Source organism: Callithrix jacchus, chromosome 5 (assembly GCF_049354715.1).
Source record: "Callithrix jacchus isolate 240 chromosome 5, calJac240_pri, whole genome shotgun sequence".
In the NCBI taxonomy this organism is placed as follows: domain Eukaryota; kingdom Metazoa; phylum Chordata; class Mammalia; order Primates; family Cebidae; genus Callithrix; species Callithrix jacchus.
Genome location: NC_133506.1, coordinates 39,666,853 through 39,796,530, shown reverse-complemented (window position 1 = coordinate 39,796,530; position 129,678 = coordinate 39,666,853). Strand labels below are relative to the sequence as shown.

The 129,678-nt window shown below is 48.5% G+C and overlaps 2 protein-coding genes, 1 long non-coding RNA gene, 1 other non-coding gene and 2 pseudogenes across 10 annotated transcripts; 1 reads left to right on the top strand and 5 right to left on the bottom strand.

Annotated features, from left to right (window-relative positions):
- Positions 1 to 13,835: 13,835 nt before the first annotated feature.
- Positions 13,836 to 93,298, bottom strand: HNF4A (hepatocyte nuclear factor 4 alpha). 6 transcript variants are annotated; one of them, XM_054255390.2, is made up of 10 exons: positions 93,144 to 93,298; positions 41,113 to 41,287; positions 39,882 to 39,976; positions 32,738 to 32,844; positions 31,878 to 32,033; positions 26,921 to 27,008; positions 25,561 to 25,716; positions 22,389 to 22,625; positions 18,130 to 18,312; positions 13,836 to 17,162 (listed from the first exon to the last, which is right to left on the bottom strand). In XM_054255390.2, exons 1-10 carry the CDS (start codon positions 93,190 to 93,192, stop codon positions 17,020 to 17,022), a joined length of 1,389 nt encoding a protein of 462 aa, XP_054111365.1. In that variant the 5' UTR covers positions 93,193 to 93,298; the 3' UTR covers positions 13,836 to 17,019. The 6 variants fall into 6 exon arrangements, with proteins under 6 accessions (XP_054111365.1, XP_054111366.1, XP_054111367.1 ...); XM_054255391.2 differs by having other exon boundaries at positions 18,160 to 18,312; XM_054255392.2 differs by having other exon boundaries at positions 18,190 to 18,312.
- On the top strand, positions 52,502 to 75,723 carry LOC118153607 (uncharacterized). The gene is made up of 2 exons (XR_008481318.2): positions 52,502 to 52,708; positions 74,179 to 75,723. It is a non-coding gene; the product is annotated as an uncharacterized LOC118153607 (long non-coding RNA).
- LOC118154194 (U6 spliceosomal RNA) lies at positions 62,642 to 62,748 on the bottom strand. The gene has a single exon (XR_004744087.1). It is a non-coding gene; the product is annotated as a U6 spliceosomal RNA (small nuclear RNA).
- Positions 93,299 to 93,434: 136 nt separating the features above from the next.
- Positions 93,435 to 115,929, bottom strand: R3HDML (R3H domain containing like). The gene is given in 9 exon segments (XM_078375397.1): positions 93,435 to 98,398; positions 99,042 to 99,157; positions 101,082 to 101,119; positions 101,122 to 101,213; positions 104,012 to 104,130; positions 112,480 to 112,530; positions 114,181 to 114,234; positions 115,463 to 115,722; positions 115,767 to 115,929. Coding segments are annotated over 9 exon segments (1,065 nt in total). The 3' UTR covers positions 93,435 to 98,226.
- A 4,430-nt stretch (positions 115,930 to 120,359) lies between these two features.
- LOC100397865 (leucine-rich repeat-containing protein 37A pseudogene) lies at positions 120,360 to 122,329 on the bottom strand (annotated as a pseudogene).
- Positions 120,360 to 127,210, bottom strand: LOC144582477 (leucine-rich repeat-containing protein 37B pseudogene; annotated as a pseudogene). Its single transcript, XR_013535208.1, has one exon. The product of XR_013535208.1 is annotated as a leucine-rich repeat-containing protein 37B pseudogene (transcript).
- Between the last annotated feature and the right edge of the window lie 2,468 nt (positions 127,211 to 129,678).

The following is a 129,678-nucleotide window of genomic DNA, read 5'->3' as shown; positions in this document are numbered from 1 at the left end:
TTTATTTTTTTTTGAGATGGGGTCTTGCTCTGTTGCCCAGGCTGGAGTGAAGTAGTGCAATCTCAGCTTACTGCAACCTCTGCCTCCCGGGTTCAAGTAATTCTCTTGCCTCAGCCTCCCAAGTAGCTGGGACTACAGGCACCCACCACCACGCCTGCTAAGTTTTGTATTTTTAGTAGAGACAGGATTTCACCATGTTGGCCAGACTGGTCTTAAACTCCTAACCTTAACTGATCTACCCGCCTCAGACTCCCAAAGTGCTGGGATTACAGGTGTGAGCCATTGTGCCCAGCTTCAAGTGATGTTCTGTGGATTGAACTGAATTAAAACTGAAACATTGGTTAGAAGCAGATTATAATGCAGGAGCACACATAAACCTTGGGTGTGGTTCAGGAGACCACGTGTTTTGGGGAGAGTGAGGGTTCTGTCTCCAAAGACTTGCTCTTGCTGGAGCCAATGGACAGTTAGTTGTCTAAGGGAGTACTTATAGCACGACCTAGAGGGGGCACTCAAGTGTGAGCAGGTTGGGTCCAATCACCTTTGTGGTACTTGACCTGGCTTAGATCAGTCCAGGGAAGACCAGATCTTGCCTGGCTACCCCTGACTGGTGTCTACAGCCCCTGGGGGAGTGTAAGGCCAGGAGAAGGAGGTGGCAGAGCTGGCCAGCTGCATAAATGGGGAACCCTACAACCAACATGTGAACTTGCTGGTGCCTAGAAGCTAACAACCAAATCTGGGTACCAGATGCCCAGGCAGATGTCGGGAAGCCAGAGCAGTCCAGGTCTCCAGGAGCAGGCAAGGACCAGGCTCTTGTTCACCTGCCCTGCTCTTCCCTTTTGATCTCTCTTGTTCTCTCAACACCCAGCTCTTTCCTGTGTGTTGAGCACTTCAGGGCAAACACGCCCGCCATGACAGAGCCCCTTTCTGTGCAGATGCCGAGTACACACCAGCCCTCACTCCCATGGCTGCTTTGCAAGGACAGTGTTAATGATCCTCACTTTGTGAATAAGAAAAACTGAAGCTCAGAAAGGAGAGATGGAGGGCGGTAAGGTCGGGCATTGTACACATATGGTGATATCATTGGACATTTTGTGTTGAATGATGGTGTGTTGAACACAGAATTTATTTTATTTTACTTTATTTTTGAGATGGAGTCTCCATCTGTCACCAAGGCCAGAATGCGGTGGTGGGATCTCAGCTCACTGCAATCTCTATCTTGTGGGTTCGAGGGATCCTCCTGCCTCAGCCTCCTGACTAGCTGGGATTACAGGTGTGCACTACCAGGCCCAGCTAATTGTTTTGTGTTTTTAGTGGAGACGGGGTTTCACCATGTTGCCTAGGCTGATCTTGAACTCCTGACCTCAAATGATCTGCCCACCTTGGCCTCCCAAAGTACTGGGATTACAGGCATAAGCCAGTATGCCAAGCCAAGAATTTTAGAATCATAAAATCCAGGAGTCCTGGGCTCCCAGATTACCAGTATAACCCACACTGCCACCACCCCCCATCTGTTCCCCACACTGTAAATGAAATGTTCCTTTCAGGCCGACCTCCCACCCACCCTGGCATCTTCTTCTCTCACCTGAGGTCTTGTTCGAAACTTGTCTCTCATCTTTCCTTCTTCTAAACCTGTGCATAGCAGCCAGGGGCATCTTTCCAAACTACCAACTGGATCGCACCACTCTGCTGCCCCTTGAAACCCTTCCCTGGCTCCCCTTTGCCCTTGGATAAAGTTCAAACTCCTTGACATGGTTTACTACGTTCTCAGTCATCTGGCCACAGTCTCTGGCCACTCCGCCCCTCTTCCACCGCCTCCCACCCCCAACTCTACACCAACTCATACTGAACTCATTTTGCTTCACCAGATGTGCTGGATGCTGGCTCTCTCCCCCCACCCCTGGACCTTTGTAATGGCTGTTCCAGTTACTTGGAACACGGTCTACAACAACGCTTTCTTCCCTGGTTGAAGTACCCTCTTTTCCTGTTTACTTTTTGGGACAGTTTCTGCTCACATCTCTCCTGAATAGTCTGGATTGGTGTCCCTTCCTTTGCCACACTCCCTGCCCCAGCTGCTGTACTTGCCCACGTGACAGAGATCACTGCATCATGTGTGCCCATGTGTTTGCCTGTGTTCCCACCCACTCATAAGCCACAGGAGAGCAGATACTGGGGTCATCTTTTCTCTACTGAATCCCTAGCACCCAGCACTGTGCCTGGCAGAGAAGAGTTGGTCAGCCAAAATATATGTTTTTGTTTGTTTTGTTTTGTTTTTTGAGATGGAGTTTCCTCTGTCACTCAGGCTGGAGTGCAGTGGTGTGATATCGGTTCACTGCAACCTCTGCCTCCCGGGTTCAAGCAATTCTCTGCCTCAGCCTCCTGAGTAGCTGGGATTACAAGCACACACCACCATGCCCGGCTAATTTTTGTATTTTCAGTAGAGACGGGGTTTCACCATCTTGGCCAGGCTGGTCTTGAAATCCTGACCTCATGATCCATCTGCCTCAGCCTCCCAAAGTGCTAGGATTACAGATGTGAGCCACCATGCCCAATCTTTTTTCTTTTTTTTTTTGAGATGGAGTCTTGCTCTGTCTCCCAGGCTGGAATGCAGTGGCATGATCTCGGCTCACCACAACCTCTGCCTACCAGGTTCAAGTGATTCTCCTGCCTCAGCCTCCAGAGTAGCTGGGAATACAGGCACTTGCCACCACATCCAGCTAATTTTTGTATTTTTAGTAGAGATGGGGTTTTACCATGTTGGCCAGGCTGGTCTCGAACTCTTGACCTCAGGTGATCCGCCTGCCTCAGCCTCCCAGAATGCTAGGTTTACAGGCATGAGCCACCATGCTGGCCTGAGTTTTGAACAATAGGGAGGCTCACTGCCTCCCAGAGGTCCTTGGGATGGTGGAGTTGGAGTTGTCTGGCTAGGGGCAAGACCTGTGAGGAGGGAAGAGCTGGGCGGGGGGGGGCGTAATCCGCATCCAAGTCAGCCTCAGGTGTTAGAAAGAGCACAGGATCTGCTGTCAGCGAAAGCCCTGGCATCATCACGGATTTGCCCTGTGGCCTTTGCATCCTCAGTTTTCTCATCTGTGAAATGGGGGAATCTGACTAGTGATGGTTCCGCCGTAAGCAGCACTAACATTTTATGTACCACCTAGAAAGAAAATGCACTGCCAATTAATTGTGACAATGCTTCCTTATCACTTAGAAGTATTTTCTATTTATTAAAAGGCTCTTTGAGACTTAGACATAGTTTTTAAAATTATATATTGGCTGGGCACGGCAGCTTTCACCTATAATCGCGGCACTTTTGGAGGCTAAGGTGGGAGGTCAGGAGTTTGAGCCCAGCCTGGCCAACATGGTGAAACCCTGTCTCTACCAAAAATACAAAAAATTAGCCTTAGCCGGATATGGTGGTGGGCATCTTTTATATAGGCTACTTGGGAGGCTGAGGCAGGAGAATTGCTGGAACCTGGGAGGTGGAGTCTGCAGTGAGCTGAGATCTGGCCATTGCACTCCAGCCTGGGTAACAGAGAGGGATATCATCTAAAAAAAAAAATCTCTGGCATAGTGGCTCATGTCTGTAATTCCAGCTCTTTGGGAGGCTGAGGTGGGCAGATCACTTGAGGTCAGGAGTTTGAGACCAGCTTGGTTAACATGGTGAAACCTCATCTTCATTAAAAATACAAAAATTAGCCAGGTGTGGTGGTGCACACCTGTAGTCCCAGTTACTCGGGAGGCTGAGGCAGGAGAATTGCTTGAACCCTGGAGGTGGAGGTTGCAGTGAGCCAAGATCATGCTATTACACTCCAGCCTGGGTGACAGAGCGAGACTCTGTCTGAAGAAAAGAGAAAATTATATATCACCCTTGTGTACACATAAAAAAGAAAATCTGGGTAAGATAGATTAGACAAGGAATTTCAAAATTTCACAGTCAGCATCCAGCCCACTGAGGTCACTGTTCTGCTCAGAATCTTCATTGTCCATATGTTTCCATGCAATATCGTCTTCCATTCCATTAAACGCTTTGCTCAAGCAGCATTTCTTGAAAGAACGCTCCCTATTGCTCCCAACCTGCTTACTCCTGTTCTGCAGGTTTTGCCCAGATGCTTTCTTGATCTTATCAGAAGGTGTCAATGGAAGGTTTTGGGAAACAAGCAGGACTCCCTGTCCCTTCCTTAAATGGTCCTTAAGTCATTTTTGATGAAATACAAAGGGGGTGCCATTGTCCAGTTAGGCCACTGGAAATAATGACCAGAACCAATTAGGTCAGGGCCACCACCTGGTCTAACCCGTAGCAATTGTGGGATGCCACTGATTGAAACACACATCCTGATTTCAGAGGTACTATAATGTGCAAAAGGGCGTGTCATAGAATTTTTTAAAACATTGCAATAAGGCTAGATGCAGTGGCTCACACCTGCAACCCCAGCACTTTGCAAGCTGAGGTGGGGGATCAGTTGAACTCAGGAGTTTGAGACCAGCCTGGGCAACACAGCAAGACTCTAAGTCTACAAAAAAATTGAAAAATTGTCCAAGAATGGTGGCATGTGCCTGTAGTCTCAGCTACTTAGGAGGCTGAGGCTGGAGAATTGCTTGAGCCCAGGAGGTCGAGGTTGCCATGGGCCATGATTGAGCCACTGCATCCCAACCTGGGTGACAAAGTGAGACTCTGTCTCAAAAAGAAAAAAACCTCACAGGGTTTTATGTGGAAGATGAAATGAAGTAAATGAAGGATGGTCCCTTACCAGAGGCCCCAAAGTGCTCGGCTCAGCATGGGTGTTCCCTTGGCATTGCTGAACTCTACCTGACTCCTCTTGGCCCAGGGTATTGCCCTCCCTTGCAGGGCCAGCTCAGGTTTATAGCGACAATCGCTGCCCCTTGCAGACGTGATCTCAAAGCCATAAAGGCTTTTACAGTTCCACTCTCCCCCCATGAGATAAGCTTGGGGAGCCCTTCCCAAGGCCGGGGAGCAATCTCAGAGCCAGAGCGGGAGGGGCTGGGCGTTGCACAAATTGTGAAATGGAACAAGTTTTATGGCCCCAACTTCGCTAAAAATATCACGTTCTCAGATCCTTGGTTGGAATCTGCTAGAGAAACCTCAGCACCTGCAGTGATGCTCATTCCTTCATTCTCCCGCTCATTCCTTCATTCTGCCACTCATTCCATGCAAAGGGAATAGCGTGCAGGACTCACCAGTGTGGATATTCTCACTTCACCACTGTTATGCTGTGGGTGAACCCAGCGCAAGCCACTTTCCTCTTAGCTGTATAGCAGGGCTTCGTCCATTTCATCTCCCCCACAATCTCAGCAAGGTGAGCAGGTAAGGCCAGTACACTAGCACACACAGCACCTAGTAGATCCACAACAAATTTGCTAGAATCCCTTTCATTCACCAACTATATTGATCTTCTTTTGTTTTTATTTTTTAAAACAGGATCTCACTCTGTCTCCCAGGCTGGAGTGCAACAATGCAATTGTGATTACCGAAGCCTCGAACTCCTGGGCTCAAGCAATCCTCCTGCCCCAGCTTCCAGAGTAGCTGGGGCTACAGGCTCACACCACCACACCCGGTTAATTTGTTTTATATTTGCAGAGATGGGGCTCTCACTATGTTGTCCTGGTGGGTCTTGAACTCCTAGGCACCCTAGGATTGCTCCAAGCAATCCTCCAACCTCAGCCTCCCAAAGTGCTGGGATTACAGGCATGAGCCACCATACCTAGCCCCATGCTGTTTGTTTCAGTAGTTTGCTTCGTTTTGTTGCTGACCAATCTTCTCTTGACTTTTTTTTTTCTCTGATAGACACAAGGTCTTGCTCTGTCATCCCAGCTGAAGTGCAGTGGCTTGATCATGGCTCACTGTAGCCTTGAACTTTTGGGGTCAAACAGTTCTCCTGGCTCAGCCTCCAGAGTGGCTGGGACCACAGGTGTGTGCCATCACACCTGGCTATATTTTTTCTTTTTGAATTTTTTGTAGAGACAGGGGTCTTGCTATGTTGCCCACACTGGTTTTGAACTCCTGGCCTCAAGCGATTCTCCCTTTTTCACCGCCCAAAGCTCTGGGATTACAGAAGTAAGCACCGTGCCCAGCCCCGTTGACTTTTAAAGTTCTCATCTATGCTTACGATTTAGACTTTTTAGCTCCAGCCCCAACTTTTCCCCAAGCTCTAGACTCATATATCCAAAGAGCCCCTGAATGTTTAATTGGCATCTCAAACAGCACATCCAAAACCAAGCTCTTTGTTTTCTCACGCAAATTTGTAGCTTCTCCAGTCTTCCATTGTCAATGGACAGCACCACCTGCCACAGAGTTACTTCTTCTCTTCACACACCTTAGCAAGTTCTTTGCTCTTCTACTTTCAAGACACTCCACTCTGACCGCCTCTCACCACTACCACCTGCATTCATTTTCTATTGCTGCCTAACAAATTGCCACAAATGTAGATGTTTAAAACACTGCCCATTTGTTGGCTGGGTGTGGTGGCTCACGCCTGTAATCTGAGCACTTTGGGAGGCCAAGGTGGGCAGATCACCTGAAGTCAGGAGTTTGCGACCAGCCTGGCCAACATGGTGAAACCCTGTCTACTAAAAATACTAAATTAGGTGGGCATGTAATCCCAGCTACTTGGGAGGCTGAGGCAGGAAAATCACTTGAACTGGGGAGGTGGAAGATTGCAGTGAGCCCAGATCATGCCATTGCACTCAGGCCTGGGCAAAAAGAGTGAAACTCCATTTGAAAAAAAAAGAACAGAAAGAAAGAAAACTGCCCATTTGTGATCTCACAGGTCTATAGAACAGCAGTCCGGATGTGGCGTGACTGGGTTCCCTGCTCGAGTTCTTAAACAACTGGGTTGGGTGCCTACCTGAGGCCTTAGGGAAGGATTCAAGCTCATTCATGCTGTTGCCTTTATTCAGTTCCTCATGGTTGTAGGACTGTCACCTTGGCATCATTTCCTTGCTGGTTGTCAGCCAGGGGTCTCTTAGCTTCTAGAGGCCACTTGCTTTCCTTTCCATGTGGCCCCCTTTGTCTTCAAAGCCAGCAACAGAGACTCTCCCTTATGTGGAATCCTTCTCACATTTCTAATTTTATAGAAAGAGCCCAGTTCCCTTTAAGGCCTCACCTGATTAGGCCAGGCCCACCAAGGAATATCTCCCTATCAAAGAGTCAGCTGGTTTGGGACCTTAATTACATCTGCAAAATCTCTTCACAGGAGCACCTAGGTTCATGCCTGATTGCATAACTGAAAGAAGTTATGTATGCACCAAGGACAGGCATCTTGGGGGGGCATCTTAAAAATTCTGCCCACTAGCCAGGCACAGTGGCTCACGCCTGTAATCCCAGCACTTTGGGAGGCCAAGGTGGGTGGATCATGAAGTCAGGAGATCCAGACCAGCCTGGCCACAGTGAAACCCTGTCTCTACTAAAAATACAAAACTTAGCTGGGGGTGGTGGCAGGCACCTATAGTCCCAGCTACTCAGGAAGCTGAAGCAGAAGAATCATTTGAATCAGGAGGCGGAGGTTTCAGTGAGCCAAGATGGCACCACTGCACTCCAACCTGGGCAACAGAGTGAGACTTTGTTTCAGAAAAAAAAAAAAAAATTCTGCCCACTACAGAACCCTAGTCCATGCTGCCATTATCTTTCACCTGGACCACGGCACAGGCCACCTGTGGGCGTCTCTGCTTCCACTGTTGTTCCATGCAGTCCATTCTCTATATAGCAGAGAGTGGCCTTTTCAGAACATCAGGCAGATCATATCACTTTTTTTTTTCAGATGGAGTCTCGCTCTCTCACCAGGCTGGAGTGCAGTGGCGTGCTATCCCAACACACTGCAACCTCCGCCTCCCGGATTCAAGCAATTCTCCTGCCTCAGCCTCCCGAGTAGCTGGGATTACAGGCATGCACCACTACACCCAGCTAATTTTTGTATTTTTAATAGAGACTGGGTTTCACCATGTTGGCCAGGATGGTCTCGGTTTCCTGAACTCGTGATCCGCCCGCCTCAGCTTCCCAAAGTGCTCGGATTACAGGTGTGAGCCACTGCACCTGGTCTCACATCACTTCTCTATTCAAAAACGAAGAGCTTCCCACTATAGCAATAAAATCCAAGATCTTTCTCATAGCCTGGAAGCGTCCCTCTGGTCTCACCCCTGCCCACTTCTCAGACTCAGAAAAATGTTCAACACATCATAGGCACTCACTAAATATTTGTTGAATAAATGAATGTGTGAATGCAAATCTCGGGGATTGGTTTTTTTCTCTACTCCACTCCACCATCTTGGTGTGGATGTTACTACCTGGTCCAGTACCTGTGTGTCTTCACTGGTCTCCTGGCTGACAGTTACACCCCTTCCATTGTCTAACACAAAGTAGCCAGGGTGATGTTTTGAAGACACAGATCTGGCCAGGTGCAGTGGCTCATGCCTGTAATCCCACGCCCTTTGGGAGGCCAAGCCGGGTGGATTGCGTGAGCTCAGGAGTTTGAGACAAGCCTGGACAGCATGGCAAGACCCTGTCTCTACTAAATATGCAAAAAAAAAAATAGTTGTGTGTGCCTGTGGTCTCAGTTATTCAGTAGGCTGAGGTAGAGGGTCACTTGAGTCCAGAGGGTGGAGGTTGCAGTGAGCTGTGACTGTACCACTGCACTCCAGCCTGGGTGACAGAGGGAGACCCTCTCTAAAACAAATACACACACACACACACACACACACATATATCTAGATATATGTGTATATATATACAGATCTGTCCACAACTTTCACTGCTTTCAAACCTCCAGTGGGCCTGGCGCGGTGGCTCACACCTGTAATCCTAGCACTTTGGGAGGCTGAGGTGGGCAGATTACTTGAGGTCAGGAGTTTGAAACCAGCCTGGCCAACATGATGAAACCACTTCTCTAATAAAAATGCAAAAATTAGCTGCGCGTGGTGGCGGGTGCCTGTAATTCCAGCTACTTGGGAGGCCAAGTCAGGAGAACTGCTTGAACCCAGGAGGTGGAGGTTGCGGTGAGCCAAGATCGCGTCACTGCACCGCAGCCTGGAGACAGAGCAAGACTCCCTCTCAACAAACAAACAGGAACCTCTAGTGGCTTCCTTCTCCCCGGAGGAAATTCCAGACTCCTCTGTCTAGTATCTGAGGTCCCCACTACCTGTACGCAGACCAGCTGTCCAAGTGAGCAAGCTTCCAGAAGTGGGATGAGGGCCTCCGGTGAAACTGGGGAAGTTTTAGAAACATACTGGAAAGTATTAAGTGATGTTGTCCCCAAAGTCTGTCCTTTACAGGTCTTCCCACTGCAAACTGAAAGGAGAAAGTCTCCATTGGGTGTGCAGATGCCTTTAACATCTCTGTACTGTTTGCCAGTTTTCCCTTTTAATACAAAAGAGCGGAGCTTTCCCTGAGGCAATTCCACCTGACGGCAGCTGGAGAACATTGTTTTTTCACTAATTTTGCAATCACCTCTTATTTACAGCAAATGATGCTGGTGTCCTATTGATGTCAGTGACCTGAAGTTTAAAGGGAATCACTGGGAACTGATTTAATAAAAAGTAAGTCATGGAAGTTACAGCGGTCCTCGGACACGGAGAGGTCAAGGTGGCCTGTGCACCGAGGTTGGAAAATGCCAGCCCCCTCCTTCCCCATCCGCAGAGTTCCTGCTGCCTCCTCCCAATGCTGCTCACTCCTCAGCCTCGAGTGCAGGTCTGTCGTGCCTCGTTATTGCCTCTGAATCCTCCTTCAAAGCACACACCACTCCCTTTCCCACAGTGCAGTCACCTCACCCTCCCTGCCACCTCACCAGCTGTCACCCTCACCCATTTGGCTCTTGTTGGCTGCTTCTTATTTCCCCCGTCTTTGTGGAAACTGAAGCTCTAGGAGGGAGATGCCTCAGGCTATTGCTTCTCCATGATCCCAGGGACTCGGCACAGGGCTTTGCCTGTCAATATTTGTGTGATATAAACTTTCCACGGCTCACACTACTTCTGGGCCCACCACGCAGTGACGGAGTCACCAGTGTCTTCCTCAAGGCCTTATGTTGGCCCCTGGAGTCAGACAGTGAGCGTTGGATCAGTGGCCACACCAGCTATGGAGTGTAACCAGCTGCGGACCTTGGGCAAGGCCCTTCCTGTCTCCTCCTCAGCCTGTATCCTCATTTTTTTTTCTTTCTTTCTTTTTTTTTTGTGTGTGGCATGATCTTAGCTCACTGCAACCTCTGTCTCCTGGGTTCAAGCAATTCTATTGCCTCAGCCTCCCAAGTAGGTGGAACTACAGGCATGTACCACCACACCCAGCTATTTTTTTTTTTTGAGATGGAGTTTCGCTCTTGTTACCCAGGCTGGAGTGCAATGGCGCGATCTCGGCTCACTGCAACCTCCGCCTCCTGGGTTCAAGCAATTCTCCTGCCTCAGCCTCCCGAGTAGCTGGGACTACAGGCGCACACCACCATGCCCAGCTAATTTTTGTATTTTTAGTAGAGACAGGGTTTCACCATGTTGACCAGGATGGTCTCGATCTCTTGACCTTGTGATCCACCCGCCTCGGCCTTCCAAAGTGCTGGGATTATAGGCGTGAGCCACCATGCCACACCCAGCTATTTTTTTGTACTTTTAGTATAGACAGAATTTTACCATGTTGGCCAGGCTAGTCTCAATCTCCTGACCTCAGGTGATCCACCTGCCTCAGCCTCCCACAGTGCCGGGATTATAGGCATGAGCCACGGTGCCTGGCCTTGTTTCCTCATTTGTGAAACACAGCCACAAGAATGATGACCGCAGAGGGTGTTGTGGGGATTAAATTATGTCCAGCCGTGTTTGGCAAAGAGGAAGAGCCTAGTGAATGTCCTTGGCATCATGATTTGGTGTCTAGCTCCACCGTCGTTGAACAGCTGCCTGGGATCCTGTGATTCAGGTCCCTAAGATCACATCCTGGAATTTACATATGATACATGGATTTGAGAAATGCAGGTCAAAGGTTATCTGGGTTCCACAAATGAGGAAGTAGGACGATCTCACCAATGTGGGATGACAGGCCATTCACACGGCAGGGAACATTCTTTGGCTCTTCAAGCAGCCTATCAGCCATGGTCCCTTCTACTTCTGGTCCCCACTCTGATCAATGATGGGATGGTGGAATAAGCAGCTTCTAGTAACTGCATGGCTTGGGGAAACAAGCTTTCAGGAGAGCTAAAAAGAGGTCAGCCCGGGCAACAGAGCAAAACCTCATCTCTACTAAAAAAAAAAAAAAAAAATTAGCCAGGTGTGCTGGCACACTGTACCCCAGCTACTCAAAAGGCTGGTGTGGGAGGATTGCTTGAGCTCTGGAAGCAAAGGTTGCAAAGAGCTGTGATGGCACCACTGCACTCCAGCCTGGGTGACAGAGTGAGATCCTGACTCAAAAAAAAAAAAAAAAAAAGAGGCATCTTCTTAGAAATTCCACGTATTTTTTCCAATGTTTTGTAGCAGAGAAAGAGGTTTAATTGTAGGGCCACCAAACAAGGACATGAGAGGGCACCTCAAATCTGTCTTCTCAAGAAGCTTGAGAATTGAGAATTCTCTCTTTTTTTTAAGATGGAGTCTCGCCCTGTTGCCCAAGCTGGAGTTCAGTGGCGCCATCTCGGCTCACTACCACCTCTGCCTCTCCCTCCTGAGTAGCTGGGATTATAGGTGCGTGCCACCAGGCCCAGCTAATTTTTGTATTTTTAGTTGAAACAGGGTCTCACCATGTTGGCCAGGGCAGTCTTGAACTCCTGATCTCAGGTGATCTGCCCGCCTTGGCCTCCTAAAATGCTGGGATTACAGGCATGAATCACCATGCTCAGCCAAGAACTCCCATTTCTTGATCAGGCTACCTGGGTGGTAGAAGCATGGGCTCAGGTCTCGGCTGGGGTCTCTAGCTGTGTGACCTTGGACAAGTTTCTTCACCTTTCTGAACCTCAGTTTCATCATCTCTAAAATGGGAATTTTACTGTTTGCCACCTGAGCTGATGCTGTTTAGCAATTGAAATAGAAACCAAGCCTGAAGCTCTGTCTGCTTGTGCTGAGATTTGAGATTAACCGGGGCAAAGGGCTGATGAGGTGGAGGAGCCAAGGGTAGAGGAATTTATGGCAGCCCAGAGTTTATGGTTTTGATATGGATTTATTAAGCACAATTTAGGACTGAAATAGTCTCCCCTGGCCCCCACTCCCCCATGTCCCTGATGGCGGCATGGACAAGGCCTCCATTGCAACGTTATCGAAAACATTTCCTGGTGCTGACGAGTAGAGGGAAGGCACAGGGGAAGGCGGGAGGGGCCCTAGGGATCAGTCAGACAGCAAACGGGTGCTCTGGAGGCTGGAGAGCTTAATGGTTAACCTTGCGCTTGAAAGGGGCACACGAAGAGTTCACTTGTATTGCCCATGTAACGGGAGCTCTCACAGTTACTGTTATTTCATTCCATTGAATTTTGACATCTTTCCTGTAGGGAGCAATCATTCCCACTTTGCAGATGAGGCTCGGAGCGGTAGAGTGAACTGCCCAAGTTTACAGTGATCTGCAAGACGTGTGCCTTCCAGACCAGAACTTTTGTCCCCTCCTTTAAGGAAGAGCTAAAAGGATCACCCTGCTCTACCCTCATCCCCGATGAGATGTCCCTGTATGCAGGCATCCCACAGTCCAGCTACTGCCAAATGCTGTGGCGTGCTGGTGAATGTTAACAACCGGCTCTCCAGGAACAAAAGCCCTGCTCTGTAGAGCTTGCTAGTCCTTGCGGTGTAAACACTCCAGCAATAGCCAATTTCAAGCTATCAACATGACATTGGCAAACATTGAGTTGGAAAGAGAAGCTAGCAGCCAGCTCTCACAAGCCAACTCCAGTATGATCCCGAGCGATGTGACGCCGTGGTCTGTGGTGGCAGAGACACAAGGCCACCTTCTATAATAGTTTAGCAATGGAGAGGACCTAAGTGGCTACAGGTCTGGCTGGAGATTCTCAAGTGCATCCCTTGCTTTTATTCTTTTTACTTATTATTTCTGTTTTGAGACAGGGTCTTGCTCTTTCACCCAGGCTGTAGCACAGTTGTGCGTTCATAGCTCACTGCAGCCTCGAACTCCTGGGCAGATGCAATCCTCCCTCCTCAGCCTTCAGAGTAGCTGGTACTATAGGTGCACACCACCACACATGGCTTATTTTAAAATTTTCTGTAGAGATGGGGTCTCCCTATGTTGCTCTGACTGGTCTCAAACTCCTGAGCTCAAGTGATCCTCCTGGCTCAGCCTCCCAAAGTGCTGGGATTACAGATGTGAGCCGCTATGCACAGCCTTGTCCTTCGAAAAACAAAACAACAATAACAACAACAAAATCAATTGCTTTTATGAAATGCCGCCAAGGCTACTCATCTCCCAATCCTGGCAGATTGAGGTGACCCAGAAAAGGGCTCTGTCTTGGACCTTGGTGGAGGATGACAGACCCTTGGCCCCTCTTGCCATTCTTCCAGATCTTTCTATTGTACTTTCCCTCATCACTCCCCTCTTCAGGAGGGGGAATCAACTTTCACTCCTTCATACACTATGTACTTGGAGTCAGGAGACCAGGGCTAGATGTTTACCTCTGCCTCTCAAGATAAATCACTTCCACAAGCCTCAGTCTCCTCATCTGGGAAGAGGGAATAATCATGTCTAACTGCTTACCTCTTGATGTGAAGACTGAAAAAATTATAAAGGATACAAAAACATTCTGCACATCACAAAGAACTATAAAGCCATTCTCATTCTTCCTTTAAAACATTTTTTTAACCTCCAAGTAGAACCAGAAGACTCAGTCTTATTTCTGACACCTGAAAGAAAGAAAAGATACTCATCCAAGGACTTAGAAAACATATGTGCCATTTATTTTGTTTTATAAACTTTTGTTAAAACACACAAGAGTAAGAAATGATTTTTGTTTCTGTGCACCATCAGGTGGCAGTGATGGGGGCTCAGGGGTCAGCACAGGACCTGATGACATTCACACCCACAGAAAGATGTGGGTTGGTCTGATGAGACCCAGCCTGCTTTGATAATTGCTTGATGTAAATGTCACAACTCATCTTAATCAGGGCAGATCGCAGAAAAATTTGGCAAAAAAGTAATTGTCTTGGTCATGACAAGAAACAGAAGAGCGTTCCTTTCTGACCCTCTCCTCTCCTCTGGCCACTCTCGGGAGAGCCATGCGGATTTTAGAAGCTCCTGAGACCTGCCTGAAGATTGGGGTGTGTTGGTGCAGGAAGTGTTGTGCCCATGCCTATCCCCCCAGCAACCCTCTGTTAGTCCATCAGATTTTATGTTTTAGGACCACAATTCAGGTAGAAAAAAAAGAGAGAGAGATTTTTCTAATGTCATGTCAGTTTAGAGTCAAAAAAGTAAACTTTGTGTTTCTCACATTACAATAAAGTTATAAAAGTGGAATGGGTTTCTCATCCAGAAAGGGGTAGATTCCCAGCAGAGAACTGACCCCCCGCTCCAAAAGATTGCTCCCATGAAGGGCCACAGTGCCCACTGCACTCCAAGGGACATTCTTATCTCAACTTTGCTCCTGTGACAGAGGCCTGAGCAACACTGGAGGGAGGGAAGGAGGAACAGAGCGGAATGACCAAATGCCCAGAAATGGTTCCAGCTTCTCCGCCTTGCCGCAGACCAGGCTGAGCTGTCTGGCGGGGATTTCGGGGGCACTTGGCGAGGTGGTGGAAAAAGTCTTGGGAGCTCTGAGAGGCATGCAGTCTCTTCTTGGATCGGGGGCTTGGCTGGGACTGCCCTAGGGGTGTGGTGACTCCTCTCTGACCCATCGCCCCAATACTTCTTCATGCCTCTTTCACATAAAGAACAACCACTAATGGTAGGATTTCTGGGGATGGGCACTGGCTCTATCCACTCAGAGGGGTCAGTGTTGACTGGGGGGCAGGAGTCAGCCTAACAGTTCCCCTCCTACCTAATCTCATCTCCATCCCCAGGACACATTCCTTTTGCTCACACTGGTCAGTGGCATTTTCCAGAATGTCCCCAAAGCCACCAAGATTCCACATGAATGACATGCTACTCGTGCCATCGGGGGGAATCTAATGTTTCCAGAATGCTCCTGGAGTGACGGAGCGACGGTCCCCAGAGAAGGCCTCAAACCCAGGCCTGCTTAGTCCTCCCCTGCCCCCCGTACTGGGCACACTGTCCCACCCCCACACCAACAGGCCAGAGGAGCCTGGCTCCCAGGAAACAGACCCTTGCTGCCCCTCCCCTAGACTTGGGGAGTGAAGAGAGAAAAGCTGTCAAGAGTCATGAATTCTCCTTAATATTTATCAGCAAACAGGATGCTCCACCCTAAGTGAATTTTGGTGCAGCCTCAGGCCAATCTTAGTCCTGGGAGTGGGCAGGGCTCCCAGAAGAACTAGTGGTGGTTTCTGAGGCTGGCGAAGGGAGCTGGAAGCCACTCAACTTGATTATGGTGAGAACAAAGGGAGCCTTTGGAGAAGCTATTCGCCACTGTAGTTAAGAGCTCTTGTTCTAATCCAGGGAGACCTGGGTTCAAGTCCTGACTCAGCCACTTCCTAGTTGTGTGAGTTTCAGAAAAAATTGCTTCACCTCTTTTGGCTAAGATCATGTGTAGAACATGATTTCATCTTCTGTAACAATCTCTAGGAGAGGGTAGGGTGGGTGAGGGCTGGGGGAGGGGGAGAATAAAAATATAAACAAAGACAATCTCTAGGTTAATGGGGAGGAAGGGAGCATTAAATGAGATGATGCACGTCATATGCCTTACGATAGTGCCTGGGAGTAAGGCAGAATTTGAGACAGGCCTTGGGAGATCATTGCTCCTGGATGTCACTCTGATGTGAAGATTTACCCATTCTGTCCTTGCCAGCCCCAAGCCTCATTACCCTCACCCGCATTATATCAGCCACACTACCTGACCGCCCAGCTCCCAGTCTCCCATCCTCTGCAGAACTGCCGTGTTCATTTCCCAGAAGCCCAGCTCCCTGCATACCCCTTGCAGCTGGTCAGGACCCTGGCCTGGTATTCCAGACCCTACGCTCTCCAGCAGGCCCTCTCTCTCTTCACTGTCTCTCTCCCACATCATTCTTCTTCAATCCTTGCTAGATTCTTCCCACCTTGAGGCCTTGGCTCAGGCTGTTCTTTGGAATGTCCCATCTCTCCTGCTCTACCGGCCAGAATTCTCCCCTTTCTCAAAGGCCTAGTGCCTGGTTTCCTTCTTTCTGATGCTTTTCCTCTCCACTTCAGCCTCCCTCCAAGTTCCTGTTGCAGTTGCCAACCTGGGCTTGTTTTCTCAGGTGAAAAGCCTGCAGAGATCCTCACCCCGAATACCCACCCAAGACCCTGAAGAAGGAGGGTGTGTTGTGGTTGGAGGAGGCATCTTCCCTCGCCACAGCCTTCTATACCCTGCCTGGCCCCAGTCAGTGCTTACATGTTACCAGAATGACTGGGGGAATTGTTTCCAAGTCTTCCTCAGCCTCTGGAGAGGTGGTATTGGAGAAGATGGGATGACGGAGCAAGTGACAGCAGAGCGAGGGGGGCGTTTGAGGTGGCGGCAGCAGAAGGAGGAGGAGCGAGATGCCCCAAGGGCCGCGATTGGACCTATCCTCACGGGGCTCTGTCTGGACACCATGGCTAGAGCTAGGAGAGGAGCACCAGTCTAGGGGAGAAGGGAGCTGGGTTTAAGTAAGGCCTCAAGTCGTCTCCAGACAGCTGTCCTTTGGGGTGAAGTCAGGGGTTCGACATGGATGAAGGTGAAGGCAGTGGCTTCAACATGAGAAAAGTTGTCCGAGGCAGTAGAGGACTTTCCAGTGGGGTCTCCCCAAGTCAAAGTCTCGTTATCCAGAGCAGGGAGTCAAGGGTGGCAGTGGAATGTGGCCCTTAGGCTGTGCTCTCGGGCCCTTCATCCTTCCCCTTCCTGCTCTGGGATTGGCTCTGGCATCACGTCTTCCTTTGCCATGACCACGTGATCACCAGGTGCTCTCGGAGGAGGCTGGGGGGAGCCAGCAGAGCCCCCAAGCCCCAGCGGCTTGCTAGATAACTTCCTGCTTGGTGATGGTTGGCTGGGGGATAGCGGAGAGGGGCTTGACAATCGTGGCGACGGCTCCCGGCAGGAGCTTATAAGGCTCAGACCCTGAGCCACCTGGTGGTGAAGGCTGTGGGGTCTCAGGGGTGGCTGGAAGGACAAACAGACAGATAGGGCCTACTCAAAATTCGGGCCTTTGGCGGGGGTAAACAAAGAGCCCTGGGAAAGTTCTGCCCCCTCCTCCCCCTCCTCCCACCCCTCCTCCCACCCCTCCCCCGACTTAATTTCTTCCACTATAAAATGAGAGAATTAATTAAATCAGATAATCCCTAAGGCCTTTTATGGCTCAGACCTTCTATGAGTCCCAGATGATAAGGCCTAAATTGCATGAGGTCTGGAAAGTCCTACCACCCATCTCCTCCATCACTTAGTTGCTATGGAGACTTGGACTGCTTCTCCCAAACCAAGGCCCAGGATTGGCTGTCCCCAAGGGCAGTGGGATGGGTGACAGGGATACTCCTTCCTGGGAGAAGGAGCAGCAGTTGATGAGACCCAGGGCCAACTGGCTCAAAAAATACCATTTCTTGGAGATTTAGGAGAGGAGGAAGAGAAACTCATTGGCCTCACTCTCATGGTAGGTTTGAGAATAACTTTGACCCGATTGACCAACTTTGTTCAATGGGCAACTTTCCCCAAGAACATCAGAAAAATGCCATCTCCTCTCAGTGGACCACCTCATCCCATTGATAATCTTATTCTTTGAAGAGTTTTGCCCAGTGACAAGTTTGCACTTTGGAGGTTTCAGAGGATGGTCTAGCCCAGCAGACATCCTGACCCAATGGGTGAGCAGCGTTATTGCAGTGAACACTTTTACCTAATGGACCATGTCAGCTAATGGAATTCTCACTCCAGAACACCTTCGCCCAATGGACTACCTCATCCAGTGGATTACCTCATCCCAATAAAGGCTGTCAATCACCTTACTGAATAAACAGCCCCAACAAACGGACAGACTTGCCCTTCATTCCCTACCCTGGAGCCTAGAAAACGGTTGCATCCTGGTTCTACCTTCTAGACTCCGCCTTCTTCTGCCTCCTCTCTTAAGCCCCATCCTCACCTTTTGCAGGGTAGAGCCCCAGTTGCCCACCTGCCTGCCCCCTGGGCCGGGGCCACTCACACATCTGTCCGTTGCTGAGGTGAGTGGGCATCGTGTTGGCAACAATGACGTTGGTTCCCATGTGTTCCTGCATCAGGTGAGGGTGCAGGGGGTGGTGGGCATGGGGTGCATCACTGGAGGACCCTGTAGGTAGAGAAGATCAATCAGGATGGAGCGTCTGGGATGCAGACCCCAGGCCTTGGGACGTCATCTTCCTCAGGTATGGCCAATCAACCTGCCCATCCAATATTGGCAGTGCCTGTTGGGTACCTATTCCTGGGTTAGTAAACAGGCTGTACCATTCCCATCCGAGCCTTAATGAGGGTGTTAAGAGAACTCAACAAACCAAAAGAACAAAAGCGAGTTGAAAGAAACAAGGTGCATATAAGGAAGCTCTGAGATCACTTAAATGTTCGAATGAGTAGGGTATTGGTCACATAGCAGCTTAATAGATGTAAACAATGGCTCTCACAGCTCCTTGGCATGCAAATCCTTCAACCGTTTGGTCCTGCCTCACCTTTCAGCCTCATCCCCCCACATCTCTGCTGCAGCCAAGCTGACCTACTTACAGCATCTATGTGTACCCTGTGTTTTCCTGTCTCTATGCTTCTGCTCACATTGGTGCTTCCGTCAGAGATGTTTTTTCCACCCCACCCCCACTCCATGTCCATAAGCCCAAATCTCAGTTCATATATGTCCTCCCTTTAGAAGCCTCTTCTGATTCTCCTCATTCTCCTTCCTTGGATTTCTCATTCTCCTTCCTTGCATTTCTCATAGTAATTTATCTGTAACACAACTTTTAGCAACAATCACTTCTTCTGTCTATCAGCATTACAATTTCAGATGTATTTTTCTTCTTACTTTGAGGGCCTGGCAGATTGGAACACAGTAACTACTTCAAACACATGTCAGGGAGTAAAAATAACAGATGGGGTATGGTTTAATAATAGCCTATGGTGAGTAATACGACAATGATGGAATTTCAATGCTTGCAAGAGATCTCTACAGTACATCTATTTCAGTGATAACTAACAATTATTGATAATTAACAATTATTATGTGCCAGGCACTGTTGTATAGCACTTTTCATGTTGTACATAATTTAATCCTCACAGCAGTCCTGCAGGATGGTTACTGTTATTAGCCCATTCTACAGATGAGACAACTGAGTCCAGAGAGATCTTACTCAAGTTTATCTGGCAACAGACCACAGGCTCCTGATCCTGATCCCAATGACACCTGATTCATACTAACCCCATGTTCACAGGGTCAAAGTGAGAATGAAATGAGCTATCACATGACAATGGTTCCCGACTGGGGATGATTCTGGCCCATCAGGAGACATTTGACAACATCTGAAGACATTTTTGGTTGTCACCAATGGAGAAGTGCTGCTGGCACCTTATGGGTACAGGACAGAGATGCAGCTGAACAGTGCACAGGACAGCCCCATGCAACAAAGGATTATCCAGTTCCAAGTATCAATCGGACCCACGTTGAGAAACCTTGCCCTCGCCTTGTCATCTGCAGTCAGTGAAACGCCTCCAAAACCTCCAATTCAAGATCCCCACTTTGACTTCACCTTCTGTCCTTACAGCTCCCTTAGCACCATCACTGCAAAAATTCTTCAGCCCTACTGAGGCTGTCAATCCACTGGCACCCACTTTTCACTATCGCCCCATCCTTTTTGTTGTTGTTGAGACGAAGTCTCCCTCTGTCGCCCAGGCTGGAGTGCAGTGGCGCGATCTCGGCTCACTGCAACTTCCTCCTCCCAGGTTCAAGTGATTCTCCTGCCTCCGCCTCCTGAGTAGCTGGGGTTCCAGGCATATGCCACCATGCCTGGTTAATTTTTTTTTTAATTTTTAGTAGAGATGGGATTTCGCTATGCTGGCTAGGCTGGTCTTGAACTCTTAGCCTCAAGTGACCCACCCGCCTAAGCCTCCCAAAATGCTAGGATTACAGATGTGAGCCACCTCGCCCGGCCTCTATCTATTTTTCTTTGAGTGCAGCTAAGACTCCATGATCTATCATTCTAATCACTCCCTTGCAGTCATCCTAACTCCTTCATACTCCCCTTGGTAGTCAAACCATTTCTAAGGGTTGTCTACTCTATCTCCACTTTCCCACTCACTTGCTTTGAAGCACGCTCCAATCTGGTTTCCACTCTCCTAGCCCTCTGACACTGCTTTCAACACAATTGCCAAGAGCCTCCAGCTGCCAATCCAATGGACTCTTTCTCTTTCCCTCCTCCCTTCACCTCTCCTTTCCTCCCTCCTTCTGTCTCTCTGTAGAGTTTAACACCATTAAACACTGTCCTCCTTCAAACATGCTCTTCTTTTGGATTCTGGAATTGCGCTGGTTTTCTCCTACCCCTCTGGCCAGTCTTCTTCCCTTCCCTCCATGGCTCCATCTTCCCCCTGACTCCACAGAGCTGCCTTTAATCTTGTGCTTGAGCAACAGACTCGTACATTCAACAGCCTCCTCAATAACTTGGAGCTGTAACAGTCATCTCATGCTTGATGAAAGTCCACAATGAGGCTGGGCATGAGGGCTCACATGCTGGTAATCCCAGCACTTTGAGAGGCCAAGTCAGAAGGGTTGCTTAAGGCCAGGTGTTCAAGACCAGCCTGGGCAACAGAGTGAGACCCCACCTCTACAAAAAATAAAAATGAAAAATTAGCTGCGTATGGTGGCACACACCTGTAGTCCCAGCCATTTGAAAGGCTGGGGTGGAAGGCTGTCTTGAGCCTGGAAGGTTGAAGCTGCAGCGAGCTATGATTGAGCCACAGCACTCCAGCCTGGGTGACAGAGCAAGGTCTCGTCTCAAAAAGAAAAGAAAGTCCACAATGGATCTCTGGGGTCACCCCTCACTACCACCCCCAGACCCAGCCTCAATGTGTTTATTCTGTCCTCCTCATCTCAATAAATTACTCCATCATCATTCCTGCTACTCAAAGCAAAAATGTAGACTTTGACCTTGACTCTTTCTCTTCCTCTTACGCCTTACATCTGATCAATCAGCAAATCCTGTGGGTGGGCTCTTCCTCCAAATAGACAATCAGGTTTATCATCACTGCTCCATTCCCATGGTTTAAGCCTCCATCATCCATCACATGATTGGAGAGAGTGACATTCTCAGGAATCTCTGCAATTCACTCTCTACCCAACAGTCAGAGTGGTTTGCTTAAAATGTAAGTCTGGACCAGGCGTGGTGGCTCACACCTCTAATTCCAGCACGACGATCACTTGAGGTCAGGAGTTAGAGACCATCTTGGCCAATATGGGGAAACCCTGTCTCTGCTGAAAATATAAAAAAATTAGCCAGGTGTGGTGGCGGCCACCTGTAATCCCAGCTACTTGGGAGGCTGAGGCAGGAGAATTGCTTGAACCTGGGAGGTGGAGGTTGCAGTGAGCTGAGGTGGCGCCACCGCCCGTCAGCCTGGATGATAGAGGAAAACTCTGTCTCAAAAAATAAATAAACAAATAAAATAACTAGTCTGGTTTTCACTCTCCTTACAATAGTTGCAATGAGAATAAAATCCAAATGTAGCTGTATGTTTTTGATTTGGTTTCTGCACAATCTCCATCTTCACCTCATACATCTTTTCCATCTCACAGCCCTGCCCTTCTTTCTCAAACACACAGCTCTCTCAACTCTAGGGGTCTTGACATAGTTCCTTCTTCTTGGAATATTCCTCTCTTGGGTTTTAAGCCTCCCATTTCCTTTCAGCCATTAGGTCTCAGCACAAGAGTCACCACTTCAGAGAGGTCTTCTTTGGCTTCCCCTATCTAAAGAGGATCCCTTTTCAGTTAAACTCCTTCATATTACCTGTTTATTTCAAAATCATAAAATGTGAGCCTTTATACACATATGCATGGCCATACACGCATATACACAGAAACGCCATACATACACACACACACACACACACACACACACACACAAAACCTCCCAGAGGGCAAAGATGTTCTTTGCTGAATTGCCAGCACTTGGAACAGTGATTGGCATGTGCAAGGCTCTCGGCACCTGAACGAACAGACCATTGTCCTTGTTGCCATTTTTTCTGACAAGAAAACTGAGGCACAGACAGGTTAAGCAACTCTCCAAAAGCCACACAGTGGGGAAGCCAAGGAGCTGAGGGGTGAGCTCAGGTCTGTGTGAGGCCCGTATCCTGGAGAGTCCCCGCTGCAACCCCGCCCCTCCTGGGCCTGGCACGGACCTCCCAATAGCATCTCCTGCAGCAGGTTGTCAATCTTGGCCATGCCGAAGAGCTTGATGAACTGGATCTGCTCGATCATCTGCCAGGTGATGCTCTGCAGGGTGGGCAGCAGCAGCAGCAGCTCGCCAAAGCGGCCGCGCGAGTCATACTGGCGGTCGTTGATGTAGTCCTCCAAGCTCACCTGCACCTGGGAACGAAGCCTCTTGATCTTCCCTGGATCACTCAGCCCCTTGGCATCTACAATGGAAGGGGGTGGGCAAGGGAGGGCAGCAGGGAGTCAAGACCCAGATGTCCCCTGACTTGTGTCACACAATGAGTCTTCAGCAGGGTGGGCACAAGGATTCAGGGACCTCAACAATCAGGGTACGCCAGCATGAACTGTGATTTCCTAGACACAGACAGAAAAAGATTCCTGCCACATTTCCTAAGGGACTAAGCCAGAAGGGTGGGGAGTAGGAGATGGAGGGTGAGACTTGAGGAATGTGTCCAGCAAGTACCTAGCAAGCTCCTCATCTTACACATGGGGAACTGAGTCACGGTGCAAGGAAAGGACTTGTCCTGTGTCACACAGCCAGTGGCTGTTTGCAGAGCCATGACGGGAACTTGGGGTTATTGGCCACAGTTGAGGTTCCCTTATTCCGACCTCAAGCATTTGCTGCTTCTACTGTGTTAGAACAGGCTCCCCTTCCCTGATCCCTGTTTCCTATCATCTTAGGGACTCAAGTTAGTTTTCACCTCCTCCAGGAAGTCTCCATTCTACCCTCCTATGTCTGTATCCTGTGTTCCTCCTGTTTCCAAATCTCTGTGGCTCCTCCATCACTGCTGACCACACAGGATGTAATTGTTGTGCCGTCCAACTGTGGGCAGGCATATGGCTTATTTGCCATTTTATGTTTTGTTTTATTTTATTTTAGACTGAGTGTCCCTTGTCCCTCTGTCACCCAGGCTTGAGTACAGTGGTGCGATCTCAGCTCACTGCAACCCCCGCTTGGGCTCAAGTGGTTCTCTTGCCTTAGCCTCCTGAGCAGATGGGATTATAGGCACATGCCACCACGCCCAGATAATTTTTGTATTTTAGTAGAGATGGGGTTTCACCACGTTGGCCATGCTGGCCTCAGACTCCTGACCTCAAGTAATCTGCCTGCCTTAGCCTCCCAAAGTGCTGGGATTACAGGTGTGAGCCACCACGCCTTTGCCATTTTAAACCCACCACCTAGTACCATGCATAATCAATATTTATCGAATAGGGCCAGACTCAGTGGCTCATGCCTGCAATCCCAGCACTTTGGGAGGCCAAGGCAGGAAGATTACTTGAGGCCAGGAATTTGAGACCAGCCTGGCCAACATGGTGAAACCCCATCTCTACTAATAATACACAAATTAGCCTGGTGTGGTGACACATGCCTGTAATCCCAGCTACTCTGGAGGCTGAGGTGGGAGAATTGCTTGAAACTGGGAGGTGGAGGTTGCAGTGAGCTGAGATGGTGCCACTGCACTCCAGCTTGGGTGACAGACAATATGTGTATGCGTGTGTGTATATATATATATATATATTTATATAAATGTAATATATATTTATGCATATAAATATATATATTTAGATGGGTGGAAGAATGAATAAAAAAAAAATCAGTGACTAAATTCTAGATCCTTAGCCTAGAAGGGAACTTAAGAGGTCATCCAATATTTAATCTCAAGCTTCATTGAGGCAATGCATTTATTTCCTCTTTCATGGACAAAGGAAGTGGCAGAAGGAACATTCACCCACATTTTTAGTGGGCTCTCTCCACTGAATCATGTTTGTTCATTATTTCATTCAGTCCACAAACATTTATTGAGCATCTCCTGCATGCCAGGCCTTGAACTAGGTTCCCACCTCTTCAAATTGCTGGAGGCAGCTGCCTCTGACTCAGCATCAGTGATCATGCCCATTTTGCAGAGCAATTCTGCCAGTCCAGCCTCCTGCTGAGCACTATAGAGGATACAGGCTGGGCCAGGCTCTGGAAGGAACCAGAACTAGAAATCTCACCTTCTGGGAAGTGTGGGATAGCATGTGGTGGGTAAGAACGTGGGCTTGAGAGAGAGAGAAACTGGGATCGATAGGTGGTCTGAAGTTCAAGCTCTGCCATTTTCTGGTTATGTGACCTTGGGCAAGTTAACCATGCCTCAGTTTCCTTATCTATAAAGTGGAGATAAAAATTTCTACTTCACAGGTATCATGTTGATAATCCACAGAAAGTGTTTAAAAACAGCTCTTTAGTGAGCATTCAATACATGCTGCTCATCTTCCTCTTTATCACTATATATATATATATATTTTTTTTTTTTTCTTTTTTTCTTTTTGAGACAGAGTTTCACTCTTGTGGCCCAGGCTGGAGTGCAGTGGTGTGATCTTGGCTCACTGCGACCTTCGCCTCCCAGGTTCAAGCGATCCTCCTGCCTCAGCCTCTGGAGTAGCTGGGATTATAGGCAACCACTACCACACCTGGCTAATTTTTGTATTTTTAGTAGAGACAGGGTTTCACCACATTTACCAGACTGGTCTTGAACTCCTGACCTCAGGTGACCTGCCCATTTCAGTCTCCCAAAGTGCTGGGATTACAGGTGTGAGCCACCACACCTGGCCTTTTCATCACTATTATTACTAGAGGTAATCTATCTGCGGTGTGAAGGGCAGTGCCTGGCACACAGTAGGTCCCCTCTAACATGTAAGCAGGGAAGGCAAGCAAACCTCCGGGGTTCAGGCACCTTTGACAGTAGGAAACAAAAGCAGGTTTTGCACAAAGACTGATGACAAAGGCATTCTGTATAAATGCAGATGCAAAAGTCAGTCAACAGTATGGGGAGAGGAGAGCTGAGAGCCACAGGAGAGGGTAGGAATGCTTTATCTTCATCCTGTGATGAGGGCCAGGCTGGTCTTGAGCCCCTGACCTCAGGTGATCCACCCACCTCAGCTTCCCAAAGTGCTGGATTATAGGCATGAGCCACCATGCCTGGTCATATCCTCCCTTTGAATCTTGCCTTGCCTGATGCGTTAAATGAAAACAGCCCCTCCTGGCTGTCATTAACAGGAAATGAGGTTGTGAACTCAGTGTACATAACCCAATAGGAGAAGTGTGACAGAGGGTTCTGGAGAGAGAGTCAGGGATGGCTTAGGAGGTGTGCAGTGTACCTGGGTCAAAGAAGATGATGGCTTTGAGGTAGGCATACTCATTGTCATCAATCTGCAGCTCCTGGAAGGGCAACACCAACTCGTCAAGAATGCGCATGGACACCCGGCTCATCTCCGCCAGCTCCGGGCAGTGCCGAGGGACGATATAGTCATTGCCTGGAAGGTTGGGAGGGAGAGAGGATGGGAAGTCACCTTGGGTTGAGCCCTCTCCTCTAGTTTTGGCTTTTAAGTTCGGAAGATAGCTGGTGCCTATGGGAGGAGGCCCTGTGGGGATGATCACTCCCATTTCACAGGTAAGGAAGCTGAGGCCCAGATTCAGAAGGTAAGCTGCCTCGAGTCATCCAGCTGAGCTTGGAGCTTGGCTTTCTAGGACACCTTTCACATGACCCAAGCTCCATTTACTAACATGATTCACAAGATCGATGACATTCAAAGGCGACCTGGTGGGCACCAAAGCATCAAGGTGAAGGGACCAGATTCTGGAAGTGTACTGCCCTGATTAAACGGCTCTGTCCCTGATAGCTGGGTATATTTGGATAAGTTACTCAGCCTCTCTGTGCCTCAGTTTTCTTATCTCTAAGATGAGGATGAATAATGGAGCTTCCCACATAGCACTGTTGTATTAAAATAGGTAGTGTTTGCAAAGCAGTGAGCGCAGTCTCTGGCACACAGTGTGTGCCGTACAAGCATTTCAAATAATAAATATGCCATGAAGGCACAGGTGACATGGGCTGGGGCTTTGTGCCGTTCCTGACCACCTCTTGCTCCTACTCCAGAAAGAACATCAGAATGCACATGTAGGCTGGGTGCGGTGGCTCATGCCTGTAATCTCACCACTTTGGGAGACTGAGGTAGGTGGATCATTTGAGGCCAGGAGTTTAAGACCAGCCTGGATAACATGGTGAAACCCTGTCTCTACTAAAAATACAAAAATTTGCTGGGTGTGGTGGTATGTGCCTGTAGTCCCAGCTACTCCAGAGGGTGAGGCAGGAGAATTGCTTGAACCCGGCAGGCGGAGGCTGAAGTGAGCTGAGATCACACCATTGCACTCCAGCCTGAGTGATAGAGCAGGACTGTCTTAAAAAAAAAGATGCACAGGTAATTCCAGGGACAACCCTGCTTGTGCTCCAACTTTAATGCTGGGAATTTGATGCCTTGGGTCCATGTTTCCTTGCATCTGAGTGGCGTATCCAGTTGAGAACTGAGTCCTGGAAGCCTCCATTTGCAAGCCTGAGGACAGGGCCACTCCTGACCAGTCTCCCTTGCCCCTGCATGCCACCATGTGAATCTCCTTGCTGGGTGAGTGCCATACTAGGCACGTCCTCCACAAAGCCCTGGCCAGGGCATGCACCCTCCTCACCTAGGAGCAGCACATCCTTGAACACCATGGATCGCTTGGTGGCTCCGAGCAGCAGGTGTTCACCAGCATGGGCTCTGAGCAGGGCCACCTGAAAGAGAAAAGGAACCATGTCTGGCATCTGCACCCTTGGGAAGGCTGCCTGTAGCTAACTCAATGACTTTGGGCAAGTCAGCTTAATGCTCCCTTCTGCCTCTACCTGCCTGAACTGTGAAATGGGCATCATAAAATGATTGCCCATAAAACTAGAAACCTGGAAGGGATTCTGCAGAAACCTGGGAGGGGAAAGAATGTGTGCTCAGAGCAGAGAGACCTCACGCTGACTCTGCCTTGAACTACCGTGTCCTTGGGCAAGAGGCTGCTTCACGCTGGCCGCCTTCTGTGTGCCTGATGAAAGGGTAAGCAACATTCTGTGTGCTTTTTTCTCTTTTTTTGAGATTCTCAAAAGGATCTATGATCCCAAAAAGTTCCAAAACTGTGGCTCCCAAATTCCCACCCATGGGCCAGCTATGGGGAATTATGAAGAGTGCTTTGTAAAAATACAGTTTCTTTCTTTTTTTTTTTTTTTTGAGACAGAGTCTCACTCCGTTGACCAGGCTAGAGTTCAGTGGTGTGATCTCGGCTTACTGCAAACTTCGCCTCCCAGGTTCAAGTGATTCTTGTGCCTAAGCCTCCTGAGTAGCTGAGACTACAGGTGTGCGCCACCATGCCTGGCCATTTTAATTTTATTTTTATTTTCAGTAGAGACAGGGTTTCACTATATTGGCCAGGCTGATCTCAAACTCCTGACCTCAGGTGATCCACCCAACTTGGCCTCCTAACGTGCTGGGATTACAGGTGTGAGCCACTGTGCCCGGCCTGAAAATACAGATTCTTAGGCCCTGAGATTCTGATCCTGATTCTATATGTTTAGGTTGGGTCCAGGGATCTGTGTTTAGTAAACTCCTCGTTGACTCAGAAGCATAATTCTGTTGGGGAAATCACTGGTCTGGCAGACTGGACGCTGCAGGACTCCAGGATGCAGAGAGGGCATTACAAGAACATGGATGTGGATGTTGGGTCTCAGGGCTGGTCCTTCTCAAGGCAAAGGTATGAGCACTGGTCCCTGGCAGAGAATCAGCTCAATGTACAAGGCAAGACTTCAAAGACTGGAGTCATAGGTAGGGGCCCAGCAAGCTCACGGAAGGACAGAGCCAGCCCACTGAGAGCTATCTGCTTTAGTGCTTGCCTAAGGACCAAAGGATGGCCTGGCACAAAACCGCGCCAGGCCGGTAGCCTCAAGGATCTTATCTTCAGGGTTGGGTTAGGGAGTCTGAAAGTTCTATAGCAAACCAAACCATAAGGTTAAAATGCCTTTGTTGGCCGGGCGCGGTGGCTCAAGCCTGTAATCCCAGCACTTTGGGAGGCCAAGGCAGGTAGATCACGAGGTCAACAGATCGAGACCATCCTGGTCAACATGGTGAAACCCCGTCTCTACTAAAAATACAAAAAATTAGCTGGGCACGGTGGTGCGTGCCTGTAATCCCAGCTACTCGGGAGGCTGAGGCAGGAGAATTGCCTGAACCCAGGAGGCGGAGGTTGCGGTGAGCCGAGATCACACCATTGCACTCCAGCCTGGGTAACAAGAGTGAAACTCCGTCTCAAAAAAAAAAAAAAGCCTTTGCTTGTTCATTCATTTGATTGTTCATTCTTTCAGTTATCAAATCCTAAATGCCTACTAAATCCCGGAGAGTTTTTAAGACAATGGAGGCACAATGTTTAAAAATGAGAGACAAGGTCTCTAGTCTCATGGAACTCACATTTTATAGGGAAGAAGGTGGAACAGATAGTTTAAAACAAGTAAGTGCACAGGACAGAGGATGATCACAACACAAAGGAAAGAAGGAAGGAGAGGGAGGAAGTAAAGAAGGAGGAAAGGTGGGAGCAAGGGAAGAAGGGAGGGAGGGGAGTAGAAAGGATGATGGCAGCAATGGCTACATCAGATGGGTAGGTCAGAGAAGGCCTCTAAGGAGGTGAAATTGTTAGAGGGAAAAAGAGATTTGCCTGAAGGTACTTGACACAAAATAAGCCTCCAATAAATATTTGAATGAAGGAAGGAAGGAAAGGGAAAATGAATGAATGAATGAATGAATGAGCAAACAAGCTGACTTCCTCTCTTGCTCTAGCTGCTCCTGGGCAGCCACTTGTCCTCTCGCCTTCTATTTTCCATGGATAGAACCTTGTGAGGAAAACAGAGAAAGAGGAAAGTGCCTGGGAGGTGAAACCCACTTTCCATGACTGGCATGGAGGGAGGCCAAGGATGCTGACTGTGCAAGGCTGCCATCAGTCACCCCAGCGGCCTTCACACCGTGAGGCAGAAGACCTGGATTTGAGTCCCAGCTCTGGGGCTAACTTGCTCTGTGACATCAGGCAAATTGCTTTATCTCTCTAAGCCCCAGTCTCATTCTCCAATTGTATCCGGCCCCAAGAAGCACAAAAACTGGGAATCTAGTTCCTGGGGCAATGTCGACAGAATTGGGGGGCCCTTTGGAGGATAATGCCCCTGACTTTCCCCGGGGTGCCCCACCTGCATTGGGCAAGCTGGGCTCCTCATACACCAGGAATGGGGAGCTGAGAATCCTTCTGGTCCCAGGTTCAACCCCTTGATATGGCAGCTGTTCTGGGGGTGGGCCGGGAGGTCAGGGTGGTGTGTTAATGATTGTCCTGTGCTATTGGCCACCCATCATTGCTCTCTGAGAATGCTCTGAGCCCCAGCCAGGGATGTTTGGGTGGGAAATCGAGGTTAACAATTGTTCAAGTTGGGGGTATCTTGTTGCCCTGCTAAGCCCCTGGGAAGGAACAGGAGGGATTAAACATTAATGTGGAGACTCCAGCAGAGGGGATTGGGGCCAGAGCACAAGGAGCAGGGGAGAGGGTAGGGGCGGATTGTCCAAGATCCTTGCCCCGTCGATTCTGCTAACGGAGGGAGGAGTCATCGAAGAGGTCCTCGTGTCCAGCCTCTGCATGAGGCTGGGGACCAGCCAAACCAGTGTTTTCACAATGTCCCAATATGCAGGTTTAATAGATGTTCCAGGAGAATCGTGGGGCCTTGGGAGTTTGGGAAGCCCTTGTATCTGTGAAGGCAAACAACTGCCTGGATGAGGTTTCTCAGAAGCTTTCACAGGCCGATATGCGTTGTCAGTGTCTTATGCAAAGGTGAAAAATGGGTAAGCGAAAGCACCAGAGGCTTTCTTTGAAGCTGGGGAGGTGGCCCAGCCCAGTTCCTCTTTCCAGCAGGAAACAAGGCATGCTCTGAGCAGGAGCTTCGGAGGTGGCGTCTCTGACATTCACCTGTTCCCAGACACACGCCACCTTCCTTCAACCCTTTCTTCCCCCAGGGATGGCTTAGTATTCCAAAAAAAAAAAACGTACGGTGGGAACTATGACGTGGAGTTCAACTGCTTCGTTGGGAAACAAGGAAGAAACCATGTTTAGGGAGAGCAGCTGTGGTCCAGCCACGGTGCAGAAACCATGTTAGGGAGAGCAGCTGTGGTCCAGCCACGGTGCAGAAACCATGTTAGGGAGAGCGGCTGTGGTCCAGCCACGGTGCAGAAACCATGTTAGGGAGAGCGGCTGTGGTCCAGCCACGGTGCAGAAACCATGTTTAGGGAGAGCGGCTGTGGTCCAGCCACGGTGCAGAAACCATGTTAGGGAGAGCGGCTGTGGTCCAGCCACGGTGCAGAAACCATGTTTAGGGAGAGCGGCTGTGGTCCAGCCACAGTGCAGAAACCATGTTTAGGGAGAGCGGCTGTGGTCCAGCCACGGTGCAGAAACCATGTTTAGGGAGAGCGGCTGTGGTCCAGCCACGGTGCAGAAACCATGTTTAGGGAGAGCGGCTGTGGTCCAGCCACGGTGCAGAAACCATGTTAGGGAGAGCGGCTGTGGTCCAGCCACGGTGCAGAAACCATGTTTAGGGAGAGCGGCTGTGGTCCAGCCACGGTGCAGAAACCATGTTTAGGGAGAGCGGCTGTGGTCCAGCCACGGTGCAGAAACCATGTTTAGGGAGAGCGGCTGTGGTCCAGCCACGGTGCAGAAACCATGTTAGGGAGAGCGGCTGTGGTCCAGCCACGGTGCAGAAACCATGTTTAGGGAGAGCGGCTGTGGTCCAGCCACGGTGCAGAAACCATGTTTAGGGAGAGCAGCTGTGGTCCAGCCACGGTGCAGAAACCATGTTTAGGGAGAGCGGCTGTGGTCCAGCCACGGTGCAGAAACCATGTTTAGGGAGAGCAGCTGTGGTCCAGCCACGGTGCAGAAACCATGTTTAGGGAGAGCGGCTGTGGTCCAGCCACGGTGCAGAAACCATGTTAGGGAGAGCGGCTGTGGTCCAGCCACGGTGCAGCTCGCTCCATTGCCTGAATTTTGCACTTTTCAGGCAGTAATGTCCTCAGTCCTCCCAACCACACTCTGAAGTGGCTATTATCATTTCCACTTGACAGATAAGAGAACAGCGAGGCTGAGAGAGAAGTAATCTGCCCAGGATTACCCTGACAACCAGTCTTAGAGCCAGAGCTTAAACTAAAATCTCCTGATCCCTGTCCCAGGGTCCCTGTCAACATCCCCCTGGGAGCGCCACGTGGTGCAATGGTTTAGGAGCTTGGACTTTGGAGCTTCCCTGCTGGGGTTCTAATCCCAGCTGTGCTGGACAGTAGCTAGTGACCTTGAGCAGGTTACTTAACCTCTCTGTGCCCCAGTTTCCTCACCTATGAGATGGCTGTAATAATAGTCCTTTCGTATCTCCCTCACAGAGTTGTTGGAGGAGCTAACTGAGTTAATATTGCAAGGTGATTTCAAGTTTCAGACACATGTGCACTACGCATTTTGTTAAATAAAATCAAGCCAGTCCGCAGCCATATCCCAGGTGAGCTAGTGCATCCTGGCTGCCTGGTGCCTGCTACTGCCCACCATTCATGCCCACCCTCACCTGGTCGTCTAGGGGGAGCTCGCAGAAAGCTGGGATGTACTTGGCCCACTCGACGAGAACCAGCAGCTGCTCCTTCATGGACTCACACACGTCTGCGATGCTGGCAATCTTCTTAGCTCGAATGTCGCCATTGATCCCGGAGACGGGGGAGGTGATCTTCAAGAGATACAGGGAAGAAAATGCTGGAGATGTTTGGGCCCTCCTGCACTCTCTGCCCCGGAACAGAGCCCCCTCCCTGAGTCAGGTGTTGGGAGGTAGCTGGACAGTGGGTACCATCCAGCTCTGAAGGAAGCTCGAGGGAAAAACGGCAGGAGGGAGGAGGCAGGGATGAGGGAGAGGGGCTCCCTCTGGGTCTTCACTTGCTACCTGCCCCCTGCCTCCTCCTCTATCAGCTTTAGAGCTCCAAGGAGTCTCTCAGCCTTAGAGGAGAAGCAGGGCAAAAAATGGTCATCCTTATCTGACAATGAGGCAACCATGGCTCAGAGAGGTGCTGTGACTTGCCCAAGGTCACACTGCAAGGGATGGGCTGGGCCCTACTTTGCCACCTCTGTGCACTGACCCACTGCTCTGTTCTCTTGGGGTTGAGCTGATTGCAGGCCCCCAGTGAACACAGAGACTCTGCTTGGCCTGTGGGAGTCAGGCAGCACAATGAACTAGAAAGTACTCCCAGGGTGCCAGGTTCGAGTTCCGCCTTTGCTGCTAACTGGGCCATGTGACACTGGACTCAGTATCCCTTCTGTAATATCTGAGGGCCCTCCCATCAGCCGCTCCAGGGCCTGGCTGGAGAGAACGGAGGTGGAGGAGGTAAGCTCCTCTGTAGTGTGGGGGATCCCTTGGTGGGCGTCAGGGTCACTCTGTACCTGTCGGGACAGGACCTCTGCCTGCAGGAGCGCGTTGATGGAGGGCAGGCTGCTGTCCTCATAGCTTGACCTTCTAGTGCTGATCCGGTCCCGCTCATTTTGAACGGCTGTGAGGAGGCAGAGAGAGGTGAGCAGGAAGAGCAGGGGTGGAGTGAGGGGGTGGGGGTGTCTATGACTGATGAGGAGTGGGAGCAGGAGGCGGGGACATCCAGAAGACAGACCCACATCAGCATGTGGAATGAGGGGAGATGGGCTCTAACTCAGCTGGTGGAAGAACTTTCTGCATATCCGAACTGCCCCCCACACAATGGAGAGGCTACAGGAGTGATCCACCCATCATCACCAGCATGCAAGCCAGTGATGACTCAGCTATGGGCTTAAAATGGGTCATGAGCATTGAGGAGGGGATTGACCAGATTAAAGATGTTCAAGCTCTGGTCGACAAAACGGTCCCTTTCTTTCCAAATCAAAGTGATTAAAGCAAGCAAAACAAATTGCTCTGGGTGACACGGAACCAGCCTGGGGATTTCTGAACAAGGGGATCTGGGTGCTTCAACTGCCCTGATGGTTTTGTCCATCCGCAGAAGCTGCCGGTACTCCACACTAACCTTCCCAGCGTCAGCAAGGCCAGGCGCTTCCCTCCTCCCACCACTGCTCTGTTCCGGGCACTGTCCACTGGGGCCCCAGGCTCCACTGCCCGCCCCCATCTGGGTCAGTCCTGGCCTGAGATAGAAGATGATGCTTCTACCGTCCCGACAGCGGACGGGATAGCCCTTGGAGTCCAAGAGGCTTCACTGTGGAATGAGGCTTGGCTGATTTGGAAAGGAGGGAGCATGAAGCTGCATGAGGTCTGGCTTCCTGTCTGGAACCTGCCACTCTGGGTGCCGGTGGCAATCACAGCCTCTCTCTGGGCCTCAGTTTCCCTACCCATAGGCATTTCTCTCCCAGCCAGCTCCCTGCACTGTGTCTCATCTCAGCGACCGGCGGGTTGGTTTTTCCAGTCCCTCGAGCCTGGGCGCCTTCCTCAGCTTCCCCTCACACTCCAGTGCTGTCAGTAATCATGACAAACAGACCCGCTGCTCCCTCCCTGCTCCCGTCTACCGTCTCTCGGATTAGATCCACCTCCTCCCAGGCTCTGCTTCTGCCTTGCACCTGCAGTCTGCGTTCCTCTCAGAGACAGAGGGATCCGTTCAAACACATCCAAGTCATGTCCCCTGCTGCTCAAAACCAGTGCCTTCCAACTCACAAGTCCTCAAGGCCCTTCCTCTCCTCTCTGATTGCCCCTTTTACTGGCTTCCTCCCACTCACTCTGTCCGGGAAAACCCGCCTCCCGCCTGGATACATCCGTATGTTGCTGGGCTGCTGTTGTCACCGCCTGGGATTCCCTTTCCCGCACAGCATTGCTGTGTCTTCATTTTACTCCTGCCTCTGTGCAAATGTCACCTTTCAGACACCCTCTCCGGCCACCCTGTCTAACACAGCATACCCCCAACCCCAGCCCTGCCCCACTGTGGTTTGTTTTTCTTAAGGGACTTACTGTAGCATTATTTGTTACTTCCTTTACTATCTGTCTCTTTCTGAGAAGGAAAGCTTCAGAAGGCCAAATCTTCATCCCTTTAGTTCACTGCTATAGTCCCAGCCAACAGAACAGAGCCTGGTACACAGTAGGTGCTCAATAAATACTTGTGCAATGAGAGAAAAAGGCATTGGAGGAGACAAGCTCTAACTAATTTTTTTTTTTTCTGTGACAGGGTCTCATTCTGTTGCCCAGGCTGGAGTGCAGTGGCACGATCATAGCTCACTGCAGCCTCAACCTCCTGGGCTCAAGTGATCCCCCTGCCTCAGTCTCCCGAATAGCTGGGATTACAGGTGTGTGCCATCATGCCTGGATAATTTTTTTTTTTTTTTTTGAGACAGACGAAGGTCTCATTATGTTGCCCAGGCTGGTCTCGAACTCCTCGCTTCAAGTGATCCTCTCAGCCTCACAAAATGCTGGGATTACAGGTGTGAGGCACCAAGCCTAGTCATAAACTCTCATTCTTATAAGCACCCTATTTCTCCAGGGAACATTGACACCCCCGCGATTCAACTTTCTCTTGATGTTGACACATTGTTAAAATCAGAGAATTAAAGTTGAATCATCTGCACTGAGCCAGGGAGTCAGTGGGATAGACCAGAAGTCCAGAGGCAAGCCACCTCCTCTCAGACCCACCACGTGCATAGGGCCAGCTCAGAGCACAGCTCCCCTGCCTGGGCCGTCCGCCCCGCTCCCCCACACCCCTCCCACGGCAGCCTCCTGCCAGCGCCCGCACCCACCCACCAGGGCGCCGAGTGGCCGGCGGGCGGAATGAAAGGGCTGCTGTCAGCAGCTGCGGATAGGGCTCCTCAAGGTTAGGCGGGCGTTATCAGTGCCCGGCGCGAGCTCAGTCACGGAATGATGTTTTCCAAATGTTTGCTCAGTATTAGCAGGGTCGGGGACCTAATGTAACTTCTATTGAATATTAACCGACCTGGGCAGAGGCAGAGAGGAGATGAGCGTGTCTTCCCAGAGAACTCTTGGGTAGTTGAAGTTGGATGAGACAGGCTCAATCCTATTGAAAACTGGTGAGGAGCAGGGCCGGGGCTTCCGAGGAAGGTCCCATCAGACGGCCTCTGGTCCATCACCAACGCTCACCTCCTGCAACCCTGGGTCCACTCTCTGGGCTGGGTTTTTTATGCCGGGAGCCAGGTATATGTCCTGGGCCTGACAGCTGAGGCCCGAGCAGGTGTCTGTCTCCCTGGCTTTGGGTTATAGGAAAGAATTCTTGGCCTGCTGTTGGGGGGTTGTCTCGGGAGTCTTTGTCCCTCCAGGGAGCCCCTTCCAGCCATGATGGACTATCCTCTGGCAGAGACTTACAGGCCCATGAAACCTGGAGCCCCTCTCTGTGGTCGAGAGAAAGTTTCAGCAATCCAGATCAGGAAATGTTCCTCCTTAAGAGATTTTACTTATGGAAGTAAAAAAAAAAAGAAAAGAAATGTACCCCTACACTGATCACTGCAAGTTTCACTGCAGGGAGCTTGGTGTCTGCTCAGCTCTGGGGAGCCTGAGTTCTAGACCTGACTCCACCCCTGACCCATCACCTCACCTCCCTAGCCTCAGTGTCCTTTTCTGTAAAGTTGGGGAGCAGGCAGATTTGATGACCTCTTAGAGACTCAGCTGGTCTCAAAATCCTACCTTCCCAGCTTACACTTTCTGGTTCTCAGGGACTATTTTTGGGTTTTAGTCCCCAAATTCTCCTAAGGTCATCAAGAAAAATACATGAAAACTTGTCCCAATTCTCCTGGTCAGTGAGATTTCCGCCAGGACTTTCTTTTGACTTCGGGAGCTTCCTGGCAGGCTGAGAAGGAGTGGTAGGGCCTAGAAGACTTAGGTAGAGCTAGGAATACCCTCACTTCCCACGGCTTGACCACAGTGGCAACTGAGCATTTTGCCACTCTGGCCCGTTCTCAAAACAACCAAGTGACTGCATGTGTCATGATCTTCCAGGTAACTCAGGCATGTAAACAACATTGACTAACCCACACTCACTTGCCATCAGCCACCTCTCCTATCCTCCGGCCAGCATGTCAGTTTCCCTGGGCCAGGAAGCAAGCAGCTATTTTCAAGGCTGAGCTAAGGCTGAACGGTCTGATGCTCTCATCCCCCTTCCAGGAGCCTGGTAAGAGGTTTGCTGGTTTTGCAGCAGCTCAAGAGAGAGCCAGGGGCTGGGTGCAGTGGCTCACATCTGTAATCCCAGCACTTTGGGAAGCTGAGGTGGGAGGATCACCTGAGGTCAGGGGTTCAAGACCAGCCTGGCCAATATGGTAAAACCCCATCTCTACTAAAAATATAAAATTAGCCGGGCATGACAGCACACACCTGTAAAACTAGCTGCTTGGGAGGCTGAGGCAAGAGAATCACTTGAACTCAGGAGGTAGAGGTTGCAGTGAGCCGAGATGGGACCAGGGAACAAACATACCCACCCTAGTGGGCAGTGTGAACCCGTGCAGGTAGGTGGGCAGTGAGGATCGAGACTCATAGAGCTGAAGGGTTCACTATCCAATGTCCTCATTTTATAGATGAGAAAACTGGAGCCCAGAAGGGACAGAAATGTCCCTAAATTACGCAAGTGAAAATGACTCTGGATGTCTAATAAGAGACATTATTTGTAACAACTGACCACACGCAGGACCAGGCCACACGCAGTGGAGGTGGGTAGCCATCCACTCAGGAGGGCTGCCAACCCCTCTCCCACCTGCCAGTCACAGACCTGAACCTCCACTGTGAGAGAGTCCTTCTCTCAAACCAGTGCCCTCTGGATGACACCTACGAGCAATGCCTAAAATCCTAGGCTTTGAGGATAGTGGGAATCGCGGACTATTACAACCACAGAAATGTCAGAACCTTAGACTGTAGTTCTCCGTCGTTTTCTTGCCTCCAACTGTTCACACGTGCATCATGTTCTTATTCATTACTTTTCTCAGTCCACAAAGTGGAAGCTGAAGTGGAGGAGAGAGGCTCAACCCCATTGAAAACTGGGTTGGGGAGAAGAAGGAGTATTTGCAGCTTGAAAAAGCCCCTCTTGCCCTTGGAACATTACTGAGGTCTACATGTTAGAATTGCAGTGTTTAGAGCAGGCCTTGGGGACCACCCGCTCCCATATCAGGATTAGCAAGCCCAGATTTTCCAAGACATTTCATAAACTCAAACTAAGGCCCTGTAAGGATGAGACATAGAAGGTATTTCCAAGGGAGGGGAGAGAAAACTGGGGACCAGGAGCAGATATAGGGGAAAGACAGGCTACCAAAACCTTCCCTCCTCTCCTTCTCAGCGGGCCCGGGAGCAAGCTGGGTCTTAAGTTCCTGCTTCTGGGGTGTGCTGGGGAGTGGGGGGGGTGGGTGTTTGTAAAAAGCTAGCAGGACTGGGCCAAGGTTTGGCTGTGGGCTAGAAGCAAAGGTCTGGGGCTGGTCACAGGGCTGAGAAAGGTTGTATTTAGAGGAGCAGGAAATGAAGAGATTGGAAAATAAACTCAAGCTACTTTTTTTTTTTTTGAGAGAGAGAAAGTCTCGTTCTGTTGCCCAGTCTGGAGTGCAGTGGCATGATCTCAGCTCACTGCAACCTCTGCCTCCTGGGTTCAAGCAATTCTCCTGCTTCAGCCTCTTGATTAGCTGGGACTACAGGCATGCACCACCATGTCCAGATAATTTTTTTGTATTTTTAGTAGAGACAGAGTTTTACCATGTTGGTCAGGCCAGTCTCAAACTCCTGACCTCAAATGATCCACCCACCTCAGCCTCCCAACGTACTGGGATTACAGGTGTCAGCCACTGAGCCTGGCCTTAAGTTAGTTTAAAGCAGTTAAAAGATTTTTGTGGCCAGGTGCAGTGGCTCACGCCTGTATTCCCAGCACTTTAGGGGGCTGAGGTGGGCAGATCACGAGGTCAGGAGTTCGAGACCAGGGGGCCTGACCAACATGGTAAAACACTGTCTCTACTAATAAATTGCAAAAATTAGCTGGGCATGATGGTACATGACTGTAATCCCAGCTACTCAGGAGGCTGAGGCAGGAGAATTGCTTGAACTGGGAGGTGGAGGTTATAGTGAGCCAAGATCGTGCCACTGCACTCCACTCTGGGTGTCAAAGCAAGACTCCGTTTCCAAAAAAAAAATCTCTGCTTCCCTTGCTTGGGCTGAAAGCAATTTTTTTTTTTTTTTTTTTGAGATGAAGTTTTGCTTTTGTTGCCCAGGCTAGAGTGCAGTGGCACGATCTTGGCTCACTGGCAATGGACTGAATGCAATTTTAAACAGCCCTGGGATCTGGGGGGCATAAAGTAATAGGCAGCCAAATGTGGTCCAAGCAGCACAAAGCTCTGGGTTCAACCTCAAGCATCAGTTGTGGGACCCTAGGCAAGTTGTTTAAAAATTGTGCGCCTCAGTTCCTCATCCACGAAAAGGGAGGAATTGTAATAGGTTCAATGGGCTGGGTTCATTTCATTTTCATGACGTTTTCCTACATAGGGTTGTCACGAAAATGAAAGGAACCCAGCCCATTGAAGTGTAGAAAAAGCCCAGCCCAATGACTGATACCTCCTGGTAGCAGGAGGCCTGGCAAGACCTTAGTAAATGTTGTGCTCTGGTCTTCTTGCCTTCCTTCATCCAGGATGGGTCTGGGGTCTTGTTTCCACTTTCTCTCTTTTTTTTTTGAGATGGAGTCTTTCACTGTCCCCTGGGCTGGAGTGCAATGGCACAATCTCGGCTCACGGCAACCTCTGCCTCCTGAGTAGCTGGGATTACAGGCACATACCACCACTTCCGGCTAATTTTTTGTATTTTTAATAGAGACAGGGTTTCACTGTGTTGGCCAGGCTGGTCTCAAACTTCTGACCTTGTGATCCGCCTGCCTCAGCCTCCCAAAGTGCTGGGATTACAATCATGAGCAACAGCGCTCGGCCTTGTTCCAATTTTCTAGAATGTGAAGATTTTGGAAATTGTCTGATACCCATAGATGAATAGTAAGGGAATTGGAGTGCTTGTCCCTGGCACAGAAGTTCAGGAATTGGGCTCCCCTGGCTGTCCCCTTTGTGAAGTTGGGGTGGTGAGTTCGCAGATGTTTGCAATGTCATTCTTTTTTTTTGAGACGGAGTTTCGCTGTTGTTACCCAGACTGGAGTGCAATGGCACAATCTCGGCTCACCAGGATGGTCTCGATCTCTTGACCTCGTGATCCACCCGCCTCGGCCTCCCAAAGTGCTGGGATTATAGGTGTGAGCCACCGCACCCGTCCTGCAATGTCATTCTTTATGCTTGCCCTAATGTTCGAAATATTATATTTAAAAAAACAAACACCCAACATGGCTACCTTGTGGTGGCACAGACAGGCAGGCAGGCAGGGGTAGTGGTTGCTGGGAGCCTGAAGAGCCAAGAGTGGGAGCTTATCTCTCTGAATCTTTCTCAAGACCAAGCCCAGCCGCTCCCTATGGTCAGATTTCCAGGCCCTCCCTCTTCTCGGCCATTAGCCAGTCACCCTGGGGCCTGGCACTGAGTCATAAAGTGCGGCTACAGTTGTAAATGACTGTCGGGGAGCTGTGGATGCAGGTGGGGCAGTGGGGAGGGGGCCGAGGCTCACCTTCCTTCTTCATGCCAGCCCGGAAGCACTTCTTGAGCCTGCAGTAGCGGCACTGGTTCCTCTTGTCTTTGTCCACCACGCACTGCCGGCTAAATCTGGGGAGGGCTTTGGATGGTTGGATGGAGAAGACACAACTTCCTCCTCTTAGGACAGAACTAGGGCCCTGGCTATCTAGTGGACCCTCAGCCTCAGTGCTCTCATCCCTTCATCCCAGGACTTCTCCCTTGAACTCATCAGGAGCTGGAGAGGTGCTACGACCTAAGACTCCAGTCCTCTCCTTCTAAACAAGGGGAAACTGAGGCTCAGAGAGGCAACGTGTGGCCCTGGGTGACTCTGCTGGTTGCGGTTAGAGCGGAGTTGGGAGACTTGACCTCTTGAGTACCAGAGCCCTGCTATTTCCACCACATCCTATAAAAGCCCAGAACCCAGAGCAGGCTCCTAGTTATGGCTCAGAGTTAATGCTTGGTTCACATAAACCTCTCTCTGGAGGGGGATAGGAAGTAGAGGCCAAGCCACACAGTGTTGATGGGTGGGGCCCTGAGTGTCAACCCTGGCTCTGCCATGGATTCAAGCTGGTTGACCTTGGGCAGTTGCCTAGCCCTCCAAGCCACAGCTTCCTCCTCTATAAAATGGGAATAACAACAGTAACCATCTCACAGGGGTGTTGGCAGGTGAAACGAAGTCACGCACCGATGGGGCACAGTATCTGCACATGACAAGTGCTCACAGTTGACAGCTGCCGTAATTTTATTGTTGTGATTACCCAGAACAGGAGATGCTTTCGAAAGAGGGCTCTCCAGGGCCTTGGGAAGACTTTGGGGTTGGTGGAAGCCCTTGCGGTAGCTGGAATGGCATGGGGTCAATCTCCTATTTGTCCCAGAAAAAGCACAAGACGGGAAGATGGTTTCATATACTGAGGCTTCAGAAGAGGCCTCGTGGAATGGGAAAAATGACAATGGGCTTAAGGGGATGGTTGAATACACACGAAGATTTAGTATGGTGCCTGGCATTGGATAAGAGCTTGATAAAAGGCAGCCAGTAGCTTGATGATCGGTAAATGTGGTTCCTAGAATAGACGCCCTCTTTGGATTTACAAAGCCTACAAAACCCAAAGAGCCTTGAAAGCCCTGAAGGGTAGCTGTCTCTGGGACCCACTCAGGGAGAAGACAGACCCTGGGGACATGAGCCCAAGTGTGCCCATTTCCCAGCTGGAGAAACTGAGGCTCCTCACCTGCAGGAGTACATGTGGTTCTTCCGCACGCTCCTCCGGAAGAAGCCCTTGCAGCCGTCACAGCTCGAGGCGCCGTAGTGTTTGCCTGTGGCCCGGTCCCCGCAGATGGCACACAGGGCACTGACACCCAGGCTGTTGGGTGCGTTGAGGTTGGTGCCTTCTGACGGGGACGTGTCTGTGGCAGGAGAGAAGGAAGTGAGGCTTCAGGAAGAACAGAAAGGCAGACATCTAAGGGAGCCCTGCGGGGATCTCTCCAGGGCTTCGGCCTCAGCCATATCAGGGGGCTGTTCCCACTCCATCGCCTCCCTGCTTAGTGACCTCCTGACTTTTGGAGCTTCAGTTTCACATCTGTAAATTGGGGCTGGTGGTGACTTCACAGAGCTGATTCTGAGGGTGTGCATCTCCCTGTGGTGGAGGCCACGAGCCCCAGCTGTCTCTAGGCAGGCATGAAAATCTGGCCACCTTCCAGGGTGAGAGCCTGCTCCTAACTGGGGAGGGGGCTGCGGAAGGGAGAAACATTCTCCCCAGAACCAGGTCCTGTCCCTCAGTTCTCACCCAGTGACCACTAAGGCTGGGTGGATCTCAGCTGCGTGCCCAGGGGCCCCGCAAATTCTCTGGGGAACAGGAAAGACTTGGGCCAAGAACAGTCACTCATGTGGCCTCCTGGGAGGGTCTGGACATGGCTCCCGTCCCTCTCATCTCCCAGGTAAAAGCTACTGCATCTACACAAATGTGAGGGGGGCCATAGAGGCAGGTGGCAAAGAGGATCTCGGGCTGGGTTCCAGGACTCCTGGGCACTAGTGCTGATGCTGCCACTAACTTGCCTGTAAACTTGGGCAACTTCTCCTTGCTTCAATTTCTTCTAGGCCTCAGTTTCTCTAACCATAAAAGGGAGCAGTTTGACTGGTCTGTTTCCAAAATTAAAAAAATAGCAGCTGAACCCCCGTTTTGTCAGCAAATCTTTCACCAAAGATAGACCCCTTTGGAGAAGATAACAAATGCAATGGGTCAGCCCCTGGGAAAATGCAAGTGTGTGTGCCACACATGCCACACACAAGCACACACACACACCATACAGTCCACACACATGCACACAGACACACACCACACACTCACATACACATGCACGTACACACACGAACACACACCACAGTCCACACACACGCCACATACACACATGCCACACACAAACACACACACACCATACAGTCCACACACATGCACACAGACACACGCCACAGTCACATACACATGCACGCACACAAACACTACAGTCCACATACACCACAGTCCACACACACACACCACAGTCCACACATATGCACACACACACACACCACACAGTCACATACACATGCACACACACACACACACCACACAGTCACATACACGTGCACACACACAAACACATACCACAGTCCACATACATCACACAGTCCACACACACATGCACCACACAATCCACACATATGCTCACAGACACACACCACAGTCACATACACACACGCACACGAACATACACCACAGTCCACATACACTACACAGTCCACACACAACCACACACCATAGAGTCCACATGCACATGCACACACACAGGTGCACATATGCGCACACACACACAGGTACATATACCACAGTTCACACACATGAAGACACACACCACATACCACACACACACCACAGAGTCCACACACAACCATACACATGCACACACCCATACAGTCCACACACACATGAACATACACATTCACACACATGTACACACGTGCACACAGACACAGTCTACACATGCACACACAGCACACACATGAACATACAACATACACATATCAACACATGTACACACATATACATACATGCACATACTCCACACACATATACGCACATGCACACCTATGCACAGACACATACACACATGCACACACACACACACACACACACACGTGTATTCATAGAAATCCTAAATCGGACCTTGTATTCCTCAGGGTCATCCAGTTAAGACCTGGAGAGGGCCACGCGCTGTAGGTAACAGCATAGCCCCTGAAGGCCTTCTGCCCAGGGTTCAATCCCAGCCTGCCCACTTTTTAGCCATGTGACGTTGGCTGTGTTCATTTACTTCTCTATGCCTTTGTATCCTCACTTGTAAAATGGGAAACATGACATTCTCCCAGGTTTGTTATGGGGATTTGGTGAATTCTCATATGTGTATGTGAAGTGCTTACCACATGGTAAGCACTATATTAGTGTTTGTGAAATAAAAACTTTTCTGCAGAAGAAAACTCTCAGAGCAGAGGACTTCCAGGCTCCGTGCACAAGCAGGCACTGGTGCGTCTCATTTCTGCCATCGCAGACTCCCGGGTGTCCCCAGGAGTGCGGCCCCCCTCCACTTGGTGAATTATTCCTGGAGATGGCGATAATTGTTAAGCCGCATGGGTGCCCTTTCTCCCTCAGCCTCTCCTCCCCCGACCCCAGGGAGAGCTGACCCCACAGCTCCTGGCTGTTCAGCAGGAGGCTGGGGAAGGAGCGCCCACCTCAGGGACAGAATGGGCTGGGGGCTGTCAGCTCTATCAACTCCCCTCTGAGGTCAGCCGAGCACCTCCATTCCACAGATGAGGACACTGAGACTTAGAGAGGACAAGTGGCTTCCTGGTGTCACACTGCTTGCAGTGAAGCCGAGGCATGGGCTTATGGTCCAGGTGTGCTGGGCTACTCCAGCCAGAGCCACATGTGTTGAGGTGTCTGCTGGGGCCTCTAATGAACAAGGAGCCCCGGGGCTGCTGCTGCATTGGGGTAGGGAGTGGATGGGGAGAAATATCCTTTGAACATTTGAACTACTAGCCCAGGATGTACCCAAAACACTTTGGAGGACAACGTCACATAACCCCAATTCAGAACACTTCAAACTCCAGCAAGGAATACTGGGGACCCTGCTTAAGATGCTCAGAGCCCTTGAGATGACCCATGTTGGGGCCAGGACCCTTTACCAGGGTCAGCACCCAGGCACCTTATCTTTATCCTCTGGCCAGCCCTGGCAGACAGACACTATTACGGCTTCCCATCTTATAGATGAGGAAACTGAGACTCAGAGAGGAAACTGCCTTGCCACGTTCACACAGGTTGGAAGGATCCATGCCTGATTTGAGTCCAGATCTTTCTGGTTCCAGAGCTGGAGGTGGTCTTGTCTTTGGGGCACCCAGTTCAGGGGCTTGGCCTCTGCCTCAGGAGCACACAGTTCCCAGGCTTTGAAAAAGTGATGGGGGCGGGGAGCAGCCAGGGTAGGGCAGTGACCCTCCTGGGGACACACTGCACTCTGCCTCGTGTGGCAGCAACTTGTTTAGCATCTCCAGGGCATTTTCGCCTTGAGCTCCTCGAGTGGTCCTCAGACAGGGCTAAACAACTGGCCAGCCACCAGGCCTGGGGGAATGAAGCCTGTTTTGTAGAAGATACAGAAGCCAGGAGAGGGGAGGTGACATGCCCAAGGTCACACAGTAACTGGACTGCAGGGGCAGTCGAACACTTGCTGAGCTGACCACAGGCAGTGCCCAGCAGCTGCCTCCTCACTCTAGCAAAGCTGACCACAAGCTTCCAGGCCTCAGCGGGAACTGCAGGCTGATACTGGCTGTGTGGCTCCAAGACACAGAAGGAAGAGGGGTGGCAGGCTGACCTCAGCTAGCTGCCTGCCCCCTCTCCTCTGAGGCTGGCCTGGGACCTGATGGGGCCCTTCCCTCCAGGAGGGGTTTCCAGACACCCTCCTTTCCCCTACCTCCCTGTGGAGGAGAACGGCCCATCCCTCCAGATATGCTCCAGTGATGTCAGAGTGGAAACATGAATCTGGAGAGACACGCCGGCAACAAAATCTGCTCAGAGATTAACAGACACGTTGCTGATGTGAAGCTCACTTGGTGAACGGCAACAACAGAATCCTGCACTTGGGTCTGGCATTCATGCACACTAGAGACCGCTGACCTCACCTGAGGTACAGGGGGCTGCATATGCACACAGCAGGTACAAATATGGGCACACGACAAAACGCCCACACAGGATAAGCATGCAGGAAGAACAGCACTCCAACAGGTCTGCATGCACAAACACATGTCCTGTATGACCCCCACACAGCACACATATACAAACATCCACAGACACACGTACACCCAGTCACTTACATGCACAAGCAAGATCGACACGGGCACCTCCTAGAGACACAAACACAGACCCACTCAATAAATACAAAGGGAAATAGGCACAGAACTCACACACAGAGACAAATGAACACACATATGCAAATGTGTTCCTGGAGGCATCACCCCACCCATACAACTTACACGGAAACTCATGATCACACACGAACACACACACAACACAACACACACAGTGCTGAGCTGGATTTTAGTTAGCAAAACTTCCCTGAGAACCCCATTTTCCCTAAGTGCCAATTCCCCTAGGGAAGTCCCAAAGACACCGAGAAATGCAGATATATGTCTCCAACCACCATCCTCCAGGGACACAATGCCCCTTGCCATCTCTCTGAACCTAGGCCTGAGGGGTTCAAGAAGGGGCTGTGCCAGGCTGAATTGCTGGAGCTGGGCACCGAAAGGGACCTCACCATCACGTCAGTGTGCCAAACTCCAAGCAGAGCCGCTGCAAGACAGTGGGGACCGGAAGGGCCTGGGAGGAACAGCTGGGGTTGACTTCTGCTGGAAATTGGCCCTTGCAGGCCTCCCTTCACCCGGAATGCCTGTGATCACTGTACCTGGGCACACCGGCTTCACCTGGCAATACCTGTGCTAGCCTGTAGGACCAACCTACTATTTTCTATCATTCTCCTCCCACCCCAAAGTTGAGTACCAAAGATTCGCTCCTGTACCCAGGCATACCTGCCCCACTGGCACACCTGGGCACACCTGCCCCCACCTACCATTGCCCATCGTCAACACCTGCACATTCTCAAATTCCAGGGTTGTGTAGGCTGGGTCCAGTGCAGCACTGTAGTCGGCCATGTCCATGTCGACGAGGGTTTTGGAGAGGCGCATTCTCCCCTGCCTCCACGCCACAGCCACCTGCCCTGCCCTGGGCGCCCACCCCGAAGGCTGAGCCCCAGCCCCCGCCCTCCGCCCTCCCACTGCCTCCTCCCAGTGCCCTCTCTGCCTTTCTTTCAAACCGTCCTCTGGGAAGATCTGCTGGGAGTCTAGGCCTAGCCTCTGCGGAGGGGTGGAGGCTCTGCCAGGGAGGGGTGGGGGTTAATGGTTAATCGGTCCCCCGCCGGTAAATAGGCTGGGCGGGGCTGCAGGGATTTGGCTGTTTGTTGGTTTCTGGCTGACACCCGGAGTGCTAATTACAACTGTTGGGGCCCTAACTCACCGATACTCAGTTATCAATTGTACAAGGCAGGCATCGTAACTCACGGTCACTCATTTGACCCTTGACTCAGCCGCCCCTCCAAGCCATTGTCATCCTAAGTCGGACATTCTAACTGATACTATCAGGCACTGACAGCCTCCCTCCGAGATCCCCTCATTCAATAACTTCCCAAATCATTGACTTCTACCCTCAATGCTCTTGTAGAGATAAGGCTGCCCCATGGCCCATGATTTAGAAACCTAAATCCCAGGCCTCAGATGTCAATCTTCTGGATCCTTGTTCTGGGAGCTCCCTTCAGTTCCCCTGCAGTTTCCTGGGAGCAGAATGGACTGGAAGGCTGGGAGGGCCAGACTCACCTCCAATTCCCCAATCCTGCTCCCTAGGACCCCACCCTGTGCCCCACCATCTCCCACAGCTCCTGGAGTTTCTGGCCCAGACAGACTCCATCTCAGATTTTCCCTTCATGTTCTCCTGTTTCCCTCACTCTCACCCCCTCCCAGAGCAGAGAGAGACCTGGATTTACATTCAGGCATCTACCATCTGCTAAGTGGGACCTTGGGTAAATGATTCTCCTCTCTGAGCCTCAGTTTCCTTCTCTGTAAAATGTACAATCAACCTCAAAGAGTGGTTTGAGAAAGAAATGAGACGGCATAAAAAACACCAAGTGGGACCTGGCAGACATCCATCCTCTTCCTCCTCCCTCTCCCTGTTCTGTATCCCCCTTTCCATCCCTCTGTTTCTCTCCACCTGCCTCCTATCTTCAAAGTGGGCTTTGTGGGGGGATCGCCAGAGCAGTCACAGGCAGCCCAACCCTTAGAGAGTCCTGGTGCCGGGTTTGGTGCTCTGCTGTGGTTGTCTGAAAATTCATCATCACTTTTGAACAAGGGGTTTGATTTTTGTTTTGGACGAGGTCCTGCAAATTACACAGCTGGTCCTGCCTGTCGAAGCTCATGGTACACTCTGTTCTTCTCATTCCTCCAGCCCTCATTGCATTCTGTGCAGACACTTTCAAGAGCTGCTAATCTACCTGGAAGTAAAGTCTCGATGTAGAGGGCAGAGGAAGGAATGCCTGAGACCTGGGAGCCTGTCCTCTGCTACTGGCTGCAAGGGCAGGTTGGAGGGACTCGGTGACACCTGTGAGCAAGAGTGAGTGAATGAGTGAGAGCACCAGTTAATGAGTGAGTGGGGGGTTGGGAAATTAATGAGTGGATGAATTAGAAGCGAGTGAATTCGAGACAAGGTGAATTAATGAGTAAGTTGAGTGAATACATGAATTGAGTGAGTGAATGAATGAATGAGAGTAAATTACTGAGTATGTGAATGAGTGAATCGGTGGGTGAATGAATGAGTGAATGAGCAAATGGGTAGGTGAATTAATGAGTGGGTGAATTAGTGAGTGAATGAATGATTGAATGTATGGGTGAATTAATCAGTTAGCAAATCGGGAGTCAGGGCATGTGTGTTTGACAGGTATGAGGAGGCATCCTCTCCATTCTTCCCACTGCTGGAAGCCCTTTCTCTGCCCTGCTTGGCTTTATTCTCCCCACTTGATTTGACCTCTGAAGCTGAAATGATGTAGGGGGCTGTGTGCTGTTTCCTACAGGGAAAGGGGAGAGGGAGCAACTGTTCTGGAGGAGAAGAGAGGCTAGATTTGGTGCCAGGAGACCTGGGTTTAGGAACTAGCTCAGTCACTATTCCAATAGATTTATTTACATCTATCTCTTCTCAGGGCCTCAATTTCTCCCTCTGTAAAATGGAAAGATGACCCTGGCTTAGTTTTCTACTGGCCAGGAGAAGGCTTTGAGGGAGGGAGCAAGAGGAGCCCCAACAACCCACACTTTGAGATTTTATAAGGGGCTGAAAGAGACCAAATGCTGGTGGGTTTCTCCCATGCCTACCTCAGGAATATCTGATCTGGCTCCACCGGCCTTGGGGGAAGTGCAGCAGTGGGCAGAAAGGGAAGATCTGACTAAGGGATCAACACAGAAGAGAAGTGGAGGGCAGCTCCGGGAGGAGCCTCCAGGAGCCCAGCCCAGGTCCCTGCCACCTGCCTGGCACCTATGGCAGGCCACAGGCAGAGCTACTGCCCACACAACCCAGTAATACATGGCCTCATCCACTCTGAGGCACACTTCCACATTGCTTAAAGAGAAATGTGAGGCTGGGTGTGGTGGCTCATGCCTGTAATCTCAGCAGTTTGGGAGGCCGAGGCAGGCAGATCACCTGAGGTCAGGAGTTTGAAACCAGTCTGACCAACATGGAGAAACCCCATCTCTACTAAAAATACAAAATTAGGCGTGGTGACCCATGCCTATAATCCCAGTGACTCAGGAGGCTGAGGCAAGAGAATCACTTGAACCTGGGAGGCGGAGGTTGCGGCGAGCCGAGATAGAGCCATTGCACTCCAGCATGGGCAACAAGAGCGAAACTTTGTCTCAACAACAACAAAAAAAGTGGGGGTATGTGATCAATGGCATGTCAGAATTTCATTGTTAACAAAAATAACAATGCATTTTTCTATAGAAGATGTCTTAGAATCAATCAAATAAGGTCTAGAATCAACACCATGCCACAGCCTTGGCCCGTTATACACAAGAACTACGAGGTAGACAGCCTGCAAATGATGAGCTGCTAGATCTATGAACCACAACATACCTGACTTACCAAATGCTCAACCTGCATGACTGCCTAGGAGGTACGTTCTAGATTCACACCCACCACATTATAACCTGCCCCGTAAGTAAATCTATCCACTCATTATGGAAATTGCATAACCTCTTACATACATGAGTCATCCCACCCTTAGTCAACGCCGAACGGTATGTTCTAGATACACATTGCTCATATAAACGATGCACCACCTATAAGATCTGCTGGCTCTGTGACCTCAGGCAAGCAATTATTTCTTTTGTTCTTGTTGTTCATTGTTACTGCATAGTTTATCTAAACCAGGCTAGGATAATACAGAGAAAACTGAGGTGGCCACTGCCCAGAACCCTTGTGGATTACAGATGCAAAGTAGCCGGAGATGTGTCCTTACACCCACAGTTCAGTAACAGACAGACAAGTCAGTTACATTTACATAAGTATAGAGAACTTAATATACATGACATTGCATATCCATCTTTTTGGTTTATATTTCCATTTTAAACATATGTATGTCACCACTTTATATTTTAAATATGACTCCATGTATTTTGTGACAATGGCTAGGAATGAAATGATCTCATGCCCCTGAAATAGGCAGAGTTTGGTCTGCAATGCAGAATGTTTTCATTGGGATACCAAACAATCCTTAACACATAACAGACAAAAAAATCCTTAAAAATCAGATTAATACAATGTTCTTCATGTTAAATGAGGAGAAAGAATGGGACGTGGAAAAGGAAGAGATTGGGGTGCTTTAAATGTATGGTATCTTGAGATCTTGAAAGTTTCAGCCCGGGCGAGGTAGCTCACGACTGTAATCCCAGTAGTTTGGGAGGCCAAGGTGGACAGATCACTTGAGATCAGGAGTTCAAGACCAGCCTGGCCAACATGGAGACTCCATTTCTACTAAAACTACAAAAATTAGCCAGGCGTGGTGGCATGTGCCTGTAGTCCCAGCTACTTGGGAGGCTGAGGCAGGAGAATCGCTTGAACCCAGGAGGTGGAGGCTATAGTGAGCTGAGACTGTACCACTGCACTCCAGCCTGGGTGATAGAGGAAAACTTTTTTTTTTTTTTTTTAAGAATGTTTCATTCAGGGGATGAAGAGATGCTGGTTCATGGATACAAAAATATGGTGAGATAGAAGGAATAAGATCTAGTGCTTATAGCACGGTGGGGTGATCACAGTTAACAATAATTGATTGTTTATTTCAATCAATTGAGAAGAAGATCTGAAGTGTCCCCAACACAGAGAAAGGGCAGATGCTTGAGGTGATGGATATCCTAAACACTCTGATTGATCATGACACATTATATGCATGTGTCAAAACACATGAACTCCATACATATATATAATTATTATGTATCAGTTATAAAACGTTTCATTCCCTTCTTCCAAGGGAATTTTTTTTAACTAATGGAGAAAAAGAAAGTAACTTCATAACCCCCTCCAATGAGGAAGAACATGATCCCGACAAGGCTCAGATGCTTTCATATGAGCACATAGTAAATACAGCAAGTCACAGAGCAGATGTCACAGTATTGGTTTGGTTTTTATTTCTATGCTTATAAAAAAATAAGCTTCTTTCTGTGGACTGATGTGAGCCTGTGGGTGTTGGTCTCTGGTCCTGTACACCAGTGACTGTTTATATTCCAAGCCCAGGGCCAGCAGTCTGAACAAAGCAAGTTATTATTTCGAAGCCCCAGTTACTCTTTCTGTAAAATGGGTCTAACTTGTAGTTCATTGTAAAGATTAAATGATGGAGTGAATAAGGTTCTTAGCCCCCCTTCCTCCTGACTTCTCTTTAGGGGAAAAAAACCACAGACGTTGAAGTCAGATAGACCTGGGTTAAAATCCAGGCAGTGTCCATGTACCAAACTCTGCGGCCTCAACTTCTACCTTTCTCAGCTTTAGTTTCAGCATCAGAAAAAGTGGGTTGGCACCTTCTTCGTAGGGATGGTTCAAGCATTAAACAACTGGATGTAGGCGCACAGTACAACAGTAGCAGTTACTGTCATTGGTCATTGACTCCATGACACACTGGCCACATAATCAGTCGGAATCAGGACCCCTGCTTAGGACAGCTCCAGGTACTGCACACCCAGCCATGAACAAGCTCTGGCCTCAGTGCCATCGACTTAGCAGCCGTTCTTTACCTCTGCTCACCTGCTTTGGGCTGTCAGGCCCCAGCTCAAGAGGCAGCAGATCCTGGGAGATAGCAAAGGACCTCGGAGCTCACCGAGCAATCCAATTGAGATGGGAAGGAGGGATTGCCCTGGGCAGCCTGCAGTCAGGGAGGCAGGAGAAGAGAGCTCGTGCCTCTGCTGTGGACAGTGGTAAGGGCGCTGCCGCTATGAGCCACATTGTTTCTCTTTTTCATTTCAATAAGGTCTAATATTTACAGAGAAATTTTGTGCTAGCCTTGGTGCCAAAAGCCTTCTACTCTTCTCATATTATCTGCCCATTGAGATAGGGGCTATTGTCGTCCCCATTTCTTCGTTGTTTTTTTTGAGATGGAGTTTCGCTCTTGAGCCCAGGCTGGAGTGCAATGGCATGTTCTCGACTCAGTGTAAACTTGGCCTCCCGGGTTCAAGCGATTCTCCTGCCTCAGCCTCCCGAGTAGCTGGGATTACAGGCATGCGCCACCATGCCTGGCTAATCTTGTATTTTTAGTAGAGACAGGGTTTCTCCATGTTGGTCAGGCTGGTCTCGAACTCCTGACCTCAGGTGATCTGCCCACTTTGGCCTCTCAAAGTGCTGGGATTACAGACGTGAGCCACCACACCCGGCCTGTCATCCCTATTTTAAAAATGACAAAATTGAGGCTCAGAGAGGTGAAGTGATTTGCCCAAAACCACACAGCTCATAAGGGAGGGGCTGTCATTTGAACCCGAGTCCTGACTCCAGAGCTTGAGGGCTTTGCCCCTCTATGCCCTACTTGGATCATGACTCCTGGAATCCCAGAAAGGACTTCAGAATTCTAGGGCACTGGGGCTGGTGGCTTCACTGCCTTGGTCTTGCAGGGGAACTCGGGGACCTGAGAAGTAAAGCACCTTGTCCCTGGGCACAGGCAAGGTAGGTGCAGGGGCATCCTCCACACGCCTGGCCTCCCCAGGGCTGCCCGGCACCTTCGCTTCCCCTGGGTGCTCACCACCCCGCTATCTCCGGTCTTGTCTTCCCCACCTGCCACTCCAGGAGCAGTGTAGGGAAAACTGGAACTTATCAAGACAAAGAACAAAAGTCGTGGAGGAAAGAAGCCAAGAGCCATCTCCACTGTGGGGTAGGGCCCTTCAGTTTCGCCCCTTTGAAATTTCAAATTCCAGTTTGTGGACAAAGTCCTAACTATCTCACAATATAGGTCCCCAACCACTGACCAAACTCCAGTCCAGGCAGCCACCCGGCCCGAGGCTGGCCTGGCCTTGCTGCTTCCTTTAGCGGCTTCCAGGGTCCAGGAACAGGGGGTCTGGGCCACCTAGGGGCTTTGTCACAGCCACAGCCACCCCACAGGACCCCTGTCTCCCACCTGAGAGGACAGCCCTCTTCCTGGAGCTGGGATCTGGCGCTTGCTGATACCAACAGCGGATACCAGGTAGGTCCCTTCCCTTTCTCTTCCCTGAACTCCTAAAATGCTGCTCACACCACCCTCTGCACCTTGGGCGCAGGCCACTGTGGCTTAATCAAATCAGACACCCACAAAACTTCAAGACCGGAAGGGATGCCTTGGCTAACCCACCCATTTTGTGGATAGAAACACTGAGGCCATCAGGGGAACAGTAGCTGGCCACAGACTGAACCATAGACTTGGGGCCCAGACGTGGGGCCGCTCAGGGAGCCTCAGAGGGTGAAAGGGACTTGCTGAAAGCCACGCAGTGGCGGTGGGGTGAGCGTCATCTTAACAATGAGCCCTTTCTGCCTCATCGCAACCCTCATGAGCCCTGGTAGCACCTCCTACCGACCGTGAGTGGCACTGTGTTTGTTCACCCCATGACGGATGGCCACTGGGTTGCCACAGGAGTATTTCCAAGAGGAAGATGAGGGAGCTCAGGGCTGAAGGCCAGTGGGTTTGGAAGGAAGCAACATTCATGTGGTTAACTGATAACTGGGCCCCATCCCTGGGCCTCGACTGGCCTCCTTCCTCCCTCCCTCTCCTCAAGCCTGATTAAGACCAACTTACCCAGCTGCTAATCATTGCTGAGCCTGTTGATTTTGCCTTAAAAAATTAACTGGGCATGAGTTTGCGGTTTTGCTCACCCCTAACCCTGAAAAGGCCTGGGTGGGCAGGAGGCCTCCAGGGTTATGCAAGAGGCCGCTGGCCTCCCAATGCATATCCCATGGCCACCTCGGCTGCCCTCCAAAGAGGAGGTTTTGCTCAAGAGTCAACAGTCTGCTTGTTCCCCCTGTGCTGGGTCCTGAGCAAATTTGCTCTGTTACCAAAGAGAGATAAAGGCAGCTGGGGGAGAGCTTTCCAAACAGGGATGGGAAGCGGCAGCTTTGAGCTTAGGGTTCTAGAACTCTGCAGTGTCAGAGCTGGGAGAATCTTTGGGAGGATGTGGGATGGGCTTGTCAAGCCGCGTTCCAAGGCTCCCAGCAGCTACATAGTATGTAACCACAGATCCAGCTTCAACCCACGACTCCCTTTAGTGTGTAATCTTCCTTAAGATCTTATCTGAAGGTTGGAAAACCACTGATGCAGCTTCATCCCCTCGTTGCACAGATGGGGAGATGGAGACCAGAGGGGGAAGTGACTTGTCCAAGGACCGAAGGTCACCTGGGTATTCTGGGCTGCAGCAAGCATGGGAATATATGGTGGGCTCTCTATGGACCTGAGCGATGGCTGGAAGGACACTGGTGAACAAGATGGCTCTGCAAATGCCGTGCCATGCTGTTCTCCCCTCCTCCCAGGGCTGGCTGGAAGCAGAGAGGTGCCTGAGAGCCACTGGAAGGCCCACGTCACGGGACTCCACCTGGCTCTGTGTCCCATGGGCCCTGTGAGGATGTGAGCAGCAGCCATGTGCTGCAAACCAGAGACTACAATTATGATCCCTCTCAGCCACGTCCTGTCTCTGGAGGCAACCGGCCCCGGAGAAAGATGCAGAGCCCTGCCCTGACTCTTTCAAGCTCTCCGAGCCTCAGTTTCTTCACCTGTAAATTGGGAATAATACTACTTAACTTCTAGGGTTGTCATGAGAACACAAATGGGGCAGAATATACACATTGATCATCAGGGCCAATGGCTATGCAGCTGTTTCAGGGACTTTGCACCGGTTCCTTCCTTGATCCTCCCAGCCACTCTGGGAGGGAGGCAACATTTTTACCATCATTTTACACACCAGAGGCACAGAGAGGTTGAGTTATATACCCATGCTCACACAGCTGATGAGAAACAAGAAGTAGAATTGGAACCTGGGCAGTGTGGCTCTAGAGCCTGTGCTCCTAACTCTGGGGTTACCCTACCCTTCCAGGGTTGCCACATGGTAAGTGCCAGTGAGAGGTGGCCGGGAGAAGGGCAGAGAGCAGGGCACTGTGGGAGATGCTGACTGCAAGGTCTGGAGAATGATCAGGAGGACTTGGGCCTGTGTGGGTGGGGCGTCCCTGCGGGCTGCCTCCTGCCAGGTGGCTTGTGACATCTGGGCCGAGGGTGGTGTTGTCCTCCTGTTTATGTTCCTGAATTTATCTGCAGGGGTGACCTTGGAAATTAGATGTGGCCTTCCCAGACCTTGCGGGGCCTGATGGTTGATGGTAGTCACCCCTGCCTGACCCAGACTCTGGTTTGGGGAGTGAGGGAGGAACCCACATCCCGGAAGCCACCCTCAGTCTCCCCAGACTCTTGTTCTGAGAGGCCCCAGGGATTTTCCAGGTCACTAAGGTGAGGTGTTTTGAAGTCCTGAGGCTGAGGCCAGAGTCACTGCCATGTACAGTTGTGCAGGTTGCTCACTGCACAAAGGTTTTCCAGTCAAGAGGGTAAGTGGGGGTGGAAATCCAGCCCTTGTTCCACTTGCCAAGCCAAGTACCCATGGAGCTCTGCCTGCCCAGAGTGGGATGCCTTTTTCTTATTTGCACAAGGGCTTCATGTGAGCTGCTGGGTGCCCTGCCCCAGCTCTGGTTCCAGCCACTGTGTGTCCTTGGGTAAGGTCATTTCCCTCCCCAGCCTTGGTTTCCCACTGGTGAAGTTTTGTCAAATATAAAGCAGACTCAACCCTTAAGGTGAAACAGAATCATCTTACGCCTGTAATCCCAGCACTTTGGGAGGCTGAGGCAGGTGGATCACGAGGTCAGGAGATGGAGACCATCCTGGTCAACATGATGAAACCCCGTCTCTACTAAAAACACAAAAAATTAGCTGGGCATAGTGGCGCGTGCCTGTAGTCCCAGCTGCTCAGGAGGTTGAGGCAGAAGAATTGCCTGAACCCAGGAGGCGGAGGTTGCGGTGAGCCGAGATCACGCCATTGCACTCCAGCCTGGGTAACAAGAGTGAAACTCCATTTCAAAAAAATATATATATATACAGATATTGACCAAACATGGTGGCTCACACCTGTAATCCTAGCACTTTGGGAGGCTGAGATGGGAGGATTGCTTTGAGCCCAGGAGTTGGAGGCCAGCCTGGACAACACAGTGAGACCCTATGTCTATTTTGTTTTAGACAGAGTTGTGCTTTTATTGCCCAGGCTGGAGTGCAATGATGCAATCTCGACTCACCACAACCTCTGCCTCCCAGGTTTGAGCAATTCCCCTACCTTAGCCTCCTGACAGCTGAGCTGGGATTACAGGCAGGCACCACCACACCTGGCTAATTTTGTATTTCTAGTAGAGACGGGGTTTCTCCATGTTGGTCAGGCTGGTCTTAAACTCCCAACCTCAGGTGATCCACCCACTTCAGCCTCACAAAGTGCTGGGATTATAGACGTGAGCCACCACACCCAGCCCCTGTGTCTATTTTTAAAAAAGATATTTCAAATTAAAGACAGATGCCCAGTCCTATCACAGACCAATGATCAAATCTTAGGATAGGGGTGGCGAGGCACCAGGCAACTGTATTTTTGGGCAGCCAATATCGAGACCCACTGTAGGAGGGCTTGAAATTTGAAGCTGGAAAGTCTTTGTTGGCATCCAAGTTCTACCACTTACTATAACTTACTACTCAAAACTGCAGTGAGGCTCGGTTTTCTCATCTGTTAAGTGGGAATGATGACAGCTTCCTCACAAAATCCAAATGCCAATTAAATGAGATAATGTTCAGACAGTGCTTGGCACCGTGTTCCCCAGGTAGGAAGCTCCTGGTTCTTGCTACCAAGACTATTATTATTGTTATAGGCTATTTGACGTTGACAAAATAAAGGACCTTTCTAGGCCAAGGATTCAGTGACTTGAAGACAGGCCTCTGTTCCTTTGAGTCAGTTTCTAGTGGCTGCACGACTGTCATATTATTGAGATATGTGTTATTATTATTTAATATCTTAATTTGTTGACGTCTTTCCATTTCGTTTTGAATTGGTACGACATTCACATGGTTCAGAATCAAAACATAAAAGGTGTAAATTGAGAAGTGTTGCTTTCAGCCCTTCTCCTGTTCACCTGTTCTCCCCGACTTCCTCACTACGGGGGACCATGTCCTTTACAGATGTATCGGCCAAGGTTTCTTTATACAGACCAAGCAGCACGTAAGATCATACATGAGTAGCCTCTGCCTCTTACACAGTTCTGTATCTCGTTTGTTTCATTTAGTATCACAACTTGGAGATTTTTCCATAGCAGCTGAGAGCAATCTTTGAGGAAGGAAGGGTTATTGTCTCCCATCACAGGTGAGGAAACTGACATCATTTTCCCAGTGAGCCAAAGCAATGGTGTTAGAACCGCCTCTACCTGGCTCCAGAGCTGGTGTTTATGCCCATGCACTGATGTGGCCTTCCACAAAACCCAGCCCAGAGAGCTTTGGGCATGCAGGCCTGGTCTTCTCAGGACAAGAGGTGGGGAGGGGGCTGTCAGGGTCCTCACTGTGTCTGGATCCAGAAACCCCAAAGAGAGGATGAAGTGTGGAACAAAGAATGTCCCAAGTCATCCAGATAGGGACCTAAGAGAGGGTGTCCCCTGGATGGAACAGTGGGGACCTGGTGGCTGTGCCTGCCAGCACTAGAAAATGTGCCAGGAACTCTCTGCCAGCCTCAGGTCATGCAGGTGGCATGCAGGGGAAGTTAGGAGGAGGATGAGAGGGAGGGAGGGAAGCGGGCTGAAGAGACAGGCCCCGGGAGCAGGAGACGAAGGGGACCCCATGCCTGGAGCTCAGGGAGGAGGATTTGAAGGCAGAAGTGACAATGAGATTTTAACTGCTGGTTTTCTGCTCAGGGAACTGCAGGGTTCCCTCTGGATCCTTGACCTGCTTTGGTTCACTGACTCACTGACTTTGGTCAAGTCATTACCCCTCTCCGTGCCTCAGTCTTCCCAGCTGCAAAATGGGAGGGATTAGAGATCTGGTCTTTAGGCGGCCTTGGAGTACCCCTAAGACTCCACGGGGCTCCTCTCACCTTGTTGAGGGCATCTGGATCCTCCGTCTTTGATCAGAACGTCATTCACCCATCAGGGCCCTGGCCGTTCCTGGGTCAGGGGATGAGCTCACAAATCCTCCACACTGCGCCCAGTCTGGAATCCTCCCCCTTGGTCCTGTGTCTTTCTCCTACCATCCCATCCTTCCAGGCAGATGTGGAGTCAGGACCATACCTGGTGGGTCCCGGGGGAGGCCCTGGCCCCAGTCCGACATCCTCCTCCTGCTGCTATGGGGTCCCGCACAGTGCAAAACCTCTTCATCCTTGAGGGAGCTCCTGCTGCCCCCCCCCAGCACCCCAGACCCTGCAAGGACTGCTGGGCAGAGTTAATCCCTTAATACTGGTCACAATGAGATTTCAGGGATGGTGGGAGGCGGTCTCCATGGAAACTGCAGACCTGTCCAGGACCCATGCAAGGAATTAGCCCCAGGGCTCTACAAGGGGCTCCTAGAGAGCCAACCCGAACAGGAATGGGAGACGCAGTGGTCTGGACTCCTGGGTCCTGCTCTGGCCTTCCTGTTGTCTCTCTGGAGGGCTTGAAAGAAAACCATAACTCTTGCACTGCTTCAGGATTCTGCTCAACTGGACAGAGCTGTATTCACAGGGAAAGCCCTATCACCTTTCTGAGCCTCGGTTTCTCCATGTCCCTACTGAGGTTGTAATCCTTCACACAGTGGCTTTTCTGGAAGAGTGCAGCCTTCAGAGACTGCCAGACCTGAGTTTGAAGCTAAGCTTTTTCCTCTAAGACTGCAAACGTAGGCAAGGCATTTCACTTCTCTGAGTCTGTTTCCTCATCTGTATGATGGGCACAATAACAGCAACATGGCATCCCTCTTGTGCTTGGCTGGTGGGTGGTAACACCCAGTGAATGTGAGTCTCCTCCTCACCTCTTCCTGACCGTCCTGCTTACACTGCACATTCACCCTCCCCAGCCACCTGCAGCTCCCAGAACCCCATGATCTCAAGCAGAGCTGTGGCCCGTCTTTCTTTGCCTTCTCACCCTCCAAGTCCTATTTCAGTCATCTTCCTTCAGGGAACAGAACTCCAGGCTCCTCCTCTGTCCCCCAACACTGCCCCCAAAGCTTTACATCATCATAGTTTAGTCAGATGGTAGTTAGACCGGTTGTCTGCCTCCTCCATGGGACTATGTCCCATCTACCACTGTATTCCCAGGACCCACTTGATATAAATAGGCTGGATGGATAACTGAGTGAATGAAGGAAGGAAATCATCCATCAAAACATTCAATGTTCATTCAGCACCTTCCACGTGCATCGTTGTGGGTGCTGGAGATGCAGCAGTGAAGACCATGGACAAAATGTCCCCTCCCCAGAGGGCTGCAGATGAGCAAATAAAAATACAGGATACCCAGTTAAATGTGAATTTAAGATACACAAGGAATACTTTGTTAGTATGAGTGTGTCCCAAATAATGCATGGGACCTACTTATACTCTTAAAATGTGCTGTTCATCTCACACTCAGATGAAACTGTGTTCTGTGTTGCAGCGGGCAACCCCACACCCTCCCTCACAGAGCTTGCATTTTGATGGAGAGGCAGGTTGCAGACAGAAGCAAGTAAATACATGAAAAGGGAAGTAAATTACAGACAGTAGTTGCGTGCAGTGAAGACGCACAGCACGATGTGATAGCACCTGGGGACGGGCAGGGGCGAGCCCCTGAGGTAGGGGCCTTTACCTGCACGGGTCATTTTAGCTCCAGTGAGAGGCCACTTTGCAAAGGTTCTTTGAGGATGTTAAAGGGTATGGTGGAGTCTGCTAACTTTGAGAGAAGGACTCTGAAGAAGGCAGGGGGCGCCCCCGAACGGGAGGGGCGGCTGCTAAATCTCACTTGATAGACTCCACAGTTTTGCAACTTGGATCTGGGCCTTCACAAACCTTCGCGAACCCGCAGCCCCACCCCTCGGTTCAGCCAATGTCTTCTGCGCGGCTAGGAGCCAGGGGAAGAGGCCAAAGGAACTGTGCAGAGAAGCGTGGCCACCCGGGCCACAGCTGGGAGCCCTGACACCCTTTCCCGCCCACCTCTTCCCAGGGCGCAGGGCAGGGCCAGCACCGCGCTGGGCCGGCGGGCGTCCGGGAGGAGGCGGCCGAGACGCTCCGCAGTGCTGAGTTTGCGCTCCCCGAGCTCCTCCTGGTGGCCAATGCGGGAACTGTTGTTCAGAAGTTTAGCCTTAGGGACTTCACCAGTCACAGCGGAGGCCACACTGCATCCCACCAATCACAGGCCCAGAAGCACTACGTCTCTCCAAATCCAGAGGAAGCCTGCTCGGTTCGATCACCAGTCGCAGCTCGCTGGGTTCAGTTACCTAGACGAACATCTCCCATCACACACCAGCACGTGGCCGCTGTAGCACTCGTAAGGCAAGATTTTAAAACCACTTCCTAGGCTGGCAGCTGCTGCCCTTCCACCACCTACTAAACTTCTGTTCCCAGCACCTTGTTCCAATGTACAGGGGCCTCTGAGGAAGGTCCCAGGCTTTGTGCCGTTTCCATGTGGAAGCAGATGTCAGCATGTAGGGGCATTTATAATGATCATTAAATGTCATCCCCATTATAAAAATGAAGGTGGGTGTGGTGGTGCATGCCTATAATTTCAGCACTTTGGGAGGCCAAGGTGGGAGGATCGCTGAAGCCCGGGAGTCAGAGGCTGCAGTGAGCCATGATCACACCACTGCACTCCAGTTTGGATGCTAGAGTGAGACTCTGTCTCAATCAAAAAATAAAATAAAATTAATGTGTGGATATGAGAGTGTGGAAAAATTATGACCTTTGTGTTAGACACAGCTGGAGCCCATATACTATCTTTGTGAAGTAAGGCTATTCACTTCCCCTTCCTCGGGCTCAAAAGAGAATAATAGTAATAATAGTAATAATCTATATGTCATATTCCCTCACCCACCTTCTCTCAGTTATTCAAGCCAACGTCCTGCAAGTCACAATCTTGGTGTTGTCCTTCTCTTCCCTTCCGGTTCTTTAGAAAATTCAGTTCTTGGCAACTCCAAACAGTACCTAGCTTTTTCACCGTCTTTCCATCTCCACCCCAGCCTACCTTATGCATTATCTCTGGAGGTCTGCAAAAGTCTTTTCACGTCTTCCTTTTATAAACAAAACCAAACCAAACAAAAACAAAAAAACTTGCCAGGGTGGGGGAGGGGATCTCCCCCACCGCTCACCCCCCACCCCCACCTCTGCCTCGCCCCTTCACTTCTTTTTCCACTGTGGCTCCCCTACCCCCCACTCTTCTTCCAGGGGCCAGGGGTGATCTTGTACAAATGGGCATTGGCTCAGATTCTCTTCTGCTTAAATTTTTACAACTTCCTATGCATTTACAAGAAAACTCATATAACTGCTTTACACTGTGAGGCCATTCACTGACTTGTTTTTTTATCCCTCCAACTCCAACGTCATTCATTCCATGTGCCCCACCCCTATCAGCAGCAGCCTTACTAGCCGTCTTTAAAGTTTTTCTTTTCAGTCTTGGGGGTCTTTGCACCTACTTTGCCCTCTGCTGGAATACATCTTTTGTTTTTAAGATGGAGTTTTGCTCTTGTTACCCAGGCTGTAGTGCAATGGGGTGATCTTGGCTAACTGTAACTTCTGCCTCCCAGGTTCAAGCAATTCTCCTGCCTTAGCCTCCCAAGTAGCTGGGATTACAGGTGCCTGCCATCATGCCCAGCTAAGTTTTGTATTTTTTTTTTTTTTTTAATTTTTTATTGGATTATAGGTTTTGGGGTACATGAGCAGAGCATGCAAGACAGTTGCGTAGGTACACACATGGCAGTGTGCTTTGCTTTTCTTCTCCCCTTCACCCACATTTGGCATTTCTCCCCAGGCTATCCCTCCCCACCTCCCCCTCCCACTGGCCCTCCCCTTTTCCCCCCAATAGACCCCAGTGTTTAGTACTCCCCTTTCTGTGTCCATGTGTTCTCATTTTTCATCACCCACCTATGAGTGAGAATATGCGGTGTTTCATTTTCTGTTCTTGTGTCAGTTTGCTGAGAATGATGTTTTCCAGATTCATCCATGTCCCTACAAACGACACGAACTCATCATTTCTGATTGCTGCATAATATTCCATGGTGTATATGTGCCACATTTTTCCAATCCAGTCTATTATCAATGGGCATTTGGGTTGATTCCAGGTCTTTGCTATTGTAAACAGTGCTGCAATGAACATTCGTGTACATGTGTCCTTATAGTAGAACGATTTATAGTCTTTTGGATATATACCCAGTAATGGGATTGCTGGGTCAAATGGAATTTCTATTTCTAAGGCCTTGAGGAATCGCCACACTGTCTTCCACAATGGTTGAACTAATTTACACTCCCACCAACAGTGTAAAAGTGTTCCTTTTTCTCCACATCCTCTCCAGCATCTGTTGTCTCCAGATTTTTTAATGATCGCCATTCTAACTGGCGTGAGATGGTATCTCAATGTGGTTTTGATTTGCATCTCTCTGATGACCAGTGACGATGAGCATTTTTTCATATGATTGTTGGCCTCATATATGTCTTCTTTCGTAAAGTATCTGTTCATATCCTTTGCCCACTTTTGAATGGGCTTGTTTGTTTTTTTCCTGTAAATCTGCTTGAGTTGTTTGTAAATTCTGGATATCAGCCCTTTGTCAGATGGGTAGACTGCGAAAATTTTTTCCCATTCTGTTGGTTGCCGATCCACTCTAGTGACTGTATCTTTTGCCGTGCAGAAGCTGTGGAGTTTCATTAGGTCCCATTTGTCTATTTTGGCTTTTGTTGCCAATGCTCTTGGTGTTTTGTTCATGAAGTCCTTGCCTACTCCTATGTCCTGGATAGTTTTGCCTAGATTTCCTTCTAGGGTTTTTATCGTGCCAGGTCTTATGTTTAAGTCTTTAATCCATCTGGAGTTAATTTTAGTGTAAGGTGTCAGGAAGGGGTCCAGTTTCTGCTTTCTGCACATGGCTAGCCAGTTTTCCCAACACCATTTGTTAAACATGGAATCCTTCACGAATTTGCGTGTCATCCTTGCGCAGGGGCCATGCTAATCTTCTCTGTATCGTTCCAATTTTAGTATATGTGCTGCCGAAGCGAGCACAGTTTTGTATTTTTTAATAGAAACGGGGTTTCACCATGTTGGTCAGGCTGGTCTCGAACTCATGACCCCAGGTGATCCACCCACCTCGGCCTTCCAAAGTACTAGGATTACAATCATGAGCCACTGTGCTGGCTTGGAATACATTTTAATAAATGTTTAATGGATATTTGTTGGATGAATGAATGAAAAGATCTTTCAGGAGGAACTGATAATGATGTAAACTTCAAGTGCTCAGTGCATAGCAGGTATTCAATGAAAAGGATTCTATGCTTATAGTAGAAATTTTGGAAACTAAAATAAAAATTGGGCTGGGTGTGGTGGCTCATGCCTGTAATCCAAGCACTTTGGAGGCCAAGACGGGCGGATCATCTGAGGTCGGGAGTTCAAGACCAGCCTGACCAACATGGTGAAACCCCGTCTTTAAAAAAATAAATAAATAAATAAAATAAAAATTGAAGATTTAAAAATCACCCATATGCTCCAACATTTAGAAGGGTTCAAACTCTTAATTGTTAACCAGGGTTTCTTGACCTCGGCACTAATGAGATTTGGGCTAGAGAATTCTTTGTGGTGGGGACTGTCCCGTACATCGTCCCTGGCAGCATGTCTGGCCTCTGTCCACTAGATGCCAGCAGCACTTCCCCCTACCCCCAAGGTGTGACAACCAAAATTGTCTCCAGACATTGATAAATGTCCGTCGGGGGTTGAAGTTCTCTATACTGAGAACCACTGTGCTAGGCCTCTACCCTTACAAGAAATTTTCTCTCAGTCATTCAATGCTTCTTAAATCTTGGTGTCCATAAGAATCATCTGGGGCCATTAAAAATTCATATGTCGGCTGCGGGAGGTGTCTCATCCCTGTAATCCCAGCACTTTGAGAGGTTGCGGTGGGCAGATCACTGGAGACCAGGAGTTCAAGACTAGCCTGGCCAACATGGTGAAACCCTGTCTCTACTAAAAATACATGGGCGTGGTGGCACATGTCTGTAATTTCAGAGCTACTTGGGAGGCTGAGGCAGGAGAATTGCTTGAACTCAGGAGGCAGAGGTTGTAGTAAGAGGAGATCGCGCCACTGCACTCCAGCCTGGGCAACAGCCTAAGCGGCAGAGAGACTCCACATCTTAAACAAACAAACGAACAAATAAATAAATAAAGTAGAGACGAGCGTCTTGCTAGGTTGTCCAGGCCTGTCTTGAACCCCTGGTCTCAAGCAAATTCTCCCACTTCAGTCTCAGAAAGTGCTGGGATTAAAGGCGTGAGCCACCAGGCACCTGGCCCAAATGTTTAATGAGCTTCCAGGTATTTCTGATACAAGGCGCCCTCAGACCGCACTTCGAAAACTCCCCCAGGAGGCCTCCTGATCACCAAGCCCTGTGTGAGGCTCCCTACCCACCAGGACCCTCTCCTTGAATTCCTCTCCTTTCCAATTACCCTTTCTCGGATATCTTTTCAAACTAGAGATAGAACCAAACCCTAGCACACCCAAAGCCCAAATTGGCTCACCTCCCTTCAGGGAATAGGCAAAAACAGATCACTGAGTTCAGCTGAAACCACTGAGGAACTACCAGCATCCACCTCCCGACCCGAAAGGACTCCTGAGTTGCAGCCTGGGAGAAGTGTCTGCTCGTCAGAATAATGTCAGACTGTGTTCTTTCTGGGGGATCACACTCCCTTTTCTGGGAACAAATGTTGGCCACTTGGAAGGGTGGGCCACCGCGGTCTAAGTGAGAAAAATCCAATGAGTCATGACTCAGCTTCTAGACCCACCTTTTAGGCTCCCTTACTTAAAGTCTATATAGGCTGTTCTCAACTATTCTATTTCTCTCCTTTCTGGCACATGATGGGATGACATTTTCATGCTTCCTTTGAAATTAAATGTGACCATGTGAGTTGTTTTGGCCAGTGAGATGTGAGCAGAAACAACCTGTGTCACACCTGGGCAGAAGCTTTAAAGGGCCGTGCTGCCCTTGTTGGGGAAGCAAGTGTAGATATGAATCAGTCCACGATGTGGAGCGCCCCCTGCCGACTCCTGCTGGGCATGTATGGTAGGTGAGCAGTTAACGTCAGCTGTTTGAGCCCCTGACACTTGGGGTTGCAAGCCTAACTTCACTTCACTGGACTCAACACCGTCTTTCCAAAGCTTCACTAAGTTTTTTATGACCATTATGATTTTTTTCATATCTGTAACATTTTTCTTACATCAACCCACTTCTTTTTAACTCATTTCTTTTTACTTCAATTTATTTTAGAAAAAATATTACTGCCAAATGAAACAACAGTATCATAAGTAGAAAGCAATGAGAAAATAGACAGAACGAAAGAAACCCTTTTATAAAATCCTGACTTAATACCATTTGCCTTTCAAAGCCTCTAGACCTTTGGCCTTTCTCTATTGGAAAAAAAAAAAAAAAGAGCGGGGGGGAACCCAGGCACAGTGGCTCATGCCTGTAATCCAAGCACTTTGGGAGGCTGAGGTGGGCAGATCACTTGAGGTCAGGAGTTCAAGACAGGCCTAGCCAACATGGTGATACCCTATCTCTACTTAAAATACAAAAATTAGCCTGGCGTAGTGGCCCACACCTGTAATCCCAGCTACTTGGGAGGCTGAGGCAGGAGAATCACTTGAACCTAGGAGGTAGAGGTTGCCATGAGCTGAGATTGCACCATTGCACTCCAGCCTGGACAATGAGAGCAAAACTCTGTCTCAATAAGTAAGTAAGCAAGTAAATAAATAAATAAAATAAACATGGCCTTTTTTTTGAGACAGGGTCTCACTTTGTTGCCCAGGCTGGAGTGCAGTGATGCAATCTTGGCTCACTGCAACCTCTGCTTTCTGGGCTCAGGCAATCCTCCTGCCTCAGCCTCCCAAGTAGCTGGGATGAGAGGTGCATGCCACCACACCAGGCTAATTTTTTGTGTTTTTGGTAGATACTAGGGCTTCGGCATGTTGCCCAAGCTGATCTCGAACTCCTGAGCTCAATCGATCAGCCTGCCTTGGCTTCCCGAAGTGCTGGAATTACAGGGGTGAGCCACTGCACCTGGCAAAGAGGATATGATTTTAAAAAATTATTTACACAGCAATAATAATTATCTAGGAATTCATCTAACAAAAAATTTGTTATGTATTAAAATCATCAAGCTTCGTTAAAACATAAAAGAAGATATTTAAATGAAGACCTATATCAGCTGGGCGCAGTGGCTCATGCCTGGCTGAGGTGGGTGGATCATCTGAGGTCAGGAGTTGGAGACCAGCCTGGCCAACATGACAAAACCCTGTCTCTACTAAAAATACAAAACTTAGCAGGTGTGGTGACACATGCCTGCTGTAATCTCAGCTACTCAGGTGGCTGAAGCAGGAGAATCTCTCGAACCTGGGAGGTGGAGGTTGCAGTGAGCCGAGGTTGTGCCATTGCAGTACAGCCTGGGCAACAGAGTGAGACTGTATCTCAAACAAACAAACAAAAAAAGAGGCTGGGTGCAATAGCTCATGCCTGTAATCTCAGCACTTTGGGAGGCCAAGGTGGACGGATCACCTCAGGTTGGGGTTTTGAGACCAGCCTGGCTAACATGGAGAAGCCCCGTATCTACTAAAAATACAAAATTAGCCAGGTGTGGTGGCGTGTGCCTGTAAGTCCAGCTACTCAGGAGGCTGAGGCAGGGGAATCGCTTGAACCTGGGAGGTGGAGGTTGTGGTGAGCCAAAATCGCACCACTGCACTCCAGCCTGGGCAATAAGAGCAAAACTCCATCTCAAAAAAGGCCTATATAAATGAGAATTATATAAATGTATCATGTTCATGGCAGCAAGATTCATTATGTAAAGATTTCAGTTTTTCCCAAATTAATCAACAAATTCAATGAAATTTCCATTAAAAGCCTGACAAAACAAAGCCAGTTAGCACAGTGCTTGGTAAATAGTAAGCACTCAAAATATGGTAGCTGCTATTATTAAATTCAAGTGGAGACAAATATGCATGAGTCTCTAACCTTTGTTCTATCCTGTTCAGCCTCATCTGTTTATCAATGAGCAAAGAGAAGAGACAAGTTGATTTTAAAGAACAATCATAACATGGAAATGTATTCTATGATGTATAGAGTTATTGCTGCACTGTCCAATATGGCAGCCACTAGACACATAGGTCTATTGAGACCTTGAAATGTGACTAGGCTTGTAAGAGTAGAATATACATTGATTTTGAAGACCTAACAGAAAAAAAAGTATCTCATTAATTATGTTGAAATGATATTATCTATATATTGGATTAAATAAAATATATTATTTAAATTAATTTTAACCTTTCTCCTTTTAGCTCTTTTAAATTTTATTTTGATTTCTTTGTAGAGTCACTCACCATTAAAAAACAATGTTTAAATGTGATTATTGGAAATAGCTAAGTGGGGCAGTATAGAGAGCCTAAAAACAGGTCTGCATGTATTTGAAAGTGGGAGACAAAAGTGATGGCATTACAGACCAGTCAAGAAAGGATGTCCTATTCAATAAATGGTGCTAGATCAATTTATTATCCATGTAAAGAAAGATATAATGGCATCCCTACCTCACACCATACACAAAAATTAATTGCTACAGAATAAAGACCTAAATATGAAAAATAAATCTTTAAAATCTTTTTTCTTTTCTTTTGAGACAGAGTCTTGCTCTGTTTCCCAGGCTGCAGTGCAGTGGCACTATCTTGGCTCACTGCAACCTCTGCCTCCCAAATTCAAGCGATTCTCCTGCCTCTGCCTCCCAAGTAGCTGGGATTATAGGTGTATGCCACCACGCCCAGCTAATTTTTGTATTTTTAGCAGAAACGGGGTTTCACCATGTTGGTCAGACTGGTGAACTCCTGACCTCAAACTCAAGGGATCTGCCCTCCTTGGCCTCCCAAAGTGCTAGGATTTCAAGCATGAGCCACCATGCCCAGCAAAACTTATAGAAAAACTTTAGAATAATATCTCTATTATCTCAGGGAAATGCAAAAATTTTTTTCTTTATTATTATTATTTTTAGGGGGGACAGAGTCTTGTCCTAGGCTGGAATGCAGTAGTGTGATCTCAGCTCACCACAACCTCTGCCTCCTGGGTTCAAACAACTCCCATGCCTCAGCCTCCCAAGAAGATGAGACTACAGGTATGTGCCACCACACCTGGCTAGTTTTTGCATTTTTAGTAGAGATGAGGTTTTGCCATGTTGGCTGGGCTGGCCTCAACCTCCTGGCTTCAGGCAATCTGCCCACTTCGGCCTTCCAAAGTGCTGTGATTACAGGGGTGAGTGACTGTGCCTGGCACGCTGGAAGTTTTTACAGACAAAATATAAAAAGGCTCACTACAATGGCTCATGCCTATAATCCCAATACTTTGAGAGGCTGAGGCAGGAGGATCCCTTGAGGCCAGAAGTTCAAGACCAGCCTGGGCAATGCAGTGAGATCCCATCTCTACAAAAAATAAAAAATTAGTCGGGCATAATGTCACATGCCTGTAGTCCTAGCTGCTCAGGAGGCTGAGGCAGGACGACTGCTTGAGCCCAGGAGTTTGAGGCTGCAGCCAGCTAAGATCATACTACTGCATTCCAGCCTAGGAGACAGAGAAAAACCTGTCCCCCAGCACCCTCAAAAAAGCACAAACTGCAGAGAAGATTATTAAATTTAATAAGCTTATTTACAAATTAAAGTGTAACTATATTAAAATTGAAAACTGTTGTATACCAAAGACCCTCAAACGAGAGTGAAAATACAAGTTGCAGTCTTAAATACAAAGGTATTTTCCGATAATATAACCGAGAAAGGATTAGTATCAAGAATAAATAATTCTGGCACTGCATTGAGAATGGATTATTTCAGTAAATGGGTATGTTGATCACACTGTATTCCATGTAGTGCATTGTTTAAAAATATATGTGGCATTGGGCGTGGTGGCTCACACCTATAATCCCAGCACTTTGGGAAGCCAACGTGAGCGGATCACGAGGTCAGGAGTTCGAGTCCAGCCTGGCCAACATAGTGAAACCCTATCTCTACTAAAAATACAAAAAAAGTAGATGGGCATGGTGGTGGGCACCTGTAATCCCAGCTACTTGGGAGGCTGAGGCAGAAGAATCACTTGATTCTGGGAGGCAGAGGTTGCAGTGAGCCGAGATTGCACAACTGCACTCCAGTCCGGGCAACAGTGTGAGACTCTGTCTCAAAAAATAAAAACAAAAAAAACACACACAAACAAACAAAAACCACATGTAGCCAGTGTGGTGGCTCACGCCTGTAATGCCAGCACTTTGGGAGGCTGAGGCAGGTGGATCACCTGAGGTCAGGAGTTCAAGACCAGCCTGGACAACATGGTGAAACCCTATCTCTATGAAAAATACAAAAATCAGCTGGGTGCAGCAGTGCATGCCTGTAATCCCAGTATTCAGGATGCTAAGGCAGAAGAATCACTTGAACCCAGGAGGCAGAGGTTGCAGTGAGCTGAGATAGCACCACTGCAACTCTGGCCTAGGTGACAGAGTGAGACTCCATCTCAAAAAAAATAAAAAAAAATACATGCATGAAAAATGTTTCTAAGAGTGCTAAAAAATGCCTACAAATTTTGATAAGGAAAAATAAATAATGGTCAAATATATGAACAAGCACACTCATAATGACAAGAAGAGCCTCTCCTTCTCTAATAAGAGAGGAAATGCAACTTTGAAAGTGAAGTATAATCTTACATTCAGTATCTTAAAAATGCAAGTGCTGCTGAGGTTGTAGAGCAACCAGAACTCTGGAACTATTGTTTGAGGTGGAAGCTGGTAGTCAAGATTGAGCAATTTAGCATCTTAAAACTGATGACACCCACTGTCCAGGACACAGAAATTCCAACTCTACGTGTTACCTAGAGAAACTCTCATCCACGGGTATAAGAATGTCTTTGGAGCATGGTTTGAGATAGTGACAAACTGGAAACAAATCCATTGTCAAAAAAAATAGAGTAGGCCGGGCACAGTGGCTCAAACCTGTTATCCCAGCACTTTGGGAGGCTGAGGTGGGCCAATCTCTTGAGGTAAGTAGTTCAAGACCAGCCTGGCCAACATGGTGAAATTCCATCTCTACTACTAATAATATGAAAATTAGCTGGGCATGGTGGCAGGCACTTGTTATCCTAGTTACTTGAGAGGCTGAGGCAGTAGAATCGCTTGAATTCAGGAGGCGGAGGTTAAAGTGAGCCAAGATTGTGCCACTAGACTCTAGCCGGAGTAACAGAGTGAGACTCTGTCTTCAAACAAACAAACAAACACAACGGAATAAATATACTCGAGGTATATGTAGACACTATTTTATTTTATTTTTTGTTATTTCAACTTTGTTTTTTACCTGCCTCCCGGATTCAAGCGATTCTCATGCCTCAGCCTCCTAAGTAGCTGGGATTCCAGGTGCCTGCCACCAAGCCTGGCTAATTTTTGTATTTTCAGTAGAGACAGCGTTTCACCATGTTGGTCAGGCTGGTCTCAAACTCCTGACCTCAACTGATACCCCTGCCTCAGACTCTCAAAGTGCTGGGATTACAGGAGTGAGCCATTGTGCCTGGCCAAATGTGTTTTTAAACATTGCCTGGCCCGTTATTTCAACTTTTATTTTAGAATCAAGAGGTGCATGTACAGGTTTGTTACAAAGGTATATTGCATGATGCTGAGGTTTCCAGTATGAAAGAATTCATCACCCAGTTAATGAGCACAGTACCCAATAGAAAGTTTTTCAACCTTTGTCCCCTTCCCTCCTTCACCCTTTTGGATTCCCCAGTGTCTCCTGTCACCATCTTTATGTCCATGTTCACCCAATGCTTAGCTCCCACTATAGGCGAGAACATACGTTATTCGGTTTTCTGTTTCTGCATTAGTTTGCTTAGGATAATGGTTTCCAGCCATATCCATGTTGCTGCAGAGGACATGATTTTATTCTTTTTTTATGGCTGCATAGCACTTCATGGATACACAGCATTTTCTTTATATTTTATTTTCTTTTTTGATATAGACAGGGTTTCATCATGTTGCCCAGGCTGGTCTTGAACTCCTGGGCTCACGTGATTCACTTGCCTTGGCCTCCCAAAGTGCTGGGATTACAGGCATGAGCCACCACACCCAGCCTGGCTGACAAGGCAGAACCCCATCTCTACTAACAATAATACGAAAATTAGCTGGGCATGGTGGCAGGCGCCTATAATCCCAGCTACTTGAGAGGCTGAGGCAGGAGAATCACTTGAATTCGGAGGCAGCATTTTAAATGAGTGATCTGGTGCAACTTGTATCATCATGAAAAGATCCAGAAACCCATTATGAGGCGTAATGAAAGGAATTTGCTGCAGGATATATACAGTATATCATTAAAATACATTTTCCAAATAAGCAAAGTATGTTACTTTGGGATCAGGAAGACAAGGAGCTTCAACTCTTAAGTGTAATGTTTAATTTGTCATTAAAACAAACAAACAAAATCCAAAGAAAGCAGAGTCATGTAGTAATATCTGACAAAACTGAGTGGTGGAGACATCAATGTTCTTAATGTTATTCTCTATACTTTTCTTCATGTTTCTAATATTTCTTTAAAAAAAGAAGAAATGGGATTTATAAAGTCAACCATCTTCCTACATACAAGCTACAATTTGGTAATATACTTTTAAAACTCAGCCTGGCACGGTGGCTCATGCCTGTAATCCCAGCACTTTGGGAGACTTGAGGTGGGTGGATCATGAGGTCAGGAGTTTGAGACCAGCCTGGCCAATATGGTGAGACCCTATCTCTACTAAAAATACAAAAATTAGCTGGGCACGGTGGTGGTCGCTTGTAATCCCAGCTACTCGAGAGGCTGAGGCAGGAGAACTGCTTGAACCTGAAAGGCAGAGGTTGCAGTGAGCTGAAGATTGCATCATTGCACTCCAGTCTGGGTGACAGAGCAAGACACTGCCTCAAAAAAAATTTTTTTTAATCATACAAGTTGCATAATGACAACAATTTGCACAATGACAAGCAACTGTGGAAAAAAATCTAGAAACCTATGTTTTAAAAGCAACTAGGAGTCTAAGGTATAGCATTTCCCTGTCTGAGAGCAGGAAGGGCTTGAATAGGTGTTAATGTCCTTCAACGGGCTCTTGAAACTAACTCAGGGCCCTACACGCTGCAGGCATTTCTTGGAGTAGCCAAGGCATTGTCATGTGTCAAGAACTCTGAGGGCCGGGTGAGGTGGTTCACACCTGTAATCCCAGCAATTTGGGAGGCAGAGGCAGGCAGATCACCTGACTTCAGGAGTTTAAGACCACGTGGCCAACATGGAGAAACCCTGTCTCTACTAAAAATATAAAATTAGCCAGGAGTGGTGCTGCACAACTGTAATCCCAGGTACTCAGGAGGCTAAGGCAGAAGAATCGCTTGAACCTCGTAGGTAGAGGTTGTGGTGAGCCAAGATCGCACCATTGCACTCCAGCCTGGGCAACAAGAGTGAAACTCCATCTCAAACAAACAAACAAACAAACAGCAACAACAAGAAAAACTCTGAGAAGTTCTCGGATAATATTTGTGCAGCTTTCTTTACTTCAGCAGTTTTCAAACATGTAACAATAGACTCCTTCTTGTCTGAGGGGAGCTGCCTCAGGAAAGGCTGCCCTAACAGCCTCAAAGTTCCCTCCAACTCCCACAGTCCACCATTCTAGTCTCGGCTCCGCTACTAATTTACTGTGTGACTGGCTGAATCACCTTTCCTCTTGGGGCCCCGGTGTGCTGCTGAAATAAATCAGAGATGATACCAACAATGCAAAAACATTCCATGCTCATGGATTAGAAGGATTAATATCATTAAAATGTTCATGCTGCCCAAAGCAATCTACAGATTCAATGCTATTCCCCTCAAACTACCAACATCATTTTTCACTGAAGAAAGAACTATTCTAAACTGTGTATGGAACCAAAAAAAGAATCCAAATAGCCAAAGCAATCCTAAGCAAAAAGAATAAAGCTGGAGGCCAGGCGTGGTGTCTCATTCCTGTAATCCCAGCACTTTGGGAGCCTGAGGCAGGCGGATCACCTGAGGTTGGGTGTTCAAGACCAGCCTGACCAACATGGTGAAATCCCGTCTCTACTAAAAATACAAAATTAGCCAGGCATTATGGTGCACGCCTATAATCCAAGCTACTCGGGAGGCTGAGGCAGGAGAATCGCTTGAACCCAGGAGGCGGAGGTTGCAGTGAGCCAAGATCGTACCATTGCATTGCAGCCTGGGAGACAGAGTGAGACCGTTTCTAAATAAATAAAACAAAATAAAAATTTTAAAAAGTTTAATTAAAAAATGGGCATGTATAGTTTGAACTACAGGATCTCTTACCTTTTCCCAGCTGTGAAACCTCATGTTGGACTGCACATTTAGGGGCTTATTTAGGGGTTTAGTTTTATTTCTCCTCCCCCACTTAACTGTTTCTTACTTAACTAAAGCAGGTTCATGGTAGAGGAATTACAAAATGCAGAGAAGAATGATAAAACAGAATTAAATCGGGCTGGGTGTGGTGGCTAACACTTATAATCCCAGTGCTTTGGGAGGCCAAGTTGGGAGGATCATTTCAGGGTAGGAGTTTGAGACCAGCCTGGGCAACACAGTGAGACCCTCATCTCTACAGAAAATTTTAAAACTTTAAAAAATTAAAAAGAAAAAGTTAGCCAGGCATGGTGGTGTGTGTCTGCGGCCCTGGCTACTTGTGAGGCTTAGGTGAGAGGATGGCTCGAGCCCGGGAATTTGGGGCTGGAGTGCTTTTTGACTATGCCACTGCACTCCAGCCTGGTGACACAGCAAAACCCTATCTCTTAAAAACAAATCAAATTATTCCGAATGCCACTTTGGGCTCTTTATAATGATAGCTGACATTTACAGAGCCTTTATGTGCAAAGCGTGGTGCTAGGATATCTCGTTTAACTTCTCGCTGAGGTGCAAGTCAAGTCTATTCTTTTTTTTTTGATATGGAGTTTCACTCTTGTTACCAAGGCTAGAGTATGGCAATGGCCCGATCTTGGCTCACTGCAGCCTCCACATCCTGAGTTCAAGTGATTCTCCTGCCTCAGCCTCCTGAGTAGCTGGGATTACAGGCATGCACCACACCCAGCTAATTTTGTATTTTTAGTAGAGCCATGTTGGTCAGGCTGGTCTCGAACTCTCGACTTCAGGTGATCGGCCCGCCTCGGTCTCCCAAAGTGCTGAGATTACAGGCGTGAGCCACTGAGACTGGCCCATTCCTATCCTCATTTTACAGATGAGGAGACTGAGGGTCAGAGAGGTAAAGTCACCTGTCCAAGGTTATACTGTGGTTGTAGCTCTAACCAAAGCCCTTCTGACTGCAGCACAAATTCTCAGCCACTACCGTATTAGCCCCTTATTTGAAGGCGTCTTTGTCACTGCCAAGATTCTTTTTCCTCCCGGCCCCCCAGGTCTTCAAGATTTTCTCATCTCATCTCCCCAGAGGAGCCACGACATCATCTCCTTCCAAAACAAAGTCAGAACCTTCACTGTAGACGGACCAGTGTTCTTCCCCCAAACTCAGTCCAGCTTATCTCCAGAAAAACTATATGACTCGCCCTGGAGAAGAGAAAAAAAAGCCTCTCCCCACCAACTTCACCCCACAAATCACTGGATTTGAGGCTGGAGACAGAAGAATTGAACGTGTGCTTAAGTTTCAAATTGACTATTGTTTTATGTGAATGTCTGATAAAGAAAATACAATGGCTGCCAGCTGGGGGCTGGGAGTGAGATTTCCCATGCGGAGAATTCTAAAAGACGTGCCTGGAGTTCTGGAGTCTGGATCCTCTGGACAGACAGGTGGAGACACCAAAGGTAATTGTGGGGTGGGGAGAAGACATCAACCCAAGAGATTTGACTGCGTTTGGTCTATGCAAGAATGGAAAATGGAGGCAGAATGAGTTAGCAGCAAGCTTGTATGCTGCTGTAGAATCCAAGGGGCTTGGCCAGTGCCGGCCAATCAAAGTAGAACGTGAGCCACAGACAATTTACGCCGTTCTTGTAGTTGCTTAAAAACATGGTAAATCTATGAAACAGAAAGATTGTTCATGCAGGTAAATGAACTTCTCTTTGGTCTCAGTGATCAGGGATCCCAAATTCAATCGCCCTCAATACCCAAAGAAGTAACTGAAATAAGTGGAACAGATAGGGTGTGAGCAAAGTTCACACATTCCCATAAGAAAAGCTATGCAGCAAACATATTGATGTATGTTCATTAATAAGTTTCAGTGTGGGGACACTAAGGCATAGTGGAGACTATGGCAAATCAGAGGAAGCTGCGTATCTAAAGTAGCTCCCGGAGATTGCTGCTTCATGGGGTATCAGTGTTGCTAGAGCTTTCACTTTTTTGAAAGGAGGTGAAAGTTGGAATTTTTTTTTTTTTTTTTGACGGGGTTTTGCTCTGTCATCCAGGCTGGAGTACAGTGGCATGATCTTGGCTCATTGCAACCTCCACCTCCTGGGTTCAAGAGATTCTTCTGCCTCAGCCTCCTGAGTAGCTGGGACTACAGGCAGGTGCTGCCATGCCTGGCTAATTTTTGCATTTTTAGTAAAGATGGGATTTCACCATGTTGGCAAAGCTGGTCTCGAACTCCTGATCTCATGATCCACCTGCCTCAGCCTCCCAAAGTGCTGGGATTACAGGCATGAGCCACAGTGCCTGACCCCTAGTTTTTTTAAAATTTAATCTTTAAAATGAGATTGCACCACTGCAAACCAGGCTGGGCGACCGACGGAGACTCCATCTCAAAAACAAAAACACAAAAACACAAAAACACCTAGGCGGAATGGATCTTCACCTCTGGTCTCCTTTAAACCCTTGACCATGTTTAAAAGAGGAGGAAACTGAGGTTCGGAGTGGTTAAATACATTCCCATCTCAAAGAAGATCAAGAACTGTCTCTTTAGGTTTCTATTCCAGGTCATTTCTGCTATGAAATAAAACAAACATGGAGTTTTTGCTGTTCTTATTGAGAGTTTACTAGATGGCAGGTTCTGTGCAGGACGTATTAGGAAAACCCCACAAAGCACGGACACTTTTTGATGCCCGGTTTAGAGAGGGGGTAAGAAGCCTCAGAAAAGTGGGGTAAACTGCACCAGATCATGCAGTGGGGCTTGAATCTGTGTCTACATTTGATTACCAGATTCTAGATGCTTCTTGCTACATCCCCTTCTACCCAACCAGGCTGAGGAAACTCAGAAACCAAGAAGCTGGGTGGTTTTCACCCTGAGGCTCCAGAGGGGGCAGCCTCTGTGCCTCTGCCCTTGCTTTCACCCAGGCACCTCCGTGTGTCATTGCTGTGAAGGGGCTGCTGGGGAAAATTCTGTTTGAAGGAAGCCTTCACTGCCTTTTTTTTTTTTTTTGAGATGGAGTCTTGCTCTGTTGCCCAGGCTGCAGTGTAGTGATTTGATCTCAGCTCACTGCAACTCCTGCCTCCTGGGTTCAAGCAATTCTTATGCCTCAGCCTCCAGAGTAGCTGGGACTACAGGCATGCACCATCCTGCCCTGCTAATTTTTGTATTTTTAGCAGTGATGGGGTTTTACCATGTTGGCCAACCTGGTTTTGAACTCCTGACCTCTGATAATCTGCCCACCTCGGCCTCCCAAAGTGATGGGATTACAGGCTTGAACCACCGCACCTGGCCCTTCACTGCCTTTTAAAAAACTGTTTGAAAGCCACTAATCTGCCATAGCCTCCTAACTTATAAGTGAGGAAGCTAAGACCTACAGATGGCAGAGACCCTGTGCATGTCAAGACTAGAGCTGGGACCACAGCCTGGGTCTCCTTGCTCCAACCCTGTAGGCAGCTGAGTTCACCTGGGAAGCTGCCTGGGGAGCACCCAGGCCTCCCTCCAGCTTCTCTGGCTCTTCCCAGGACAGGGCGCCCTCCTCTCTCCCTGTCTCCTCACCTTCCCCACCCTTCCTCATGTCTGTTTGGACAACTTTCCGACCTGCTCCTTCAGAACTCTTCTGGAGGTATGGCTGCCTCCACTGCTTGTCCCAGGGAATTCGTTGGCAGTTTGGCAGCCCAGGCTCAGCCAGGCCCACGGCAGACAGTTGTCAAATAGTGACTGTCTGGGCAGAAGGAGGCCTGTTTACCCAGGGCAAGGCCCAGGCAGAGGCTGCCGTTTCCTCCCTCCACCCCTGGCCTGACCAGCTGCTCACCCTACTGACTCAGCTGTCCTCATCTGTATTTGCTCATTCCACAAATATTTACAGAGCACCTACTGTGTGACAAGCACTGTTCTACGTGCTGGGGATACAGCAGGGACAAGACAGCCTAACTCCCTGCTGTCATGGATCTCCTGTGAAGGAGACAGGTGATAAACAGATCAGGAATGTGTAATTTCAGTGCTGTAGAGGATAATGGAATTGCCAGTGAGGGATGGAGGTGGGGCAGGCTTAGATTTGGGTGCTCAAGGTAGGCTGCTCTGCGTGGAGGACATTGGAACTAAGGCCCTACTGATGAGAAGAAATCAGCTATGTGAAGATCTGGGAGAAGGCATTCCTGGAAGAGGGAATTCCTACTAGGTGCGAAGTCCCAGTGGCAGGAATGTGCTTGGTGTGATTGAAGGATTGTCAAAAGGCCAGTATGGCTGCCTGCAGTAAGCAAAAGGGAGAAAGATGAGAGTCAGAGCCTGTGGGGGCATTTTGGTTAAAGAAAAGAGCTCATGGCTGGGTGTGGTGGCTCACGGGAGGCCAAGGTGGGTGGAACACTTGAAATCAGGAGTTCAAGACCAGCCTGGCAACATGGTGAAACCCTGGAGTTCGAGACCAGCCTGGCAACATGGTGAAACCCAGGCTCTACTAAAAATACAAAAATTAGCCAGGTGTGGTGACACACGCCTATAATCCCAGCTTCTCGGGAGGTGGAGGTTGCAGTGAGCCAAGATCATGCCACTGCACTCCAGTCTGGGTGACAGAGTGAGACTCTTTCTCAAAAAAGAAAAGAAAAAGAGCTCGGGTTGTATTTGAAGGGCGATCCAAAGGTGTTAGAGGAGTTTCAACTGGGATGTGAAACGTGGCTGTACCCTGATTTCTCTAACTCTGCCCATTCATTACTTCCCGACCCAACTGTTTCCAGGTATATTTGAGGTTGTTTGAAATAATGTTTGGCCAGGCGAGGTGGCTCATCCCTGTAATCCCAGCACTTTGGGAGGCCGAGGTGGGTGAATCACAAAGTCAGGAGTTCGAGACAAGCCTGGCAAACACAGTGAAATCACATCTCTACTAAAAATACAAAAAAGTTAGCCAGGCATGGTGGCAGGCGCTTATAATCCCAGCTACCTGGGAGGCTGAGGTAAGAAGAATTGCTTTAACCTGAGGGGGCGGAGGTTGCCACAAGCCGAAATCACATTACTGCACTCCAGCCCAGGTGACAGTACGAGACTCTATCTCAAAAAAAAAAAAAAAAAGGGAATAGTGTTTAATTATTCCCTTTCCTTTTACATTTTCATTTTCCTTTTTCTTTTTTTTTGAGACAGGCTGTCATTATCATCCAAGCTGGAGTGCAGTGGCGTGATGTGTGTTCACTACAGCCTTGACCTTCCAGGCTCAAGCAGTTCCCCCACCTCAGCCTCCAAAATGCCAGGATCATAGGCATGAGCCACTGTGACTGACCCTTTTTTTTTTTTTTAGACAGAGTCTCATTCTGTTGCCAGGCGCCAGGCTGGAGTGCAGTGGCACAATCTCGGCTCACTGCAACCTCTGCCTCCTGGGTTCAAGCAATTCTGCCTCAGCCTTCCAAGTAGCTGGGACTACAGGCACATGCCACCACGCCCAGCTAATTTTTGTATTTTTAACAGAGACGGGGTTTCACCATGTTGGCCTGGATGGTCTCAATCTCTTGACCTCGTGATCTGCCCGCCTCGGCCTCCAAAAGTGCTGGGATTACAGATATGAACCACTGTGCCCAGAACCCCCACTTTTTTTTTATAGAGATGGGGGCTCACTATGCCACCTGTGCTGGAGTGCAATGGCACAGTCATAGCTCACTGCAGCCTCCAATTCCTGGGCTCAAGTGATCCTTCCACCTCAGCCTCCCAAAATGCTGAGATCACAGGTGTAATTCTAGATGCTTCCTCCACGGCAGCTGGCCCAATTTTTATTTTTTTATAGAGATGGGGGGTCTCATTCTGTCACCCAGGCTGGAGTGCAGTGGCACAGTCACAGCTCACTGAAGCTTCCAATGCATGAGCTCAAGCAATCTGTCCACCTCAGCCTCTCTAGTAGCTGAGACTACAGGTAAATGCCACCATGCCCACTTAATTCTTTTTTATTTTTTAATCCAAGCTGTATATGTACACAATTGAAAAAGTCAAATCCTACAAGGATTATAACAGCAGCAGCTACCCACCGGCTCTCCCAGATCTGATTGCTGTCACCCAGAGGCGACAACTGGCAATATTTTAGCTGGGGTTTTCCCCACTGGTGCTTCCTCTTGATTGTATTTCTAAAATCGTGATTATATTGACTGCTCAAGAAATCAAGACTTCTTGATTTTTCAGTTACAGATGTAATGTATTCACCTGCTAGTAAGAAAGTCCTATGTAACTTTATCCCAATCTGGAGATAAATCAATAAATCAATATTTTCTTTTCTTTTTTTTGAGACGGAGTTTTGCCCTTGTTACCCAGGCTGGAGTGCAATGCCTCGATCTTGGCTCACCGCAACCTCCGCCTCCTGGGTTCAGGCAATTCTCCTGCCTCAGCCTCCCGAATAGCTGGGATTACAGGCACGCGCCACCATGTCCAGCTAATTTTTTGTATTTTTAGTAGAGACCGGGTTTCACCATGTTGACCAGGATGGTCTCAATCTCTTGACCTAGTGATCCACCCGCCTCCACCTCCCAAAGTGCTGGGATTATAGGCGTGAGCCACCGCGCCCGGCCTATCTTGTTTTTTTATATGGAGTTTAGCTCTTGTTGCCCAGGCTGGAGTGCAATTATGCAATCTTGGTTCACCACAACCTCCGCCTCCTGGGTTTAAGGGATTCTTCTGCTTCAGCCTCCCGAGTAGCTGGGAGGAGAGGCATGCACCACCACACCCGGCTACTTTTGTATTTTTGGTAGAGATAGGGTTTCTCCATGTTGGTCAGGCTGGTCTCGAATGCCTGACCTCAGGTGATCCACTTGTCTCAGCCTCCCAGTGTTCTGGGATAACAGGCATGAACCACTGTGCCCGGCCAGATGAATCAGTATTTTCAATTGCATAACCACATTACTATCATTGCTATTAGTCACCGCTGACTTTGTATGTGAATCAAAGACTTTCCACGCACTGTTTCAATTCATCCACACTGTAACACGATAATGTAGCTTTGATCAACATCTTAACAATATATACTAACATTTTACATTCAAGAAATTCTTTGCAGTTTGCAGGACACTCTTGCCTCTATCCCCTTGAGCAGCAGAGCTACCCTGAGGGATAAAGAGAACCGGCATTGTTAAACCCATTTTCAGAGAAGGATGTGGATCCCAGAATAATACAGAAAATTCTGCTGATCCCAGTAGCGCCCAGTGTTCAAATAAAATCCTTCTTCCTGGCTGGACACGGTGGCTAATGCTTGTAATCTCAGCATTTTGGGAGGCCAAGATGGGTGGATCACTTGAGGTCGTGAATTCGAGACCAGCCTGACCAACATGGTAAAACCCTATCTCTACTAAAAATACAAAAATTAGCCAGGCATGGCGATGCAAATCTGTAATCCCAGCTACTCAGGAAACTGAGGCACGAGAATCGCTTGAACCCAGGAGGCAGAGGTTGTGGTGGGCCATGATTGCATCACTGCTCTCTAGCCTGGGCCACAGAGTGAGACCCTGTCTCAAAACACACACACACACACACACACACACACACACACACACACACATTCTTTCTCAAAAAAAAAAAAAATAGAGCTCATGTTCCACATGGCAGGGAAGGAGTGGGGACCCTGGATAAATGCATGAAGGAGATAAACTCTCTTCTTGAGTTTTGGGTTGATCAGCTAGTATTGCCTTTTCTATTACAATCCTTGGTGTTAAATTCTAGTGCTGCCTTTCATGGCCTGTGTGGTTTTGAGTAAGCTATTTAATTTCTCTGAGACTTTGCTTTCTCTCCTGAGAAATGGGTATGATAACAGTATCTACCTCAATAGATAGTTGTAAGATCAAAAGAGTTATTTATTTATTTATTTATTTAATTATGGAGAGGCAGGGTCTCACTTTGTTGCCGAGGCTTGTCTTGAACTCCTAAACTTAAGTGATCCTCTTGCCTCAGCCTTCCAAAGTGTTGGAATTTACGTGTGAGCCAAAGTGTCTGGCTGAGGAGTTAATTTTTATTAAGTGCTTGGAATAGTGCTTAGACTATGGTATTATACAAGGATGAAATAACTCAGCACTAGAAAACAAAGTAGCCAGGTCCCAGATCTGGGCCTTCTGATGCCAGGTTCAGTGTGTGGCCCCCCAAACCCTAGACATTTGTATTCCTCTTCATCCAATTTTTTTTTTTTTTTTTTGAGATGAAGTCTCACTCTGTCGCCCAGGCTGGAGGTGCAATGGTGTGATCTTGGCTCAGTGCAACCTCCACCTCCCTGGTTCAAGTGATTCTCCTGCCTCAGCCTCCTGAGGAACTGGGATTATAGGCATATGCCACCAAGCGTAGCTAATTTTTACATTTTTAGTAGAGGCAGGGTTTCACCATGTTGGTCAGGCTGGTCTTGAACTCCTGACCTTGTGATCCACCTGCCTCAGCCTCCCAAAGTGCTGGGGTTACAGGCATGAGCCACCTCGCCCAGCCCCTCTTCATCCAATTGTGATCACATCTGCCTGTTACCTGTTTTTCATTTATCTATAATTGTTTACTTGATATTTTCTTTTCTTTTGAAGACACACATTATTTTTTAAGGGATGTTTCTATTAATGCTTTAATATGCTATTTGTAAATTTTTCTAGTTTACAATAAATGCACAAAGATTTAAAAGTGCTTGTCTTGTCTGTGGACTAACTAAAATCGTCCCCTGTACTTTGTGGGTTCACCTAATAAAAAGTATGCTGGGTTTTTTGTTTTTGAGACAGGGTCTCACTCTGTTGCCCAGGCTGGAGTACAGTGGCATGATCTTGGCTCACTGCAACCTCCACCTCCCAGGTTCAAGAGATTCTCCTGCCTTAGCTCCTGAGTAGGTGGGATTACAGGTGCACACCACCATGCCCAGCTAATTTTTGCATTTTTTTTTTTTGATAGAGATAGAGATGGGATTTCACCGTGTTGGCCAGGCTGGTCTCAAACTCCTGACCTCAAGTGATCTGCCCACCATGTTGGCCAGGCTGGTCTCGAACTCCAGACCTCAAGTGATCTGCCCACCGCAGCCTCCCGATGAGCTGGGATTATAGGTGTGTGCCACTGTGCCCCACCCACAGGGACATTTTGAGAATTAGGAATTAATATGTGTAAAGCCCTAGTAAGTACTCCTTAAATTATACCTGGCAATTAGCATAACCACAAGCACAAATCCATAAACATATATAAATAAAACAAAAGTTTCAAAGACATACATATTTTACTCTTACTACATGAAATGCTCTATGATATTTTCTATTTTATTTCATTCTTTTGGTAAAATGTAAAATTTCATAAAGTGATACGTTGATGATTTGTGCCTTTTTCTGTTTTGAATGTTATAGTTCAGTAAAAATATTTTTTAAGGCCAGGTGTGGTGGTGATCTTTCTGCCTTGACCTCCCAAAGCACTAGGGATTAAACTCTATCACCAAGGCTGGAGTGTGGTGTTGCAATCTCGGCTCACTGCAACCTCAGCCTCCTGAGTGTCTGGGACTACAGGCGTGCACCACCATGCCAGCTAATTGTTGTATTTTTTTTTTAAGAGACGGGTTTTTGCCGTGTTGCCCAGGCTGGTTTTTAACTCCTGGGCTCAAGTGATTCACCCACCTCAGCCCCCCAACATGCTGGGATTCAGGCATGAGTCACTGCGCCTGGCCAAATCTTACTCTAGTTATATCTCATTGTTTTTTCTGTTTGTTTGGTTTTTTTTGGGATGGAATTTTGCTTTTGTTGTCCAGACTGGAGTGCAGTGGTGTGATCTTGCTTGGCTCATTGCAACCTCCACCTCCCGGGTTCAAGTGATTCTCCTGCCTCAGCCTTCTGAGTAGCTGGGACTACAAGTGCAAGCCACCACGCCTGGCTAATTTTTTGTATTTTTAGTAGAGACAGGGTTTCACTGTGTTAGCCAGGATGGTCTCAGTCTCCTGACCTTGTGATCATCTGCTGCCTCAGCCTCCCAAAGTGCTGAAATTACAGGTGTGAGCCACTGTGCCAGCCTTTTTTTTTTTTTTTTGAGACAGAGCTTCACTCTTGTTGCTCAGGCTGGAATGCAATAGCATGATCTAAGCTCACCACAGCCTCTGCCTCCCAGGTTCAAGCAATTCTCCAGCCTCAGCCTCCAGAGTAGCTGGGATTACAGGCATGCACCACCATACCTGGCTAATTTTTTATTTTTAGTAGAGATGGGGTTTCTCCATGTTGGACAGGCTGGTCTTGAACTCCCAACCTCAGTGATCCGCCCACCTCAGCCTCCCAAAGTGCTGGGATTAGAGGCGTGAGCCACCACGCCCAGCCCAGGTCTAGCAAATTTTAAGATTTTCATTTTCTCCATTATTTTACTTTGAAAAATGTCAACCTTTAAACTTTGAAAGACTAGTATAGTGAGCACTGATGTATCCTTTCACCTGAATTCACCAACTGGTTGCATTCTGCCACATTTGCTGTATCGCTATCTCTGTATCTATCTATGCAGTTTTTTATGGAAATATTTCATCTAAAAAAATTGTAAAGGCCAGATATGGTGGCTCATGCCTGTAATCCCAGCATTTTGGGAGGCTGATGCAGGAAGATTGCTTGAGGACAGGAGTAGGAGACCAGCCTGTGCAACATAGCAAGACATGTCTCTATAAAAAAATTTTTAAATTAGCTGGGTGTGGTGGCATGCGCCTGTGGTCCCAGCTACTTGGGAGGCTTAGGTGGAAGGATTGCTTGAGCTCAGCAGGTTGAGGCTACAAGGGAGCCAAGATTGTGGCTCACTCTAGCCCACATGACAAAGCAAGACCCTGTTTCAAAAACAACAACAAAACAATAATAAATATAATTTTGTAAATTGTATATTTACACTTGTTATGCATATTTGATGTGTGTGTGAGCATGACCCTATCGCAGAGACGATCAACTATGTACCAACAAATCCATGCTCCCCTTTCCAGACTTAGAGGAAGTCCTGCCCAGCTAGGGACATCTTCCAGACCCCTTTGCATTGGGCAAAGGCCATGTGACTAGTTCTCACCAATGGGATGTTAGTAGAAGTGCCAGAGTCTCTCTGGGCTAGGGAGACTTAAGGGGTCCCTGGATAACCATGCCACAGAAGTCAGCAAACTTCTAACCTAAAGTTTGCATTTGCTTGTTACATAAGCTAGCTTGCCTGAAATAATACAACGCCAACAAATTGCATGATCTATCCCTGGGTTAAGATTGCAGTTTGAAACACACTGATGTGATCTTCTGATTTTCCAAATAATTTTGAACCATCCCAGGGACTGGGAGGCTGAGGTGGGAGGATTGCTTGAGCCCAGGAGTTTGAGGCTAGCCTGGGCTATAACATAGAAAGACCCTGTCTCTAAAATAAAATAAAATAAAATGAAAAGAAATCTACAAAAGTCAAAAAGAAGTGTCTCTGATGGAAGCAGAGGTTGAAGGGTTAGAGGAAGCTAAGCCCTAGCTGTTTGAACACGCCCCTGCCCCATTATCCTCAAAGTGAACCTGCCGCATCTTTCCTGACTCTTAGGACTCAGGGAATGCTGTGTGACAACCACTGAGCCAGGAGCTCGTCATACCTCTGTTTCTCAAAAGAGGAAATGGAGGCCAGGTGCAGTGACTCACACCTGTAATCCCAGCACTTTGGGAGGCCAAGGTGGGCAGATCACATGAGGCCAGGAGTCCAGCCTGGCCAACGTAGTGAAACCCCATCTCTACCAAAACTACAAAAATTTGTCAGGTATGCTGGCATGCGCCTGTAATACCAGCTACTTGGGAGGCTGAGGCACAAGAACTGCTTGAACTCAGGAAGTGGAGATTGCAGCAGTGAGCAGAGATTGTGCCCCTGGGTAACACTGAGACTCTGTCTCAAAAAGAAAAAAAAAAAATAGAGGAGATGGAGAAGCAGCAGGAGAAGGACTTAAGTAAAGTTACAAATAGCCACCCCAGGCCCAGAGCCAGAGCTATCTCCCAGGTCTTTGATGAGGATAGGCCTGTCGCCTCCCTTTCTATGCCTCTCATCTGCCTCCTCCTCTGTGAAGGAGCCACACAGACTCACATCTATGAACCAGCACCCCCAAGAGGAGACCCCAGGAGTCCCAGGGCCCCAAAGGCTTGCAACAAAGCCTTGTCCTAACTCTCCAGCCAGACAGTTGCAACCTGGGAGCAGTTACCTATTCCTCATTCATCTCTGTTGCTTCTATAACAGCCAAAATGATGCTAGCACCTAGTAAGCGTCCAGTCCTTTGCATGCGGTAGGTGCACGCTCTGTAGGTATAATACTAAGAATAGTTCAAATTCACATAGCAGTTTCTATGTGCTCAACACTCAGCACTTTTACACATATTGACTTTATTTCTCACAGCAACCCCATGAAGCAAATGCTATTATCCTCAGCCCCATTTGACAGATGAAGAAATGGAGGCAGAAAAGATTGAGTCAGCTGGCCACGGTGGCTCACGCCTGTAATCCCAGCACTTTGGAAGGTCAAGGCAGGAGTATCACTTGAGGTCAGGAGTTTAGGACTAGCCTGGCAAACATGGTGAAACCCCATCTCTACTAAAAATAGAAAAAATTAGCCAGGCATGGTGGTGGGCGCCTGTAATACCAGCTACTCAGGAGGCTGAGGCAGGAGGTGGAGGTTGCAGTGAGCCAAGATCATGCCATTGCATTCCAGCCTGGGCAACTGAGCAAGACTCTGTCTCAAAAAAAAAAAAAAAATTGAGTCATTTACTTGGGGTCACACAGCTGGTAGGTGTTAGTTTGAACCCAGGCAGCCTGACTTGAGCTGCTAACCACTATGCTACCCAGCTCCCTTGGATGCTATTATGACATGATAGCTGACGGAAGGAAGATTTGGTGTCAGACTAGATTTAATCACCTATTTGCTGGGAGATGCAGGGAAACGCGACTTAACAACTCTGAATTTCAATTTCTCCATAAAATGGAGATCACACGTCCTACTTAGATGGGTTATTGCAAAGCTTCAAAGGGGGAAAACATAACAAATAGCCAGCATCTTGCCCATTACATAAAAGGGGCTTAAATGAAAACAAATTTCTCTCCTTGTTGTTGACCCAGGAATATGAGTCAGGTAAAATGACAGGCACAATTCCTTCACCTAAGCATCTCAGCATGCTTTTTTGCTCTTTCTTCTTTTTTAGACAAGTTTCCCTCTGTTGCCCAGGTTGGAGTGCAGTGGTGTAACCTCGGCTTACTGCAGCCTCCACCTCCTGGGTTCAAGTGATTCTTCTGGCTCAGCCTCCCGAGTAGCTGGGATTACAGGCACCTGGCACCACGTCCACCTAATTTTCATATTTTTAGTAGAGACGGGGTTTCACCACATGGACCAGGCTATGTCTCGAATTCCTGACCTCAAGAGATCTGCCCACCTTAGCCTCCCAAAGTGCTGGGATTACCGTGTGAGCCACCATACCCAGCCTCAGCATGCTTTTAGGAACAAGATTAATCCATCATGAAACGACCAGACAAGTCTCAAAATACTTTCAATAAAGGATGGAATTATTTGCAGTAAAACATAAGTAAAATCAGAGCAGTGTGTGGCCACGCTCCAGGCCTTTGCATATGCTGTTCCCTCAGCTGGGAACACTCTTACACACCATCTCTTCTCCCAGCTGACTCCTACTAACCTTCAGGTTCCAGCTCAGATATAACAGTCTACCCCTTCAGGGTCAGAAGTCTGTGACCCCTTCCCCTTCTCCTACGTTCCTCTGTATCCCACGGCGCTGTCTCTGTCCTTATCATGGCACTCTGTCTTCGGTCGCTGCGGGCTTGTCTATCTACCCACCAAATTGGGCACTGTCTAAGATCTAAAGCAAAGTCGTTCTTTTTGTTTTTTGTTTGTTTGTTTTCTGAGACAGAGTCTCACTCTTATCACCCAGGCTGGAGTGCATCTGGGCTCACAGCAACCTCCATCTCCTGGGTTCAGGCAATTCTCTTGCCTCAGCCTCCCCAGTAGCTGGATTACAGGGGCCCACCAACATGCCTGGCTAGTATCTGTATTTTTAATAGAGCCAGGGTTTCACCATGTTGGCCAGGCTGGTCTCGAAACTCCTGACCTCAGGTGATCCGTCCACCTCGGCCTCCCAGAGTGCTGGGATTACAGGAGTGAGCCACTGCGTGAAGCAAACATCCTCCTATGGTCCTCCAGTGCCTAACAAAATGTCTTGCATACTATAAGCCCCAGTGGAAGTTTGTTGAAGAGATGAACAAAAGAACAATGAATTAATGAATACAGGAGGATTCTGGGTGGAGGCAAGATGCACTCTGGGTATCTAGTTCCTCCCTTTACTAAATGGGACAAAGTAAGGCAATGGTTTCCATACTGTAGCTGAACTGCATACCCTAAATCACATAAGAAGCTCAATAAAAAGTTACAGATTCTTAGAACTCACCCCAGGAGACTCTGATTCATTGGATCTGGAGTGGAGCCCCAAAAATTGTTTTAAAAAGTTTCCTGGCCAGGCGTGGTAGCTCACACCTGTAATCCCAGCACTTTGGGAGGCCAAGGTGGGCGGATCATGAGGTCAGGAGATCGAGACCATCATAGCCATGGTGAAATCCCGTCTCTACTAAAATACAAAAAATTAGCCTGGCGTGGTGGTACATGCTTGTAGTCTCAGCTACTCAGGAGGCTGAGACAGGGAAATTGCTTGAACCTGGGAGATGGAGGCTGCAGTGAGCTGAGATCGTGCCACTGTACTCCAGCGTGGCAACAGAGCAAGATTCTGTCTCAAAAAAGTAAAAAAACCTTTCCTATATGCAACCAGGTTTGTGAACCATGGGGGCTGAAGACCAAATTGAGGTAGGATGGGAAGGTGATATGGGAGGGGAGATGGGGAGGGGCTGGAAAGGAACCATATTTTGGGAATGAAGGGTGGGAGCAGCTATAGCCTGATATTGGACACAGTCCCATAGCCAGCCAGCATCTGGTGTCCTACTCAACTTTGGTCCTATCCACCCTTCACAAGGACACAGCATGTTCATTATAGCTTCTATTACCTTTTCTCTTTCATTAGCTTGTGGAATCTTCATAACAATGGTTCATTTGATGGGTGAAGAAACTGAGGAACAGATAGCTGAAGGACCATCAGCACAGAGCTTCAAGGGGGAGAGCCACGTCATCAAACTGCCTCTGACAATGTCCTCTGATCTGTCCTCAAGCTGATGCTATTGGTGAAAGGGACTAGGCCTACAGAGCTAGGAAAAATTAGTCTCAACTGGCGCTTAAAAACAGATCTAATTATTCCCCTGATGGAAGATTGCTGACATCCCCCGTCTCCTCACTTGTCCTGTCTAGAACACTTGAAGGTGCTGCTATTCCAGGCCACCTCAGCCCACCCCTTCTCATCCATCCATCCATCTTTTCATCTACCCACCCATCACATCATTTATCCATCCATCCTTTCCCTAACCACCTACCCATCTATTCAGCTACTTATTCATCCATTTATCACATGCACCTACATATCTTTCCATCCATCTCATCCATCTACTTACCCATCCACTCATCACCCTCCACACATACCCATCTACTCATAACATCTTTTTTTTAATCCATCCACGGATCTATCCACCCAGCCATCTTCCCAGTTACTCATTCATCTGTTTGTCTCATCCGTCCAGCTATTTCTCCATCTGTTCCACGCTTGTATCCCTCCGCCCATCTAACACATCCATCCATCATATCACGTTCATTCATCAGTCCATCCACCTAGCCACCCACCCAGACATACGTTCATTCATCCATCCATCCACCTTCTCCTTCATTCATCCACTCAATTAACCTTTAATCAAGGTCTACATGGGACCAGACCCCGTCAAAGGCTGGAGTATAACAAAAAGATTAGATAGAAACAGATCTTTTCTTCAAGGAGATTCAAGGTACTTACAGAAATGAGAAACTACCAAAGAAGAAAATAAATAACCATGGGAAACTTGTTGAAAGGAAAATAAGGGTAGAAAAGAAATAAGGCCAGGAGTCAGGTTAGCACATAGATATGCACGCTTAGCATCTCGTCCTCACAGTTGCTCAGGGTAGTCCCAAACTGGTACTGAGCAAGATCCTGGCACTCAAGGCAGAACAACACAAGAGCTGCAGTCCACTTCACTGTGGTAGACACTCCCCAGAATACCCTGTTCTCCTATAACACGCTGGGGTTATATGTGCCCCAGGGGACATTTGGCTTTCTGGAGACATTTTTGCTTTGCACAGCTGATGGGGAGAGATGTTACTGGCATCTGGGGAGTAGCAGAGGCCAAGGATGCTGTTTAAGATCCTATGATCCACAGGACATCCCCCCCCACCCCCCGCCACAGATACTCTTCCAGGCCAAAATGTCAGTAGTGCTGAGGTTGAGAAACTCCCTTATATCAGAACCTCAGTTCTCTTTGGAGCAGTAGTGTGCCACACCCCAAGAGAAGAATCACTAGTCCAAGCCCATCTTGGCTTTCCTAGCTCTTTCCACTACATACTGACTTCCCAACTTTCCTTGAGCTAGGGGAGTGTGCCAGGAAGTTTCTGGGGAAGTTTTGCTTTTGGATAAAAGAAACCAGGGCATTGAGAAAAACCCCTTCAACTCCTGCCTCCAGCTTCAGACACAAAAGTGCAGACACCACACCTCATGCTGGAACAGCCAGTTGGGGTTGTGATGCGGCAAATACAAGGACCAAAGCCAACACAGTGAGGAGGGCAGAGAGGAAGGAAGGGAAGGTCAGGGATCCGGCTACACTGATGATCATCGTTGTAGCGCTGTTTCTCACGCCTGTCAATTCAACTCGTCAACAAATGCTTGTCGAGCATTTCTGCTGTGCCAGTCACCGTGTGAGACATTGTGAGACAAACAAGGCTGAACGAACAACCAGGTCCCAGAGCTCACGAAGTTTACAGTCTGGTGGGGGAGCCAGACACCACAATTCACACCAACAACCATCTGATCAGAGTGATGACAAGAACTGCAAAGCCAAATCCAGTACGCCGAGGAAGCACCGGAAGTCCAGGAGGGTCAAATTCACCCAGCATCACCACACCAAAGGGCAGCTCGTTAGAGTCCTGCGGAAGCTCAAAAACATGAAACCACAACTAGATTTCTCGCCTGCTGACTCTGGGCCCTGCACTCTTCTAAGCACTCATGGATTCCTCTATCTGATCCTCACAGCAGCCATGTCTTCCTCTGCCTCTAACAGGCTCCTCTATGTGCCATGTCCCTGACCCACCAATGTACCTCTGCTATGGTCATCATAGGAGATGATTAATGTTATCCCCATTAGAGGACCTCAGAAGAGGTTTTTTTTTTTTTTTTTGAGATAGAGTCTTGCTGTGTTTCCCAAGCTGGAGTGGCAGTGAAGTGATCTCGGCTCACTGCAACCTCCACCTCCCAGGTTCAAGCCACTCTCATGCCTCAGCCTCCCAAGTAGCTGGAATTACAGATGCATGCCACCACACCTAGCTAACTTTTGTATTTTTAGTAGAGATGAGGTTTTGCCATGTTGGCCAGGCTGGTCTCCAACTCCTGACCTCAAGTTATCTGCCTGCCTCAGCCTCCCAAAGTGCTGGGATTACAGGTGTGAATCACCGTGTCCAGCCTAGGAGAGGGCTTTTGTTTCCTCAGAGCACTTGTTTCTTTTCTCAGAAAGCGATTTTTTTTTTTCTGGCGCCTCTCCCAGCAGACTTCACTAGCTCATTTTATAGATAAAATAGGTGAGGCTCAGAGAGGGATAACGATTTGACTCCTAAGACCATCACACAGCTTTTTTTTTTTTTTTTTTTTTTAAGACAGATCTAGGATGCTAACCCAGATGTATTTTATCGAAAAAAATCAAATCAGGCTCTTTTAGCCACTCTCACACACATTCGCACAGGCACACATGTACTGCAGCGAATGTTCCACTGTCCCGGGACACAAGTGCTCATTGTTTGTGGATGCCCTGCAAGGCCACTAGGGTTCTCTTTTCTCTGCCCAGACAGATCTGTGGCCTAGAGCAGAAGGCGGGCAATGGCTGGATTGTGTCAGGTCTGGAGTCAGATGATTTTTTTTTTTAATCTTGAACCTTAGTTTTCTCTTCTTTCCTTGGAGATACAATGTTATTTAACTTAGACAGCTGTTGGGAAAGTGAAAGAGCTGTCTGAGAGATAACAGTAGAACATCCAATCACCCATTCATTCATCCATTCACCCACCTACCCATCCATCTATCCATCCACGCAACCATGCGAATAACTGCTGAATTCTTTTATTTATATGTTGTACTCATATGATGAGTATGACAATGGGGCAGAGAAAAAGAGACATGAGGACGTCCTACAAGGTGCAGAGACTTGGGAGACAGTGGGGTCTGTCAGGTTATATTATTATCATCTTTAAGAGACACAACGGGACCTTCGATTCACCCCTTGCTTGGCCTTATGACCTGGACTATCCTTCCCCAGAAGCTGTCTGGCCCCTTTGAGAGACAGTGTCTTCCTCTGGCCACAGGTCCATCAGGTCATCCGTTGGCATCTTTAAACCAGGCCTTAAAATTGTGGATTAAGGGTAGCCTCATCCTTTAGCTGTGCTATCTCCTTTAATCCCCTGCCCTTGGGGAGAATAGGTCCTGTTAATTGTCTTCATTTTACAGATGAGGAAATAGGTTCAGAGAGGGTAAGTGTCTTGCTCAAGGTCACCGAGCGGGTGTGTGGGATGGGTTCCCAGGCTGTTTGTTCCTTCAGCCTCTGCCATATTCCTGTTTGAGGGGGGTCAAAGCAAAGAAGATTCTCCCTGACGAGACTCAGGAGATCAGGTCCTAATTCTGTCATTCACTGGCTCCCTGTCCGCAGCAACTGATGACATAAATATTCACTGCATCTTTGCAATGCACGTGGTATCAAGCGCTTTACACCCCTGCTCCCTACGGCATTCACCGTGATCCTAAGACACAACCTCGTCCTGTCTCCACTTCAGAAAGAAAGCAAGAGGTGCATGAATGTTGAGTCGTGTGACAGTCACAACTAGACCCAGGTTTTCTGGATTCCAGGGGCCAAGTTCTGTGCAGGTGTGTGATTTGAACAGGTTTACAAAATGCACCCGACTTTTAAAAAAATCCAAAATGTGTCCCCAAAAGGTAAAACAAACATACTCTTGAATCTCCCTCCTCAGAAACAAACCTGTCACCGATTTCTTCATGTCATTCCATGAATTTTCTATACGTGGAATGTACATATATACATGTGTATACATAATACATCTATAATGTGTGTGTACATATATACATCTAAATCCGTTTCGCTATCAGAAACTATACAGTTCTTCGGCATACTGTTTTAACTTAATGTAACTGAGAGATTCTTCCCTGTCACACACTCAGATAAGTGTTTTTTCCTGAACAATGGAACAGCATTCCATTGTAGAGACACATCACGCCTTATTTACCCATCTTCCCTCTGCTGAGGGACCTTGGGTTACTTCCAATGTGGGGGTCACCCCAAGCAGGGAGCCTGAGCCTTTCACCATCAGTAACACTCTCTTTGTAGCTCTGCATCTAAGTTTCACAGATCCGCACTAGATATTCTCATTTTCCAATGCTCTGCGCTATGCAGAGCTTTCTATCTCTTCCCCATTATCCAGAGCCCACGGAGGCACAGAGGGACCCAGCCGCCTGGGTCCCATGCCCAGCTTGACAATGCTCTAGCGACCTGACCTCGGCCCAGCAAGGCTTTCTCTGCAGACCTCAATTTTCCCACAGTGAAGCAGGATGGTGCTTCCAAACCCCACCCTCTGTGGAATTTTGGAAAGCCCCCCCTGTGGTGGGTTCCCAGGAAGGCCTCTGGACAGGCAAAATGAGCCAAGCCCCTGCCTCAGGGCTCCTATGACCCCTCCCAGCACTTCTTGCACCAGACAGGCCATGCCCAAGCTTGAGAGCTTAGGGAAGCAAGTCACATGCCTCCGTGGGGCTTCCTGCCCTTCTAGGGGAGCTCTAGGAGGGGCTTTGGGCCCATCAGAAACACACGGGGAGCTGTCCCATGGCCTCCCAAACCTGACCGCAGCCCCGCCCTGTCCATTCTCCCCCCAGCCCTACTTACCATAAGGACTCTCCACCGGAACCCCAAGGGGCACGTTCACACTGACCATGGCCAAATCCACCCAGCCGGAGACCCCGGGGCATGGAGGAGCAGGGGCCGGCACACAGCAGCAGCAGAGCCACCAGGAGCCAGTCCACCAGGAAGGCGGTGAGTGTGGCCAGCTGCCACCGCCCGGTTATCTTATTGATTCTTCTAATCACCCAAGGTGGGTGGATATGTTAAAGAGTAACCAGTCACTTAGGGAACCTGTGGCTGGGGACTGCTGCTGTCTCCATGGCAATGGCGACCTGGCCAGACCTGAGGTCCATTCGGGCCCCAGTTCTGCACTGTGGGGTTAGGGGAACTGAGAGCCAGATGTACAGGGACATCAGCCCCCCAATTTGAGGACACGGCCCGAGCAGAAGGAACTAGAGAGGTGAGAGTCCAACCTGGGTTGGGTTTTATGGCTCCAAACTATGGGTGTGTCACCATGCAGGAAGTAGTGGGAAAGCTGAGGGAGGGGCAGAAGAGAAAAGGAGGGTGGAGAACTGCGTTTATTGAGTGCCTACTGGATGCTGGGAGTTGCATATGGGCCGGCGTTATCACATTTAAGTGAAACCTTGAGATGAAGAGACTGAAGCACAGAGAGAAATTGCAGGAGTCTCACCGCTAGTCCATAGAGGTGTTATCTTCCTTTCATCTAACATATTTATTGAGCACCTACTATGTGCCAGGCCTTGTGCTAGACTCTGGTGATATGGAAATAAGCAAGGTAGAGATGTACCCCCAAAACTTGTGGACGAATGGAGGAGATGAACCTTAATCACATCGTCATTCAAAGATAGTGTTACAAACTGGTGGTTGATTTGAGGGGTTGGGAAACACCGGTCTGCCTCCAGGCCAGTGGGCCAGAGTCATCCTGTCCCTCCCCTCCTCTGGTCTCCTTTCAACCTGCTGCTGAAACCTGCATGCCCTGTATGCTCCCCAGTATGTCAGACACCTGCCACCTGGCTTTTTTTTTGAACAGCCCCATTTCTTTTGTCTCAATTTTGGATCTCACCACCTGCTTGAGGATTCTGAAATTGAGGTCATTTATCCTGTTAGAGAGCTCAAATGAGAAGCAGTGAAACAAACTCTGGCCTCGGAACAATCAGTAACTCCAGCTCCACTATTTTCTTGCCGTATGTTTTTTGGTTAATTTTTTTATCTCATTATAGTGATACCTAGCTCATAGTTTGCCCCGCCTCTAAAATAGCTAATGATATATTCCTCCTGTCTCCCCATAATCTCTTTTTTTCAGCTTGATCAACCACCACAGAGGGATCTTCAGCCCCTATTGATGGACAGGGATTGTATTAAATCCTTTCTTTTGTAAAACAACAGTGATAATAAATGTTAGGTTTTTAAAATTTAAAGTATCAATATTCTTGGTCGGGTGCAGTGGCTCATGCCTGTAATCTCAGCACTTTGGGAGGCAGAGGAGGGTGGATCACTTGAGGTCAGCAGTTCAAGACCAGCCTGGTCAACATGGTGAAACCCCATCTCTACTAAAAATACGGAAATTAGTTGGGCTTGGTGGCGAGCATGTAACCCTAGCTACTCAGGAGACTGAAGCAGAAGAATTGCTTAAACCTGGGAGGCAGAGGTTGAAGTGAGCCAAGATTGCACCATTGCACTCTGGCCTGGGTGACAGAGCCAGACTGGGTCTCAAAAAAAAAAAAAAAAAAAAAAGTATTAATATTTTTATATGGGGTGGGGGAGGTTTGCTAACCCTATGCCAATTTCCCAAAATGTTCTGGAAGTTTAAGTGGCATGTGACCCCCTGCATGAAGTGGCATCGTGAGGTCACATAACTAGGAAGGAGCTGACACAGAATTGGAATTCAACATCATTTGACCCCAAAGCCTGTGCTATTTCAATGGGTCCCACATTGCCTTCCTGATCACCAGGATAATGAGAATGACAACCACTGGCATTTATGAACTGTTCAGTTTGTCAGCATTCTAAACTCTTAATGTCATTGAATTGTCACAGTCAGTATTCCCATTTTACGGATGTAAAAACTGAGGCTCCGCCGGGCATGGTGGCTCACGCCTGTAATCCAAGCACTTTGGAGGCCAAGGCGGGTGGATCACCTGAGGTCGGGAGTTCAAGACCAGCCTGACCAACATGGTGAAACCCCATCTTTTTAAAAAAAAAAAAAACAAAAAAACCTGAGGCTCAAGAAGCTTCATTTGAATATCTTTTTTTTTTTTTTTTGAGACAGTTTCACTCCTGTTGCCCAGGCTGGAGTGCAATGGGGCAATCTCAGCTCACTTCAACCTCTGCCTCCTGGGTTCAAGCAATTCTCCTGCCTCAGCCTCCTGAGTAGCTGGAATTACAGGCTTGCACCACCATGCCCGGCTAATTTAGGATTTTTAGTAGTGATGGAATTTCACCATGTTGGTCAGGATGGTCTGGAACTCCTGGCCTCATGTGATCCACCTGCCTCAGCCTCCCGAAGTGCTGGGATTACAGGCCTGAGCCACCGCACTAGGCTGAATCTGTTCTATATAACATCAAAGCTCAATGTCTTAACCCCTTCACTCCTGCCTCTCAGCTCAGAAGGGGGAAGAAACTCCGGAGATGCACGAAGGAAGAGACAATTAAGCAAAAATTGCCACTGTAAGATGGGAATTCCAGGTGATCTCTTGGGTTTTCCATTTCTGATATAGTCTTCAAGAAAAGCCCATTCCAAAAAATAAAGTAGGAAAGATATAGCCTAAGAAGATATGAACTCAGTCTCTCTTTTTTTTGTTTTGAGACACAGACTTGCTTTGTAACCCAGGCTGGAGTACAATGGCATGGTCTTGGTTCACTGCAACCTCCACCTCCAGGGTTCAAGCAATTCTGATGTCTCAGCCTCCCGGGTAGCTGGATTGCAGGCATGCACCACCATGCTTGGCTAATTTTTATAATTTTAGTAGAGAAGGGGTTTCACTGTGTTGCCCAGACTGGTCTCGAACTCCTAGCCTCAAGTAATCTGCCTGCCTTGGCCTCCCAAAATGCTGGGATTACAGGCGTGAGCCACTGCGCCCAGCCTCTTAGTTCTCTTATTTCACTTATTTCCAGCATTTAGAAATTGGTCCTCACCCCACACCTCATTTATCTCATCTGTAAAATGGAGCAATGGTATATGCACATGCACTTTTGCATTGATCTACCCTTCCACAGAGTAGGGCCCAAAGCTCTGTTAGTTCCTTCCCCTGGTCTTCCAGTTGAGCTGGTTTTCACTTCACCCATCTTCCCTCAGCCAGTTCCCCTTCTTTGTCTTTTGACTCTCTTGGGAGCAGAGAGAGGCAGGAACCAGAAAGAGCCACTGCACTGGATCTCAAAGGACTTTACTGGGGGTGGGATGGGAGGGTGCGACACACCCAGGTTAAGAAAACTCATGCCATCCAGGACAATGTAGGGAATCCAAGAGAAAGGGCCCGTTTTCCAGTTTTCCATCCCGGGTCTTCAAAGGAGGCACTCTCCAGCCAAGCAGGGAGTGGGCCCCAGGGCAAGGTCTGAGGGAGGAGATTTTACTATCTCTGGAGACAAAAGGACTTTTGTGTGCTATGATCACTGGGTGGGATGGGGTGGGGAGAGGGGAAGTGGCTTATTGGAATGAGAGTAAGATTGTCTGGGAGAAAAAGAATGAGACACAGAGAGTGAAACAGAAAACCAGGCAGAGATAGAACAGGCTGTAGATGAAAGAGAGAGACCGAGAGTCCCCTCAGGCCAACACTGGCTTTCACTTCCCAGTTCTGAGAGGCTAGGAAGCAGGAAGGGGCTGTCAAAGACTCTGCTCTAACCTTGGCCATCAAAGACAAGCTGTGCGGCTCTGGGTAAGTTACACCCTGCTCTGAGCCTCAGTGGACCCATCTGTAAAAAGGGGGCCTGGACTCCGTGGTGGCTCCAAGACCATGCAGTGGGAGTCGGGTGGGATGTCTCCAAGCCAATTTCATTGTTTTTTAAAATCATGGGTCTGAGGTGTGCCCAATTCAGGGAGGGAATCACAAGTCTTCAAAGGCTGCCCAGAAACTGGTTGGCTGTTATTGGATGAATTACGGCAGATTTTCTTTCTTTTCTTTCTTTCTTTCTTTCTTTCTTTCTTTCTTTCTTTCTTTCTTTCTTTCTTTCTTTCTTTCTTTCTTTCTTTCTTCTTTCTTTCTTTCCTTCCTTCTCTCTCTCTCTCTTTCTTTCTCTTTCTTTCCTTCCTTCCTTCTCTCTCTCTCTCTCTCTCTCTCTCTCTCTCTCTCTTTCTTTCTTTCTTTCTTTCTTTCTTTCTTTCTTTCTTTCTTTCTTTCTTTCTTCTTTCTTCTTTCTTGACAGAGTCTGTCTCTGTGCCTAGGCTGGAGTGCAGTGGCTCCATCTCTGCTCACCATAACCTCTGGCCCCCAGGTTCAAGCGATTCTCCTGCCTCAGCCTCCCAAGTAGCTGGGACTACAAGAGCGAGCCATCACACTCCCGGCTAATTTTTGCATTTTTAGTAGAGACGGGGTTTCACCATGTTGGCCAGGCTGGTCTCAAACTATTGACCTCATTTGATCCACCTGCCTCAGCCTCCCAAAGTGTTGGGTTTACAGGTGTGAGCTGCCACACTTGGCAGAATACCTTTCATTGGATGGACAAAGTCATTTGGGTTTGACAAAGCCTGAGAGTCACAAAACCAAGGTGTCAGGATTTCTGTTTGTTTGTTTGTTTTTAAATAAAGTTGGGGTATTGCCATGTTTTTCTAGGCTGTTCTCCAACTCCAGGACTCAAGTGATTCTCCCAACATGCTGGGATTATAGGTGTGAGCCATCATCCCCAGTCCTAAAACACCAGTTCTATGCCTTCCAGCCTTGGTTCTCTGAAAATTGGATTAATGAAACACGCAGGGCTCTTTTCTGGAGGCCCAAGAAAACAAAGATGCAAGTAGAAAAAAAGGCAGGCAAGGAGGTCATTTTCTTCTGACACATGTTGGACAGTTAAGAAAGGGAATCTAGGAGGGAAAGTTCAATAGGGATGATTCTAACTCATATCCTTTAAAGAAAAAATTATTCTTCTACCCAGTTTTTTGAAGGCAGGACGTGGAGGGTCAGCTCCACCTGGAGACGCACCAAAGCCCAGAAAAAATTCGAAAGCTCAGGAGCTTATTGGATTTCAGCCCAGAGACGCACATGTTGCTATTGCAGCTGCCTTGGTAACTGGGAGGACAGGTGGAGCACGGTTTTCCCATTTTGTTCGGGGCCTCGCCAATCCAGTTGCCCCTGGAAGAGGAAAGGTCCCAGGGAGACAGAGAAGGTTAGGTGAGCAGCCTTCACACAGATGTCCAGATCTCAGCGCTGACATTTGCCAGCACTGGGACCTGGGCCAAGTCACATCTGCAAGCCTTGGTTTCTCTTTTTTTCCTTTCCTTCTTTGTTTTTATTTATTTATTTATTTATTTTTTGAGACAGGGTTTTGCTTTTACCCACAGTTTACTGCAGCCTTGACATCCTGGGCTCAAGCAATCCTCCCAACTCAGCCTTCTGAATAGCTAAAACTACAAGCACATGCCACCGTGCCTGGCTAAGTTTTTAATTGTGTTCAGAGATGGGGGTCTCCCTATACTGCTCAGGCTGGTCTCGAACTTCTGGACTCAAGCAGTCCTCCCACTTCAGCCTCCCAAAGTGCTGAGATTAGAAGCATGAGCCACTGTGCCCAACCTGTAAGCCTCGGTTTCTCCTGTAAAACCAAGAGACCTCCTCTCTCTCTAAGGGATTCAGCAAAGATCACATGCCATATCCAAATTGTACGGTATTGAGGGCATTTAGAATGAAGAAGGGATATGGAATCTATCTTTCTTTCTCTGATTTTTCAGAACCCACCCTCCTGCCCCAGGGCTCCCTTTGCCTTGGTGCAGGCACTTACTTAATGGCGTAGTTGTAGACTAGGTATGCCGCCTGATGCCAGGTGCTGCCCCAGACACTCATGCTATTACAGGTGTGGATGGCGCAGCCCAGCCGATTGGAGGATGCCCACACCATCTGATGAAGGACAGAGACAGAGGAGGCTATGAGAAGGACTCAGTGGAACCCAGGCTCCCTGGGGTTGTATAGTTACATTAGGTGAGGTCTTCCTGGGAGCAGCTGGGGAAGGAAACGGAGACATTTATATTGTAACATGATGTTTCTCAATCTTCTTTTTTTACTACAACCAAGAGTAAGGAATAATTTATATATTGTTACAGGTGTATAAACACACACACAATTTGAACAAAAATTTCATGAATCACTAGCCTTATCATGTTATCATGTGTGACACTTTTTCTTTCATCTTTAGTCAAGTGCAGTAGTGAGAAGGGAGTTGGATCCGTAACTGACTGTAAACAGTCGAGACAACTCACTACCTTCAGACTAGCCAATATACTTTTTTTTTTTGACAGTCACTAATGTTTGTATTAATTAATTAATTTATTATTTATTTATTTTTGGAGACAGAGTCTCACTGTCGCCCAGGCTGGAGTGCAGTGACGATATCCCAGCTCACTGCAACCTCCACCTCCCAGATTCAAGTGATTCTCCTACCTCACTGCAACCTCTGCTTCCTAGGATCAAGTGATTCTTCTGCCTCAGCCTCCCAAGTAGCTAGGACTACAGGCATGCATCACCACACCGGGCTAATTTTTTGTATTTTTAGTAGAGACAGGGTTTCACTGAATTGCCCAGGCTGATCTCAAACTCCTGAGCTCAGGCAATCCATATGCCTTGGCCTCCCAACGTGCAGGGATTACAGGTGTGGACCACCCTGTGACTTCACATGGATTCAGAAGTCCCTGTGACTTTCACACAACCTGTGTGACTTTGACTCAACCTCTCTGTGCCTCAGTTTCTTCACTAGTGAAATGGAAGGTAATATTGGATCATGGGAACTCAAGAAGGACACTTGGTTTAGGTGTCACATTTCCTAGAAGGGCTCACATTTAGGCTTTTGACTTTATTTTCAAGTGAGTCACAGAGCAACAGGGCTGAAAGAAGACATTCGTCATAAAATTGGAAGTTTCTGTCTGAGTACTTGCGACAGTATGTTGCACTGTATTTTTATATACGATAACTTAATGCATTCGATATTGGCACTCAATATACTACAGCTTTTTTTTTTTTTTTTTTTTTAAGACAATGTCTCACTCTGTTGCCTAGGCTGGAGTGCAGTGGTCCAGTCAAGGCTCACTGCAGCCTTGACCTCCCAGGCTCAAGTGATCCTCCTGCCTCAGCCTCCTGAGTAGCTGGGACTACAGATAGGCACCACCCACCACTACACCTGGCTTTTTTTTTTTTTTTTTTTGAGTCTCACTAAGTTGCCCAGGCTAGTCTTCAACTCCTGGCCTCCAGCAATCCTCCCATCTAAGCCTCCCAAAGTGCCGGGGTTACAGGCATGAGCCACTAGAGAGGGAGCCTGAGAAAACAGAAAATACCTAAGATACTCGAAACAAAACAACATTCATAGCAGGGTGTGGTGGCTCACCCTTGTTATTCTAGCACTTTGGGAGGCTGAGGTGGCTGGATCACTTGAGGTCTGGAGTTCAAGACCAGCCTGGCCAATATGGCGAAACCCTGTCTCTACCAAAAATGCAAAAATTAGCCAGGCGTGATGGCATGCACCTGTAATTCCAGATACTTGGGAGGCTGAGACAGGAGAATTGCTTGAACCTGGGAGGTGGAGGTTGCAGTAAGTCGAGATCTCACCACTACACTCCAGCCTGGGCAACAGAGCAAGACTCTGTTTCAAAACACAAATGAATAAGATTCACCACCATTCAGTGTGCACACAACTTTCCAGGAATATGCTTCTTTAGTTAAAAGAAGCCCATAACGGTCCCTGTTCGCATTCTCATTTTTGCTCCACCCATTCCTTTCCTCTAAGGCACTAGCATGTGTACTGCAGGGGCCCTCAGCCCTGACGGAGGAGTACCTGGGTATAGTGGGAGTAGGTGGGGCCATTGCAGTGCCGGGGCAGTGTGGGTTACAGTCCCTCAGGGCTGGAAACAAGTAATGCTGCTTCTCCTCGGACCAGGACTTCACGAGATCCACCACAGAATGGTACCTGGGGAGGCAGGGACACAGACAAAGTGGGGTGAGAGGATGGAAAAGTGGCTTGGCCACCAACTTCCTGGTAACCTTGGGTGAGTCACTTTGCTTCCCTTCCCTCATCTCAGTTTCCTATCTGTGAGCAGAAGGACGCTGGCCCCTGCCTCACAGGGATGTTCTGAACCCAGGTGAGGTGCCTCCCTGTACTTGGCATATGGTAAGTCACAGAAAGCATATGTGTTACTTTCATGCAGAGGGCCGGGCAGGAGGTGGGCATCTCAGACAGGTGCGTTTGCATTTTTAGGGAAGGAAAGGCTCCTCGGGCTGTCTGAGATGTGAGAAGGCAGATACTGGTGTGTCAACCTTAGACACCCTCTGCAGTCTGAAAAGCCATCTGGGGGGACCTGAGGGTTTTTTCTCTTTCTTACTTTCTTTTTTTGAGACGAGGTCTCACTCTGTCGCCCAGGCTGGAGTGCAGTGGTGGGATCTCAGCTCACTAAAACCTCTGCCTTCTGGGTTAAAGCAATTCTTGTGCCTCAAACTTCCAAGTAGCTGGGACTACAGGTGTGCACCACCATGCCTGGCTAGTTTTTTTAGTACAGATGAGGTTTTACAATGTTGGCCAGGCTGGTCTCGAGCTCCTGACCTCAGATGATCCGCTCGCCTTGATCTCCCAAAGTGCTGGGATTACAGGTGTGAACCATCGTGCCCTGCCTTTGAGAGCTTTTCAATCACACATATTTGACAGAGGCACAAATATACAAAAATATACACAAAAGGGCCAATCAGGGAGAAAATCTGGAAAAATGCATATTCATAATTTACAGCAGCATAGCTTTGTCTCTAACACTGCTTTCTTAATTTTTTTTTTTTTTTTGAGACGGAGTCATGCTCTATCACCAGGCTGGAGTGCAGTGGCGCAATCTGGGATCACTGCAACCTCCACCTCCCAGGTTCAAGCAATTCTCCTGCCTCAGCCTCCTGAGTAGCTGCGACTACAGATGCATGCCACCACGCCCAGCTAATTTTGTGTATTTTTAGTAGAAATGGGGTTTTACCATGTTGTCCAGGATGGCCTCAATCTCTTGACCTCCTGATATGCCTGCCTTGGCCTCCCAAAGTGCTGGGATTACAGGCGTGAGCCACAGTGCCCAGCCTCTAACACCAATTTCTTTCTCTCTGTGAGCCCCTTGAGTGATGGCCATGGGTAGGGGTGGAGTCTGGCAGGAAGAGTTCAGTGGCAGGGGAGAGGGGATGTGCAATGGAGGCAGGACTGAGTCACTCGATATCTGCTCTGTAGGGCTCTGAGGGACCATTCATGGCTCTCAGAGGCTGGTGCTGGTCGTGACCAGTTAAAGACATGAAAAAACGCAGACAGGGCCCTGACTTTCCACTGAGCTCGCTTGAAAGGAACGGCCTTAATTCTTTCCCACTCTCCCTAGGGTGATGGCAGAATGGCGAGGCTGCAAAGGTAGTTGTTTTTCTAATATCCTTATTTGGCAAAATAAAAATCTGACAATCACGTGGCAGTCTCACAGATGTCTTTTTGCAATTTTATAGGATTTATTTAAGAAATCTACAAGTCTGAAAAGAACTGAGCTAGGCTAACACTTTGTTTTACAAACAGGGACACCAAGGTTTAGAAAGTTTAGAAAGTGGAAATACGCAGACAGGGCCCTTGACTGGTCATTCTCACACTTTGGTCGGGCACCCTTGGCTTGATGCCCCACTTCTACACCTCCACCGCTATGCTATAGCCCAGATTGCGGCACTGCACTCCAGCCTGGTGATATAGAACGAGACTCCGTCTCAAAAAAAAAAAAAAAAATTAAGTCCTATGCCCCATGCTGCTCATCTCCTTATCTTTTTTCTTCTTTTTTTAAAATTTTTTTTTAGAGACAGGGGCTCGCTATGTTGCCCAAGCTGGAGTACAGTGGCTATTCACAGGCACGATCCCACTACTGATCAGCACAGGAGTTTTGACCTACTCCGTTTCTGACCTGGGCCAGTTCACCCCTACTTAGGCAACCTGGTGGTCCCCCGCCCCCAGGAGGTCACCATATTGATGCCGAACTTAGTGCAGACACCTGATCGGTATAGCGCACTATAGCCCAGAACTTCCGGACTCAAGTGATCCTCCTGCCTCAGCCTCCCGAGTAGCTGGGACTACAGGCGCACACCACCGCACCTGGCCCCCTTATCTTTATTTTATTTTGTTGATTTGTTGTTATTATTATTATTATATTTTGTCTCAAAATTAATAATTTAAGCCTGGAGTACAATGGTACAATCTCTGCTCACTGCAACCTCCACTTCCCAAGTTCAAGTGATTCTCCTGCTTCAGCCTCCTGAGTAGCTGGGACTACAGGCATGCACTACCACTCTGGGCTAATTTTTGTATTTTTAGTAGAGATGGGGTTTCGCCATGTTGGCCAAACTGGTCTTGAACTACTGATCTCAAGTGATCCATCCACCTAGGCCTCCCAAAGTGCTGGGATTACAGGCGTGAGCCACCGTGCCAGGCCCCCTTATCCTACATTATGAGCCTCCCAGTCCCTCCTCACTCTCCTTGACAATCTGTGCACTTACTTGTCCTGAAAACAAAACAAGACTTGCCTCAATTCAATGTGCACACAACTTTGTTAGGCTTTTGCCTGCCCCTCCTAACTAGAATGCAGGCTCCCTGCAGGTAGAGAGCTTGTCTGCCTTGTTCACCATGGTATCCCACTGTTAAGTGCAGCACCTGGCACAGAGTAAGTGTTCAATGCATGTTTGTTGAATGACTGAGTGAAGGAAGGGCAGAGGGTCAATCACCAGCCAGAATGGATGGAGACGTTCTGGCCCATGTATGTCATCAGCTGTGAAGGCCCGTGTGCCCAGATGCACTGGGCGGCCCAGGCCTCAGTAGCCCTGGCCAACTGCTCATTCCAGACCTGGGGAAAGAATGGCAGTGAAATTCCCCGGGGAAAGAGCCACCATCATCACAACCGTGTCCGTGGTGAGACGTCTAGCACCCTCTGTTCCATGCCTCCTGCAATCATTAAACACCTGTTGGGGCAGGTGCCACACATACACAACTGGTGCTCAATAAATGTGCCATTTGTTTGAAAAATGGAGGGCGTTTTAGGTGCTAAGGAATGAATGAACAAGTCACTGACTCCCCTGTGCTCTAGCTGCCTGCCACCCTGGCTCCCATTCCCTCCCCTCTCAACATCTTATTGCCTCCTGACATTATCGTGTATATTAAGAACTTGCTGATGTTTGTTTTCTCTTATTCCCACTAAACTGTCAGCTCCGTGAAGGAAGGAGCATTGTCCATTCTGTTCCCAGCAGTATCCACAAGGTTTTGCCATGTTGCCCAGGCTGTTCTCGAACTCCTGGACTCAAGCAATCTGCCTGCCTTGGCCTCTCAAAGTGCTGGATTACAGGCCTGAGCCACTTTGCTCTGTTGTCTAGGCTACAGTGCAGTAGCATGATAATGGCTCACTGCAGCCTCAAGCTCTGGGGCTCAAGCAAGCCTCCTTCCTTAGCCTCCCAAGTAGCTGGGATTATAGGAATACACCACCATGCCCAGATTTTTATTTTATTTTTGAGACACTCTCACTCTGTCACCTAGGCTGGAATGCAGTGGCATGATCTCGGCTTACTGCAACCTCTGCCTCCAAGGTTCAAGCAATTCTTGTGCCTCATCCTCCTCAGTAGCTGGGATTACAGGCTCATGCCACCACGCCTGGTCAATTTTTATATGTTTAGCAGAGACCGGGTTTTGTTATGTTGGTCAGGCTGGTCTCAAACTCCTGACTTCAAGACATCCGCCTGCCTTGGTGTCCCAAAGTATTAGGATTACAGGTGTGAGCCACTGTGCCCGGCTGCCCAGCTAATTAAAAAAAACTTTTTAAATAGAGATAGGGTCTCTGCTGCCCAGACTGGTCTGGATCTCCCGGGCTCAAGTGATCCTCCCACCTCAGCCTCCCAAAGTGCTGGGTTACAAGCATAAGCCACCTCACCTGACCCACCATTGGTCTTTCAGGTAACAAAAGCTTCCTCTCCTCCCAGGCCATGACCTGCCAGAGATAGGAAGTACTGGAGTCTGCAGGAGACAGTGATCAGAGGGAGCAGGAGGGTCTTTAGGCTGCCAGGGATGTGTATGGTCCCAGGAACTCCCCTGCCACTCACCCTGCAGCTGAGTAAAGCCGCCAGCCCTGCTGAGCCTGTGCCCCTGATGGGCCCAGATGATGGGTAGCCTGGGCTTGTGTGTGTTTCAGGGAACAGCCAGTGGAGACAAGCCCCTCCCAGTGGGGCAGTCAGGCAGCCTGGCCTCTGGCAGACACTAGCTTTGCTCAGCTGCCTCACCCCAGGGAGTGGCTAGTCCTCCCTTCCAGGAAAAAGGAAAGGTGGCTAGAGATTAACAGAGGGGGAAGCATTGCAGAGGAGAGCTCAGAAGGAAGGAGTTGGTGCTGAAGATGAATCCTCCTGCTCACTGGCAAGTAGCTGTGGACAAAGAGGGCCTCCCACTGGGAGAATTCCTGGGCTGCTGCCCCAGATTCCCAACCCAGAGTGAATTATTTCATGCACACCAGCCAACAAAAGGCACCTGCTGGTTGCTTTTCCTGGAATGACCGCTTCCCACTGTTCCCCTGGCCAGTCCTTCAGATCTCAGCTTAGATAGAAATCATCCCTTCCAAGAACTCTTCCCTGACCCCAGGCACCCTCTACTTAACCCACTGTCATTTTATCACAGCATCTTTCAGACTTGATAGACCAGAAAACCCCCTTCCCAGAGATGTATAATCTTGGGAACACCTTAAGATTGAAACAATTGATAATTTCTTAAAAAAAATTTTTTTTCTTCTTCATAATCATTTATTTTTTTCTTCTTCAATAATTTCTTTTTTTTACATCACCCCAAAATAATAATTTCATAATTTTTATTATTTTCCATTGTTTCTCTTCTGGTTGTAAAGAAGCAATTTAAATTTGAAAATGAGTTCCTTTAGATCACTGTGTTAATAATGATCCTTTAATTTATTCAATGGCAAAATAACATTGTTTGGAGTGCTTAGTGGTTGCCAGACACAGTTCTAGACACTTGGGATGCATCAATGAGCAAAACAGATAAAGTTATCCACCCTCTGCAGCTAACATTCTAGGGGAGACAGAAACGAGACACATGAACAAATACATTATAAAGGATATATATATATATATTTTGAGACGGGGTTTAACCACGTTGACCGTGTTGACCAGGATGGTCTCAATCTCTTGACCTCGTGATCCCCGGCCTCGGCCTCCCAAAGTGCTGGGATTACAGGTGTGAGCCACCACGCCTGGCCTAAAGGATATTTTGAATGGAATCTTTGATGGATACTCCTAACCCATAAAGAAATCCTACATTTTGCCATTTAGCCAAGTGATACAAGCCAGTTTACTTTATTTATTTCTTTGTTTCTTTGTTTGTTTATGTATTTTAGAGACAGGGTCTTGCCCTGTTGCCCAGGCTGGAGTGCATGGTGGAATCATAGCTTCCTGTAATCAATTTATTTTTCATTTCTGATCCAGTGTCTCACTCTGTCACCCAGACTGGAGTGCAGTGGTGCAAGTTCCTTATAACTTGCCCAACATTACAATTAAACCTACAGATGTGGAGATTACCATAACTTCAGAGCTTACCAAGGAGAGAGAATCTTCCCAAGCCCAGCTGGAGGCCCCGACTCAGCCTCTAGAGGAGGTGGAACCTTCTGCAACCCAACAGGAGGCCCCAACATAACCTCCAGGTCCTTCACTCTCACCTGTCTACCTCTGGGCTGGGAATCACTCAGCTATTTGTATTTGGGAAGAGGAGGGATCTTGAATCTCTACAAAATATTAATTACTTCTCAATCAGGCAATTATTAGCTCTATAGCAACCCACAGCAACCTTCCATTCCATTTAGGATCCTCAGGACAGGCTGGGATCTCAGATTCTAGCCCACCTGGGGAGGTGGAGCCCAACTCATTATTCTTAGCCACTGCCCCGCTACATTAGTCAGTCAACAAATATCTCTCTGATAAGGGCCTTGCAGAATGCCAGCCTCTCACATCTGTTCAGAACCTTACAATTGACAAATTGTTTCATTGTCACAACAGCGCTGTGCAGTTACACAATGAGAAGAAACATTTCTTGATGTAGAATAGGATGCTCCTGTTCCGTTCCAGGCAAGGTACCACTTTCTGTGATACTGAGCTAGATAAGGGCCCTGACTTCCTAGAGTTCACAGTCTGGGGCTGAAGTCAGGAAGGGTGTGTTATATAGATACAAACAGTGCTTCCTGGTAGCACAGTTGAATGCCATAATAAAGATGCAGTGTGTCCTAAACTGTTTCCCCAAAAGAATGGGGGTGCTAATGGTTGGGAATGGAGTAGCTGGGAAGGGAAGCAGGTATGAGGATCTGCAATGCATCTCTTAGCAGTTAAGGGCTGCCCTCCTGCCCCAAGAGGGGAATAAGTCCTTCTCTGGGGTCTGTAGTTAGCTTCGCCTTCCCTCCTGCCTCAGCCTCAGAGGTCATAAGGGTGCAGGTGGTATCTCTCCCTCCCCCTAAATCAAGGTTTTCCTGTGGTAGTGTTCAGCCCAGAGCTTTCGGAGTCAAGGCACAGAGAGAAAAAGTGTTGTAAATGCCGAGCAGATATGACTTTGCACTGAGTGATGTTGCACTTCCTATACTGACCGGCAGGGGCCACCAATAGCCAATCCCAGTCCATCTACACCCACCCTCTGGGGTGCTTCCCCTCCACACCTGCAACTTGCCAGAGCCTAGTTCTGGAAACCTTTTTTAGGGACTACTCAGTTTAAACAAACAAACAAACAAACAAAAAAAGGGTGCCATGGCTCACGCCTGTAATCCCAACACTTTGGGAGGCTGAGGCGGGCAGATCACTTGAGGTCAGGAGTTCGAGACCAGCTTGGCCAACATGAAGAAACTCCGTCTCTACTAAAAATACAAAAATTAGCCGGGTGTGGTGGCACATGCCTGTAATCCCAGTTACTCGGGAGGTTGAGGCAGGAGAATCACTTGAACCTGGGAGTCAGAGGTTGCAGTGAGCCGAGATTGGGCCACTTCACTCTAACAGAGTGAGACTCTATCTCAAAAAAAAAAGGAATGTAGAGCCCTCAATGGACTATATAAAATTATATAAACATTTGCCTATAAACTATATTTATGTTATTCAATTTATTAGTATGCATATCAGAAATCACACACACATAGGGATTAATTAATTTATTTATTTATAAATATATTTTGAGACAGGGTCTTACTCTGTTGCCCAGGCTGGAATGCGGTAGCAAAATCATGGCTTACTGCAGCCTGGACCTCCCAGGCTCAAGCGATCCTCCTGCCTCAGCCTCCAGAGTAGCTGGGACCATAGGTGCATGCCACCACACCTGGCTAATTTTTATAAATTTTTTGGCAGAGATAGGGTCTTGCCCTGCTGCCCAAGCTGTTCTTGAACTCTTGGGCTCCAGTGATCCACTTGCCTCGGCCTCCCAAAGTGCTGGGATTACAGGTGTGAGCCATTGCACCAGGCCGGGACTGATTTTTTTTTTTTTTTTTTTAACATGGAGTCTTACTCTGTCACCAGGCTAGAGTGCAGTGGTACGATCTCGGCTCACTGTGACCTCCGCCTCCCCAGTTCAGGCGAGTCTCCTGCCTCAGTCTACCGAGGAGCTGGAACTACAGGCGCATGCTACCATGCCTGACTAATTTTTTTGCATTTTTAGTAGAGGTGGGGTTTCACCATGTTAGCCAGGTCTTGATCTCCGGACTTCATGATCCACCTGCCTCAGCCTCCCAAAGTGCTAGGATTACAGGTGTGAGCCACTGTGCCCGGCCCAGGATTAATTTTTTTTTTCTCAGCACTTATGTACAAGATAATTTTTTAAACTATAAATAGGAATTCCAATTTTGTCTTCCCATACTCAAAAGAACCATCTTGCACACCCCTAGGTGCACTCCCACTTTGGAAACCACTGTTCTAACGGAAAAGCTGGGCCGCCTCCCTAGTCTGCACCTTAAGAGGGCATCCAGACAGGAATGGATCCAGACAGCTTTGCCTTCCCACCAGGACTAAACCAAGGCCTCTGTGCCTCTTGCTTGCCACACAACCTCAAGACAGAGATTGAAGCCCCCTCCACCACTCCCACTACCACCAGCCAGCCACACACCAGCCTGGCCTGTACGCATGTCAGATTGCCTTTCTGGAGGGCAGAGACCCAAAACCTCTCTTGGGAGCACCATCTGTTCCACCACCTGGCCCAACAATTGCACTTTGCCTTGCCTCCTGATTTTACTCTGCCCACCTCCCCATTGGGGTGGGAAATTCTGAGAACCATACAATTTTGTGTTGAAATCCTGGCTCAGCCCCTTCATGTGTATGTCTGAGGCCAGTTAAATAACCTTGCCAAGCCCCAATTGCCTCATCTGTACAACGGGGATAACAACTTTGGGAGAGGATGGAGGTAGAGTGACTGCCACTTGCCAGGCACATAGAAAGTGTTCCATAAAGGCAGTTCCCTTCTGGGAGTAGGTCTAAGCAGGCTCTAGCTAGGTGCCAGCGGCTGTGAGTGGTTAGTGCTTATCTCTGGCTGTCTGATGTGTCCTGGCTGACCTCAGGTTCTCCTGGGGAAGGCAGGCTCCACCCCAGGGCTTCTGGAGCCACAGGTATCTGTTACAGATAGCATGTCCTCTTCTCACTGCCCACACACTCTTTACTGCCACCTTGCCCACATCCGTCTGTGCCACCCACTTATCCTCCTCTGCCTCCACTAAAGTGCCAAGGGCTTTGATATGGGCACCATGTAAGGGGCCAGGAATAGGTGGCCCGTCGCCAAAGTGGGGAAGAGCTTGCAAAAGTCAGTGCGTGGGACTGTGGGGTATGTGCCTGTAGTCCCAGCTACTCAGGAGGCTGAGGCAGGAGGATCCCTTAAGCCCAGGTTCAAGACCAGCCTGGGCAACATAGTGATACTCCAATCTCTCATAACAGTAATAATAATAATGTTTTTTTAAGACAGAGTTTTGCTCTTGTTGCCCAGGCTGGAGTACAATGGCATGATCTTGGCTCACTGCAACCTCCACCTCCTAGTTTCAAGCAATTCTCCTGCCTCAGCCTCCCGAGTAGCTAGAATTACAGGCACATGCCACCATGCCTGGCTAATTTTGTATTTTTAGTGGAGACAGGGTTTCTCCATGTTGGTCAGGCTGGTCTGGAACTCCTGTCCTCAGGTGATTTGCCCGCCTCAGCCTCCCAGTATTGGGATTACAGGCGTGAGCCACTGCACCCGGCCAACAATAATAATTTTTAAAAGTCAGTGCAGAGCCCGGGAGTAGGGGGAGTGCTGCTACCCACCCCTATAACCCAATGTCTATTGCCCCGCAAGCCAACCGCTTGATGGCGGGTAGGTGTGGGAGTACAGGAAGCTTCTGGACAGTAGGAGCAGGGAGGGAACCAAAGCAGAAACCAGACCCAGTTAGATGCCCTGGGGACCACGCGAGGCACTTGAGTTGCTCTTTGAAGACAGAAAGAAAGGTCAGGGGAGTGTCCCCACTTAAACTGGTGACCTGGAGGAGAGCTGCACATACACATACATACACCATGCATGCCTGCACACACTCACATATACAGACACACACACATATACACACTCTCACACTCACATATACACCTACACACTCACATACACACACTTACATATACACACATACACACGTACACCTACACACAGTCACATACACACAGACACAGACACTCAGACACACACTCAAATACACACACATATACTCATATTTACCCACTCATGTACACAAACCCTCAGATACACACTCATACAGATACACATACACACTCACACATGTACACACGCATACATGCATACACTCGCATACACATACACTGACAGACACTCTTGGACACACACATACACAAACATAGACACACTCAAATACATACACGTACACTTGCATACACACTCATACACACACTCATAGACACACTCACAGACAAACATACACACATGTACACACACATCCTATGCTGCTCCCCTCCCTGCTTGTCCTGGGCCAAGGCAGTGCTTACAGAGTAGACTAGGGTCAAGACAGAAGAGAGGGAGCCGGGGCTGTGGAGAACACAAGTGGCCCCAGGCAAGCCTCTTGTCCTGGGCTTTCCCTGCTGTCAAATGGACAGGATCATATCCAGCTCACAGGCTCTGTGACGACTGCATGGCCTGATAGAAATGCGTTGTGAGCCATAATGGGGGAGCCCTGGCACCCAGACCATGCCCTGGCCATACCCCTTCTCGGGAATGCAGGACAGCCCCAGTCCCAGAGCTACTCTCTGCTCTTCCCCTGCCTTGACCACCCAGCAACTCTGCCCCCAGCCCTGCTTGGCACCAACTGCCCAGGTCCAGCCTCCCCATTTCTCACAGGGATCTTCTTGTTGCTCTCCTAATTGGGGTTCAGCCACCCTGGGCTCACTCTGCGCACCTCTCCTCTCTGAGGTGCCTGGGGACAGAGCTGGGGACCTCCTGCCCATTCCTTGCCATCCCACAGGCACCTCCACTTCCAGCTCCCTGCCCTGATGTATGGTTGTGGGGAGATGTGGAACCCTGGGAAGGGGAAAAGCCACCATCCACCCCTCCCCCAAAATTGCCTTTTTCCAGGCCAGGGACATTGGCGGGGGGCTGTCACCAGTCTCACCCACCATCACCCAAGACAGACTGGGAATCTGCAGGTTCTTGGCAGCAGACCTCAGATAAAGAAACAAGCAGAGAGGTCCAGTAATTTGTCCAAAGCCATGACACTGGTCAGTGTAGAGTTGGGGCTTGACCCAGGCGGTCAGATCAGACTCCGTTGCAGATGCTGCACCTCGCTTTGCAGGTACTATCATTACCTTCATTTTATAGATGAAGAAGCTGAAGCTCAGAAGAGTTAAATAACTTGCCCAGGACCACACAGCAAGCGGGTGGTGAGGCCACGCTTAGCGGGTAAGCTTAGTAAAGAGATCGGCTTAGTTTTCCATCAATTATTTTTCAATTTACAAAACTGTGATAACTTACAAAAACAGCTGAACATAAACAACATTTTGACTTAAGACTATACATATAATCATCAGTGTTTGAAGAAATAAATTCCTGGAAACAATTTGTAATCTTTCTTGCCAATCCTTAGCTGTTCATCATGGCCGAATCTAAGCTCGAAGGCAACTAGACTTGATTAAGATACCTTTACTAAGGCACCCTAAACCTTTATTACCTTGACATCAGACACAGGATTTGAGGACAGCTGAGCAGCTCTTGACAGCAGCTGGCAGGAATGCCATAATGTGAGAGCTTTCAGAGACCACTTTCCTCCTCCAGGGCAGAAAACTCAGCTGTTTGGCCTTAGTTTTCACACCTGTGAAATGGGAGGTTGGGGTTAGATTACTGAATTCCCTTCCAAATCTATCAATCTAAAGAGACAACTTCCCACTCTACTCATAAAGGAAATAAAAATCTTCTTTCCAACAGGGATTTCCAAGAATTGGCCTCTCGGTAGACATTTCTTTAAATATTATTCCATTCAATAAATACCTATTCCCACCTGACTGAAGTTCTTTGAAGAGAAAGATTATATCTTAGTGACCACTGTAACTTCAGCACCAAGCACTCTTACAAAGCTGGCCATCAAGTAGGTGCTCAGTATTTTTAAATTAATTAATTTTGAGATGGGGGTCTCAATAGGTTCCCTAGGCTAATCTCGAACTCTTGGGCTCAAGTGATCCCCCCACCTCAGCTTCCTGAGCAGCTGGGACTACAGGTGTACATCACCACACCTGCCTGTAGGTGCTCAGTTAATACAAGGTGGAGCATCTCTGGGGAGGGGGCAGGGCAACACAACAGTGGTTTGTAACATTCCCCAGGCGATTCCCATGTATAGCCAGGCCAAGCCTGCCAGGCAACTACATGCAGAGAGAGGACCCCTGAGGCCTCTTCCTCAGAAGGTAGCTGTGGTCGTGGAGAGCACTAAGGGTGGCAAAGCTCTTGAAAGAGCTGAGAAGGGCTGGGCGCAGTGGCTCACGCCTGTAATCCCAGCACTTTGGGAGGCTGAGGCGGGTGGATCACGAGGTCAAGAGATCGAGACCATCCTGCTCAACATGGTGAAATCCCGTCTCTACTAAAAATACAAAAAATTAGCTCGGCATGGTGATGCGTTCCTGAATCCCAGCTACTCAGGAGGCTGAGGCAGGAGAATTGCCTGAACCCGGGAGGCGGAGGTTGCGGTGAGCCGAGATCGCGCCATTGCACTCCAGCCTGGGTAATAAGAGCGAAACTCCATCTCAAAAAAAAGAAAGAGCTGAGAAAACCCAGAGAAGAGGAAGAGAAGGCGAAGAGGCCGCTGACAAGGAATGGCCCCAATAGGGCTTCCCAGGGTCCACCCTGCAAAAGGGGCTTCTGTTTGATACTAAGGACATAGATAACTGGCCCCTGACCACACCCAGTCAGCAGCTCCAGGATCTCTGGTCCTCACAGTCCCTGGCATTGCATCTGAGAGTAGGGGCAGACCTAATGCTATCAGGAGGAGTCACTCTGTCCCCTAACTTAGGGGAAACTGTCCTGTCCTTACAAAGGAAAGATGTTTCTTTATGCATTTCTGGCTCCACCCAGACTCATGACTCAACGAGTCCTGTGGCCTCCACCCAGAAGTGGACTCAGCACTCAAGGACCATTTTCCATACCCCTATGACTGCATGCTCAACCAATCAGCAGCACCCATCCCCTAGACCCTGCCCACCAAACTATCTTTGAAAAACTCCTAATATTCAAGCTTTGTGGGAGACTGATTTGAGTAATAACTCTGTTTCCTGTGTGGCTGGCCTTGTGTTAATTACTCTTTCTTTACTGCAATGCCATGGCCTCAGTGGATTGGTTTTGTCTGTGCAGCAGACAGGAAGAATCCATCAGGTGAGTACAGTACCAGAACCCCAACCTGCTTTGCGAAGAATCCAGCCAGAAAGCTTGAGGCCTGCAGCTTGGGGGGAGAGTGAGACAAAGGGGGATGGAGGTAGATTGACTTGCTGTGTCCCAGCTCCAGCACAGCCCCTCCAGTCTCCAAAGTGTTTAACACAAATCATTAAAGGATTTCCTTGAGGCAAGAGTTTTGAGTAGCTCTGAGATTCCAAGGATGTGAGGAGAGACCCAGGCTTATCTCTTTTGGGAGGGGGACCCAAGCTTGGGGGAAGGGATATTGGATGCCAGCTGAAACCAAAAACTGAAATTCTAAGCTCTCCCAACCATCTGAATAGAATCTTCCTCTCCTCTCAGCAAAGGGCATTCCAAAGTTAACTAGTTCAGGCCATGATGGGAAGGGGAGCCCAGCCATGTCTCATTATACTCTCCCTCCTTTTGGAATTACTGATAGAACAGACTTTTTAAGTCTGATAAGAAATATTTACAATCTATTCTCTCTGAAGCCTGCCACCTGGAGGCTTCACTTGCATGATAAAATCTTGGTGGTGGCTCGCAGCTGTAATCCCAGCACTTTGGGAGGCCAAGGCAGGCAGATCACCTGAGGTTGGGAGTTCGAGACCAGCCTGACCAACATGGAGAAACCCGTCTCTCCTAAAAATACAAAATTAGCCGGGCATGGTGGCTCATGCCTGTAATCCCAGGTACTCCGGAGGGTGAGGCAGGAGAATCGCTTGAGCCCGGGAGCCGAGATCATGCCATTGCACTCCAGCCTGGGCAACAAGAGCAAAACTCCGGCTTGAAAAAAAAAAAAAACAAAACTTTTGGTCCCCACAATTCCTTATCTTAACTCAAACATTCCTTTCTGTTGATTTTGCCTTTAGACAATAACTTAACTTTTTCCACCTATTGCCAATCAGAAAATCTTTGAATCTACTTATGACCTGGAAGTCCCTGCTTCCTCAGCCCAACTCCAGTTGTCCAGCCCTTCCAGACCAAACCACTATACATCTCGCATATATTAACTGATGTCTTATGTCTCCCTGAAATGCATAAAATTAAATTGTGGCCTGACCACTTTGGGCACATGTTCTCAGGCTCTCCTGAAGGCTATCATGGGCCATTGGTCACACATATTTGGCTTAAAATAAATCCCTTTAACATTTTACAGAGTTTGACTCTGTGTGTGCGTGTGTGTGTGTGTGTGTGTCAGGAGTGGGAGTGTGCGGCCCGTGGGGAGACTCCCAGGACTACGGGTTACTGCAGGGCCTCGGCCAAGGGGCCCGCCTCACCCTCGTGGCTGGCTGTCTAGAAGCCTGCTGCACACCCATCATGTCCTGCTCACTCTTGCCCATTTCACTGATGAAGGTGGTGTAGGCATCATTCTCAGCCTTGAGCACCCTGACCTTGGGTATCCAGCTCTTGCCCACGATGCGGCGGGCATTGGTGCACATGTCGGCCGCTATGGCATTCATCTCACTCTTCTTGAAGTCGGGGGTGAAGCTCTGGCAGTAGTGCTTGACGGAGGCCTGCAGGATGCGCTGTCGCGGGACTTCCGGCGGAAATCGTTGGGAGAAGAGCCGTTGCTGGTGCCACAGCCCTTGGCCCTCGCGCTCGGGTCGAAGAAGGAAGCCAAGCGGCGCTGCAGCAGGACGTTGTGCGGCGTGCCCACGCTGACGTGGCAGATCATCAGCTGCGCCCTTGTGATGTACACGTTGGTAATTGTCACCAATATCTGGAGTCTTGAAAATAATTCCATGCAGGTAGGACTTTCAGAAGCTCTCCATGTCTGTCCAGAAGGACCCCACAATATAGCTGGGGGGGGAACTTTGTATGTGGTTCAGCATGGAGCACGGGCAGGATGTTCGGTCCCACTCACCCCGTTGGCTAAGCGCCCTCGTGCAGCGAACAAACCGCACAAACCATGCTTGGTAGAAGCATTTTACATCAGTCCCCTTCAGACTTAGTCTCATAGGCATCATTTGATGGGGGTGGGGGGATAAAGTGGTTCTTTTTTTTTCTAGATGCTTTATTCTGTAAGTTGAATCACTTCAAGCAAATGCCTGAGTGCAGCTAACCAAGTTATCCATTTCACAGATCTTCATACAGCAGGCTGTCGCTGGTGAGTGAGTGAGCCGTGAAATAAGCTTAAAGGACAACATATTCTTTTTGAATGTGAATAAAATAGAAAAAGCCAGAGTGCATTGTGTGGCCATGGGGCAAGACACTCTCCCTTTCTCTTTCTCAGGTTTCCTATCATAAAGGACAAACTACTGACTAAGGTCTTTCCTAGTTAATATTCTTGTTTTGTTTTGTTTGTTTGTTTGTTTATAGACAGTTTCACACTTGTTGCCCAGGCTGGAGTGCAATGGTGTGATCTTGGTTCACTGCAACCTGCCTCCTGGGTTCAAGCAATTCACCTGCCTCAGACTCCCAAGTAGCTGGGATTACAGGTGTACGCCACCACACCCTTCTGATAGAGATGGGGTTTCACCATGTTTGTCAGGCTGCTCTCGAACTCCCAACCTCAAGTGATCCACCCACCTCGGCCTCCCAAAGTTCTAGGATTACAGGCGTGCGCCACCCCTCCTGGCCTTCCTAGTTAAAATTCTGTGAGGTTTGTATAGAAGGGATAGAATGGGGGCCCTAAAACCAGTAAGATGAGAAAATAGTGATCCCCAATGCCTCGCTTCCAACTCACATGCCCACTCCCCTGCGTCAATCTCCCAGAAACCTGTTTCTACCAAAAAAAATACATATATAAAGATTAGCTGGGTGTGGTGGTGGGTGCCTGTAATCCCAGCTACTTAAGAGGCTGAGGCAGGAGAATCACTTGAATCCTGAAGGTAGAGGTTGCAGTGAGCTGAGATCATGCCACTGCACTCCAGCCTGGGCGACAGAGTGAGACTGTCTAAAAAACAAAATAGAAGTGTCCCAGAATTTCTCTGTGGACACTTTTTTTTTCTGGCAGTCTTTTTCAATGAGGGCTATGTTTTCTCTGATACTGTATGGCCTGCAAACTGCTCAGCTTTCATTCCAGTGAGAACATTCCAGAGCAAATTCTGGGTCAATCCCAGGTGTTTGTTCCAGTCAAAGAAGGAAGATGGCTGTGTGTCACTTGCTGCCCTCTAGAATGACACCTCTGCAGGCCTCTGTCTCCACCACATGACTCCACCGTAAACTCCCTACGTTTCTTCTTTTGCAAAGCCTCAGACCCCCAAACACCTACCAAAAAGTGGGTAGGGTGACAGGACACCTTCAAGTATAAGTGGGGCTGCCAGTGGAACTGTGCTGCAGAATGCTGGCTGCTCGTGACACTCATTTCACCCCTTTCTCGCAGGTGCCAGGAAGCTGAGGAACCACACATCAACATCAAAGCTTCCTTGCCAGCCGGGTGCTGCCAATCAAATGCAGTCATGTGAAATGTGGAATGTGGAAAGGAGGTAGAGTCATCCTTCCCCCCACCCCCCTGCCCTGTAAGAGCAGGTGTGCAGGCTCAGGTGATCAGCTAGACTCCATATCCCCTGCCAGTCACCAGCATGGGGACCATGGGGCTGCAAGGACCTCAGCAGCAGTTCCCCATGTTTCCTGACTTCTTCCATCCTCTGGAAATCAGCTGTGGTAAATTAGTCTGAAAGCCAGTGGTGCAACCCCCTCCTCCCCAACCTTCGCCACCTCTAGCCACTCCAGTGATAAGCACTAATTGCCCGTATGAAACCCCTTTTTGTGAGATATCTAGAGTAATTTCTGTTTTCCTATCTGGGGTATGCGATATAAGAAGAAATAGATATTTGGTCTCTGCCCCCAGTTCCTAACACAGAGCTCCTAAAACCCTTGGAGATTCCTGAATGATGGGGGCACTAGGAGCATTGTCTTCTTCTTTTTTTAATTATACATTTTTCTTGTCTTCCAGGTGTTTTTTTCCTTTTTTGAAAAAAAGCTTTTATTTTAGGTTAGGGGATACATGTGCACGTTTGTTATATAAGTAAACTTGTATCACAGGGGTTTGTTGTACAGATTATTTCATCTTCCAGGTACTAAGCCCAGTACCCAGTAGTTTCTCCTGCTCCACTCCCTCCTCCCACCCTCCAGCCTCAGGTAGGCCCCAGTGTCTGTTGTTCCCTTCTTTGTGTTCATGCTGGACATCAAGAGGACTTCGAGGGGAGCACCCCGGGCAGGCCACCAACCGGTAGGCTGAGGCAGAGTTTGGTTGGGGCAGTGGGAGGACGGCCCGGGCGACTCCAGGGGAAAATCTTCCCACTCCATCCCATCTGGCTTTCGCTATCTGATGACAGCGACCTTCACTCAGTAAAACCTTACACCCATTCTCCAAGCCCAGGTGTGATTTGATTCTTCCAGCACACCAAGGCAAGAACCTGGATACAGAAAGCCCTCTGTCCTTGCAACAAGGTAGAGGGTTTAACTGAGTTGGTTAACATAAACTGCCTAAAAATGCAAAACTAAAAGAGCACAGGGTAGCACACACCCACTGGGGCTTCAGGAGCTGCAAGCATTCATCGTTAGACACTGCTGTGGGGTCGGAGCCCTGCAATCTGCCTGCCTGTCTGCTCCCCTTGAGGTTTGAGCAGCAGGGCACTGAAGAAGCGAGTCACCCCCCTCACCCCCGTCCTACACCTGCAAGGGGGACAAGGGAATTTTTCCTGTTTCAATATGGTGTCCAAGAAACCGTGACACATCTCACAGAGGGCCTAGGCTCTGGAGGGCTGGCATATGAGACATTCCCCCTCCCCTGTGAACTTTAAAATGTGGCCAACAATTTTTTAAAAAGATGGCTACCCTGTAGTACTTTAACTGGACCTATTGAGATAATGCCTTACACGCTGGAGAAGACAGACGCTATGAGTCTAGTAAGTATAAAGACGAGACTTCTCTCTTTTGCCTCTCTCTAACCCTTACAGGTAATCACTATCTTGTCTTTTGTAATAATTTTCTTGCTTTTAAAATGTAGTTCTGACCCGGTGCTGTGGCTGATGCCTGTAATCCCAGCACTTTGGGAGGCTGAGGCAGGTGGATCACCTGAGGTCAGGAGTTCAAGACTAGCCTGGCCAACATGGTGAAACCCTGTCTCTACTAAAAATACGAAAATTAGCCAGGTGGTAGTGGTGTGTGCCTGTAATTCCAGATACTCGAGAGGCCAAGGCAGGAGAATCGCTTGAACCTGGGAGGCAGAGATTGCAGTGAGCCAAGATAGCACCACTGCACTCCAGCCTGGGTGACAGAGTAAGACTTCATCTCAAAATAATAATAATAATAATTAATTAAAATGATAAAATAAAAAATAATGTAAAACAAAATAAATAGTTCTGGCTGGGCGCCGTGGCTCACACCTGTAATCCCAGCACTTTGGGAGGCCAAGGCAGGAGGATTGCTTGAGCCCAGGAGTTCAAGACCAGTCTGAGCAATACAGCAGGACCTTGTCTCTAGAAAATTTTAAAAATTAGCTGGGCATGTTGGCCTGCACCTGTAGTCCCAGCTACTGGAGAGGCTGAGATGGGAGGATCACTTGAGTATGGGAGGTCTAGGCTGCACTGAGCCATGTTTGCACACCACAGACCCTTCCTCAAAAATAAATAAAATAGGCTGGGTGCAGTGGCCTGTTATCACAACACTTTAGGAGGCTGAGGCAGGTGGATCATGAGGTCAGGAGTTCAAGACCAGCCTAGCTAACATAGTGAAACCATGTCTCTACTAAAAATACAAAAGTTAGCCAGACATGGTGGTGCACACCTGTAAGCCCAGCTACTCAGGAGGCTGAGACAGGAGAATCGCTTGAACCTAGGAGGCAGAGGTTGCAGTGAGCCGAGATCGCACCACGACACTCTAGCCTGGGCGACAGAGCAAGACTCTGTCTCAAAAAAAAATACAAAAATTAGCTGGGCATTGTGGTGGGTACCTATAATCCCAGCTACTTGGGAGGCTGAAGCAGAGACTTGCTTGAACCTAGGAGGCAGAGGTTGCAGTGAGCCAAGATCACACCACCGCATTACAGTCTGGCAACAGAGTGAGACTCCATCTCAAAATAAATAAATGAATAAAATAAAATGTAGTTTTAACTATTATAGGTCATTCATAAACAACATATTTTAGTTTTGCCTTCTGAACATTATATAACATATAAATGAAATCATATTACACATTATTTTCTGTATCACTTCTCTTACTCAATAATTTGTTTGTACATTTAATATATATGTTGCTGCGCAATCACAAGCAGAAGACTGGAGACGGGGCCTAACAGTAAAGGAGAATGAGGAGAAGGAAGAGTGGACAAGCAAAGGTGAAAGCAGAAAGTCAGCTGTCAGTATGGCTTGGGGAGATAAAGGAGGCCCAGGAAGGCCTCCAGGAAAAGGCTGCCATGTCAGGCGGGACACAGAGGACAATGGAGGGAAAGGTGATTCTTACAAGATAGTGAAGGTGCCGTTGTAGGTGTTGGGCTCTGGCACAGGCACCTGGTGGAGCCTCTGCTTTGGGCTGAGATCAGTACACGACAGCGTCTCATCTCTGCAGGTACAGAGCTCACACGTGTTGGTGCTTGCGGAGGCCTGTTCCTCTGGTGCAGTTAAAGCCCTATTTTGGGCGTAAGTTTCAGACTGCACCAGTGAATCCTGAGTAGGTTCTAGATCAGTAGGTGGACCTGTGACTTCAGTCAGGTTTTGATGCTGAGTCTGAACCTGGTCTGGACGAGTAGCTATAGTCTTCTCAAGGGCTGCAGAATGTCCAGTCTCTGTAGTGGGTTCTGGAGTGATGGCTAATTTTTGTATTTTTTTTTGAGACAGATCTGGAGGCTGAATTGAGGTCTCCTCTGTGGCTGGAGACAGTTTAACCTCTGTAGTAGGTTCTGTAGTTATGGTAACCTCCAGGTCCAGCAGCTGAACTGTGACTTGAGTCAGGTTTAAATGCTGAGTCTGACCCTTGTCTGAAGGTGGAAGTGTCACCTCAGGCTGTTTTGGAGGAGGAGCTGTAGCCATCAGGGCTGTGGAAGGTTCAACCTCTGCAGCGGATTCAGGAGTCATGGTAAGCCCCGGATCCAAAGGTTGAACTGTGGCTTGAGTCAGGTTTGAATGCTGAGTCTGAACCTCGTCTGGATGTGGAAGTGTCACCTTAGGGTGCTGTGGAGTCACTACGGTCTTCTTCAGGGGTGTAGAATGTTCAACCTCCATAGTGGGTTCTGGAGGTACGGTAAGTCCCAGGTCCAAAGGTAGAGCTGTAACGCTGGGTGACACTGGGTGCTGAGCTTGATCCTGCCCTGGTGTTGGAACTGTTACCTCTTGATATACTAGCAGTTGGTGTACAACTTTCTTAGGGGGCTGAGTTGGGGTTTCCTGCATGGTTGGAGAAAGTTCAACCTCTGTCATGGATTCTGGAGTGATGGTAAGCCCCAGGTCCAAAGGTTGAACTGTGACACTAGGCGATGTTGAATGTTGACCTTGATCCTGATCTGGTTTTGGAATTGTCAACTCATAATGAGCTGGAGTTTGAGCTGCAACCTCCGTAGGGGGCTCTGGAGCCTGAACTATGGCCTCCTGCTGGGGTGGAGAAGGTTCTGCCTCCATAGGGGGCTCTGGAATCTGAGCTGGAACATCCTGCTGAGTTAGAGATGGTTCCATATCTTCAGGGAACTCTGGAGGCAAAGATGGGGCCACCTGCTGAGTCAGAGAGGGTTCTATCACCATAGGGGGCTCTGAAGACTGAGCAGGAACTGCTTGCTGGACTGGAGAGGATCCTACCTCTTTAGCTGGCTCTAAAAGCTGAGTTGGGGCCTGCTGTAGGACAGGAGATGGTTCGAACTTCCCAGGTGGCTCTGATGGCTGAGCTGGTATCTCCTGCTGCAGTGGAGGGCTGATCTCTTCCATGAACTTTGGAGGATGACCTGAGGCTTCCTGCTGGGTTATAGATGGTTCAACCTCCTTAAGGGGCAATGGTGGTTCAGCTGGGAACTCTTGCAGGAATGGAGACGGTTCTACTTCCTTAGGAGAATCTGGAGTCTGAATTGTGGCCTCTTGCTGGACTGGAGATTCAATCTTTTCAGGAGAATGCAGAGGTGGGGAACAGAGATCAGGCTGGACTAGAGAAAAGTCTGCCTGCTCAGTGGGAATAGGATGGTTGTCCTGCTGGGCTGGAGAAGGTTCAACCTCCATAGTGACTGTGTAGGTATGGTAAGCTCCAGATCCACATTTTTGACTGTGGTATTAGGCAAAGGTGAATTACTTATGAATACCGGAGACAGATCAAGAGGTGAAAATACCACCTCATCACTCAGTAGACTTTCAAAGTCTGAGGAGAGCTGAGTTGGAGGCTGCATTCTGGGCTCTTGATGGACTGGAGGAAGTTCATCATTTTCAGGGGTATTTAGCTGCTGAATTATAATCTCTTGCAAATGCTGAAACTGCTCAGGGGACCTTAAGAACTGAGCTGGGGCCCCCTGTTGGGTTAAAATTTCAACCTGATGAGTGAAATATGGAGTCATGGTAGTGATGTGATCCACAGGTTTAACAGTGACATTGCGCAATGTTGGAGGCTGAACTTGGTCATGACTTAGAGGAGAAACTGGTACCTCATGATGCTCTGGAGGTTGAGCTACAATTTCATTAGGGAGCTGTGGAGTCAGAGCTGGGGCCTGGTGCTGGTTTAGAGGAGACTCAACCTCCTCAGGGGTCTGTGGATGCTCAGCTGCAGCCTCCTGCTGGGTTGGAGAGGGGTTCTCATCCTTAATAGGTTCTGGAGACTGAACTGAAGTCTCCTGTTGAATTGGTAAAGGTCCAACCACTTCCAATGACTCTGGAGGTTGAGGTGGGCCCCTGTGCCAAGTGGGCGAAGGTTCTACAACCCTAATGGGTCCTGAGAGCTGAGCTGTAGCTCCTGGTGGATTGTAGAAGTTCCCATCTCTGCAGTAGACTCTGTTGCCATAGTGAGCTGCACCTCTGGAGGCGTAACAGTGATACTGGGAAAATCAGAATGCTGAGCTTGATGGTGCCCTTGCGGTAAAACTATTACTTCATGATGTACTAGAGGCTGGGTTGGCGGCTCCTGTTAGGCTGGAGAAGATTTAACCTTCCCAGAAGACTCAGAAGGCTGAGCTGGCTGCTCCTGCTCACTGGGTGAACCTTCAGCCTCCACAAGAGGACTTGGAGGTTCACTTGGGGTCCCCTCTTGGATTGCAGAACGTTCCATCTCTTTGGGAGTCTGGGCTGTGGTCTCTTCCTGCATCTGAGAAGGTTCAAGCTTCCCAGAAGAATCAGAAGGCTGAGCTGGCTGCTCCTGCTCACTGGGGGAAAGTTCAGGCTCCATAGGAGGACCTGGAGGTTCAGCTGGGGCCTCCTGTTGGGATGCAGAAGGTCCCACCTCTTCTAGAATCTGAGTTGGGTCCTCCTTCTGGGCTTGGGAAGATTCTGTCTCCTTGGTAGGCTCTGAAGTTATGGTAATCTCCAGATCTGTAGGTTTAATTTTAATGTTGGGCAAGTTTTAAAGGGCTTTATCCTCATCTGGAGGTTGAACTGTCAGCTCATGATTCTGTGGAGCTTGAGCTAGACTTTCCATAGAGGACTCTGGAGGCTGAGTTTGGGCTTCCTGCTGGGTCAGAGAATGTTCAGCCCCCGCAGGAAACTCAGAAGGCTGAGCTGGCTGCTCCTGCTCACTGGGAGAAGGTTTCAGCCTCCATAGGAGGACCGGGAAGCTCAGTTAAGGTCTCCTATTGGATTGCAGAACGTTCTATCTCTTTGGGAATCTGGACTGTGGTCTCCTCCTGGGTCTGAGAAGGTTCAAGCTCCTGCTAACTGAGGGAAAGATTTAGAAGGCTGAGCTGGCTGCTCCTGCTAACTGAGGGAAAGTTCAGACTCCATAGGTAGACCTGGATTTTCAGTTGGGGCCCCCTGTTGGGATGCAGAAGGTTCCACCTCCTCTAGATGCTGAGTCAGGGCCTCCTGCTGGGCCTGGGAAGATTCTTTCTCCTTGGTGGGCTCTGAAGTTATGGTAATCTCCACATCTGCAGGTTTAATTATAATATTATGGCAAGTTATTATGAGCCTGATACTCATCTGGATGTTGAACTGTCAGCTCATGATTCCATGGAGCTTGAGCTAGACTTTCCATAGAGGACTCTGGAGGCTGAGCTTGGGCCTCCTGCTGGGTCAGAGAAGGTTCAGCCCCCGTAGGAAACTCAGAAGGCTGAGCTGGCTGCTCCTTCCCACTGGGGGAAGGTTCAGGCTCCATAGGAGGACCTGGAGGCTCAGTTAGGGTCTCCTCTTGGATTGCAGAAGGTTCCATCTCTTTGAGAGTCTGAGCTGTGGTCTCCTCCTGCGTCTGAGAAGATTCAAGCTCCCCAGAAGATTTAGAAGTCTGAGCTGGCTGCTCCTGCTCACTGGGGGAACGTTCAGTCCCCATAGGTAGACCAGGAGATTCAGTTGGGGCCTCCTGTAGGGATGCAGAATATTCCACATCCTCTAGAGGCTGAGTTGGGGCTTCCTGCTGGGCTTGGAAAAATTATGTCTCCTTGGCAGGCTCTGACGTTATGGTAATCTCTACATCTGCAGGTTTAATTGTAATGTTGGGCAAGCTTTAATGGGCTTGATCCTCATCTGGAGGTTGAACTGTCAGCTCATGATTCTGTGGAGCTTGAGCTAGACTTTCCATAGAGGACTCTGGAGGCTGAGCTTGGGCCTCCTGCTGGGTCAGAGAAGGTTCAGCCTCTGCAGGAAACTCAGAAGGCTGAACTGGCTGCTCCTGCTCACTGGGGGAAGGTTCAAACTCCATAGGAGGACCTGGAGGCTCAGCTGGGGTCTCCTCTTGGATTGCAGAACGTTCCATCTCTTTGGGAGTCTGGACTGTGGTCTCCTCATGGGTCTGAAAAGGTGCAAGCTTTCCAGAAGATTTAGAAGGCTGAGCTGGCTGCTCCTGCTCACTGGGGGAAAGTTCAGGCTCCATAGGTAGGCCTGGATATTCAGTTGGGCCCTCCTGTTGGGATGCAGAAGGTTCCACCTCCTCTAGATGCTGAGTTGGGGCCTCCTGCTGGGCCTGGAAAGATTTTTTTTCTCCTGGGTGGGCTCTGAAGTTATGGTAATCTTCACATCTGCAGGTTTAATTATACTATTATGACAAGTTATAATGAGCTTGATCCTTATCTGGAGGTTGAACTCTCAGCTCATGATTCTGTGGAGCTTGAGCTAGACTTTCCATAGAGGACTCTGGAGGCTGAGCTGGGGCCTCCTGCTGGGTCAGAGAAGGTTCAGCCCCCGAAGGAAACTCAGAAGGCTGAGCCAGTGGGGGAAGGTTCCGGCTACATAGGAGGAGCTGGAGGTTCAGTTGGGGCCTCCTGTTTGCTTGCAGAAGGTTTTACCTCCTCTAGATGCTGAGTCAGGGCCTCCTGCTGGGCTTGGGAAAATTCTGTCTCCTTGGTAGCCTCTGAAGTTATGGTAATCTTTACATCTGTAGGTTTAATTGTAATGTTCGGCATGTTATAATGAGCTTGATCCTCATCTGGAGGTTGAACTGTCAGCTCCTGATTCCATGGAGCTTGAGCTAGGCTTTCCATAGAGGACTCTGGAGGCTGAGCTGGGGCCTCCTGCTGTGTCAGAGTAGGTTCAGCCCCCACAGGAAACTCAGAAGGCTGAGCTGGCTGCTCTTCCTCACTGAGGGAATCTTCTGCCTCTACTGGAGGACCTTGAGGCTCATTTTGGGTCTCCTCTTGGATTGCAGAACGTTCCATCTTTTTGGAGGCTGAGCTGGCGTCTTCTCCTGGGTCTGAGAAGGTTCAAGCTTCCCAGAAGACTCACAAGGCTGAGCTGGCTGCTCCTACTCACTGGGGGAACGTTCAGCCTCCGTGGGAGGACCCGGAGGCTCAGTTGAGGTCTCTTGCTGGAATGCAGAAGGTTTCCTCTTCTTAGGGCCCTCTGGTGTCTGAGCTGGGGCCTGTAATTGGGTTCAGGAAGAGCTCACCTCCTTGGGGTGCTCTGGAGGCTGAGCTGTGGCCTGTTTTTGGCTTGATGTAAGTTCCTTACCTGGCTCTGGAGTTCCTGTAAGCTCCACATCCACAGGCTTGACTGTGACATTGGGCAAGTGTGAGTGCTGACCTTCACACCAACTTTTAAAGGGAACATCTACCTTGTGCTGTATTGACGGGTAAACTACGATCTCTTCAGAGGCAGGTAACTGCTGCACAGGGGCCTCCTGCCCTGTTGAAGAAGAGTGGACCCCCTCAAGGGACTGTGAAGACAGAGCTGGAGCCTCCTGCTGGGTTGAAGAAGGTTCTGCCTCCTCAGGGAGCTGTGGAAACTGCGCTGGGGCTTCTTGCTGTAGGGAAGAGGACTGGATCTCTTCAAGGGTCTCTGGATTTTAGTTTTGGTCTCTAGATGGAATTGAGAAAGTGGAATCGACATGGAATTCTCACAACCTTAGCAAGCCTCCAATGCTAGATCTTTCTTCAGGTTCTTGGGAGAAACTATAAAGTCGGTTGCTTTTGAATCCTTACTGTCTAGAGGTGGAATCCTTTTATATGCCTGATGATCTGCAGCCTGATCTAGATCTGTAGTCTGAATCTTACTTTTGAGGCGAGGAGGCTGAACTGCAGTCTGGTTTTCATCCCAATCCAGCATTGAACCCACCTCTGGGAGCCTTTCTTGCCGAGTCAGTTTGTCATTCAGATCTGGGTGTGCAGACAAGAAGGGCTCTGGCCCTGGGGGCAGCTCTCCAGCTGAATCCATGTCCAGGAATGGAACCAAATTCTCAGTCAATTCCTGGGGCAGGGCTGACCTCTGGGAGGAAGCAGAGGATCCCAGGTAATCAAAGCCCCTGGGGCCTGCCAGGGAAGTAAGCACATGGGGAGATTCCCATGGGAGATTGGAGTGGGAAGACCAGGGCTCAGTTGGGTTAGAGGTCAGCTGGAGCGGGTCCTTGACCCACTCCAGAGGCTGAGCCTCCTGGACTAGTAGCCATAATAGTTGCCACATGAGTAGCAGCCATGGGGCCCAGAGATGCAGCTGAGACATGGCAAGCGCTGGCGCTGCACATTGAGCGGGAGCCATTCTGACAGCCCCTAGAGGTCACATCCCTGACAAGCACGCGCCCCACCCCATCCTTTATGACACCTTTATTTACACAACCTTTTATTAGGCTCAGGTCTAGATCTGCTCCATGTCACCATGGCGATCTTATGTCACAATCCCGCCCAAGCCCCCCTCCCCTCCCCTTAGGAAGAATTTGGGCCACTGACCTGGGTGGTCCCAGGTCTCCAGCAGCCTGTGGGGTGGGGTGGGGTGGAGTGGAGTGGGGTGGGGTGGGGGCGCGGCAGAGCTTCCCAAGGAAGTCACGGGACCTTGCCTCAGGATATTCAGAAGTGCTAGCCCAGTTCTGGCAGACTGAACTCTTCCTCCTCCAAGGTGAAATCTGAGAATACTCTTCCTTCCAGGGAGAGCAAACTGACCTGCAAAATGTGTGCCAGTTAGGGTGGCAGGCAGAATACACATTACAGTCATTTATCCTAACATGTTTCCATTTTCGCTAAACTTTCTATATCTTTTGTGGCATGTTTAACTGATTTACCACCCTGGTAGGGGCTGCCAGGGAATAAGTGAGGACTCCAGACTTTCTGTAGGAGGGGTGTTGGGGGTGGGGAATTCAGTCTGGGGGAGAAGGCTTCAATCCGAGTGAAGAGCCCTTTGCACTAGCCTGGGAAGAGGCTGAATGTCATCCTGCCTTGACTTACCGCATTACCCTAGAAGTTACAGTGCCACCCTTCAGAGGTCTACCCTGTGTGCAAACATGGAGAAGAGGCTTAGGTTGTTAAGTCAGCATGTTAAATAACTTCCTGAAATTCGACTATAAACTAGAACCCAGCTGACTTCTCCCACAGCCATTCTTACCTATCTTATTACTGACTGACTGGTACAATTATCAGTGTGTAAACTTGAAGAAGGTGCTTCATCTTATTCCAGTGCCTAGCATAGGCATATGGTGCATAGTGATGGTTTTAAAATGGAAGGGATTACAAGATTCACCTCATTTAAGGATGGACCTATTGTTCTAATCAGATTTCTGAAATCAGTGGTAACTTCCTCTCAGATTTCATAGGAAGCTAGACTTCTTAAGCTTGAGGTTTCCTTGGTGGGTTTTATTTAAATTGAATTAAAATATTTATTTTACAGGGAAAAACTTCAAAACAAAACACTTTACAACTTTGGGGTGAAAGTTAAATAAAACACTCTAGCCCCAAATTAAGTTCCCACTGAAATGAGACTTTTGCTCCTTAAAAAAAAAAAAAAAAAAATCCATATGTAGTAAATAATGACTATTTTAGAGATTAATTTAGAAACTTAATCCCTACTTAACAGCTTTCATGTACATTCATGCATTGCTTGCCATGTGAGGAGGAGCTTGAGAAATGTATGTGTCATTAGGTGATTTCATCATTATGCTAACATCATAGTGTGTACTTCCACAAACCTAGGTGATATAGCCAACAGCACACCTAGGCTATACGGTATGGCCTATGGCTCCTAGGCTACAAACCTGTAACATATGTTACTGTTAGAAGTAAAATTTTCAGTGCCGCAAAGGAAATAGCACTTGACTATGAATTTTCTCAGCAAGGTGATTTTACTTTCTGCAGAAAGGATGCTTCTTGGAAGTATGTCACAAGAACACACTGAACAAATAAAAGCAGAAGTTTTTGTCCCTGACGCCCTGGGTCCTTACTGCTGTGTCCTATCTCCATTGGCTGGAGCTGGACTGTACCATCTAGACTGATCTCAATTGGCTAAAAAGTTAAAACTTTCCTAAATAGGTAAATGCACGAAGGAGAACAAAGAAAGGAAGGGGGTAATTTATGGGAAACTAGGAGAACAATAACATTTCCAAATAAGGAAAAGGCGTAGCTGTAAGCCAGGAGATGCCTGGACATGTTCGGACCTGCATGAGCAGCTATAGGCCAAAACAAATTACTTGGTTAAACTAAGAGGACATAGAATGTTTTTATTCCCTTACTATATTTAGCAGTTACATAGGGCATAACAAAGAGATATTAGCAAAAAGCAAGGAAGCTTGAAGGAAGTTAGTTTTTAAAAGGGATTATTGAAGAGGGAGACCCAGGCATCTCAGGTCAACTTCCCCTTTTCATTCCTAAGACTGTAAACCTTTTCTTCATATGTAATTCCTGAGACTGTAAACCAAAACCCTTTTCATATGTAATTCCTAAAACTGTAAACCAAAACCCTTTTCATATGTTAAGCTATAAACCTAAGATTCTTCCACGGGTAACATCTAAAGTATAAGCCTATATAAAGAAGGAACCTTCCTTTGTTAGGGGAGCTTGGCTGTTAGACAACTATGCCACCTTGCTCCTGGCCAAATAAACCCTCCTTCCTCCTGTATTCAGTATCTGAGAGATCCGTTTCCCATGGCTGATCCTGCTACATTTTGGTGTGTTGGCCGGGAGGTGAGTCTTGGATAGCAGACGACGGGAAAAAGTCTCTTAGGTGGTTTGCCTAGCCCCGTAGAG

Excerpts from the sequence above, each read along its gene's own strand:
- HNF4A (XM_035298676.3), bottom strand. The coding sequence starts at position 46,142 with ATGCGCCTCTCCAAAACCCTCGTCGACATGGACATGGCCGACTACAGT. Across the intron at positions 41,288-46,027 it reads GGTGTTGACGATGGGCAATG|ACACGTCCCCGTCAGAAGGC; the intron begins GTAGGTGGGGGC and ends CTCCTGCCACAG. Across the intron at positions 32,845-39,881 it reads GGCTGGCATGAAGAAGGAAG|CCGTTCAAAATGAGCGGGAC; the intron begins GTGAGCCTCGGC and ends GCCTCCTCACAG.